At 42.8% G+C, this 121,896-nt stretch overlaps 1 protein-coding gene across 1 annotated transcript; it reads left to right on the forward strand.

The window, feature by feature from the left end:
* Positions 1-25,243: 25,243 nt before the first annotated feature.
* Positions 25,244-121,289, forward strand: LOC126481065 (rho GTPase-activating protein 1-like). Its single transcript, XM_050104549.1, has 9 exons — positions 25,244-25,403; positions 25,637-25,747; positions 67,170-67,467; positions 92,836-93,054; positions 100,873-100,971; positions 117,626-117,843; positions 118,241-118,441; positions 119,491-119,597; positions 119,702-121,289. The coding sequence occupies exons 1-9, from the start codon at positions 25,355-25,357 to the stop codon at positions 119,870-119,872; spliced, it is 1,473 nt and encodes a 490-aa protein (XP_049960506.1). The 5' UTR covers positions 25,244-25,354; the 3' UTR covers positions 119,873-121,289.
* Positions 121,290-121,896: the final 607 nt, after the last annotated feature.

The following is a 121,896-nucleotide window of genomic DNA, read 5'->3' on the forward strand; positions in this document are numbered from 1 at the left end:
TTGAAAAAAAATAAAAAAATAAAAATAAAAAATAAAGAAAAACAAAAAAACACAAAAAATAAAGTTGTTATATTAACTTAAGTATGTTGTTAAATTAACCTAATTATGTCATGTATTGGAAAATTCGACTCGTTCCACATCATTACGAAATATCGTATTCATGATCCATGGAACTAGTATTAATCTAATCTAATCTAATCTAATCTAATCTGAAACATCATCATAGCACCGGGCTCAAAACCATTCATAAAGCCAGCATGAACTATAACTATTTGCCCAATCTGACCAGTTGGCACACTCAGAGTTCCGTGGCGCGTGTCGCCTGTCCATGTGACGGAACGTGCATGACCCACGTTGACCCACGTTTCGTCAATCCATATTACATTTTCAGGATTGACTGCAAGCAACTCGCGCGGGAAACGACATGTACATGCTACCATGTCTCCACGTTCCATTAATACCTTTCGTCCTGAGAACTTTTACCAACGGAAGCCAATTTTTTTCAAAACAATGGAGAGACTTGTCGTTCTGCCTGTGAACAAATCTCTGTCCGACAGTGATGCCATCAACTTTTTAAACGTCGGATACTCCTTCCTGCAGTGGTGACTGATAACACTATTGTCAAAGTTGTCTGTTTCAGTCACCCAACGATCTCTTCCTTGACTTTCCTGGCGTCACAATAACAGGGCTCTCAGCTGAATTAGCAGCCTCTTAGTCATTTGTAACTCTCTTCATTGTCGCTGTAGAGATGTTCAATTCTTCTGCCACTCTGTCAACCACTTTACTCACTGATATCAAAGGACCACCATTGTCCCTTTCCCTTTCAAAGTAAACACGTAACCTGTATATAAATTCTCGTGCTTGGGATTTCAGCATAGCTCCTTTCCCAAAAGCCCTCTTCTCTGCACTACAGGCAGTCATTTTCCACTTATACGCACTTTTTCACTTATACACGCGGCAAGAAACTCACAGAAGTAGCGGAATGCGCACGTATACAAACAAACCTGAACGTAGCACGTAGCGCAACTGAGTGAAAGCAGCTGCCACCCAGAACTTCGGCAACACTGGGGCGTTGCCACTGTAACGTAAACAAAAGCTTACAATCTGACTGGCCATCGTGGATGAGCGAAGCATGTGCGCCAAGGCCGCGTCAACTGTCAGAGCGCTTCTCTCGCCGTATGGAGTATAGGTGGCACTTGGCCCTATAGTAGTTCTTTCTGGTCATCAAGTAATACTTGTACTATACTTGGTTGAAATCATTCCAATGGTTCCTAAGGAGATGTGGAACATACATACACACAAATATATTCCTGCAGTCAACCTTTTGACAAGAGATTTATTTTTCAAGATGGTAATGCACAAACAGCAACTTCTCGATCACTTTGTGGACAGTACGGTAAGGAGGCTCCAGACATGCTAGAATGCACAAGATTTTGGAGTCACTGATGAGCAAAATGCACACTTATGAACAGACTGCCTCTGTTTTGTTTCTATTTCACAATTTTTTTTAGTTGCACAGGGTTTATTCTTTAATTCCCTGCTCGATGTTTTTTGAGCATTTTATGTGTGTATCACAGTTCCGCTTGAAAACGCATAATAGAAGACTGGGTGCCCATTTATGATAGAACTTTCCACAGGCACACTGCCATATCTCAAGAAGCGTTTTGACTGATGTATGATGGATGATTGGGATTTTCGTCAAATCAAAATGTGCCTGCTCTAACTTTGCAAGCTGAATGGGGTCTCCTAAGTCCTTAGAAATGCAGCCTAATGTGCGCTCAACTCTCGCCACAGGCAAGCACAACAACAAAGCAAACTGCAGAGAGACTTGGATCCATGCTCTTCATTTATTCTGACTTCTGTTGATTTTTCTATACTGAATGCAACATCTTACCTTGGATTTAGTATTTAAACTGGATTATTTTAGATTCCTTAATGTGCTACCTTTTTTATCATAATGTGATAAAATAACGTCAAACTCCCAAAAAGTGAAAAGGGTTTCAGTCATCAGCACTTAGCGCTATAGAGCGTTTCTAATTGTGAAGTGGCTATGCGAATCGAGAAAGTGGTGAAGAGTACAGTTTGGTGTCGGTTTAGAGTGCATGTGGATATTCAGCTTAAGAAGACGTGATTGCTTTGGATAATAAAAGTACGAGGGGTCTTCAGTCAATAATGCAACTCATTTCTTTTTTTAACCACATGTACGAGGAGCGTTCAATAAGTAATGCAACACATGTTTTTTTCGGCCAATTTCGGTTTAAAATGTTCAGAATTTGTTGTGGGACACAGTGGACTATTCCCGCGTCAGCCCCTATAATTCCATGAAGTTCCGATACGTGGCGGCGCTATACTTAGGTTTCAAAATTGCGTCTGTAATGGAGCTACGTTCCAAGCAGAAAGCTGTCACTGAGCTTCTTTTTGCGGAAAAGCAGAGCGTTGCAGATATTCATAGGCGCTTGCAAAATGTCTACGGAGACCTGACAGCGAACAAAAGCACAGTGAGTCATGGGCGAGGCGTCTGACGTTATCGTAACCAGGTCGCACAAATCAGTCCTAATTCTTGCATGCCTGACGTCTGCACACAGCTGTGACTGCTGCAATCTTGGAAAGTGAGGACAATATAATTCAAGGTGATCGACGGGATCACAAACACTTCACTGCACAACCGGACGTCTCTGTTGGTGGTGCTGACATACTTGTCCACCAGTTGGAGCACTCGAAGGTGTGTGCACGCCGGGTTCCTCGCTGCCTAACAGAAGGCCGCAAAGAACTTCCATCTGTTTGACCCAATGAAAGATGCATTCCGCGGAAAACTGCATGTGGATGATGGGGAGGTTATTGATGTAGCAAGACATTGAAAGACGTGCATTTCATTCACCATTCAGAGCTCGTATTTCATATTTCTAATCCCAGCATTCTGGTACTCGGTAAAGTAATAATTCAGGTAATATTAATAATTTCTATGGGTTGCCTATGGGTCTGTGAGAGGAGCTTGGCGCCAGGAATTTTCTTTATTTATGGGCGAGGGCAGCAGTCTTCCTAGCAGCCATGATGGCTTCCCGTTTCCCATCCCTTTTCCGATCGCCAGGATAGCACGTGGTGTCGTTTGAACATTCCGTAGAGTCCAAAGTTCCTCCCGTTCTCGGTTCCCCAACTTGCCTTACCAACCTTGTAAATGCTTTTTCTGCTCAATTTCAACGTCGCGAGGTCGCCTCCCTGTGAAATTCCGGCCCTATGATTGGCCAGTTCAGGTGCGCGCCCGTTTTTCGCGGGCGAGCGCCAACCACCCTCCGCGGATGGTTGGTGGACAAAGGGGCAGTAGCTGGCAGTTCTAGTGTGGCCGTGCCGGAGACCGGAGGTGCCGCTTCCAGGAGATGAAGTTCGGTAAGCATGAGCGCCGACGTGCACTGTAGATTCGCGCCCTGCGGCCCAGAGGGAACCTGATAAGTCATTGTGAATAGTTTCGCGTCTTACGGGTTTTATTCCTTCAGTACGGGAGGCTACCTAGCGATTCACGCACAGTAGCATCTGTCTTGGTCTTTGGCTGTTTCATGGTGGTGGTCGTTGCACGCCTGCAACCCCTTCCTTTACTAAATGGGATTCTGTTTGGTAATACGGCGATCGTTACTAAAATTCCTTTGCTCCTGCTATCGTGGCTGGTTATGAACGTACGTTGGGGCAGGCTGCTGAACTCGAATCTTTCTTCCTACAACCCCCAATTGGTTGTATTATTGTTCGGGTCTCAACTGTTTAATAAATGAGTCCGTTAATCTTACATTCTCTCTCTTTTCTTACGTGAACTCACCCACAGTGTAACAGAATATTGCAGAACTATAACGGTTGCTATAAGATCGTGCAGGTCTCGCGCCACTAACGATAGTATAAAGATTCAATATCGCGCGCCTGGCACGACCATTCCACGCATGGCACCGATAACAGTAGTAATCATGTTCAACTATTCCCCATTGATAAACCGGGAAGTGTTCACGGCTCAGTGTGAGTACGTGAGCACTAAATCCACTTGATGTGGTGGAAGTAGTGGCCTCTGTTTTACCTTGCTGTTTTAGACAACAAAAAAAATATCAAAAATCACAGCCCCTACAGCAAGGAATAATAACCTGTAAAATTAAAACGACTCACCGCCTTTACAACGTTGGTTACGATGTCGGCCACTAGAGTGGAACCATGAGGGCACACACGGCCCCTCAGTAAGGTTGCGTTAAGGACGTCGCATTGAATTGAGATAATGTTGAACAACAGTCTTTTCTAGCCAAACGAGTCGGGAATAATATGGTGTTTTGGAATCTGAATAAAACCAAGCAGCTTTCAGAAAAAAAGTGATGCATTGCTTATTGGTCGCACCTCATAGTATCAGTTTCCAAATAAGGAAGAGGAAAAATTATTTGTTAATCAATTCTAAAGAATATCTGCTAATAACAGGGCAAACTGTATACACCACGTAGTAATAACCAGAGCCACGTAATAATAAGCAGACTGGACATCATGCCATGTAACACCACCTCTAGCTTCCATAATGGTCTCAGCTCAGCGAGAAAGGGAGCCCACAGTTATCTTCAGATATGATGGCTAGATTCTGTAGAGGTCCAAAACTGTAGAGATGTTGATTGCTACGATTCACTCACTGTTCCATATAGTTCGACACTTTTCTCCAGAATTAAGATTGCGTGATTTAACAGTCCAGTTGAGATGCGGCAGAATGGCTGAGTGTTCACCAAACTAGGAAAATGCAGGTATATGTGCAGTCCTATGAGTACGGTTCTCTCTGTCGTGGTACATGGGGTGACCACAGCGCACTCATCATGAAAATGTGGAAGAATAGGCAACAAGTGGTCACCAAAATATTGAAAAAGAAATGCTGGTAAATGTTCACAGCAACCAGAATCAGTGGGCCCGAACCATGGTACAAAAAACACCCAAAACGTAACAGAACCATCTCTGGCCTGAACTACACCCTCCACACAGTGTGGATTAAACACCTCATTTGTCTGGACTGTTGGTACACTCGATGCCTTGCACAATTTGAATGGATGCACACTCGCAACGTATCGGACGTCAGTAAACACTTCAAGTCAGCCACTGTCCACGTCCCGTATTGTTTGGCCCATTAATGATAAGGAGGTTGATGTGCCACTGTGAGCAAAGGCCTTTTCATCATCATCATGTCTACATCTACATCTACATTTATACTCCGCAAGCCACCCAACGGTGTGTGGCGGAGGGCACTTTACGAGCCACTGTCATTACCTCCCTTTCCTGTTCCAGTCGCGTATGGTTCGCGGGAAGAACGACTGCCGGAAAGCCTCCGTGCGCGCTCGAACCTCTCTAATTTTACATTCGTGATCTCCTCGGGAGGTATAAGTAGGGGGAAGCAATATATTCGATACCTCATCCAGAAACGCACCCTCTCGAAACCTGGACAGCAAGCTACACCGCGATGCAGAGCGCCTCTCTTGCAGAATCTGCCACTTGAGTTTGCTAAATATCTCCGTAACTCTATCACGCTTACCAAATAACCCTGTGACGAAACGCGCCGCTCTTTTTTGGATCTTCTCTATCTCCTCTATCAACCCGACCTGGTACGGATCCCACACTGATGAGCAATACTCAAGTATAGGTCGAACGAATGTTTTGTAAGCCACCTCCTTTGTTGATGGACTACATTTTCTAAGGACTCTCCCAATGAATCTCAACCTGGCATCCGCCTTCCAACAATTAATTTTATATGATCATTCCACTTCAAATCGTTCTGCATGCATACTCCCAGATATTTTACAGAAGTAACTGCTACCAGTGTTTGTTCCGCTATGTGTTTGTCCTCCTCGCCGTGCCCGGCGACAGCGACTCCGTCAGTCGTTTAGTCCGTATTGTGGCGGGCTCGGATGTGGCTTGCAAAACCGAGCTTTGCTTTGAAGATCCGGTCACACGAAGTGCAATACAGTTGCCCAGTGGAGCTATACGTATTGATGTAATTAGGCTTGGGCTTAGATTTGCGGAGTTTCTGTTATCGTCTAGGTTCTTTAGGCGGATATGCTCGAATTGTTCCACACTCTTGAGTACAGCTGAGCGCCACTCTGATCGGTGCAATGCAAGCTCCTCCCAAAGTTTGCTCGGAATGCCACAGGCTGCGGGTTGGTGTTTGATGGTGTCAGTATATCGCAGGTGTTGGCCACCTTGCCGCCGCTTTCCACACGAGAGCTCTGAGTAGGACACCGCTTTGGGAAGTCTACTGTCGTCCATGCGTATGATATGGCCACTCCATCTGAGTTGGTGTTTCATTAAGAGAGCTTCAATGCCAGGCACTTTCACGTGACGCTAAATCTCCGTATTTGGAACACGGTCTTCCCTTTCATGCGTAGAATCGATCTCAGACAGCGAAGATGAAAGGTGTCTAGCTCCTAATGTCAGCTTTATAACAGCACCAGGTTTCCGAGGCGTAGAGTAAAGTTGGTAATATTATTGCTTTGTAGACCGCAATTTTAGTTTGTAGTCTGAGATCATCAGAGTTCCATACTCGGTGATTCAGTTTGGCGAAAACTGAGGCTGCATTGGCTATATGAGCTGCAATTTCTGTTGTCAGGCTGTTTTCGCTTCTGATTTGGCTACCTAGATATTTAAAGTGTGACACGATTTCCAAATGTTTGTTGTCCAACTTAATACTGCAGTCGTCTGTATTGGAACCCCTAAGTGGTTGTTGAAGGACTTGCTTCTTGGTGATGCTTATGACTAAACCAAATCTTCTGCGGGAGTCATTTAGCAGGTTCATGTATGTTTGGAGAGATTCAGGAGAATGAGCCATCATGCACACGTCATCTGCGTAAATAATTTCTAAGACAGATATTTTATTTACGCGACATTTTGTTCTGAGGCGAGAGATGTTGAAGACACTTTTGTCTGTTCTCAGTTCAAGACCCAATTGACCACTGCAGGCTTTGGTCGCGTCTCTCATAACAGCTGCGAAATAAAGTGAAAAGAGTGTGGGAGCCAGTACACAGCCTTGTTTTACACCGCATGTCATGGGAAACTGATATGAAAGCTCGTTTTCACGGCGGATATTTGCCATCATGTTGTCATGAAACTGTCTAATCAAGTCAATAATTTTGTCAGGGCAGCCGGTTTGTTTAGTACAATCCAGAGAGCTTCCCCTGGGACTCGGTCGAATGCTTTTCCCAGGTTTACAAAACACATGAACAGAGGCTGATGTTGCTCTACGCTTTTCTCTTGCATTTGTTTGACAACAAATATGGCATCCATTGTGCCTCTGTTCGGGCGAAAGCCACACTGGGTCCCTGGTAGCATTTTTTCTGCAAGGTGCGTCAGCCGGTTGTTGAGTATGTGAGCCAGGACTTTCTCTGCTGCTGAGAGAAGAGAGATTCTCCTGTGAGAACTGCAGTCAGAAATGTCACCCTTGCCTTTGTAAATCTTGCAAATGCAGGCATCTTTCCAATCTTGTGGAATTATTTCGCACTCCCAAATCTCTGAAATTAGAACAAACAGTGGGTTCATAATGTTTTGTCCACCACGTTTATAAAGTTCTGATGGTAAAAGTTGTCTAATCCTGCTCATTTGTTATTTTTCAGCTTAGCCAATGCTGAAAAGAATTCACTGAACGAAAGGGCATCAGCAAGTTGTTCGTCAACTGGCAGGCCTTCAAGTGATTCTATGTATGGAATATCAGTCGTCTGATGGTTGGGATTAAGAACGTCAAAAAGTGTTCTGCCCACCGTGAAAGGATATCACTTTGTTGCGTCAGCCGACAGGTTTTATCTTTGTCACGAACAGGTGCAATCTTCCTTGATTTTGAACCAAAGAGAGTTTTCAGGCACTCGAAGAATCGGCCTGTTTCGTTTGTGTCAGCCTATGATTGCATTTCATTGGCTTTATTCAGCCAACATTTGTCTTTGAGGGTACGCGCCTTCACTTTCTGGCTATACTGTGCTACTTTACGCTTGTCAAGATCAGAACTGTGAAGAGATGCTCTGAAATCATTAACAACCTTTTTGATCTCTGCATCTGAATCGTCAAACCAGTCTTGGTTCTTTTTCTGAGGTTTTTCCAAGACTTCTGTGGCACATCTGCGCAGTTTGGCAGCATACACATTCGAGTGCTCATCTACAGAGGCAGACTCGGATATCAAAAGCCCATCAGAACCGAATGCATCGTCCAGTTTTGCTTTCATAGTCTGATCGTGGACCAATATTTTGCAGGATAATTTTGATGGTATTTTGTGTGACGCTCGGCGACGTTCTTTCAAAGTTATGTTTAATTTGGACGTCACAAGTTGATGGTCTGTCCAATCCTGAACACCTCTCATAGCACGTGTGATCTGTACTTCACCAACATCTTTTTTCCGTACTATCACGTAATCTAGAAGGTGCCAGTGCTTAGAACTTGGGGGCATCCAAGTTGTTTTATATTTATTTTATATTTATCATCAGAAAATAATTGTCAAACAGAGTTCAAATTCAGCACATAAAGTTAAAAGATCAAGAACATTTGAGCTGCATTTTCCAATTCCGTGGCGACCAGTGACTCCATTCCAGGCATTGAAATCACTGCCAACCCGAGCATTGAAATCTCCGAGCAACAGGACTTTATCCGCGGAAGGAATGCCCTGAAGTACGTATCGGAGATCTTGGTAGAACTTTTACTTCTCTTCATCGGGAGATGGCAGTGTAGGTGCGTAGACACTGACTAGGTGAATGTGTTTCTTAGATGTTCGTTGAAGTCCGAGCGTTATGATGCTGTCACTGATGCCTTTTGGAAGTTCCATCAATGAACATGCCAGTTTATTGCGTATGGCAAAGCCTACGCCACTCTGCGCCCTTTCGGTAGATGGTTTCCCACTTGAGTAGTAGGTATAACCTCCGAGCTGTTCACGCAGCTCAGCGGTCTAAGGCGCTGCAGTCATGGACTGTGCGGCTGGTCCCGGTGGAGGTTCGAATCCTCCCTCGGGCGTGGGAGTGTGTGTTTGTCCTCACGATAATTTAGGTTAAGTAGTGTGTAAGCTTAGGGACTGATGACCTTAGCAGTTAAGTCCCATAAGATTTCACACACATTTTGAACAACCCTCTAGCAATAATTGCTGTCTTTCTCTCTGGACATTTTTTATGGTCCTTATCCAGTAAAGTACAGACGTTCCATGTACCAGTCATAAAGTGTTTAATGCAAGTACATTCTTTATTATTTTTTCGACCGCAGATTTTGGTGAACAAGTGACCGCGGTTTGCCACTTGCACTGAGTTGAGATGGGCTATGTTTAGGCCACCTTTTCTACGCCCCTCCCTAGATTAGGAAAAGCAGAGCGATCCTAAATAGGGCTGCTTTGTCGTCTAACGAGCTGCCGAACCAGTCCTCCCGTCCCTGTCGAGTTCCAGAACGACCATCACCGTCCGACCGCCTAACGTGCAGAGCAACAGCTAAGGTTCAGGCACACCAAACTCTTGCCATACCGTCAGTACTCCATCGCCGCAGGACTTTTTAAAAAACTCGTAGCCCATGAAACTTTTCCGGAGTCATCTGCGCGTGAATATATTTAAGTTGACAAGCAGTTGCGTAGGTGCAGACCCACTCTCTCGTCCTCGTCCTCAACCTCGGTTGGCAGTGGATCGCAAGGCCGATACGACTGCCGAGAGGCAGAGGATGCAGTGAATGACCGGACGCCAGTAGGAGTATCCTGATATACGCCCTTACGGCATAACACAGATGCCTTGCCTCATCGATACAGCAGCCTTTCGACATATGACAATGGATGGTAGGAAAAAAAAGACAAGGCTAAGATGAAGATTGGAAAATGGGGATGGATAGGACGTTGTGGGACACACTTTGTCTGGCTCCTCCCCCTCGGCCTGTCCGGCTTGGGTGACCCTTCTGGTAGCTAAGCTACCTCAGCATAGCCTTCGGATCCAGAGCACGCAAACCTCCTCGCCCGCACGGACGGTGCTTCGTTAAGGCGGTGTCCCCTGAGGAGGAAAAAGGCCTTTTACTGTTTATCTGACTCCAAACGTTAGTTGCATGCTATTTCCTTCACCATATATGTTCGGAAACTTGTTGAGATGGCCTGCAATCAGTAACAATAGCAATTCTTGTCAGGTCTGACACCGACTTTCATTGACAGAGGGTGACTCGTCTCCAGCACCTGTCAATTAGATTCTTTTCGTGACCACTGTCCTCACGACGTATTACATGGACGTGAGTGGTACACCAGTCCTTGTCGGCGCTTGGGGAAATTAACGTTGATACTAAAAAGTTGGTCAACTTCATTCATGGTGCTGATAGCCGCATGTCCAAACTCGATAGCTTCTTTATTCCATTGTCATGTCTCCCCGTTGAGCTGTATTACTGCCATGACTTACATCTCTGGTGGAGGGTCACATGACTGCCTTGTGTCAGTGCTATCCCAAGCAATGAATTCGTTGTTTGGGGGGAGGGTAACCAGCAAAATAGATAGTTGCTCATTGAGGGAGAATAATGCCTTACCTGGTAAGCTCTCAGACTGATGGGCAATATTCTTCAATTGCGAGAAAGAATATTTTGTTAAACAATCTCTTTCACGAGTGAACCATAGTTCCTTAGAACCCTTTCAGATGTGTGATATTCAAAAATGATGAAGATCGCGTGGATAGATCGTGTAAGTAATGGAGACTCGTTGAAAAGAATTGGTGGTAAAAGATCCTTCAGGCAAAAATTTGACTAAAAAAAGGGATGTATTGACAGGACACATCCTGAGGCATCAAGGAATACTTAATTTCGTAATCGAGGGAAGTGTGTAAGGTAAAAATTCTAGAGGGCGGTCAAAGTGTGAATACAGTAAATAGGTTCAAATGGATGTACGGTCAATAGTTATGCTCACGTGAAAAGTCTTGCACAATACATATTAGCATGGAGAGCTGCATCAACCCAGTCTTCAGCCTGACAGATATAATGGATTTATGTAGTTGTTCACTTTAGGTCCCCTTAGGCACATACTCCTTGATCAGTGGTTCTCGAACTTTTTCAGATTACCTCCCATTAGCCAAATCCACTCGTCTTCAGCGCCTCCTAAAATATCCTATATCTTTAAAATCTAAATACATAAAAATGACTCATGTCATTTTAAAGCAAAAATTGGTATTTGTTTTAAATTTAGTAATGGATCTAACTTTATAACTGAACAGTAACTTTACACTGAAATGAGACAAGGCAGAATTAATTTTCTGAGCTGACATTCAGAGAAACCTTAATATGTTGAAGAGATGTCAGGTTTCCAACATCTGATGTAATTTCAGTTAATAAGAGCCTCAGATTTCACACCGAGTTATGTGAAGTCTATTTTATTTCTTTCCTTCGACAGAAGTCGCACCACCACATTAAAACCATGTTCTACCAGATACGATGTTGGGAATGAAATAAGAAACTTCTTAATCTCTCTCTGTACTGCAAGATACCGACAAGAGCTCTCTTTCTGCAACCAAAATTCCTGATAACACTTCTTAAATGTTTGTTTCAACTCAGAATCGTTTTGTGCAGCCATTAGTTCTTTCTCCATAACTCCCACTTTTCCAGTATCTGAAAACAGATGTGTCACCCAGTCTGGTAATTCCATCGAAAACGTATCCTTAAAACTTTCTGTCATTATTCATGCAACACATTCAAGCGATCGCAGTCAACTTAGAGATCATCAGCACGAATCTGATGCTAACTGAGATGTTTGTAAATCGGTATAACTCTCGAGAGCTTTGGTTTCTCTTGAACAAAACCAGCTCTGTAACAAATGTGTGGATAACAAATTTGGCTTTGATAAGAATGATTTCGTTACCTTGCAACTGGACATTAATTTCATTAAAGTTTGCAAACTGATATGACAGGTACACAACATCGTGTTTCATTGTTTTTAGTTCTTCACTGAGCCAAGAATTCTTTCTTTCAAGAAACTCTACAACAGTATCAAAGAGAGTAATTATGAAAGAGGTCATAAAACCTTCTAATACGGTTGCGTTTCAACACCCATTGAACTTCTTTATGAAGAAGCAGACGTTCAAATTGTCAACATTCTCAGCACAGAGCATCTGAAAAAGCCTATCACTGAGAACGTCGGATTTAATGTTTTCCATTGCATTGATGACAATCTGAAGTGAGTTACAGAAGCAGTCACTTAACGTTTTTCGTCACTAAATGTTGATGATGAACGACACAGCGTATTTTATTCCCATCCAGGACAAGTTTCTTCAAATAGCCAATAAATCTATTGTAACAGCCTACTACTGGCCATTCTACACCAGTTGCAAAAGTGGGATTTCCTTCTCTGTGAATAATCGTTCAACATTACCCTATACTGATTCTTCTCTAGTGCATGCGTTTAGCAGCCTTTCAAATAATAACTCCTGAACAATACTCTCATCCTTTGTACAACACACATAAGCTAAAAATAAATATTCATTCTCTGATAAAGTTGACTCCTCAAGTTGTGATGCAAAATGTGTCGTTCTTAGTACAGAGCATAATGTGTCATCCACGTTATCAGCCATTTCATCTATTTGCCTTTGCTTGGAACTGTTACTCAGTGAAATTATGTAAAACAGTTCACAAACGTCACCAACAGCTAGTGGAACAAGACCCTCACCTATAGTATGTGGTTATCGAGACTGACATAGACATCAGCGATAAAATGTTATATGCCGCAAGCAAGCCATCAGTATGTTGTTGTGAACGAGTGCAAAACGTGTATAAGAGAACAGGCCACTTATCAAATACACTTGACAGAGAATTAAAGAAGCTTAATTCCACATTCACCTTCTCAAGACGTGCGTTTCTCAAATGTTCAGTTATACTGGAAGACTTCATGGAGTCGTTAGAAAAGACTCCTTCACACATTAGAGACAATGGTAGCTGCTGGTTTGAAGTCACTGGTCCAGATTCATATTTCAGATACTCGAAGTTATATGGTAGCCATACGAATTGGGAATAATTCAGCGAATATGAACTTCTTAGTCCCAAGAAAGTTTAATATATTCGAACTGAGAATATGTTCAAGGTTCAAATGGTTCAAATGGCTCTGAGCACTATGCGACTTAACTTCTGAGGTCATCAGTCGCCTAGAACTTAAAACTAATTAAACCTAACTAACCTAAGGACATCACACACATCCATGCCCGAGGCAGGATTCGAACCTGCGACCGTAGCGGTCGCTCGGTTCCAGACTGTAGCGCCTAGAAGTGCACGGCCACTCCGGCCAGCATATGGTCAAGAATTCTGCAACAAACCGAAGTTAGGGATATTGGTCTGTGCTTTTCTTCAGTCACTTGGGACTTAGTGCTGGGTCAGAGATTCACAATAAATGCAGTCTAGATAATGGGCCAGTGCTATAGAGTACTCTTTGTAAAGCTGAACTGAGATTCCATCCGGACCTGATGATTTATTTGCTTTCAAATCTTTCAGTTGTTTCTCTACGCTAGGGATGCTTATTACTATGTCGTCCATACGGGAATCTGTCCAATGGTCAAATGACGGTATGCTTGCACGATTCTCTGTCTGAACGAGTTCTTGAACATTAACTTTAAAACTTCGGCCCTCGTTTTGATATGTTCTTCTATCACACCAGACTGGTCAACAAGGAAATGAATGGAAGCCTTAGACCCCCTTAGCGAATTTACAAAGGACCATAATTTTCTTGAGTTCCCTGCCAGATCTTTTGGTAAGGTGTGACGGTGGTAGTTGTATGCCTCGCTCATAGATCTCTTCACAGATGCACGAATCTCAACAAAACTTCGCTTGTCGTTATTTGTGCATTCTCTTTTGAATCGAGAATGCAACAGTCTCTGCTTCGTCAGCATCTTCCGAATTTCGCTATTAAACCATGGTGGATTTTTCCATCCTTTATCCACTTACTAGGCCCATAATTCTCGAGACCACGATTTGCAGTCTATTTAAACTTTGCCTGTAATTCCTCTACTACCATCTTACTGTAACTGATGTTGTCAATTCACTGTCTTAATGAGATACTAACAATTGCGTATCTGCTACATCTAGCAGAAACACTCTCCTAGCCTTCTTAACTGATTTATTAACTTTCCTAATCATTATTGCTATAATGACATCATGACCGCTGATGCCCGTTTCTATACTGTCATTGTCGATAAGGTCCGGCCTATCTGTAGCTACAAGATCTAAGATATTTCCATTGCGTGTGGGCTGCCGAGCTAGTTGCTCATGACAGTTTTCAGGAAAAGTGTTCAAAACATTTCGCATGACTGTCTGTCTGTACCGCCCACAATGAATCCGTAGACCCCACAGTCTATAATCGGAAGGTTAAATTCGCCTCCAACCAGCATTGCATAACCTAGGTATTTACGCACTACTGACCGTAGACTTTCTTGGAATGACTCTAGAACTGTCACAGGGAAACGGGGTGGCCGGTGAAAACATCAAACAATTAATTTGGTTTCACCTATACCTGTTATACGTGAACAGCTAAGTTCACTGTCACACTCAACTTAGGCCTCAATAGAGGCAATATTTTTGACAACTGCAATGAACACTCCCTCTCCTACAGCCTCTAATCTGTCTTTCCGATATACTTTCCGTGATTCTCTAAATACCTCAGAGATTTCCAACTCGGATTGCAACCAGCTCTCGGTCCCAAGAATAATCTGAGCATGAGAACTTTCCTAGAGGGCAGTAAAATCGGGAACTTTATTACGAATACTTCGACAGTTTACTGATAAAATTTTGACAGTCGAAATGTCTTTATTCCAAACGCCGTCTGACTACCCTTACTTCATATCGACTGTCGAGTGTTCATCAGAGCACCTCAAACAACCATATACCCTAAAAAAAAACTCATGTGCACTCCACAAGTATTCTGCTACTAGAGTAGTTGCTTCTTTTTTATACCGCAACCCCGACCTTTCAAGGGGAGTCCTACAGATCCCCACATGATAACACAGGTCTAGAAATCTGCTAACGAGACCGTCACAGAGTCTACGAAGCCTTTGGTTGAAACCCTCCATTCTGCTCCAAACCAAAGGACCCCAATCAACTCTAGAATTAATGCTACAAATTGCAAGCTCTGCTTGACCCCCACGAACGAGGCTAACAGTCTTCATCACCTTCGCCAGCCACCTGTATAAACTGAAGACTGCCTCAGAACCATGCGACAGGTGTTGTTGGTCCCGATGTGTGCCACAACTTGCAGATGACTGCACCATGCAAGTTCCATAGCTGTAGGCAAGGCCACCCCACATCTCAGGTGAGGCCCCCCTGCAGATATACCGAGTGCACATAGGCTTTCTTTCCAGCCCTAACGGTATCTGCCTAAGGGGCTCCATAACACACCTAATGTTGGAGCCCCCGATAACTACTAAATCACTCCCCCTGAGTGCCTGCTTGGATCCTGCTGAAGGAATGGCCACATGTCCACTCATGTGGTGAATGGGCGAGGCCAGGTGGCCAGTGTCCACACTGGCCCTCCGCCTCAAGTGACATGAACACATTACTGCCTGCCACACACCTTGCTGTGAGGGCGGATCCATTACGTCCCATGTACTAGGAGGTGCCTCAGTAATTATACTAAAAGCAAATTCACAATTATCTCCAAGTAATGCTGGCACACACATAATTTCAACTCCACTGTGCATCTAACCACTGCCTTGATTGATATGCTAAGCACTTTCACCCAACAGTAACAGCCACTACTACAGAAAGAATTAGCAGCCAGCAGCAATTACTCTGGAATGCTGGTCTCGGCTTAACCAGCAGTAGTTGCTTTAATGTGATGTACACTCTGTGATGAAAGAGACTGATAAGATTATGACCAAATTTCATCAATTTTTTTAGACAACATAGTTGTGTGGAGATAACAGCGATTAATTTACTTGTAATCAATTATTCAAAATGACAGTCACAATGGCATTATTTATTTTGGCGCCAACTGGTTTCAACCCATGATGGGGCCATCTTCAGGGCAGTTTACACCATTTGGTCGCTCGCTGGAGTCATCACTCTGCCTGTGCATGGTTGGTAACTACCAACCATGCACAGGCAGGGTGACAACTCCAGCATGCTGGTAACTACCAACCACGCACAGGCAGGGTGACAACTCCAGCATGTGACCAAATGGTGTAAATTGCCCTGAAGATGACCCCATCGCGGGTTGAAACCGGTTGGCGGCAAAATAAATAATGCGATTGTGACTGTCATTTTGAATAATTAAATTTCATCAAGAATTATAAATACTTTGAGGTGGGAGGATATAGGATCCTCACAAGGCCTCATCAAGGAACAGTATTCCTAATAGTGAATAATGTGCAATGTGTGGCTACTGGTCTAATAAAAAGGGTGTAATAAAAAGTGATTTGTATGAAGAGTTCATGTCACTCTTAATTGGAGGTGAGAATAGTGATTTCCTTGACAGACTAGGAAGATGACTCATTTCAGTGTGATTTGGTAAAAAGAAATAAAACTTTAAAATAAAATACAATATAAAATAGTACATTTTTAATATTTAATGTTTATTACAAATTGACAAAACAAGTTTTCATTTCACCAATTCTTTGAAAATCTTGGACAAGTAATAATTGAAGGCTTGCTACTTTGCAATGATGTTTTAAGCTCCAGTTCAGCATCTGTTAAATTTTGGGTTGCAGATATCGCTACCCACATAACTCAATTACTGATTTGCATTCTGGTTTCACATGCAGAGATGCAAATGTCAAAGTTAAGGAATACGACATCCTTCATAGACATCACGTGACAAAAACTGAAAGTCATTCTTTATGGAAAGGACTGGCTTGTTTGCTTTGTGAATACACAGTTAACAGTAATAATTGTAATTTTTTGTCATTAGGCCATCATGGCTGTAGACAGATACAGCTTGGAACTTCTCTATATTTTATAACTCTATATGAAATGTGGTCAACAAGGAAGAAAGAGCAAGAGTGAAAAATGAGAAGGTACTGAGGTGAGTGGAAGATCAAAGCTAATTAATGAATGTAATAAAAAAGAAAAGAAACTTGATTCAACAGGTATTAATAAAGAAGGAAGAGCTTACAAAAACAGCCTTAGAGAGGTTTATGGTAGGAAATAGGTGGTGAGGGAGGAAGAGATTTCAAATCCTATATAATTTGATAGATGGCAGTATGTACAGCAAGTCAGCAACATTAAGAAGGAAACAGTGGATCACAGAAAATGGAAAGGACGTGCTAACATAACAGGAAACCAATGATAATGTTGATGATGATGAAACATGAACTTCTTATCATTTCATAAGTCAGTCATTAAAAATGGATTCACACTTGTCAGAGTGGAATGGCTTGAACAGAACATCAAGACATTGCACAGTGTGTTTCAAGTAGCAGCATTTTCACTGGCCATCGATGGAATTTTTTAACATTGACATAAATTTTTTTTGGAGGGTGGGGGAAGAGTGGCACTTTCTGGTAACATCAAAGCTCAGTTTGATCAAACCTCAGTGTCATTTGTTTGCATCAAAGCCTTGCTTTTTCCAATTGCTTCTCTAATCCATGCATAACATAAGTGCTGTTAGTGTCTTCAAGAACAATTGTTATTTTTCAATGTACACAGTGAATGATCCTATTTATTTTGCAGAATTTGGTGTTAAACCTGTTTTCCTTTGCTGTTGGCAACTGGTGTAACAAAAGCTGTCCTCAGATTGTATAATTTACTTCAATGTTTACATTTGAAATAATCGAGTGAGGGAATTTTGTGTCCAGGCAACAAATTATTCAATTAAAACTTTCAACATAGTAATTTCTTTTGTGTGTTTATGGTTATTCTGCTCTGTGCTAATAGTTACATTGGAAAATTTTTCTTTTCTGTGGGAAAGTAAGCACCAATAATTTGTGTGCATAAAAAATTTGACATGTGATACTAATTTTATTGTTTTATGCATCTGTTTGTTTTCTAATTTTTCCAAAAGACGTTCTCCTCAACCAGGTGCATCACTACATTAAAATGGTCATTTGAATCACATGATAAGGCCATTGCAGAAGCAGAACTACTTAGATGAAGAGAGCATTTTGTTGCTTAACAGTTTAAACAGTGTAAACAAAGAGTTGTCATGTCATTTACCAAGGCAGCAGGTTCTTTTGTTTTTAGAAAATGTGGTTCATCTTCAAGGTGTTTTTCATCAATTCTTAAGTTTTATTTTACAAGAGCATATGATTATGTCAGTCATTTTTATACTGGTATTTGCTTGGCACATCCTAGAACAATAAGTAGTAGCAAAGTGTCTGGAACACCTGGTTCCACAAGTGATGCAGTATGAGCATCTATGTCCACAGAATTCCATAGATTTAATGGCTAGTGAATGTATGAGTGTTTAAAGGAAAATTTATTTATGTAATTGAGTGCTCACATGAGATATCAATGGCCACTTTATTATCACTTCAAACTACAGTTTAGTTTGGCTCATGCAGTGAGAGTGCTGGAAGCTTTTTCTCATCGAAACAAAAATATATGTAAATGCCCTAATTACACTAGTCAACAAATTTCTGTGTTTCGTTTGTAAATCAGTGAAATGTCTTAATTCTAGACTGCTGAATTCACTGTTAAATCAGTTTGTAGCTATCATGTCACATTACCTAGATGTACAGAACAAAAATACTACTGGTGAAAGAGTATTAAAACAAACAGGTAATACACATTCAGAATTTAAAACACAATACTATTTAGTATATACACATGGGCATTATGCCAAAGAAAGATCTATATTAGACCACAATATATTTTAAACTTTAATCTTCTTTTATCTTCGAAAAAACGTGACGATGATGCTTTTCTTTTCTTTGCTGTTTTATCACTCTGCTTAACAAGACACCAGCAGCCAGCTTTGCTGGAGTGTACCAGTGAGCCTGACAATGGCGTTCCATTCCACAAACGTCTCAGTGAAAGCTCTTACACTGAGCATTGCTTATGGTACCCAAATTTTCTGGAAAGAAATTTAGATGGGAATATAAAAAATGGATTTTAAGTGACACTCTATGCCCCATGTTCTTGTAGCTGTCCAACAGATCATCGGTTGTCCATAAAGCCCTTCACAATTGCTTTAAAAGAGACTGAAGTAGCTATTTCGACACATTTGGGACTGGTATCAAAGATTCGATCTTTCAGCTGTTTTCTCATTTGTGGTCCAACAAATATGCCTTCATTGAGCTTTGCATCATTCGATTTAGGAAACTTTTCTTTCAGGTTATTTAACGTTGAACCTCCTTTATCAATAGCTTCCATGAAGTTCTTCATGAGGCCCATCTTTAGATAAAAAGGAGCTAAAATGATTTTATTGGCTCAACCAATGGAGAGTTGCTCATGTTATTCTTTCCAGTAATATATCATTCATTTCCTTGCATACATTCATTGACTATAGTGATTCTTGGTGTCACACTGCCCTGCATACACAAAAAACAGCAGTATTTTGTGAACTCATACTGCAAATTGGAAATTGGGAATTGGATTGGTCACATATTACAGACAGACTGATAAAAACACGTTTGGAAGGTTATGTAGAAGGGAAAAGGAAGTGAGGAAGGGGGAGATATCAGATACTGGATGACCTGATGGACGGTACAACATACAGCAGCCTTAAGAAGGAAGCAATGGATCGCAGAAAATAGAGAGGCAAAGGACCTGCTAATACAGCAGGACTCCATATCTCTGAGGAATGTAACATCTTTTAAATCACAGGAATCATGGAATTTGTATGTGATCGACTAACAGCAAGGCCATTGTTCAAGGAGTTCCTTTCATATCTATTGCATAAACCCAAAGCACCAACTGGTATGTACTGCCAGTATGCAGTAGTACGGCTCTGAAACTGGTTTTACTGGAGTCAATAAATAGTGGCTACTCCTGTGGGTTACAATATACACTTAACTGCACCATCAAATCATTGATATCTCTGCACACATACACTGAATTCTGCATATGGACATACTGAGCAAAGGAAGTACCTCTTGATCCAAAACAGGAAATAGCTGTCGCTGGCGCTAGAAGGTTCCATTGTTGCTGTCTCGACCTCAAGCATTCAGCTCACTGTTTGAAAATCCTTAGATCACGAATCAAATTGTTTAGTTCCTTGTCATCAAAGAGCTGAGGGGGAGTATCTTGAGGAAGAGGACAGTACTCTTCTACATATTCAGCACCTTCTGATTCATTTGAAGCTGGATCTGATACTGTGGCTTCCAGGTTACAGACAGAAATGGGCAAGCCACCAACTTGAAGCACAGGTAAATACATTTATGATATAGTTGGATATTTTATTTCATGTCTAGTTTTTCTGAAAGCCTTAAAGTATTTATGAGGCATAAGTAACAGCCTGAAAAACAGTCTTTAGGCTCACACCACATCATTGGAACAGTGGATGGCATGGCTCGGCATTTTCTTTTCATTCATTCAGATAAAGTCATAGTACAGATTATGCAGGTGATATGAGATGCAAAATTTGTATCTTGATCACCAACAGGATAATCAAAAAACAGCTCATATGCCTCTTTAACTAAATCAGCGATTTGTTTTCTTTGAGATTTCAGGTGAATTTCTCACACATACATCAAACATAGTTGGGGTGGTTTAGACAAATATGTTTGCCAGTTCTCATTGTTATTAACTGTAAGTTTTAAACTCCACAACTTTCCGCTATCTCTCATAAGAAACGTCACCGAGGTAACAAAAACTGACAATATACTGTTGGACCTAGGTAAGTATGAAGAGAATTGCACCACACATCTTTTGACATGCTCTAGATCATAAAGCCTCTTTAATAGTAGGTATTACTTCGTCATCACATCAGTAAAGTTTACAATCTTTATCACACCTGCCATCTAATGACGGTTTGTAGATCTCCTAACATTCCAGTGTCAAAAATAAATAAATAAATAAAAATAAGACCTGTAGACAAAACAAATATAAACAACAAAATGCAGAAAATAAACAATAAAGTACCTTAAAACACAAAAAATTTATATGCTAGAAACGTTTTATAGCTAAATCTGGATACTACATGCCAAAATACATACTAGTTGGTTCAAAATGGTTCAAATGGCTCTGAGCACTATGGGACTTAACTGCTATGGTCATCAGTCCCCTAGAACTTAGAACTAATTAAACCTAACTAACCTAAGGACATCACACACATCCATGCCCAAGGCAGGATTCGAACCTTCGACTGTAGCGGTCACGTGGTTCCAGACTGTAGCGCCTAGAACTGCTCGGCCACTTTGGCTGGCACATACTAATTGATATAGCATATGCCAGATGGAAAATGGCTGTTGAGCAGTGTTGTCTTTGAAAGAAAGTGAACTAGATTTGTGAAAAAGTACACTAGTTAATAGGTTGCAAGTCTGTTTTGTTCGTGAGACTGAAAGAAAGATTAAATTACACAAAGCACTGGCGTATTGCTTTGCTGAATATAAAAATCATAATTTAAGTGCATAATACATTTGTTGCTGAATTTCCTTTTTATTGATAATAGAACTAGACATATGCACACTAGTGACTGTAGTCGTACATTAAAACCACAATGGAAATATATATTCCTGCTTGTGCAAAAGTATCAAATGAAACTGACACTAGTGTGTATAACGATCTTACTGTTCTTAGAAGGAGAAGAAATGAAAGAGAGAGACAAAGATAGCCTTTATCTGACATTAAGTGTAAAGACCCACTCCCAGGCAACAACTAGTCTGTGCAAATTTCTGCCCACATACAGACAGATTGTTGTATGTGAATAGCATATTTGCACAGATTTGTGATAACCTGGAAGTTAGACATGTGAGCAAAATTGCTCATATTTGTGGAAACCAGCCACATCTGTGAATACAAATTGTAGTGTTTGAATGGAAGAATTCTGCAAATCTGATGCACGAAATGTATTTGAGACACCTGTCTGATCAATCTACTGTTTCTTGTCTGTGTGTGCACAGTGAATTTTAAGTTGGTAGATATGCTAGAGACTTCATCGCTGAAAATTTTAATGGAACTGCTCACTGTTCCTGTCTTCCTCTTATATTGTGGAATATGATACATTAAATTCATTATACAATCCAACGAAATCAAAATTGTACATATAAAAACCAAAATCATTCTCGTGCCTTTTTATAAACAGAACTGATATACAAAAACAACACTAGATCAATATGTAATCCAATGTCAAATTGTAATCATAATTTAAAATTGTTCTAATTATTTGTATTTACACAGTTTATTAGGTAACCATTTATAAAAGAATTATTTAACTGTGAAAGAAACACTTTAGATATAAAGATCGATATATCTCAGATCTGCAACTTTTTGTATTATCTTCACAGTTGTTGATTTGTGCATATCAAATATTAATTATCAGTACGTTATGGAGTAGTATGATGGAAGTTGGTGTGTTATGGCATGGCATATTGTGAAGTATGTGTCATGAAAGTGTGGTGTTAAAGAATGGACACTGAGTTTGTGCCATTTTACTGAAATTTGAAATGAAAAAATTAAGAAGATGGATAAAATATCACCAAACAGTAGAGTCCTTGTTTGATAATAACCGACCTCATCAAGCCTACTAGATGACAATGATTAACGCAGACTTTAGTTTTCATAAGTACATGCAAATGAACAAAGACACTTGTCATCAATAAAAATAGCATGTTCCACTTACAGGAGCACCTTTATAATAAGCTTACTATTCAAAGAAAAACGAAGTTAATCAGAACTAGTAACATACTAGCAAGTAAAGTAGCACCACTAAAGCAGCACAACTCATTACTGTAGGTATCAGAACATAATGAATACTAAAGAATAACGCATGCTTTTTGTTCTTACACTTTTTTTACTTTCGTAGCCATTAATACACAAATGAAGACTGACTGCTACCACTTACAGAAAATAAATGACATTTCGTTCATTATTATTAGTTTTCATACGAAGATGCAAATGAACAAAGACACTTGCCATTAATAACAAGTAGCATGTTCTACTTATAGGAGCACCTTTATAATGAGCTTGCTAGTCAAATAAAAGCAAAGTTGATCAGAACTGGTAACATATTAACAAGTAAAGTAACACCACTAAAGCAACATGACTCATTACTGTAGGTATCAGAACATAATAAATACTAAAGAATAACATAAGCTTTTTGTAGTTACACTTTTTTAACTTTCATAGCCATTAATACACAAATGAAGACTGAATGCTACCTCTTACAGAAAATAAATAGCATTTCGTTCATTATTAACCTTGCTGTATACTAACTCACTCTGAATAATCATTCTATCTTTGCTGTGGAAAAAGTTTTATCACCTGCACCTTCATGAACAGGAGGCTTCCTTGAGGTGACTATTTCCTGAAAATACAATGAATACGATGCGAATACAAAAGAAACAGCTCTTTTCAAAGCCTCCTCAACTCTCCAGTTAAACTGATGTCAACTTCACAAACACAAATAATTTTTACAACTATAACAGATTTTATCATTAATGATGGATATCAACAGTTGTGGATGTCCCATCAAGAAAAACGAGTGTAGTATAACTATTTAGGCTTGTGCACAGTACAAATGCAAATATATATATAAGATGTTTCTACTTATGCATGCTCTGTGACATGTTCCCTTTCTTGTGTCTTACGTCTGATGTAGGAAAAATTACAGCCAAACATGATGCATTTATTGACTATCACTAAAGCTAACGTAATTATATCAGTTTATCCATATTTTTACGACTGTTTTATCAGTAGGGCTACATATACTGTGGTTTACACGATCTTTAGAACAGTAATTCTGCAGTGAGATCCAAGTACTGGCTTCAGTAACACCAATGATACTTTATAAGGTATTGCCAGTCTAGAAATATATCTCTGTATGTCATGTGAACACACCATATTTGCAGTGATTTTCGTGCACAGACATTTGTGCAGACGGATCATTGTGTGTGGACGGGCCTTCTTAAACTTTTCACTTTAGCGGTAATGCTTAACTGCAACAAGCCCACCCAACAATTTTTAAACAATACTATCGTGTTACTCTGACTAACATGCGTCATTCTGGTGCTCACATTTTGAAAATAGTACATTTTGGTGGTGATATGATTGGAAGAATCTTATACTGTTTGTACTGTAAAATATTACAGCTAATAGTTCGACTTAAATTAAAACGAGGGGCAGTCTGGACGCGATGCAGACCAAACATAAACAATGAAATTTCGCATCAACAAGAGAGTATTTAAATACATTCCCAGTTAATGCAGTAATTTTAAGTACAGAGTGCAAATTTCATACAATATTTTGATGAAGAAAGTCTCGTCTTGGTTTCTACGAGATGACAGACTGCCATCCTCATCAAGCAAGGTGGCGTAGTGGTTAGCACACTGGACTCGCACTTCGAGAGGAGATGGGTGTCCAGCCACACTGATTCTGGTTTTCTGTGCTTTCCCTAAATCGCTTCAAGCAAATGCCAGGATGATTCCCTTGAAAGAGCATGGCCAATTTCCTTCCCTCCTCCAATGGGCCGATGAATTCACTGTTTGGTCCCCTCCCCCAAATCAGCCAACCAACCAACTGCCACACCCCTGGACTTCAGTCAGGGGCTCTTCTCAGCATAGTTAATACCATCTTCCTTCTTGGACATTACTTAGTACTTATAAAGGAAAAACAAAACAGGCAAGGCAAAAAGTTCTATTCATTGGCTTCTAAATAGTGTTTGACAGTGTTTGTATGTATATATTTTCACTATTAGAGAATGTTTTTAAAATTTGGGCCACAATTCTTTTATTGTTTCACTTTTCACCAATTAGTTCTTTTTAAATTACGTCTACTACGAAATTTGCTTTGGCCATTAGTCAATTTTTGAGGTCATGTGTCTTGAATTGACTTGACGTGCTGTGATGTGATGAACAGTGTGAATACACACTGTCGTGACGTGACGGTCCCTTGACGGCCAGTGTGAATTGACCTTAAGTCTGACTCTATAATCCAATGTTTTGTGTTACGGATAGTATCTTATAAATCCATATTTACCATTCAGCATGGGGCTAAGCAAAGAGACGTATTGTTGACATTACATGTAGTGTAACCATACGTCGTCTGCCGTTCCGTTCCGCTGACGTCCATTGCGTAGCGGATTCGATAGCCTGACTCGACGAGAAACTGACACATAGAAAGTCAAGGATGTTCTTAGCGGAGCTCTACCAATATCTTTGTTTGTACGTTGGCAGTACTGACGACATCAAAACAAGTAGTTTGGAGTACAGCTTTGTTTGAGACATGGGAGTAACGCTTTGTGAGGTGTGATGAGAGTCAGTGATGTCCGTTGTCAGGGTATACCATTTGCTGTTCAAGTGAAAATAGTATAAAAATTAACGTGGAAATGGAAGCGGAATACCAAGCAAAGTTGAGCCCAACGAAGACAGTGTCAGGTACACACGAATTACTAATGATTTGGAAGTTCGTAATGGGAGTTGATGACATTCGTCTTAAAAGTATTTGTCAGTTGTTTGTGATGATAATTGTGTACTTTAGAAAAAGCAATGTGAGATGTTATCAAGGCCGTCGGTAGTCGAATAAATAAAATGTTCGATTGCCTGGAATCAACTCTGGATATTATGTATTCACGGAATGTTCAATATGTTATGTTTGTTCGTTTCTCTAGCTGCACATAATGATAACGAGGATCCGTATCCCAGTTTATCAGATTACCATGATTATGAACCAAATTTGGAATTTGATGACACTGAATTGCAGCATGCAACAGTCACAAGTGGTAAGAGTGGCATTCAATGTTAAAAGTGCGCAGTACCTCCCGCCTCATCTTAACCCCCTAACCGCATGCTTCTTTCGTAATGTTGACCTAACACTCTAAAGTATAGGTATATAATTGCCAAGTTGTCAAAGAGTATTAAAAATGTATCTTGTTGCATCTGTCCTGTCAATGGAATCTTTCAACATTGAGCATGCATACTGATATTACCTCTGTCTCGCTTGCCTTTTTTACTCGTTCCCGTAACTAAACTGTAAACTATCGAAACTAAAACAGTGTGTACATTTACGTTGTTTGTAAGAGGAATTCTCAAAGCTATTTGATATCCTGTAGTTTCTTCCATGGCATGTTTATCATTAGCGGAAAAATCAAATGATTTCTTGTCCTTAGGATGCAGTTTCCTGTTTGTAAGAAACTTATCTAGCCTTACCACATTTTTTTAAAAAGTGCATTGTCTGTACATAGTAACATATCATACTCTAGGTATGAAAGTATCGATGTGTGAGCATCGTGCGTACTTGCAGGTGACATGTAAAATTGATTTTGTAACTTCTATTAACCATAAGACTGCATGTCCGATGATTGCATGTGTAGGCTAAATTTTTGTGTTATTATGGTGGTGGTGGTGGTGATGTTGATCTTAGTATACAGTGTTTGTTTACATTAAAGTAAACCTACATTTGTTTGTTTATTTAAGAGAGAGGTGCCATGCATGTCAGATGTGTGATACTATTTTATACAACTGTAAACCAGATGCAAACAATTTATCACAATATTTTTTTATTTGATTTGTTTTGTTGTATGGAACAACCATACACAGCTTAATAGATATAAACTTTGCTGGACATCTAGTTTCGGGCGACCACTATTAAGTTGACAAGATTCAGTACGTATAAACATTCAGTACGGTTATACATCATATCAGATCATTTGCAGGCATGATGAACTATCTCTACATCTACATTTATACTCCGCAAGCCACCCAACGGTGTGTGGCGGAGGGCACTTTACATGCCACTGTCATTACCTCCCTTTCCTGTTCCATTCGCGTATGATTCGCGGGAAGAATGACTGTCTGAAAGCCTCCGTGCTCTAATTTTACATTCGTGATCTCCTCGGGACGTATAAGTAGGGTGAAGCAATATATTTGATACCTCATCCAGAAACGCACCCTCTCGAAACCTGGTGAGCAAGCTACACTGCGATGCAGAGCGCCTCTCTTGCAGAGTCTGCCACTTGAGTTTGTTAAACATCTCCGTAACGCTATCACGGTTACCAAATAACCCTATGACGAAACGCGCCGCTCTTCTTTGGATCTTCTCTATCTCCTCCGTCAACCCGATCTCACTGGTGTCTTAACACTTTATACCATAATCATCATTTGCAAATGGCTTATCAATCTTAATTGTCCACATAGACCTGTAGATTAAGACAACATGTGTAACCAATTGAACTGTTTGTTCTTGATAATGGTCATGTGACTGAAACCAGTTGTCTAGTAAAAATTGTATGAAGCACCTTGTGGTGACTCCAAAATAAACTTATTTGTTTCTTGAACTTCTTCAGCGCTGTTTATACAATTTACTACATTATAACAACACCTAATATGGCTTCACGACGACTGTGGTATTTGGTACTGAGAGTTAGAATCTCACAGCCAATAATTTCGTAATAAATGGTTTTCAGTGGTGTCTATTGGATAAATGATTCATGTCAGTAACCTGAGAAAAGGCCAACTTAGGAGAAGTATATGAGTAACCATAACATTTAGCAATTCAGGTGACATGAAAATGCCATTGTCTGCTGCTGAGACAAAAGTGCCATCATAACAAAATGGAAAAATTATCAAAGTTATGGGGAGGAACTAGTGAACAATATGCTGAACCAAGCCCATACTTATAAACAGAAACACTTGTAAAGTAAATGTGAAATGTGTGTTGAAATTATAGAAAATCAGGTAACTTGAAGGTGAAAGTATGATTAAATTAGGTGAATAAATGTAAGTGTTGTTGTTTATTTACCACACAAGTTATTAGATAGCAAAATCATGCTACAGTGAAGAAAAAGTTGCTACTTTCATTATGGCAGTACTGCCTGTGTGCGTACAGTGAGACTTGTTTTGAAGGTTTTTGCATCCAGGCATTAAGAAATTGACAAAACATTTTAGGATTTGTGTTGTAACTAGGATGCCCTGAGGTTGACTGGTCATTTTCCATTTGGCAGCAGAGGCTCCAGTCTCTCAAAGACTGATAACCTTGAAAGAGATCTGACGCTAGCTAATAACTGGAACAAAGTATAGGCCCATAATTATACTTTAGAGTAATTAAGAAAATTGTACACTAGTGTTCTTAAACTAACAAAAATAGTTAATATTTGATTGATTTCAAACAAATAATATTCACATCTATTATGCCCAAGAAATTATGGAACAGTAACACGTTTGGCAGTATGTATCCATTAGAATATTTTTATAATCAGTTTGGCCTCAGTAAAGTCATGTGCCAAGTTAGTTACATCCCCACTTTTGTTTACATTGGTGCTGTAGTTGAAATGCCACTTTTAGTCCTATAAGTGATTTCTGATGGAATTGATATTCTTGAGTCTTCAGCTGATAAAATTGGTTATTCACCACCAATTTCCCAAGTACTGTGGCATGAGTTTCACTATCAGAAAATTCTTTCGTTTATTGTAAATTGTCGTAAAACCTAGAGATTTGTCTGTTTTCAAATCAGTAAAATAGTTGCTGACAGAATGTATTGCCATAAACTTATTTCATTTGTAAATGAGCATTATTTATTGCTTGTGTCAATCATCATTGTCATTATGGGACTTCCAAAATGTCCTCAACTTCAACACTATGTTGGAAATGTTGACAGCCTTGTTTTGGCATGTGAAAATACTCACCACGTATTCGTCCAAGTTCAAGTGAAGGGGATTTATGCCTCCAAAGAAATCCACAGTGCATGTCGGTTCAGAAAAACGTATATGTTATTTTGACTCGGTTTGCATGTAAATGACTGACATGTTATTTTGACTTGGTTAGCATGTAACTTAAATGCCTGACTAATGAAACTGTAGGTGACAAGCTTAGTGCAGCCACTGTACATTCAACACCAGGAAAGTGCACCATTGCTCTAAGTTGGGTTCACAGTTGATAGTATTTGAATTTTAAATACCATTGGGCAGCATTAATTTTACATGCTGTGGCTTCTGCTGCATACATAATTTACTGATGACATATTGGAAAATTTTTGGTACTACTGCTTCATCCAGAAATAGAGAATAACTTGCTGATGTTGGATAAAGCTCCCCACTATACAAATGGATAATGTATGGCACCAGCACACATATAGAACCAAAAATCTCAGCTTTATCTGCTTTGCACGTGGAAGTCTCTCTCATTGTGTTGGCTTGTAGAAGGGCCTGTTAAAGATCTTTCCATACTTTCACTCAGTGCTGTGTTATTACATAATATTCAGGGGCAAAGCAGCATTGCTGAAAAGAAAAAAATGAATAAATAAGTAAAAAGAAAGACAACCAGAAGAAATGGTTGAATGTTATTGTAACTCTGTACACATTCATGCCATTGATAGGTATGTAAATGATTGGATTGTAGGTATCTGCAGAGGGTGTTAGTTTTGGTTGTTTTTAATGTTGTTACCAGCCCTGGTTGGGCTTGGAAGGAGCTTGAACTATGTGAAGGACACAGATATGCTGCACCCTTGTCAGATGGCATTATCAGTGCCTGACAAAGTTTGAAAGGGATCTGATTTTGGGTGTTCATTTGGCTGCCAGGTCAAATCATGCAATGCTCAGATTTGCAGGGCATTCAGATGTGACTTTAGTGCAATATTGGACTGTGTGGGAATAGAATGACAGGATTATACGTATCAACAAGGTTCCAGTCGATCAGGTCTGACCACCACAAGGAAGCACTGGCACATTGTGCACCAAGCACATTGTAACCCCTTCACATCTGCACCTACCATCAGAGAACTGGTAATGGATTCCCTGCACCATTTTGCGTCATCCTGCACCATTGGTTGGAGACTAGCTGCAGCCAGACTAGGAAATGATTGTCCCATATTTAGGTTGTCATTAACTTTACAACACAAACAGCTGTGTTTGGAATGGAGCCATCACCAGAAGTAGGGACTGCTGTTAAATTGTGCCACATTATGATCAGTGATGATTCAAGGTTCTCCACTACCCTGGATGACCACCTTGTTGGCAAGTACAGTGCCAATATGGGGAGAGACCCATTCTTCACCAGCTTGCCTTGGGAGTTATTGCAACAACTTTATAATACCCTTCTCAGCCTAATCAGAGCATCCATCGAGGCCAGAAGGGCTGCAGAATCGTACTGATAAGTGGGCTTCATGTTGCAGTTGTTCAGACAGCACCACATATCTTCTCAATTTGTAAAGTTTCATTTTGCTTTCACCACCCCTTCTGGGTGCTTCACTTACTTTGTCAAGCAGTATATTTATGTTATTGTGCATTAAGAACGTTATATGACTTTGGCAACTGGGCATGCTGCATAAGTGTTTTCAAAGACCTAGGTATAAACGTGTGCCAACACATTTATTCCAGTATGGTTTTTGCAGTTAATAACAAGAGTTATTAGGAAAAACAAAGCTTGCATTCTACAGGTCAGAGTGTGGAATGTTAGATACCTTAATCGGGTGGGTAGGGTAGAGAATGTAAAAAGAGTAATAGGGTTGAAGTTAGATGCTGTGTATATTAATGAAGTGCAGTGACAGGAAGAACAGGGTTTCTAGTCAGCTAAGTTCAGGGTATCAACACAAAATCAAATAACCGTAATGCAAGGGCAAATATAATAATAAGATAGTAGGAATACAGATAATCTACTATGAACAGCATAATGAACACATTATCATAGCCGAGATAGACACTAAGCCAACACCCACTGTGGTTGTACCAGTTTATATAGCAACTAGGTCAGTATATGACAGAGGGGTTGAAAGAATGTATGATGAAATAAAATAAATTACTCAGATAGTTACGGGATAGAAAAATTTTAATTGTGATGGGGGACTGGGTTTTGGTAATAAAATAAATAAATAAATAAAAAAACAAAGAGACGGAATGATAGTAGAAGAATGTGGACAGAGAGAAAGTAATGGCAGAGGAAGCTATGAGGTAGAATTTTGCACTGAGCATGATTTAATCATCGCTAACACTGGTTTAAGAATCGTGAAATGAAGGGTGTATATGTGGAAGAGATCTGGAGACACTGGAAGCTTTCATATTGATTGTATAATGGTATGGTAGAGATTTCAAAACCAGATTTAAATTGTAAGACTTTTCAGGACTGATGTTGACTCTGGTCATAATTTATTGGTTCAGTGGATTGACACTGAAGAAATTGAAAAAAAGGTAGGAAATTAAGGAGATGAAAACTGGATTAATTGAAGGAACCAGAGGTTGTTGAAAGTTTGAGAGGGAGCATCAGGCAACATTTGACTGAAATAATAGAAAGGAATGGAGCAGACGGTGATTGGCTACCGTTGAGAGCTAAAATAGTTAAGGCAGCAAAGGATCACATGGGTGAAAGGGCAAACACCACTAGAAATCCCTGGGTAACACATAAGTTATTGAACTTAATTGATGAAAGAAGAAAATATAAAAATGCAGCAAGTGAAGTGGGTGAAAGAGAATACAGACATTCAGAAAACTGAGTGTCAGAAAGTGCAAAATAGCTAAGCAGGAATGATTAGAGAATAAATGAAGGGCTGTAGAAGTATGCATAACTAGGAGAAACATAGATGCTGCATATAGGAAAATTAGAGAGACCTTTGCAAAAAAGCAAAACAACTACATGAATATTAAGAGTTCATATTGAAAGCCAGTACTAAGCTAAGAAGTGAAAGGAGGAAGGAATATATAGAAGGTCTCCACAAGGGAAATGAACTACAGGATAAAAGGAGAAGAGAATAAAGATGAGATTGGAGATAAAATACTGTGATCAGAATTTTAATGATTCACAGTTGCAAAATATATACAAATTTTTTTTATTTTTTTTTTAAAGATGGGAGGCAATGCTGCCCTTAAGAGTTGATCTAGAAGATAGTTTGAAGAAAGGCAAACCTACATTTATAGCATTTGTGGATTTAGAGTAAGTTTTTGACAGTTCCCATTACTTGATGTAGAAATACTTCCACAATAGAGGCAGGCAACCATTCAGATTTGGCACAGCTTTGAAATATAGAAAATTCCTCATCAGGCTGAAGCTATGGAATGAAGTGTACAAGAAATTAATGGCAGAAAATATACACAATTGTACATCTAAGTATTCCAATATACAGAAATTCCAAAAAGTATCGTACTTGCATAAAAATCAAAATTTAGTGTAAAGTAAGCACATAAACTTAGTATAATACAATTCTCATCTCATGTAGTCATATTTGTCAGTACCATCTATCCATTAGAACCAGTGCCGAATTGAGTGTGCTCCCCTGCGGGTCTGGGGGTTAGAATAGGCCCAAGGTATTCCAGCTTGTCATAAGAGGTGACTAAAAGGAATCTCACACTTTTTGGCTCTAAGAATTCAGGTAGGCCTACCATTCTATGGTTTGACATGCCACTTTCAAAATTCTACATAAGTGCTGGCCATATAGGGAAGGATGCTTTACGTGGTGCACGAGTGCCCTTAGATTTGATCTCCTGAGTCTCTTGTCATGGCTTTGCGTCTCAACCTGCGATTCAACTATTTGGACGAGGACACTTTCTGGGGTATGTCATCTTCTTCCATTGTCTCCTGTCCTTGATTGCCCCCATGACAATATTGGATTTCTCTGCACCCAATATCCAGCACGGTAGCCAGCCTATTGTGGTGAGGCCATCATGTACCCATTTGGTGGTAGTCCCCTGACAACACACGGATTGCACTGCTGATATCTGAGCTGTAAACTCCCCATGTATGCCAAGGAGTAGATGCCTGTCTTCCTGGGGCATCAGGACTCCTGGAAACGGTCATCATGCCAGTTGGCCTTTGCTGTGGCTGGGTGGCACCCGTGTCGAGAGCCCCTGATCGGAGTGGGTGGCATCAGGGTGGATAACTCACAATGAAGCAGACTAAGTCATCTCTTGCTGGTGACCATACGGCACCAGCAGTCTCTAAGAAGGGAAAGTTAGAATATAATCCCGACAGGTATGACCCTAATTCATCTCCCCCCCCTCCCCTTGCCACACTATGGGAGGAACGTAGAGCTACAGCCATATTCACCTCAGTTTTTAGTTTGTAGCAGAACCGATGGGGACTCTTTTCTACCTAAGAAGCCTCAATTTTTCGTTGAACACTTTGATGATAATTTTGGAGAAGTGACGGCACTGTCAAAGATGCAAAACAGTGCAGTCTTAGTTCAGACGGCATCCCCAGCCCAATTCCGAGCATTACTCACCTGTGACAAGCTGAGTGATATTCCTGTTTCCGTCACTCCTCATAAAAGCCTCAACATGATCCGTCAAGGGGATTATTTCCCATTGTGACCTCCTCTTGCAGTCTGACGAAGAGCTCTGCACCAATTTAGAATTTGGGGGGGGGGGGGGGGGGGCGTTTCATTTCATTCACTGCTTGAAAAGGTCAAGGTGATGGTTTACTGCTGTGACGTTAAACCATATATCCCTCCCCCTATGCGGGGCTTTAAGTGCTGGAAATTCGGGCATGTCTTCCCACGGCAATTCCAGTGCCACATGTCGAGACTCCGGACGTCCACTGCACCCAGGTACTCCATGTATGCCACCTCCCACTTGCATCAACTGTGGAGAGCACCACTCCCCTGCTCACCAGACTGCCCAGTACTCCAAATGGAGCAGAAAATCATGGAGTCAAAGACCCTGGACTGGTTGACTTACACAGAGGCTAAACGTAAATTCGAAAGATAGCACCCCATTCAGTTGACGTGACATATGCTGCAGCTACATCACCATCGTCGTCCCAAGTGCCTGTGATTCCTCACTCTGTGCCACAAAGTCGGTCCTCTGGGTCACCAGAATACATCTGCACCCTAGGTGGTTGGAGGCAAACCTCCCTCTGTTGCTCCCAAAGCACCTAATTTGGGAACAAACCCCCCCCCCCAAACGCAGGGGACAGCGGTCCCCTCCCACCTGCCAGAGAAGCAACAGCCTCCTCCAGCTCCTCTCGTGTGGAACGGGTCCCTTGGGGCCCTGTCTCCCACGGTCTCCACTAGTGCCACGGCGGACACTCGCTAGTGTCTCAAGGAGCCAAAAGCTGCTTCACGGTCTTCCTCCGTGCTTGAAGCTGCTTTAGAGAAATCTTCCCAGCAAGCCCCTAAAGAGAAGCGAGAGAGCAAGCAAACTAAGTAGTAGTCTGCTAAGAAACAAGACCCTCTGGTGGCCCCCAACACAACCACTCCCTATCAATTCTGCATCTGAGGATGCAGTGGAGATCTTAGCATCTCCTGCAGACCTGGATCTCACTGATGACTCACCCACCATAGAAGTAGGCTACAAATACTCAGTTAGAGGCAGCAGCTCACCCTGAGGCATAGCCTGCCTCTTTGTGCGCATCATGCCTTCCCAGACTCACCGTAACATCATCCTCCAGTGGAATTGTGGCTCTGCATTGGCCTCCAGGAAACCTGGTTCCTGGCAATGCAGACCCCTGCCCTCTGTGGCTATAAGGGATATTACAGGATCTGTAGCAACAATAATAGCCAGTTGGAGTTTGCGTCTATGTCCTGAACTCAGTATGTAGTGAACCTGTGTCCCTTCAAACCCCTCTTGAAGCTGTGGGTGTCAGGATAAGGATGACACAGGAAATAACTGTCTGCAATGTATATCTTCCTCCAAATGGTGCAGTACCCCTGAATGTATTGGCTGCACTGATTGATCAACTCCCTAAATCTTTCCTACTTTTGGGAGATTTTAACGCTCATAACCCCTTGTGGGGTGGCACAGTTCTTACTAGCCGAGGCAAAGATGTCGAAAATTTATTGTCACAATTCGACCTCTACCTCGTATATACTGGGCCCGCCACACATATCAGTGTGCCACATGGCACATATTCGGCCATTGATCTCTCAGTTTGCAGTCCTGGCCTTCTCCCATCTATCCACTGGAGAGCACATGACGACCTTTGTGGTAGTCACCACTTCCCCATCTTCCTGTCACTGCCATAGTGTCAGGCCCACGCATGCCTGCCCATATGGGCTTTAAACAAGGCAGACTGGGAAGCCTTCACCTCTGTTGTCACCGTTGAATCTCCCCCACATAGTAACATCGATGTGGTGGTTAGCAGATAACTACAACGATCATTTCTGTGGCGGAAAATGCGATCCCTTGTTCTTTAGGGTGCCCCTGGTGAAAGACAGTCCCTTGGTGGTCACCGGAAATCACTGAGGCAATTAAGGAGCATCAGTTAGCTCTACAGTGGCACCTTTCCCTGGAGCACTTCACAGCCTTTAAACGGTTCCGTGCCCGCATTTGCCAGCTTATCAAAAGGCAGAAACAGGAGCGTTGGGAGAGGTGTGTGTCAACCAATGGGTGCCTACGTCACCTTCTCAAGTCTCGGCAAAGATCAAACAAGCTTTTGGATACAAGACCCCAACAGGTGTTCCCAGTGTTAACATAAATGGCGTGGTATCTACCGAAGCAATTGCTGAGCACTTTGATGTGCAATATGCTCGCACCTCTGCATCGGAGAATTACCCCCAGCTTTTTGCACTCTCAAATGATGGATGGAAGGGAAAGTCCTCTTGTTCACTACACGCCACTGTGAACCATATGACGCCCAATTACAGAGTGGGAGCTCCTGAGTGCCCTTGCACAGTGTCCCGACACAGCTCCTGGGCCTGATCGGATCCACAGTCAGATGATTAAACATATCTTGGCTGTCTACATGCCACATTTCCTCGTGGTCTTCAACTGAATGTAGTGCGATGGTGTCTTTCCATCGCACTGGCGGCAGAGCATCATCATACCAGTGCTCAAACCTGGCAAAAACCCGCTTGGTGTGGATAGCTATCGGCCCATCAGCCTCACCAACGTTCTTTGTAAGCTGCTGGAATGTATGGTGTGTAGGCGGTTGGGTTGGGTTGGGTCGGGTCGGGTCCTTGAGCCATGTGGCCTACTGGCTCCGTGCCAGGGCGGCTTCCACCTGGGTCACTCTACCACTGATAATTTTGTGTCCCTTGAGTCTGCCATCTGAACAGCCTTTCCCAGACCAACACCTTGTTGCCGCCTTTTTTGATTTACGAAAAGCATATGACACCACCTGGGGACATCATATCCTTGGCACATTATAAGAGTGCGGTCTCTGTGGCCCACTCCCGATTTTTATCCAGAATTTCCTGTCAGTTCGTACTTTCCGTGTCCAAGTTGGTGCTTCGCATAGTTTTCCCCATATCCAGGAGAATGGGGTCCCGCAGGTCTCTGTATTGAGGGTATCACTATTTTTAGTGGCCATTAATGGTCTAGCAGCAGCTGTAGAGCCGTCCTTCTCACTGTCTCTGTATGCAGACGACTTCTGCATTTTGTACAGCTCCTCTGAATTTCGTACTGCTCGACCAGTACTGGTGTCCCTGAGAGGTGCCTACAGGCAGCCATCCACAAGACGCAGTCATGGGCTCGAGCCCATGGCTTTCAGTTTTTGGCGGCAAAGTTGTGTGTTATGCACTTCTGTCAGTGTCGTACCATTCATCCAGAACCAGAACTTTACTTCACTGATGATCCCCTCACTGTAGTGGAGACATATCGATATTTAGGACAAGTTTTCAACACCTGATTGACTTGGCTTTCTCCCCTTCGTGAGCTTAAGTGGAAGTGCTGGCAGCACCTCAATGCCCTCCACTACCTGAGCAACACCAACTGGGGTGCAGATCACTCTGCGTTGTTCAATCTCACCTTGACTATGGGAGTCTGGCTTATGGCCCGGCGACACCCTCAGCGTTGTTTTTACTCGACCCAGTGCACCACTGTGGCGTTCAACTAGCAGCAGGAGCTTTTACGATGAGTCCAGTGACCAGCGTCCTTGCGGAGGCTGGAGTCTCCATTACAGGTCAGGTGTGCACAGTTGCTCACCAGTTACATTGCACACATTCGTAGTTCTGCGCATCCAAATTACCATCACCTTTGCCCACCCAAGGCGGTTCGTCTCCTGCATCGGTGGCCCAGATCAGGGCTTACAATTGCAGTTTGTGTTCGATCCCTTCTGTCTGAACTGGAGTCCTTGCCCTTACCACCTATACTAGAGGTCCAATTGTGTACACCTCCATGGTGTACAACTAGGCCGCAGCTTCGCCTGGACCTCTCGTATAGCCTCAAGGTCTCATTTCATCCCACTGCTATCCGCTGTCACTTCATCTCCATTCTAGGCATGTACCGAGGCCATGAAGTGGTTTACACTGATGGCTGATGGTCACGTCGGCTTCACTTATGTCCATGGATGACATATTGAACAGCATTCCTTGCCCGATGGCTGCAGTGTTTTCACTGCGGAGCTGGTGGCTATATCTCATGCTCTTGAGCTCATCCATTCATGCCTTGGGGAGTCGTTTCTTCTGTGTACTGACTCCATGAGCAGCCTACAAGCTATCGAGCAGTGCTACCCTTGTTATCCTTTGGTGGTGACCATCCAGGAGTCCATCTATGCCCTGGAACTGGAACTGTCCTGTCATTCAGTGGTTTGTGTGGACCCCAGGACATGTCAAAATCCCAGGCAATGAACTTGCTGACAGGCTGGCCCAACAGGCTACATGGAAAGTGCTTATGGAGATTGGAATTCCAATAACTGACCTGCATTCGTTTTTACGTCGCCAGGTTTTTCGGCTTTGGGAGAAGGAATGGCATAGTCTCAGTAAGCACAACGAACTGCGTGCCATTAAGGAGACTACAAACGTGTCAGTCCTCCATGCGGGCCTCTCGCAGGGAGTCTGTGGTTCTCTGCTGGCTCTGCATTGGTCACACTTGGGCGACCCACGTCTACCTCTTGCACCTCAGTGTGGTGCGGCGCCTGGTTGACAGTGGCCCATATTCTGGTGCACTGTTTCACTCTGACCACCGTCCGATGAAATCTTCGGTTACCGGACTCGTTGCCACTAATTTTAACTGACAATGCCTCATCGGCTGATGTAGTTTCATGTTTGATTCGTGAGGGTGTGTTTTATCATTTGATCTAAATTTTAGTGCATGTCCTTTGTCCCTCTGTGTGCTCCACCCTAGTGCTTTTAGGGTGGAGGTTTTAATGTGTTGCAGAGTGGCTGGCTTCTCCTTTTTATTCGCATGGTCAGCCAGCCATGGTAATCTGTTTTGGCGTTTTAATCTCTTATACATGTTCCTTGCATTTCTGTGGTTTTCTTCTCTCCTTTTTACCATGTAAGTGTTTGTTTCCCTTCCGTCGTTCTTGTGGTTTTTCCTTTATCTCCATTTTGTGTTGTCAGTCTTGTTTGTTTTATTCTCACCCTTGTGGCATTGTTTTATTTGGAAAAGGGACCGATGACCTAGCAGTTTGGTCCCCCCCCCCCCCCCCCCCCCCCTCTTTTAAACCAAGCAACCAACCAAACTGAGTGTGGCGACTGCACTGTCAATGAGGTAAGAGATGACCAGTACATGGCGCGCTAACAATCACAATAGAAAACAAGTCTAAGATTAACTTCACAAATATCTGTACACTATGATTAACTAAATGTCAGCATCTCATGAACAAATTTGACAACTACATTTTTGCTACTTTTTTTGAAGAAAAACTCAAAACAAACAGCATGAAAAGTGTGTTGTTAGGTAACACCATAAAACACTTTACAGATGTAGTCTTTAGTCAATAATGAAAATAGCTGGTGTGGTACAATATAAACATAAAACCAATATAAGTAATAAGTAAATTGTAAGTGTGAAGGAATAAGTTCACATCCATCAAATAGTAAATGTACATAAGTATCACAAGATGTAGTCACTTTACAATAGACAAACATCTGATAAATGACATAACAGAATCATTTAGATGAGCTGGATTGGTGGTAAGAACTTGAAATGAAAGGAGTATTATATGATAAAAGACTCTCTCTCAATACTCCTTAACAAGGTGTTAGATCGTGTAAATGACCAGCTGTTATTCATCTACAACCATCATGCAAAGAAATGTTACACGAGTATGACCAACTGTAATTATTACATAGGTCGAACAAACAATGGATGACATACAGTACAATCATTCAGGTAAACCTTGATGAGTGTCAACAGTTTGAAATGAAATATTACATTTTTTCTTTATTTTATATTAAAAAGTAAAGTTATAATATCGGTCATGTATAACAACTCTAAGTAGATGCAATTTTATTCCTTCACACTTACATTTTACTTATTACTCATATTAGTTTTATGGTAATATTATACCAATTGGTTACAATTGTCTTCTGTTTTGATTATTGACTAAAGACGGTTTGTTTGAGTTTCTCTTCTATAAAAGTAGCAAAAATGTTTTTGTTAATTTTGTTCACGATTTGCTGACATGTAATTAATCACAGTGTATAGAAGTCTGTGAAGTTGCTATTTAACTTGCTTTCTATGGTCAATGCTAGCGCCATGTACTCGCCATTGTTTACTATTGGATAGATGGTGGCACTGTAAAAGACCCATATATGAGGTGAGTTTTTTATTGTATTAAGCTTATGCTCTCACTTAAATGAGCTCTGTATTGAAATTTGATATTTATGTAAATTTGATACTCTTTGGAATTGCTCTATATTGGAATACTTAGATGCACACTTATGTATATTTTCTGTCATTAATTTCTTTACATTCCACAGCATCAGTCTGATGATGAAAGTTCAAAACACGTAATGCTTAATAAAGAATTGTGCAATCAAGACTTTTCTGTATTTCAGAGTTGTTCGTGACAGTGTTGGCTGCCGTACACTCTTTGAAATTCTGAAGTAGCAGGGATATAATACAGGGAGCAAAAAGTTATTTAAATCTTGTACAGAAACCAGACTGGAATTAAAGTAGTTGGAGGACATGAAAGGGTAGTCTTAGTTGAGAAGGGAGTGAGGCAGAGTTGTAGCTGTCTGTACACTGAGCAAGCAGTGAACAATACCAAGGAGAAATTTGGAGAGTCTTCATTTATGTTGAGCAACAAACGTGTTTTGCATTGTAAATTACAGTATACACAGTGGGCAGTTTTAAACCCAGTACATAATTAAAATACACAATATTTCAGTATTACAAGTTATATTGTGAGGTAAGTAAGGTGAGGAATGTAAAATTCTATTGTGTTTTAATTTTGTGTGGCAATATGTGTCACTGTGATGGTCCGTGGGTGTGGATGGTTGATTGCATCATATGAAGCTTAAAAGTGGGATGTGCTCACCTGTAATTGATTGTTTAGAATCAGCTGGGGATTTTGAGCTAAATGTTTTATTACTTTCTAACAGACTTAGTTTTCTTCCATGTTGGCTATATATAGCACTTCTGTATGGACCTGGTAAATGTGTCCTTCCTCCAGCATGTTTGGCTAAGGTGGAGACTGACTTACGTAATCTCCAGCAGTGTTTGTTAACAGAGGAATCCTGAGGTCTGTTGAGGGCCACTAAGGATCCTGTAGATGCTCTCCATGCTGCAGGCATCTACAAACTTACCCCACAGGAGGTACGACACTTTGTCAGGTTTGTGCTTGGTTACCAAGGGGCCCCAGCCTTTGCAGCATTTCTTCCCTTCTGTGCTGCATGTCTATCCTCTTCTCTATCCTCTTCCTGTTCTTTCCCCCCTCCCTTGAGGAACATGTCTGGAGTGTTATTGAGAATGTTCCGCATTGTCTGTCGCTGACATCAAAACAGTCTCACCACTAGTTTTTCGCTCCCTTTTCCTTTCTTTGTTTCCCTTTACCTCTCATTCCTCCACTTCGGTGTGTGAGGTTCCTCTTTTTCTTCTTCCTCCCTTTGCGCTGCGGAAGGCCTGCCCATGCATCTAACACATAACAGGTGACTGGGTAACGTGTAATTCCCTGCCCTGGGTCAACGAATAGGGTTTGCATGTTCCCCCTGGTACAGGCCAGGTCCAGGGAGGGGTGATTGCCTGAGCTGCAACCTTCCTAAATTGCCGATTGTTCCGTCTCTCAGGTGTTCGAGAGGTGTGACCTCAGGTGTGAACAATCACCTAAGGCAGGTGCACCACTCATGAAAGAGGGGGGGGGGCAGTTAGACGAAGTGCACCATTGGAGACACTGGCAAACATGGTTGATTTTCTCACAATGAGCCAATCATCTTCACAGACATCATCTATGAAACGTAAATGTAATGAGGCTAACAATTCAAAAACCCTTTCCACTGCACCACGATTCCTCGAGGTCTCACATACTGAAGACGGTCAGTCCTTCACCACAGTAAGTCCACTTGTTATTCAGAAAGGTGTTGATGATTGCCAGTCCTGTGAAATCCTGCTCTCATTTACAGAATGGCACTTTGCTTTTGGAGACTACTTCTTAGTCTCCAGCACAACAACTGCTTGCCACCTTGCTTCTCCACAGCTACCCTGTTTGTGTCAAGGCCCATAGAATTTTGAATTCTTCCCGTGGTGTTACTTACACTAGGCTGCTCGTTGGTCTAACCGAGGCTGAAATCCAATCTTACCTCTCTGATCAGGGTATCATTGCCGTCCATCGGGTGATGACAAAGGTAGATTCCTCCCTAGTGCCCATCCGCACTCTTTTTCCCACCTTTGATAGAGTGGTGCTTCTGTCCAAGATCAAAGCAGGCTATGAAATTATAACAGACCGGCCGTGCATTCCGAACCCGATGTGCTGCTACCAGTGGCATTGTATTGTCAACACCCAGCCAAATGTGTAACCTATGGTAGGGATGCACACGACGACGATTGTCCACCTCCTTCTCCCCACTGTATCAACTGCAATGCTGGCCATGCCACCTTCTCTAGGGATTGTCCCGTGTATGTTGATGAGTGGGTTGTCAAAGAGATTTGGGTAAAGGAAAAAGTGTTTGACCAAGTCATTCGCAATTTATTGGCAGTCACAGACCCTGCGTTCTCCCGTCTGGCACATATAGTTCTGTTCTTCTTACCCCCTCACTCCATGAAGGACATGGCCACGCAGACATGTGAACTCAAATTCAGCTCTGAGGTTGTGAAATTGCCCAGTGTCAAGGTAGTATCACCATCCCCCCCCCCCCCCTCCTCCTCTAGCTGTGCAATAAGCTATCAAACTCTTCCCTCATGGGGTGAAGCCACTAGCTACACAACTGGTAGGCCGGAAAGGACAGAAGGAGTACTCCCATGAAGACTTCCTACGTCCCTCCAGCCAAACAACACCGGAGTCTTCCTCTAACCAGAAAGGTTCGAAGAAGTCCACCAAAGGCAAATAGTCTTCTCCTTCGCCGACTCGATCCACTTTGATGGTGTTGCCAAGTGATACCTTAGCCTGGCCGGCATCCGTGTCGCCGGTGCACACTACCAACTGTTTTTCAGCGTTGGACTGCACAGACCAACAGCACAAGCAATCTGATGCTTCTGTTGACCCCATGGAGCAACAAATGCACAATGTGGATTTAGAGTGCGGCGTTCTGCAGTTGAACAACTCTTTACTTTGTCCACCCATGTCATGAATGGTTTTCTGCAGAAATCCCAGACTGTGCCCTGTAGCAGCTACTCTTCACAGACTGTCACTCGGCAGCTGCCAAGGTGACACTCCCACATCTCTTCATCATCATGACTCTTCTTCAATGGAACATTCGTGGCCTTCGGTCCCACAAAGAGGATTTACAGCTGTGTTTTGCATTGCAGTGTCCTCTTGTACTATGCCTCCAGGAAACGAAATTGCGTCCTCATGAGTGCTTTGAGCTTTTACATTTCCTCCTGGACCTTCCCCCTGAGGTTGGCATTCTATTTCATGGGGACGTCTTGCTGCTCATACGGGATGACATGCATAGTCAACCCACCTCCCTGGCTACCCATCTTCAGGTTGTTGCAGTTCGCCTTTTTCTTCCCCACCTGACCTTTTCCCTCTGTATCATTTATGTCCCTCCATCATTCAATATCACCAGGGAAGACTTCCCTCAGCTTATTGGGCGGCTGTATCCCCCATTTCTGCTACTTGGTGACTTTAATGAGCATCATCCCTTTTGGTGTTCTCCCAGAATCTGTCAGAGAGGTGCCCTCTTGGCTGATCTTAATCAAATCAACCTCTTTTGCCTTAACACTGGAGCACCCACTTTCCTTTCCGAGTCGTCGCACACCTATTCCCATTTTGACCTATCCTTCTGCAATACACAGCTTGCCCATCATCGTGAGTGGTCTGTTCTTTCTGACACCTACTTGAGTGACCATGTCCCATGTGCTATCTGTTTGCTGACTCCTACCCCACCTGCGTGCACACCCAAATGGCAGCTTATAAGGCTGACTGGTGGCTTTACTCCTCCCTGGCAACTAAGTTGTAATGACCAGGTGGAATATCTCAAAAACATTATCCTTACTGCTGCAGAACGTTCCATTCCTTACACTTCCTCTTTACCACGCCATGTCCCAGTCCATTGGCGGACTGAGGCATGCTGCGGTGCAATTTGTGCACAGAGACGTGCTCTCTGCATTTTAACCGTGATCCTGATGAACTGCATTCATTATAAACAGATGCATGCAAAGTGTTGTCGCGTTCTTCAGGATAGCAAAAAAGCTAGCTGATTTCATTCACTAGTTCTTGTAATAGTTCCACCCTCTTTCCCCTGTTGTGTGGGCCAACTTCCGACGGCTCTCTGGGACCAACATCCATTTGCCAATTTTCAGCCTGACAGTTGCAAACGATGTCATTGTGGACCCTGTTGTCGTCTCCAACACGTTGGGCAGCCATTTTGTGGAAGTTTCGAGTTCTTCCCACTATCACCCTGCCTTCCTCCATCGGAAACAAGGGGAGGAGGCTCGGGCGATACCCTTCTCTTCTCAGAACCGGGAGTGCTACAATGGCACCTTTACTATGGGGAAACTAGATCATGCTCTCACTTCATCTCGATCCTCCGCCCCAGGGCCACACACTGTCAATGTTCAGATGTTGCAGCACCTTTCTCTAGTAAGCAAGCACTTTCTGCTTAACATGTACAACCACATATGGGTAGAGGGCACATTTCCTGCACTTTGGCATGAAGCCGCTGTCATACCCATACCTAAGCTCGGTAAGGACAAACACCTTCCTCCTAGCTACTGTCCCATCTCTCTTAACAGCTGCGTTTGCAAGGTGATGGGACTTATGATTCATGCCCAGCTGGTATGGTGGCTCAAGACTCACAATTTACCAACAAATGCACAATGTGGATTTAGAGTGCGGCGTTCTGCAGTTGAACAACTCTTTACTTTGTCCACCCATGTCATGAATGGTTTTCTGCAGAAATCCCAGACTGTGACTGTGTTTTTCGGTATAGAAAAGGCCTACAACATCTGCTCGGAAACTGGTATCCTCCCTACTCTTTACACATGGGGCTTCTGTTGCCGACTGCCTTATTTCCTTCAGGAATTTTTAAATGATTGAGTTTTCAAGGTGCGTGTGGGTTTTGCCTTGTTGGACACCTTTATCCAGGAAAATAGGGTGCCTCAAGGTTCTGTCCTGAGTGTCATCCTGTTTGCTACCGCCATTGTCCCTGTAATGGCCTGTCTCCCACCGGGCATCTCTGACCCCCTTTTTGTTGACGATTTTGCCATCTATTGCAGTTCTCCGTGGACCTATCTCACTGAGCGGCGTCTTCAGTGATGTCATGATTGTCTTCACTCCTGGAGCATTGACAATGGCTTTCGCTTCTCCTCTGACAAAACCGTCTGTATGAATTTCTGGTGACGCAGTTGGTTTCTCCCACCAACTTTACGTTTTGGGCCTTTTGCCCGTCCATTCATTGAAACTATGAAATTCCTGGGGCTCATGCACGATAGAAAACACTCTTGGTTCTCCCATTTGTCTTACGTGGCAGCCCACTGCATGGGGTTACTCAGTGTCCTGTATGTCCTCAATGGTACTTCGTGGGGTGCCGATTGAACCACCCTCCTACATTTGTACCAGTCCCTTGTCCATTCAAAACTTAACTATGAGTTCTTTGTTTATGCATCTGCACGTCCATCCCTTTTACACCGTCTCAACACTATCCACAATCCGTTTGGCCACTGGTGCCTTTTACACTAGCCCGGTTGAGAGTCTGTATGCTGAAGCTCCTGAAATACCACTGTCCACCCCGTGCAGGTCTTGGGGTAAGAATAGGCCTGAGATGTTTCTGCCTGTCGTAAGTGGTGACTAAATGGAGTCTCACATGTTTCGGCCTTTATGTGATGGCCCCCTGTAAGGTTTGACCTCAGTTTTTCAAAATTGTCCCGAAGAGCGAACCAATTGGGGAAGGGCGCCTTACATGGTGCATCATGCCCACGAGCATTGAGATCTTTAGCGCACTTTCTCGTTGTCGCATTGCAGTCCCACCCATTCTCCATCTCTTGGGCAAAGACACCTTCCTGAATGCGTTTTCCACCATGCACTATGCAGTGTCACTTTCTGTGCCGATGATGATCATTGACTTCTTTGTACCTCATGTCCAGCACAGTAGCCAGTCAGTTGTGGTGGGACCGCCATGTACCCCGTTGGTTGTAGCCCCCTGACAACACAGGGATTGCTCTACTGATGCCTGTGCCGTTAACTCCCCTCATAAGCCAAGAAGTAGATGCCCCTCACCCTGGGGCATTGGGACTCGCGGCAATGACCATCCTGCCAGGTGGCCTTTGCTGCGGGTGTGTAGCGCCCGTGGGGAGGGCCCCTGGTTGGAGTGGGTGGCATCAGGGCGGATGACACGCAATGAAACATAGTCCATCATCTCTTGCTGGTGGTTCATCGCCAGCGGCCTCTAAGTGAGCAAAGTCTAACCTTCATGCTAAGAAGTATGACCCCATGTTGTTCCCCTACCTGGCCACACCATGGGAGGAACACCAGGCTAAGGATGGCAGTGAAGCTTATTCGCCACAGTACCTCATATGTACGAGAGTTGATGGGGAATCTTTCATGACCATGAAGCCTCAGTTTTTTGTGGAGCATGTGGAGGACAAGTTTGGGGAGATGGAGGGCTTGTCCAAAATGCACTCTGGGTAAGTTTTGATAAAAACAGCATTCTCTGCCCATCACGGGCATCACTTGCTTGTGGCAAGTTGGGGGATGTTTCTGTTACCATAACCCCTCATAAGAGCTTAAATATGGTCCAGGGTACTATATTCCACAGGGACCTTCTTTTGCAGTCTGACAAGGAGCTGCGCGCCAATTTAGAGCAGCGAGGTGTTCATTTTGTCCGACGCGTCCATCAGGGTCTGAGGGATAACCAGGTTGCCACCGGTGCCTTCATCTTGGCCTTCAAGGGTGACACATTGCCCGACAATGTCAAGGTGATTTTCTACTGCTGTGACGTCAAGTCCCTCCCCCGATGCGGTGCTTTAAGTGCTGGAAGTTCAGCCATATTTCTTCTCGCTGCACTTCCAGCCCCACCTGTCGAGATTGTGGACATCCGTCGCATCCCAGTACTCCATGCACTCCGCCTTACATCTGTGTCAACTGCAGAGAGCATCATTCACCTTGCTCGCCAGACTGCAGGATTTTACAGAAAGAGAGGAAAATCGTGGAAAATAAGACCCTGGACCGACTGACCTACACTGAGGCTAAGAGGAAGTTTGAGCGCCTACATCCTATGGCTATGACTTCTTACGCTGCCCATCAGTTCCTTGAATTCCTGTCGCCACTCAGAACCGTGAGACTACACCTGCCCCCTTGATGATGGGGGGGGGGGGGGGCGGCACTTCCCTCCCTGTTGCTCCCATACCACCTACTTCAGGAGAGCAACCCCCCCTCCCAACCATGGGCATTTCAGTCCCCACTTCTGAGCCAGAGAAGCGTAAAGTATCTTCATCTCCTCTCTCTGGGAAGGAGTCCCTTGGATCACTCCCTTCCCTGGTTTCTGCTAGTGAGAAAGATGACACCTGCCAGTGACTAAAGAGCCCAAAAGCAGCTGGTCATAGGGCTTCATGCGCTCATCCTCAGTCCTGGAGTCTGATTCAGTGAAGACCTCCCAGCCAGGGAAACCCAAGGAACAGCACGAGAAATCGAAAAAGAAGACCCCGAAGAACATGGAACTTGCAGTTGCACCCACACCACCGTTACCTACAGGCTCTGCGTCTGAGGATGGGGGTGGAGATTATGGCATCCGCTGAGGACCTGGATCTCGCTGGACCCAGACACAGTGGATATAGACTGCTTGGGCAAAAAGTCAGTGGCAGCAGGTGACTCTGAGGTGTAAACTGCCTCATTGAATGTTCCATGCCTTCGGAGTCTCACAATGATGTCATTCTCCAGTGAATTTGCAGCGGTTTTTTCCACCACCTGACTGAGCTACAGCAACTGTTAAGCTTTGCACCTGCTTTCTCCATTGCTCTCCAGGAAACCTGGTTCCTGGCAATGCGGACCTCTGACCATTGCGGCTATCTATAATCAAGTGTGAGGTGGAGTTTGCATTTATGTCCTAAACTCGGTCTTTAGTGAACCTGTGCCCCTTCAAACACCTCTTGAAGCTGTGGCTGTCAGAATAACGATGACACAGGAAATAAATGTTTGCAATGTATATCTTTCTCCAGATAGTGCAATCTATTAGCTGCACTGATTGATCGACTCCCTAAACCTTTCCTGCTTTTGGGAAATTTTAACATCCATAACCCCTTGCGGGGTGACACTGTGTTTACCAGCTGAGGCAAAGATGTTGAAACTTTACTGTCTCAGTTCGACCTCTTCCTCTTAAATACTGGGGCGATCACACATTTCAGTGTGGCTCAAGGTAGTTACTCGGCCATTGATTTATCAATTTGCAACCCAGGACTTCTCCCATCTATCCACTGGAGAGCACATGACGACCTGAGTGGTAGTGACTTCCCCATCTTCCTGTCACTGCCCCGGCATCAGGCCCACGGACGCCTGCCGAGATGGGCTTTGAACAAGGCGGATTGAGAAACTTTCAACTTTGATGTCACCTTTAACTCTGCCCCACATGGTGACATCGATGTGATGATTGAGTAGGTGACTACTGCAATCATTTCTGCAGCAAAATGCAATCCCAAGCACTTTAGGGTGCCCCCAGTCAAAGGCAGTCCTGTGGTGGTCACTGGAAGTCCCTGAGGCAATTATAGATCTTTGGTGAGCTCTACAGTGACATAAGTGAAACCCTTCCCTAGAGCATCTGATAGTCTTTAAACTGCTCCATGCCCATGTATGCCATCTTATAAAACGACGGAAACAAGAGTGTTGGGAGAGGTACGTGTCGACCAGTGGGTGCCATACGTCACCTTCCCCAATCCGGATGAAGATCAGACGTTTTTTTGAGTACCAGACCCCAACAGGTGTCCCTGGCGTTACCATCAGTGCCGTGCTATGTACCAACGCAAACGCGATTGCCGAGTACTTTGCTGATACTATGCTCGAGTCTCTGTGTCGGAGAACTACCTCCCAGCCTCTCGCACCCACAAATGGCGGATGGAAAGGAAAGTCCTCTCGTTCACTACATGCCACAGTGAACCCTATAATGCCCCATTTATGAAGTGGGAGCTCCTCAGCCACTTGCACATTGCTCCGACACAGCTCCTGCGCCGGATCGGATCCACTGTCAGATGATTAAACATATCTTGGCTGTCTACAAGCCACATCTCCTCATGGTCTTCAATCAAATCTGGTATGATGGTGTCTTTCCATTGCACTGGCGGGGGAGCACCATCATTCCAGTGCTCAAACCTGGCAAAAACCCACTTGATGTGGATAGCTATTGCCCCATCAGCCTCATCAATATTCTTTGTAAGCTGCTGGAATGGCGGTTAGGTTGGGTCCTGGAGTCACATGGCCTACTGGGGCACGTGACTCCACGCACTCTACCCCTGATAATCTTGTATCCCTAGAGTCTGCCATCCGTGCCGCCTTTTTTTATCTACGCGAAGTGTATGAAACTACCTGGTGACATCATATACTTGCCACATTATACGAGTGGGGCCTACGAGGCCCGCTTTCAATTTTTATCCAGAATTTTCTGTCGTTCCGTGCTTTCCATGTCCAAGTTATGCCTCCCACAGGTCCCCCCTCCTCCCATGCCCAGGAGAATGAAGTACTGCAGGGCTCTGTATTGAGTGTACCACTATTTTTAGTGGCCATTAACAGTCTAGCAGCAGTTATAGTGCCATCCATCTCACCCTCTCTGTATGCAGATGACTTCTGCATTTCGTACTGCTCCACCAGCACAGGTGTTGCTGAACGGCCCCTACAAGGAGTCATCCACAAGGCGCAGTAATGGGTTCTCTCCCATGGCTTGCAGTTTTCGGCCACTAAGTCGTGTGTCATGCACATCTGTCGGGATTGTACCGTTCATCCGCGAACCAGAACTATACCTTCAGGATGATCTACTCACTGTAGTGGAGACGTATCAATTATTAAGACTGGTTTTTGACTCCCGATTGTCTTGGCTACCTCACCTTCGTCAGCCTAAGTGGAAGTGCTGGCAACACCTCAATGCCCTCTGCTGCCTGAGCAACACCAACTGGGGTGCAGATTGCTCTACTCTGCTGCAGCTCTACAGAGCCCTTGTTCAATCCCGCCTTGACTGTAGGTGCCCTCAGTGTTTCGTGTACTCTACCCAACGCTCCACTGTGGCATTTGTCTAGTGACGTGAGCTTTTAGAGCGAGTCTGTCGATCAGTGTCCTGGTGGAGGCCAGAGAGTCCCCCCATTGCAGATCCGACATGCACAGCTGCTCGCCAGTTACATTGCACACATTCATAGTTCTGAGCATCTGAATTATCGTCTCCTTTTTCCACCCGCAGCAGTTCATCTGTGACATCGGCGACCCAGGTCAGGACTAATGATTGCGGTTCACGTGTGATCCCTTCTGTGTGAACTGGAGTCCTTCCCTTTACCACCTCCCATCCAGGTCCGTCCCCGTACAACTCCATGATGTACACCTAGGCCGCAGATTCGTCTGGTCCTTTCACATGACCCTAAGGACTCAGTTACTCCTGCCGCTCTCCGCTGTCACTTCCTCTTGATTCTTGATGTGTTCCGGGGCTCTGAAGTGGTTTACACTGACGGCTCGATGGGAGATGGTCATGTTGACTTTGCCTACGTCCACAGAGGCCATTTCGAACAACATTCCTTGCCCAATGGCCACAGCGTATTCATTGCAGAGCTGGTGGCCATCTCTAGTGCACTTCAGTATATCCGTTCATGCCCTGGGTAATTGTTTCTTCTGTGTACTGACTCGTTGAGCAACCTACAAGCTATTGGCCAGTGCTACCCTTGCCATCCTTTGGTAGCGTCCATCCCAGAGTTCATCTGTGTCCTAGACTGGTCCCTTCGTTCAGTGGTGTTCGTGTGGACCCCAGGACGTGTCGGCATCCCAGCCAACAAACTAGCCGACAGGCTGCCAAACAGACTACGTGGAAACTGCTTCTGGAGATGGGCACCTCTGAACCTGACCTGTGTTCTAACGTAAGCCGTAGGGTTTTTCAGCTTTGGGAGATGGAATGGCATAACAGTAAACGCAAAAAACTGCTTGTTATTAAGGAGACTACGAATGTGTGGAAGTCTTCCATGGGGGCCTCTTCAGGGAATCGGTTGTTCTCTGCTGTTCCGCGTTGGCCATGCTTGGGTGACCAACGGTTACCTCCTGTGCCGTGAAGACCCACCTGAGTGTTGGTGCGGTGCCCGGTTGACAGTGGCCCATATTCTGGTGCACTGTCCCACTTTGACTATCCAGTGACAAAATCTTGGGTCATCGGACTCGTTGCCGCTAATTTTATTTGACAACGCCTCATCGTCTGATTTAGTTTTACATTTTATTCATGAGGATGGTTTTTATCATTTGATTTAAGTTTTAGTGCATGTCCTTTGTCCCTCTGTGCCCTCCACCCTAGTGCTTCTACGGTGGAGGTTTTAATGTGTTCCAGAGTGGTCAGCCAGCCATGATAATTTGCTTTGTTCTTTTAATCTCTTCTTCCCCTTTCTTGCATTTCTGTGGTTTTCTTGTCCCCTTTCGTCCATTTACGTGTTTCTTGCCCTTCATCTTTCTTGTGATTTTTCCCTTCATTCTGTTTTGAGTTGTCAGTCTCATTTGTTTTATTCTCACATTTGTGGCATTCTTTTATTTGGAGCAAGGGACTGATGACCTCTTAGTTTGGTCCCTTTCCCCCTCTTTTAATCCAACCAACCAAATACCATTGTCCTACCGCCGTGACTTTCTCCTCAGCAAGTATGCATGCTGTTTGTCTGCCATGTGTGGCCACCCATCCTATGCCTCTTTCTTTGATGATTCCTTTGGTCAGCAGTATGGGGCGCGTCCCCCTTCTCTGTCACCTCCTGGACTCCACTTTTAGCACTTGCTACGGCAGCTTAACTTCGCACTACATACACCTTTCCCACTGGGTTCGAACCCTTTCACCACCTTGGCTTCGTGAAGCGGTCCATGCTAACCTTGGCCTTCATTTGCTTTCTAAGGACACTACTCCAGCCTCGCTCTATCGCCTTCAGTTTCACGACATTCGCATGGAACTTCGCAATAGTACCTTTGTATATGCTGATGGCTCTAAGACTGACCATGGGGTTGGATGTGCCTTTGTCACTGGCGTGGGTGTCTTTTGATATTGGCTTCCAGCACACTGCTCAGTACTTAAAGCCAAGCTCTTTGCCATGTAACAGGCCATGGGGTACATCTGGCAACATAGACTTTTCAATTGTGTCCTCTGCTCAGAGTCACTCAGCGCCCTTCAAAGTCTATGTGCGCTGTACACTGCCGATCCCTTAGTGCAGCGGGTCGAGGAAAACTGTCACTTGCTCACTCTTGGTGGAGCCACTGTGATGTTCATTTGGGTTCCTGGTCATGTCGGTCTGCCAGGAAACAAGGCTGCTGACGCTGCTGCCAAAGCTGCAGCCCTCATACCTCAGCCTGCTAGTTTCTATATTCCCTCCGATGATATCTGTGTTGCTGTCCATCAGGAGGCGGTGTCCCTTTGGCATCGCCAAGGGTCCTTCCTTCACGGGAATAAATTTCAGCATATTAAGCCTCTTCCGGTGGCGTGGACGACCACCTCTAGGCTGCCTATTGGGCACAGCCTTTTTAGTCATCGTCATTTGATAAGTGGCGCTACCCCCCACCACTTTATACACATTGTGCCCAAGTTTTAACTGTCCACCACTTCCAGATGGAATGCCCATTTTTTAACCATTTACATTCTCGCTTGGGTTTGCCATCTGAGTTATAGGCTGTTTTAGCAAATGACACATGGGCTGTCGCATTATTTTACTTTCTATTTGCCAAAGTGGTATAGTGAAGGCCATTTAATTTTTAGTATTGTACCTCAGTTTCTGTGTCGTGTCGTTTTTAGCCCTTTCTCCACATCCCTGTTTTTAGCTGTCTTCCCTTGTGTCAATTGGAATTGACATATAGTCGTTTTTTAACTCCTCTCTGTCTTTGTGTTCTATAGTTTTAATTTGGGCGCATGTTATGCCAATTGATTTTTGTGCCCTAAAGCAAAACAAAACCAATCTACAAACTTCAGTGTGAATGCAGCAAAGTAGATATTGGTGAAACTGGGAGAGCCGTTAGTACTCGAGTGTCGGATCATGAGTGTTATGTACAACAGGAACAGAACAGAAGTTATCTGTAGCTCAACATAACCAGCAACATGGCCATTTTCTAAATTTTCTAGAATCTCATGTGCTTCCTTGACAGCCATGGATGTGAAAAATAAGAGAGGCTATGGAATAATCAAACACACCAAAAATGTGAACAGGGAGAATAACTGTAAGTTATCCATGGCCTGGCTGCCAGCGATTTCAATCTTACAGACTGCATCTGTTCGCTAGCCAACAGCACCAGTTGACATGGGTGTGGCAGCATAAACAGTGGCCTCAATAAAACTGCCATGTGACGTTAATGCTTTGCTGCAGGAAAACCCTACTCTGTGGATACTAGCTGCTGATTTCTTGTTACCTGCCAATCACTTAAGAATGGCACAGGCAGTAGCCTGCCAATATACTGTTTCCTGCTATGACTCATCTATTGAAGTTGCCTTTCAATCAGCCCCCCCCCCCCCCTCCCCCAAGTGAGGCTGGGGGTTAGAATAGGCCCAAGGTATCCCTGCCTGTCATAAGAGGTAACTAAAAGGTGTCTCACACTTTTTGGCCCTATAAGTTCAGTTCCCATTTTATGGTTTGACCTGTACACTTTCCAAATTGTACATAAGTGCCGGCCATATGGGGAAGAATGCCTTATGTGGTGCATGAGTTATCCATAGTGCCCTTAGATTCGCTCTCCTGAACCTTGTCATGGCTTTGCATCTCCACCTGCGATTCAGCTATTTGGGTAAGGACTCTTTCCAGGGTATGTCATCTTCTTCCATAGCCTCCTGTCCTCTTTCGCCCCCCCCCCCCCCCCATGACAATATTGGATTTCTCTGTGCCCAATATCCAGCACAGTAGACAGTCTGTTGTGGTGGAACCGTCATGTACCCAATTGGTGGTAGGCCCCTGACAACACAGGGATCGCACTGCGATGCCTGAGCTGTAAACTCCTCATGTATGCGAAGGAGTAGATGCCTGTCTTCCTGGGGCATCAGGACTCCAGCAATGCCCATCATGCCAGATGGCTTTTGCTGAGCAGAGTGGTGCCCATGGGGAGAGCCCCTGATTGGAGTGGGTGGCATCAGGGCGGATGACCTGCAATGAAGCAGACTAAGTCATGTCTTGCTGGTGGCCATATGGCACCAGCAGTCTTTAAGAAGGGCAAGATCGAGTACCATGCTGACAGATATGACCCTAAATCGTTTCCCTCCCTCGCTACACAGTTTGAGGAATGTAGAGATACAGAAAGAAGAGAGCCATATTTGTCACGGTATGTACTCTGCAGTATAATGGACGTGGACTCCTTTCTGCCTATGAAGCCTCAATTTTTTGTTGAACATCTTGAGGATAAGTTTGGGGAAGTGACAGTGCTGGCCAAGATGAGAAGCGGTGCAGTCTTGATTCAGACAGCATCCCCAGCCCAATTCCGGGCGTTACTCACTTGTGACCAGTTAGGTGATATTTCTGTTTCCATCACTCCCTAAGAAAGCCTCAACATGGTCCAGGGGATTATTTCCCATCATGACCTCATCTTCCAGTTTGATGACGAGCTCTGTGCCAATCTAGAAAGGTGGGGTGTTCACTTTATCTGGTGCGTTTACAGGGGACCCAAAGACAATAGGGTTGCTACCAGTGCCTTCATCTTGGCCTTTGAGGGTGATTCATTGCTTAAAAAGGTCAAGATGATGGTTTACCACTGTGACATTAACCCAACCTTCCTCCCCCTATGCGCTGACTTAAGTGCTGGAAATTTAGGCACAAGTCTTCCTGCTGCACTTCCAGTGTCACATGTTGAGACTATGGACGTCCACTCCATCTGGATACTCCATGTGCGTCTCCTCCCACTTGTGTTAACTGTGGAGAGCAGCACTCCCCCTGCTCGCCAGACAGCACAATACTCCAAAAGCAGCGGAAAATTGTGGAGTACTAGACCCTGACCGGTTGACTTACCAAGAGGCTAAACGTAAATTTGGGCGATTACACCCCATTCGGTTGACATCCACATATGTTGCAGCTACATTACCACTGCCGCCACAGGTACCAGTCGTACCACACACTGTGTCATGAACACTCCAGGATACATGCGCCCCCTTGGTGGTAGGGGGAAAATCTCCTTCCATTGCTCCCAAAGTACCTACTTCGGGAGCAAGCCCCCCCCCCCCCCCCCCCTCAAACCCACAGGACATCGGTCCCCTCCCCCCACCTGGAGAAGCAACAGCCTCCTCTGGCTCCTCTTGTGTGAAAGGGGTCTCTTGGGACCCTCTCTCCCATGGTCTCCACTAATACCACAGCGGACACTCGCCAGTGGCAGAGACAAAAGCTGCTGGATGAAGAGCTTCAAGGTCTTCCTCTGTGCGTGAAGCTACTTCAGAGAAGTCCTCCCAGCAAGCCCCTAAAGAGAAGCGAGAGGGCAAGCAAAACAAAAAGTCTGCTAAGAATAAGGACACTCCGGTGGCCCCAACACCACCACCACTCCCTCCCAATTCTGCACCCGAGGATGAGGTGGAGATTTTAGTGTCCCCTGAGGACCTGGATCTCACTGATGCCTCATTCACGATAGGAATGGATACAAATACTCAATCAGTGGCATCAGGTGACCCTGAGGTGTAACATTCCTCCTTGCATGCTTCATGCCTTCCCAGCCTTATGCTAACTTCATCCTCTAGTGAAATTGCTGCGGTTTTTTCCACCACCTGGCTGAGTTTCAGCAGCTGTTAAGCTTTACACCTGCTTTCTGCATTGCCCTCCAGGAAACCTGGTTCCCGGCAATGCGGACCCCTGCCTTCTGTGGCTATAGGGGATATTAAAAGAACCATGGTGACTATAATAGTTTATCAGGTGGAGTTTGTGTCTATGTCCTGAACTCAGTATGCAGTGAACCTGCGCCCCTTCAAACCAGTCTTGAAGCTGTGGCTGTCGGGATAAGGACGGCACAGGAAATAACTGTCTGCAACGTTTATTTTCCTCCAGATGGCGCAATACCCCTGAAGGCATGGGCTGCACTGATTCATCAACTCCCTAAACCTCTCCTGCTTTTGGGAGGTTTTAACGGCCATGCTTACTGGCCGAGGTAGAGATGTTGAAACTTTCCTGTCTCAAATCAACCTCTGCCTCTTAAGTACTGGGGTCCCCACACATTTCAGTGTGGCTCATGGCACTTACTCGGCCATTGACTTTTTGTCATCAGTCTACTGACTGGTTTGATGCGGCCCGCCTCGAATTCCTTTCCTGTGCTAACCTCTTCATCTCAGAGTAGCACTTGCAACCTACATCCTCAATTATTTGCTTGACGTATTCCAATCTCTGTCTTCCTCTACAGTTTTTGCCCTCTACAGCTCCCTCTAGTACCATGGAAGTCATTCCCTCATGTCTTAGCAGATGTCCTATCATCCTGTCCCTTCTCCGTATCAGTGTTTTCCACATATTCCTTTCCTCTCCGATTCTGCATAGAACCTCCTCATTCCTTACCTTATCAGTCCACCTAATTTTCAACGTTCGCCTATAGCACCACATCTCAAATGCTTCGATTCTCTTCTGTTCCGGTTTTCCCACAGTCCATGTTTCACTACCATACAATGCTGTACTCCAGACGTACATCCTCAGAAATTTCTTCCTCAAATTAAGGCTGGTATTTGATATTAGTAGACTTCTCTTGGCCAGAAATTACTTTTTTGCCATAGCGAGTCTGCTTTTGATGTCCTCCTTGCTCCGTCCGTCATTGGTTATTTTACTGCCTAGGTAGCAGAATTCCTTAACTTCATTGACTTCGTGACCATCAATCCTGATGTTAAGTTTCTCGCTGTTCTCATTTCTACTACTTCTCATTACCTTCGTCTTTCTCCGATTTACTCTCAAACCATACTGTGTACTCATTAGACTGTTCATTCCGTTCAGCAGATCATTTAATTCTTCTTCACTTTCACTCAGGATAGCAATGTCATCAGCGAATCGTATCATTGATATCCTTTCACCTTGTATTTTAATTCCAGACCTGACCCTATCTTTTCTTTCCATCATTGCTTCCTCGATGTACAGATGGAAGAGTAGGGGCGAAAGGCTACAGCCTTGTCTTACACCCTTCTTAGTACGAGCACTTCGTTCTTGATCGTCCACTCTTATTATTCCCTCTTGGTTGTTGTACATATTGTATATGACCCGTCTCTCCCTATAGCTTACCCCTACTTTTTTCAGAATCTCGAACAGCTTGCACCATTTTATATTGTCGAACGCTTTTTCCAGGTTGACAAATCCTATGAAAGTGTCTTGATTTTTCTTTAGCCTTGCTTCCATTATTAGCTGTAATGTCAGAATTGCCTCTCTCGTCCCTTTACTTTTCCTAAAGCCAAACTGATCTTCACCTGGTGCATTCTCAATTTTCTTTTCCATTCTTCTGTGTATTATTCTTGTAAGCAGCTTCGATGCATGAGCTGTTAAGCTGATTGTGTGATAATTCTTGCACTTGTCAGCTCTTACCGTCTTCAGAATTGTGTGGATGATGCTTTTCCGAAAGTCAGATGGTATATTGCTAGACTCATATACTCTACACACCAACGTGAATAGTCGTTTTGTTGCCACTTCCCCCAATGATTTTATAAATTCTGATGGAATGTTATCTATCCCTTCTGCCTTCTTTGACTGTAAGTCCTCCAAAGCTCTTTTAAATTCCGATTCTAATACTGGATCCCCTATCTCTTCTAAATCGACTCCTGTTTCTTCTTCTATCACATCAGACAAATCTTCACCCTCATAGAGGCTTTCAATGTATTCTTTCCACCTATCTGCTCTCTCCTCTGCATTTAACAGTGGAATTCCCGTTGCACTCTTAATGTTACCACCGTTGCTTTTAATGTCACCAAAGGTTGTTTTGACTTTCCTGTATGCTGAGTTTGTCCTTCCGACAATCATATCTTTTTCGATGTCTTCACATTTTTCCTGCAGCCATTTCGTCTTAGCTTCCCTGCACTTCCTATTTATTTCATTCCTCAGTGACTTGTATTTCTGTATTCCTGATTTTCCCGGAACGTGTTTGTACTTCCTCCTTTCATCAATCAACTGAAGTATTTCTTCTGTTACCCATGGTTTCTTCGCAGCTACCTTCTTTGTACCTATGATTTCCTTCCCAACTTCTGTGATGGCCCTTTTTAGAGATGTCCATTCCTCTTCAACTGTACTGCCTACTGCGCTATTTCTTATTGCTGTATCTATAGCGTTAGATAACTTCAAACGTGTCTCGTCATTCCTTAGTACTTCCGTATCCCACTCCTTTGCGTTTTGATTCTTCCTGACTAATGTCTTGAACTTCAGCCTACTCTTCATCACTAGTATATTGTGATCTGAGTCTATATCTGCTCCTGGGTACGCCTTACAATCCAGTATCTGATTTCGGAATCTCTGTCTGACCATGATGTAATCTAATTGAAATCTTCCCGTGCCTCCCAGCCTTTTCCAAGTATACCTCCTCCTCTTGTGATTCTTGAATAGGTTATTCGCTGTTACTAGCTGAAACTTGTTACAGAACTCAATTAGTCTTTCTCCTCTTTCATTCCTTGTCCCAAGCCCATATTCTCCTGTAACCTTTTCTTCTACTCCTTCCCCTACAACTGCATTCCAGTCGCCCATGACTATTAGATTTTCGTCCCCCTTTACATACTGCATTACCCTTTCAATATCCTCATACACTTTCTCTATCTGTTCATCTTCAGCTTGCAACGTCGGCATGTATACCTGAACTATCGTTGTCGGTGTTGGTCTGCTGTCGATTCTCATTAGAACAACCCAGTCACTGAACTGTTCACAGTAACACACCCTCTGCCCTACCTTCCTATTCATAACGAATCCTACACCTGTTACACCATTTTCTGCTGCTGTTGATATTACCCGATACTCATCTGACCAGCAATCCTTGTCTTCCTTCTTCTTCACTTCACTGACCCCTACTATATCTAGATTGAGCCTTTGCATTTCCCTTTTCAGATTTTCTAGTTTCCCTACCACGTTCAAGCTTCTGACATTCCACGCCCCGACTCGTAGAACGTTATCCTTTCGTTCATTATTCAATCTTTTTCTCACGGTAACCTCCCCCTTGGCAGTCCCCTTGCAGAGATCCAAATGGGGGACTATTCCGGAATCTTTTGCCAATGGAGAGATCATCATGACACTTCTTCAATTACAGGCCACATGTCCTGTGGATACATGTTACGTGTCTTTAATGCAGTGGTTTCTGTTGCCTTCTGCATCCTCATGTCGTTGATCATTGCTGATTCTTCCGCCTTTAGGGGCAATTTCCCAACCCTAGGACAAGAGAGTGCCCTGAACCTCTGTCCACCCCTCTGCCCTCTTTGACAAGGCCGTTGGCAGAATGAGGCTGACTTCTTATGCCGGAAGTCTTTGGCCGCCAATGCTGATTATTTATCAAAATTTAGGCAGTGGTGGGGATCAAACCCGGGACCGAAGACGTTTTGATTATGAATCAAAGACGCTACCCCTAGACCTTGACTTATCCGTCAGCAACCTAGGGCTTCACCCATCTGTCCACTGGAGAGCCCACGATGACTTGTGTGGTAGTGACCACTTTCCCATCGTCCTGTCGCTCCCCCAGCGCCATTCCCCCCAATGTCTACCGTCACTGTTGAATCTCCCCCACATGGTACCATCGATGTGGTAGTTGAGCGGGTCACTAGAACAATCGTTTCTGCGCCGGAAAGCATGATCCCTTGTTCTTTAGGGTGCCCCCGGCGAAAGTCAGTACCTTGGTGGTCGCCAGAAATCACTGAGGCCATTGAAGATCGTAGGCGAGCTCTACAGCGACATAAGCGGCACCCTTCCTTAGAGCACCTAATAGCTTTTAAAGGGCTCCGTGCCCGTGATCACCAGCTTATAAAAAGACGGAAACAGGAATGTTGGGAGAGGTATGCCTCGACTTTTGGATACCATATGTCACTTTCCCAAGTCTGGACGAATGTCAGATGTGGTTGTGGGTACCAGACCCCAACAGTGTCATTGACATTAACATCAATGGGGTGTTATCTACCGACACAAACACAATTAGCTGAGCACTGTGCTCGAGCCTCTGCATCGGTGAATTATACCCTAACAGTTCGCACCCTCAAACAGCGGATGGAAAGGAAAGCCCTCTCGTTCACTGAACATCACCGTGAACCCTATAATGCTCCATTTACAGAGTGGGAGCTCCTCAGCGTCCTTGCACATTGCCCCTGGGCCAGATTGGATTCACAGTCAGATGATCCAATAGAGCTTGGTCTTTGGTGTGACGTCATAAGCGCGTGACGGCGTGTGAGATCGCTCTCTAAGTTTTCATCTATTTTTAGGTTGCAGTTATATATTTTAACGGTTTTTGTGATAATATTTACTATATAAGTGACTTATTAGTGGTTTCTTCTTTCACGTCTGCCTTTCTTGTGTTGTGACCTGATATTTGTGAGTGTTTCGTATTGAGCAACTTAACCTCTTACCCATGTTTACATTCCGCGCTGACCAGTTGCAGCTGTAGCGGCGCATCAAAAGCTAAGTACTAATTAATTGTTTGTGTATAGTAGTTTATTTAGGAACTTTAGTAGTCTTCAACCGGTGTTCTTGGTGTTTTCCGGTGAAATAACTTCAGAAGAAATTTTTGCGAACTGCTTTCAGTTTCGTTACTGTCATTAGACGTTTGATTTTCTTTCTGTGTTAGTATTTTGTTATATTCTCATTTGTTGTTGATTAATACTGTCAATAATAGTAGTTACTTCCCTTGTAGAGCAAGTTTGTGATTATTGTAGTCAGTTTTTAACATCTTCTTATTGTAGTAGCGGAACTTAGATAAAGTAGTTTTCTTGTTTCAATAACTGTAAAATTGTACCATGAGTGAGAAGTGTGGGCTTTGCCGTAGGTTCGTGAGTAGTGGATTGCGGTGTGAGACGTGAGTAGTGGATTGCGGTGTGAGACTTGTTTGAAGTATTTTCACTGGGGGGGAATGCAGTGGGGAAGCCAGTGGGCATTCTGGTGAGATCCTCTCCTGGAACTGCAGGTTATGTAGCAAGAGTAAGTTGATAGAGGAGCAGGAGCGTAAGATCTGTGCCCTTCAGGTGCAGTTGAAAAACGCACAGGAGGAGCTAGATAGGATGAGGAGGGAGAAGGGGGTTGGGGAATGGGAGCTGGGTGTTGGCAAGAGATCTGCTAGGAGAAGGAGATTTTCAGATAGTTTTACTATTGGTGTTTGTAATAGATATGACCAACTGTCAGAGTCTAGTGGAGAGGAATCTCTAGTAGCTGTAGATGTAGATGTAGGAAGTATGCAGCAGACCTCAGCAGTTACGGTGGCTAGGACAGTTGCAAAGTCTAAGAGAAAGAAGAAGGTTCTGCTGTTAGGTAGTTCTCATGGTAGAGGTGTAGGCCAGCAGTTGCAGGAAGTTTTGGGGAGTGAGTACCAGGTCACCAGCATTGTGAAGCCTGATGCAGGATTGGCTCAGGTGACTTTTAACATAGGGGGGTTACGTAGGGATTTTACGAAAGAGGATCAGGTAGTGATTGTGGGTGGGGCTGGTAATAGTATTGATAGGGATGGGGAGCATGACATAGATGGTGACCTGGAAAAGATAGCCAATCAGACTGGCAACACGAATGAGCATTTCGTGGAACTGTTTCAGCGTCACCATCAGCCTCATCTTAAAACAGCCATCAGGCGTAATAACATGAGACTTGGGGGTGCGCTGATGACAGAAGGCATGAGTCACATTTCAGTGGTGTCGGTGGAGTCTATCAGCAGGACGGGTTTCACTAGACATGGCCTGCACCTCAACAGGTATGGAAAGGGGAGGTTGGCAAAGCTTATAGGTGACAGCATAGGTGGGGGTGGTGGGATCACTCATGGGAAAATTCCGGTAGTTGTGGGTGTTAGAGCTGTACCTTTTTTAGATTGAAGTCAGCTGACAGGTATTCCTGCTTAAGGGAAGTCTAACAAAGAAACCACTTTCGACAAAGCTTAGGTATCCGATTAATGAGGGAATTAGTATATTTCATCAAAATATACAAGGTATTAGAGATAGTTAGTGAACTGCTTATAGATGTTGACTCTGAAATTATTGGTATATCTGAACACTTCTTAAATAAGGAGATAATTCAGAGGCTTCCTTTACCAGGATACAGGTTGGCTGGCAGCTTTTCTAGGAGCTCTTTGCGGTGTGGGGGAGTAGCCATGTATGTGAAAAACGGTATCCCATTTGAGTCAATTGATGTTTCAAAGTACTGCACTGAAAAGGTGTTTAAATGTTGTGCAGGTGTGGTTAAATTTAGTGGAGCTAAACTTCTTACTGTTGTTATTTATAGATCCCCAGACACCGATTTCACAACATTTTTGCTAAAGCTCTAGAGGAGGTTCTTGGTTCACTTTATAGGAAATACAAAGAGTTAGTTATATGTGGTGACTTCAATATAAATTGTATAAGTGATTGTACAAGGAAAAGGATGCTGGTAGACCTCCTTAATTCATATAATCTTATGCAAACCGTATTCTTTCCAACGAGAGTGCAAGGGAACAGTAGAACAACCATAGACAATATTTTTGTTCATTTGTCATTACTAGAAGGGCATTCTGTTAGCAAAATGGTGAATGGCCTTTCAGATCATGATGCACAAATTTTAAGTCTAAAAGATTTTTGTGCTGCAACACATGTTAAATATAGTTACCAACTTTTTAGGAAAGCTGATCCAGTTGCTGTAGAGACTTTTGTAAACCTTATCAAGGAACAAGAGTGGCAAGATGTTTATAGTGCTGATACAGTAGACAATAAATTTAATGCTTTCCTCAAGACTTTTCTCGTGCTCTTTGAAAGTTGCTTTCCGTTAGAACGTTCAAAACAGGGTACTAGCACAAACAGGCAGCCTGGGTGGCTGACTAAAGGTATAAGAATATCTTGTAGAACAAAGTGGCAATTATATCAAAACGTTAGAAGCATTGACAATCTAAATGCAGTAGTCCATTACAAACAGTATTGTAAGGTGCTTAAAAAAGTTATTAGGAAGGCAAAAAGTATGTGGTATGCAGATACAAAAGCTAAGTCTTAGGATAAAATTAAAACCATATGGTCAGTCGTAAAGGAAGTGGCTGGTCTGCAGAGACAGGTTGAGGATATAGAATCAGTGCGTAGTGGGAATGTCCGTGTTACTGATAAGTTGCATATATGTACAGTATTTAATAATCACTTTCTGAATATAGCAGGTGAACTAAATAGAAACCTAGTCCCAACAGGGAATCATATAGCGCTCTTAGAAAAAAGTGTTCTGAGACTGTTACCTGAAATGCTCCTCCGTGATACTGACAAGAGGGAGATTGAGTTAATAATTAAATCACTAAAGACCAAGAACTCTCATGGATATGACGGGGTATCTAGCAGAATACTGAAGTATTGTTCCATGTATGTTAGCCCAGTACTTAGCCATATCTGTAACTTTTCCTTTAGGAGTGGTCGGTTTCCTGACTGATTAAAGTACTCTGTAGTGATGCCACTTTATAAAAAGGGAGACAGGGATAATGTTGATAATTATAGACCTATTTCTATGCCATCGGTGTTTGCTAAAGTTATCGAGAGGGTTGTATATACAAGGTTACTGCAGCATTTAAATTCACATAATTTGCTGTCAAATGTACAGTTTGGTTTTAGAAATGGCTTAACAACTGAAAATGCTATAGTCTCTTTTCTCTGTGAGGTTTTGGACGGATTAAATAAAAGGTTGTGAACGTTAGGTGTTTTCTTTGATTTAACGAAGGCTTTTGACTGTGTTGACCACAAAATATTACTGCAGAAGTTGGAACATTATGGAGTAAGGGGAGTAGCTTACAATTGGTTCGCCTCTTACTTTAAGAACAGAAAGCAGAAGGTAATTCTCCGCAATATTGAGAGTGGTAATGATGTTCAGTCCCAATGGGGCACTGTTAAATGGGGCGTTCCCCAAGGATCGGTGTTGGGCCACTGCTGTTTCTTATTTATATAAATGATATGCCTTCTAGTATTACAGGTGATGCAAAAATATTTCTGTTTGCTGATGACACCAGCTTGGTAGTGAAGGATCTTGTGTGTAATATTGAAACAGTAACAAATAATGTAGTTCATGAAATAAGTTCGTGGCTTGTGGAAAATAATTTGATGCTAAATCACAGTAAGACTCAGTTTTTATAGTTTCTAACTCACAATTCAACAAGAACTGATATTTTAGTCAGACAGAATGGGCATGTTATAAGCGAGACGGAACAGTTCAAGTTCCTAGGCGTACAGATAGATAGTAAGCTGTTGTGGAAAGCCCATGTTCAGGATCTTGTTCAGAAACTAAATGCCGCTTTATTTACCATTAGAACAGTATCTGAAATAAGTGACATTTCAACACGAAAAGTAGCCTACTTCGCATATTTTAATATGCTTATGTCATCTGGTATTATTTTTTGGGGTAATTCTTCTGATTCAAAAAGGGTATTTTTGGCTCAAAAACGGGCTGTTCGAGCTATGTGTGGTGTAAGTTCGAAAACCTCTTGTCGACCCCTATTCCATAGTCTGGGAATTTTGACATTGCCCTCACAGTATGTATTTTCTTTAATGCCGTTTGTTGTTAGCAATATTAGCTTATTCCCAAGAGTTAGCAGCTTTCACTCAGTTAATACTAGGCAGAAATCAAATCTGCATGTGGAATGCACTTCCTTGACTCTTGTGCAGAAAGGAGTGCAGTATGCTGCAGCATCCATTTTCAGTAAGCTACCACAAGAACTCAAAAATCTTAGCAGTAGCCCAAACACTTTTAAGTCTAAACTGAAGAATTTCCTCATGGCTCACTCCTTCTATTCTGTCGAGGAGCTCCTGGAAGAGCTAAAAAATTAAGCAAATTCCAGTGTTACATTCTTGATTTTCTTTATTTAAACTAACGACGTGTCAGCTTAATATGTTTCTTATATTTCATTTTATCTGTTTCTACGATCTACAACTGAATATGTTTCTTATATTTCATTTTATCTGTTTCTACAATCGTGTTATAATTTCATGTATTGACTCATTCCATGACCATGGAGACTTCTCCTTAATGTGGTCCCACGGAACAATAAATAAATAAATAAATAAATCAAACATCTCTTGTCTGACAAGAGACATCTCCTCTTCATCATCTAGTTGTGGTAGTTGCAAATAATGACAGTGTCTGTTGCTTCTCTAGGTGAATGTTACTCTCAACTGCATTAACTCTTATCCTGCCTCCTGTTACCATATATTTTAGCATTAAAAATTACTTTGTACTTGAAAGTATCAGTGTGTGATATTGTTCTGCTAGTCTTCCCTTTTGTGAATACCTAATGCCAACACAGTATCCAGTAATAGGTCAACAGTAATGTAATGAAGGTGAGAATTACGGCAATGCATTATAGTGTAAGAAACAATACGTAAATTTCAGTGATGTTGCCGATGAACGATAGATTGAAGATAGTACTAAAATGTAATGCTCCATCGAATGCTAGGCACACCCCGTTTTTGAATAATGCGTGTGGTAAAACCAAAATGCACATTATATTCATATAAATACTGAATTTTGAGTTGAAGAAAAAATATGAACGTCTACATCCACTTCAAATGATCACAAACTTCACAAACAGAGTAATTAAATCCGGGTGTGTAACAGTGATGAACTCGTATGCTATTCCCCCCCCCCCCCCCCCCAAATGGCACATTGCGGTAACAACTATATGCATCTATATATGGGGGGGGGGGGGGGGCAAGACACTCTTTACCTCTTTCCCTCACCAGGGACCTCTGTTTCACACCGCTTGCCTAAAAAAGTTGTTCTCATCTATCATCCCTGAGCGGAGGGTCCTTCTCGGCACACTGAAACTGCCTAGTAGTGCATCAGCCGGAGCCCATCAGAGACATGGGCTGTGGGCCACCTGTTTGCTGCTTCACCTTCCCTTCCTATTATACAGTATAATTCTCACCCAGAGGTAAAAATCTGCCAGGCAAACAAAGATAATAATAGGAAACAGGACAAGAAAAACAAAGATGGAGGTAGCCCTTGCCACCCTCTACCGCCCCCGACCCGTACCGCGCCCCCCCCCCCCCCCCCGACCCGTACCGCCCCCTCCCCCTCGACCCGTACCGCCCCCCCTCCCCCGACCCATACGCCCCCCCCCCCCGACCCGTACCGCCCCCCCCCCCGACCCGTACCGCCCCCCCCCGACCCGTACCGCCCCCCCCCCCGATCCGTACCGCCCCCCCCCCCGACCCGTACCGCTCATTTAAAGCTTATCACCATGCTCTCATCACCTTTCCCCCATTCGATCAGTATTCCACAGTGAATGGTGGTTGCCAGACGGGTGTGGAAGCTGACCTCTGGCCACAGACTAGACCCAAGAGGATCTGTGGCTGTTTTAGACTGGCACACCTCTGCTACCTCATTAAGTTTCCTTACCTTCTTACATCCTCTTCTCTTCCCTTTGCTGTCTGCTTGGCTCTCTGCCTCAGATGGCACCACAAGGTTGAATTGGCAGTATATCCTTTATTATTCTCCTGAAAGCTTTGATTATTAAAGACCTCAATGATTAGCTCCCTTTTAACTTTCCCAGAGAAATTCATTTATTGGTTTCAGATTGTATCAGAATAGCTTGAGTCGTGTTGCAAGGACTTGAATATGATATAACCTGCTGCGTGGTGTCCCAGAAGTAGCATATTTCCATAGAGTAGAATTAAACAAGAAACATACGATCTGTCTTGTGAAACAGTGTTAACTCTCTTATAGAGTCACTTTACACAGCTTTAGTTTCGTTTCTTCATCAGTGTCCAGAAGAGCATGAAAGCACAGGATTGCATTCTGCACTGCAAAATGAAGCAAGTCTGAGGTATGCTGGCTACCCCTCTTTATATGCTGCACTTCAGATCAGCACGTGTGAATTTTCCTGTGGTAAACCCTGTGCTTCAGGTAGACCCACAACCAGAAATAACAGGGAGTGAGAGCAAATGATCATGCCGGCCAAGCATTTGGAAACAATCGGCTGATAATTCGATTGTTTCCAAATGTGTTTTGGAGAAGCAAGTGAACTTCACAAGTGGTATATGGTAGGACCCCACCTTGCATGAAACTTGAGTTATGCATCTCTCTCCTGTAGGCAGGTATGACATGCTGGTGAAGCATATCACAGTGATGCCGACCAATGTCTTTGGTCCTTGAGCACCAACCTGTGCTGTGTAATATATGAAGAAGTCTGGAGGAGGCCCTCAGTCACCAGTAGATTACAGCTAGCTGTGATTAAAATTGTAATTTGATAATGCACCCTGAAATATTGTTATTGTTAAAATAAATTATGGCAGCCATGTTAAGTGTGTTCATTTGATGTTTGTCGGGTCACAAAGACCCTAATATTGTCAAATGCATAACCAAATAAATATATAAAACTATCTCTGAAAGTGTATGCAGCCACTTAATAATATTAGCCCAGCGGTCTTCTTGTATATGTATCTGAACAGAAGAAATTTCTCAAGACTATTGGACAGAAGCTTAAACTTTAAGTGTGAATCTCTAGATGGGTCCTTTAGTTTGTCATTACCAGTTCACTCGTCCCGTTGATCTTCCCAAGTCTAATGTTTTTATTTGTTTTGAAGTGATTTACTGCTCTGTGTGTAATATGTCTATATATTACTTTGCAGTGGATGTATGTGACTGACTTGTGATACTTGAATATGTGTACTTCAGGCTAATGCTGTGAATATTAGCTTACCCACAGTCACAGTCTGCTAGTTCTCTGTTTGCCTGCATTTTTGTGCTTTCTGTACAGATTTGGAGGAGAAGGTTGAAGCAACAGGACTGGATTACTTGGAATCTCCTGTCTCTGATGGAACAATAGAAGAAAATTTTGAAGAGGAACTTGTAAATGCCCCTGTCATTTCAACAGGTGTTGATAGCCTGTCTTACCATTTTCCTGAAGATGATGGAGAAGAGGATGATTTCAGTGATGTTGCAAATTATGGAATTGTTGAAGTTGCTGGGGATGACACCTATGGAAGAAAAGTGATTGTTGTGTCTGCTTGCAAACTACCATCAAATAAGGAGATTAATCATGATCGTCTGTTAAGGTTTGTGTGGTATTCACGTCTGCTTAATCAGAAAAAAAGGTGCTTATTATTCAGATTGTGACAATCTGACACTCTACTGCTATTATATCAAATGGTGGAATGCAAATCTTATGTCCATGAAACAAGCAATAGTTTTTGCCATGTAGCAATGGAGGGGTTTATATATTCCCGGGATTGGAATGACTCCTTACCCTCTCCCTTAAAACCCACATCCTTTCGTCTTTCCCTCTCCTTCCCTCTTTCCTGATGAGGCAAAAGTTTGTTGCGAAAGCTTGAATTTTGTGTGTATGTTTGTGTTTGTTTGTGTGTCTGTCGACCTGCCAGCACTTTCATTTGGTAAGTCACATCATCTTTGTTTTTATATATATATATATATATATATATATAATCTTTCTCTGTAATGTTACATCTTTGGAAATGACAGTCCTGAAATTTTCCTGTTATTGAAACTGAGGCTGATATAGTGTAGAAAATTGACTGTGATGGAACACTTATCTTAAAAACAGAAGATGAGGTTACAAAGAGGAACAAGGTTTGGCTGAGACCTCACCATACTGGGACACTGTAATAAGTGTCAAAACACCAGACGGCACATGAGACACTAATTCATCTAGGTGTGGGAGCCTGATCTCTGCCTAATAGTGAATCAGAGGCAACAGGCCGTTGGCTCAACAAAAGAATGAATACAGAAGATACCAATTGTTTGTCTCCTACCTATGCTGTTGTTGTTGTTGTAGTCTTCAGTCCAAAGATAGGTTTGTTGCAGCTCTTGCAACTTACATCCTTCTGAATCTGCTCTGTGTATTCATCTCTTGGTCTCATGTGTCCTATCAGCCAGTCCCTTTTATCAGTCAGTTTGTGCTACAAATTTCTTGTCTTCCCAATTCTGTTCAGTACTTTCTCATTAGTTATATGATCTACCCACCTAACCTTCAACATTGTTCTGGATCACAACATTTCAGGACCTTCTTGTCTAAACTGTCTATCATCCATATATCACTTCCATCAGGGCTACATTCCATACAAATGATTTTGGAAAAAGCTTCCCAAGACTTAAGTCTGTGTTTGACGTTAACAAATTTCTCTTCTTCAGAAACGCTTTTCTTGCTATTGCCAATCCACAGTTTGTATCCCCTTTACTTTGGCCAGCATCAGGTGTTTTGCTGTCCAAATAACAAGTCATCTACTACTTCAGGTATCTCATGTACTAATCTAATTCCCTCAGCTTCACCAGATTTAATTCATTTGCATTCCATTATTCTTGTTTTTTTATGTTTATCTTATATCCTTCTTCTGAGAGACTGTCCACTCCGTTCAACTGCTCTTCCAAGTCCTTTGCTGTCTTTTACAGAATTACAATGTCATTGGCAAACCTTAAAGTTTTTATTTCTGGCCCCTGAACTTTAATTTCTACTCCAAATTTTTCTTTTGTTTCCCTTACTGCTTGCTCAGTTTACAGATTGCATAACATCTGGGATAGGCTACAACCCTGTCTCTTGCCCTTCTCAATCATTGCTTCATTTTCATGCCCCTCGACTCCCATAAGTGCCGTCTGCTGACTGTACAAGTTGCAAATAGCTTTTCACTCCCTGTATTTTTTCCACTACCTTCAAAATTTGAAGGAGCGTATTCTAGCCAACATTGTCAAAATCTTTCCCTAAGTCTGCAAGTGATACATAAATGTAAGTTTCCCTTTCCTTAACCTATCTTCAAAGGTAAAGTATAGTATCAGTATTGCCGTGTGTGTTCCTGCATTTGACTGGAATCCAAACTGATCTTCCCTGAGGCCGGCTCCTACCAGTTTCTCCATTATTCTGGTATTTTGCAGCCAAGGCTTATTATACTGATAGTCTGGTAATGTTCATGTCTGTCAGCACCTGCTTTCTTTGTCCTTGGAATAATTACTTTCCTTTTAAAGTCTGAGGGCATTTCACCTGCCTCATACATCTTGCATACCAGATGGAAGAGTTTTGTCATGGTTGGCTCTTCCAAGGCAGTCAGTAGTTCTGTCAGAATGTCATGTACTCCCGGTGCATTGTTTCGACTTAAATGTTTCATTGCTGTGTCAAATTTTTCTTGCAGTGTCAGATCTCCCACCTCAGCTTCACCTATGTTCTCTCCATTTCTATAATATTGACTTCAAGTTTATCTTCCTGATGTAGACCTTCTATATACTCCTTCCTCCTGTTTAGCTGTACCTTCTTTCTTTAGTGCCGGTTTTCCATTTGAGCTCTTGATGCTCATGCAGCTGCTTCTCTTTTCTCCACAGGCCTCTTTAATTTTTCTGTAGGTGGTATCTACCTTTCCCCTAGCAGTACATTCTTCTAAATTCTTACATTTGCCCTCTATCCATTCCTGCTCAGACATTTTGCGCTTTTTGTCAGTCTCATTTTTCAGGTCATTGTATTGCATTTCATCTGCTTCATTTGCTAAATGTTTGAATTTTTTGCTTTCATCAATTACATTCAGTATCTCCTGTATTACTCTAGGCCTTGTCTTTTGTCCTATTTGATCCTCTGCTGCCTTCACTATTTCATCTCTCAGTCCTAGCCATTCATCTTCTACTGTATTCCTTTCCCCTTTGCGAGTCAGTCATTGCCTAATGCTCCCTCTGAGACTCTCCATGCTCTCTGGTTCTTGCAAACTATCCAGGTCTCATCTCTTTAATTTCCTACCTTTTTACAATTTATTTAGTTTTAATGTACATTTCATAACGAATAAACTGTGGTCAGAGCCCAAAATTACCCCAGGAAATGTCTTGCAATTTAAAACCTGTTCCAAAATGTCTGCCTTATCATTATATAATCAATCTGAAACCTTCTGATGTCTCCAGGTCTCTTCCATTTCTATCTATAGAGAAAGAAATTAATACCAACATTGACGGGCACGAGAGCTTTGAACTCTGTAGAGGGAACCGAAACATAACAGATGGGACCCCTGGCACTTAACAGCAGAACTGGTCTGTAGACTGAATGCTTGACAGTATTGGACATTTGTGTGACTTCTGATTATTGTCATGGGAACAAACTTCATACGCATCCCATGGAATATTGGGAGTGGAAATTGAACACCAAACTTTATGTTGTGTTGCAAAAGTTGTCATTTAGCAACAACATCAGAAATCCATCCTGTGTGAACAGATCATGTGTCAAAATAATGTGGCGTGGTTGCAGAGGGGTGAATGTGCCGTACGTTTTACTGTGGAACCCCACAAACGTAAACAGAGGTTTATTTTTTATTTATTGTTTTTGTGTTCTGTAGATCCAGGTAGCGAGTGAACCACAAAGATACAGAACATGTCAAATTACACGGAGTTGAATTATAACTTACATGATAATAACAATATAACAGAAATGAAATATCAATTTGGGAACATATACTGAATTAATCGAAAATAGTGTTTCACTCTGGGAGGATGAGAAAAATATACAGGCAGCAAAGATGCAATTTGTGGTACAAACATTGTAGGTTACACTGTTCTTGAGTGCAGCAACACAATCACTTTTAAAATAATATTCCTGACATAAGATTAATCAAAACTAGTTCCAAAACAATTGTAAAATTAGTAGTGACATAAAAGATGAAAAATATGACACAGGCATTGTATTTTACACTGGTTGTTAAGTAGTGCAGCACAGCCATGTTTAGATTAGATATCCTGACATAAAATTAGTCTTATTTAGTTCTAAAATAATTGTAAGTTTAGTAGTGATATTGATGATATTGATTTTGTTCAAAAATTCATTAACTGTATAAAAAGTTTGTTTTAGGTACTCTTTGAGTGTTTGTTTGAATTTGGGCATTTGATTATGAAGACATTTAATGTGATGGGGTTGCATCAAACAGTTTAATGCTGGAGTAATAAACACCTTTTTGAACTAGATTAAGACTTTTCAGTTCAATGTGCTGACTGTTCTTGGTTCTTGTGTTGTAGTCATGATAAGTGCTGTTGTCTTTGTAGAGAGAAAAGCTATTGCAGATAAGCCAACAAGGAAAAAATATGCTATATGGTGGTGAGGGCCATCATCCTTCGAAACAGGCACCTGGAAGAATGCCTATAGTGGACACCATTCACTTTTTCCCCCCATGCAGTTAAGATTCTTTTTGCAAGAGGTTGATTTGCCCAGAATGTAATCGCATATGACGTTAATGAATGAAAGTAGCCAAAATAGGGAGCCTTAAAAAAAATCTGCTTCAGCTGTTTATGTAATAATCTGTAGTGCAAATGCTGCAAAGTGATGCAAAAAGAGAGAGCCAGAGTTGTAACTAAAATGTATGTTTATTTAGTCAGTGACCAGTTTTGGGCTTCACCCACACTGAAACAAACCAATGTTTGCCAAGTAAAATGTCCACAAAAAATAGCAGTAAATAAAGTGGGTACATATGTGAATGGTCCTAGCTTGGTTTGAGAATGGGTGTAGACTGAAACAGGTCAATGACTAAATAAACATCCATTTTAGTTGCATCTCTGGCGGTCTCTTTTTGCGTCACACTCTGAAAAGAGTTGCACGCTGGAGCTATGCTAAGTCTTTTTGCGGTCTGTATAAGCACCAAGAAATTTTGCATCCTCAACTTTCTGTATTGATCAATCTCTGCACATGGCTGTCAATTTCTTCAAGATTTCTTTGTGGTGTACAGAACCTCATATAAGGGGTGTTACGGTGTATTGAGTGAGAGATCGCTTGAAGAAAACTAGTTGAATATTTCAGGGAAAACTTTTTTCACAGTTTGTTCAAGACTGTTTTCTAACAATTTCATCAATCATCCGCACAAATGGTAAATTCACTCTTCGTATTGGAGCAAATTGGGAGATCATTATGAAAATAAGAAATACCAATGGTCATAAAATAGAACCTTGTGGAGTACAACAACTTAAGGTGCCTCATTCAGATAACACATGTACCTTGTATAAGAATTTGGTGATTTACTTAATCGAAGGCTTTCAAGAGATCACTAAAAATACCTTGTGTGTTTTTTGTACATAGCTTCCAACTTCCAAAACTTGATTGTTGAAAGAGAATATTGCTTTTGAAAGAGAATAGTGCTTGTTTGGTAGAAAGACCAGCACAAAACACAGACTGGCTTTTCTTGAGGATATTGTGGAAAGTTAGATAAGCGACAGTCATTCTGTCTGTGCACGAGTTCTTTAAAAAAAAAATTGAAAAATAGTTAAAAGGGAGATTTTACAATAGTTTGTCACATTACTTTTATCACATTTTTTAAAGAGAGGTATCACTACAGCTAGTATCACTACAGTCTGTTCAGTTCTGTTGCACTAGCACCAAGCGTCTAAGAGCTATTGGTTTGCCCACCAATTTGAATGCAAAGTTCTTGACAACTTTATTACAACCGTGTGTGGGCCAATGGGATTCGTGTATCAAGAATTCGGCACATTTCATTAGTAAATTTAACAGCATAGTGATCCAGCTGGAGGAAATATTAGTTAGTTTTGATGTGGTATTGCTATTCTCTATGGCTCTGCTCAATGAAGTGTTGCAGCAGCTGAAGCGAATTTTTCATCTCAATATTGCAGAACTGTTTAAATATTGTCTCACAACCATGTATTTCAAATGAAACGACGAGTTCTCTGACCAGATGGATGATTTTGCTATGGGGAGCCTCTTAAAGTCAGCTTTAGTGAGTTTCTTTATGTAACAATTCGAGGAGCAGCTATTGGAAACTGCGAGAAAGAAATAGAATATTTGGTTCTGGTTTGTGGATGATATATTTGTTTTGTGGTGGCATGACAGGAAAGTAACTAGGTTGTTTCTAGAAACTTCTCAATGGGATAAGCCCAATGATTCAGTTTACTATGGAGGAGGAGGCAAGTGAAAGATAAAATTTTCTTGATGTGCTAGTTTTCAAGAGAGAAGATGGTAGCTTAGGCCACATGGTTTACTGAAACTCATAAGCCCACACCATTACCTACACTGGCATTCGAACCATCACCCACAACAAAAGCGAGGCATATTAAGAATGTTGGCAGAAAAGCAAAGAATATCTGTGAACCAGAGCTGCTTCACACAGAATTAAAACATCTAGCCATTGCATTGGTCAAGAACAGTTATTCGTTCACTGAGGTAAAAAGAATGTTGGGAACACCACATAGATATCATAGCAATGCTCAAGCACTGGTGAAATTGAAAGTTTTCCTGCCTTTCATTAAGCATTTTACTGACTGCACAGGAAAAATGTAAAAAAAGCAAAATGTCGTAGTAATCTACATACCCACCCGCAAGTTACAAGATTGCCTAAAATTGGCCAAGAATGCTCAACCACCTCTGGAAAAAAGTAGGAATTTATAGGATTCTATGTAGTTGTGGCAAGGTGTATGTCAATATTACACAAGAATTGTTAAAAAAAACATTAGAAAAGCACAAGGGCAATTGACAGACTAGATGTTGTGTAACATGGTTTGCAGCCAGGTGGCCACCACATTCATTTTGACAGGGATCAAGTCTTGTCAGCCACAAACAGATACCATGAAAGACTATACAGAGAGGCCACAGAAGTTGTAAAACACCACAAGAGTTTCGATAGGAAGGAGGAGGGCATGAAATTGAATGGCGTCTGGACTCCAGTGCCGAAGAAGATGTGTACTAGTTTTCCACCATGGGGTGATAGCACCAATAGATGACAGCATTTGACGATGGCCAGTTATGCTTGGATATTCAAAACTTGACATCACGCCACTTCGCAAAGTGGAATTTTGTTGCAGTCAGTAGCGAGCCAAGGTGTGAATCGGACATGTAAAGAAGCTGTCATCCCACTTGAAAATGTCCTCCGTAGATGGGAACAAAATGTTGAATTTTAATATGAAATCCATTCGACCATGGCATAATAGCTCAAAACATTTTATTAATTGTGACAGTTATATTAACAGAGAAACTAGCATGGCCATTGCTTTTCTATTTAAGTTTAGCCTGTGGCTTGTGTGATGGGCACGGTTCATTGTATATAAGTCTAGAAATTCACATATTGAAATTTGTTATGCAGTTTATTTAGCTCAGAGTTGTAGTATTGAATTTCTTTAATCGCACATGATCAATATGGCAAATTGTGTCACGCTGGAAATTTTGTGGTGATGACGCTCATGTGAAATGGTTTGGCAATATGTTTCGAAAACCTCACAGGGCTGCATGCTACCATTTTTATACATGTTATAGCCACTGTTTAAATCACAATGTGATTGTCTTTTTTTAATTGGCTTTTCTCTGTTGCAATATTCTCTACCACTGCATTTAAAGCAGCACCAGGTTTAATCTTTGTGAAAAGCTAATACTTTAATGTGTATTTTCACAAAAGAGAGTGGATAGGCCTTTTCTATGACTGTTGGCATACAGAAGGAGCCCTCTGGTGCATCTTTACATTGGAAAGTTCTTTTTTTACTCTTGTTACAGCAGTTTTGTTATTGTTTTGATTTGCCTATTTTTGTTCTGTCACCACAATCAGCGTCTAGAGCTGAAAATATATTTGCTAGCTGTGTCACCGGGACTGTAAATGTACTTACATGCAGTGCTTGTTTGATCATTAAAAAAATAATTCGGCTCTCACCACGTTTTCTGCACAGAACAACTGTTAACAATAATATTGTTTCGGAGTAGGCGATGAATCTGATACAGTGCATTATATTTCCCTTCATGCTCTTTGGCTATTTTGTATTGACTGTCACTAAATTCTCTGTTAGCACAGTTATTTTTTCTTTTATTTTTTAATGTGTTTGTTATTTTGTTTTTCACAGGAGTGAGCAAGAACTCATGGCATGTCCAGTCATTTTTGTCTTTTATATACTTCAAATTCACTTCTGCACATTTGTCATGATAACAGTACATGCAGTCAACACACAGGATATCTCCTTTCACCTTTTTGTGCAGATTTTACAAATATTACTATCTCTTTTTTTAAAGCTGAGGCAGCTTTACATGGAAAAATTCCACTCTGCATTGTCTTGTCATGTGTCATTTAGTAAAGTTAAACCAAGGAAACTGAATTTTATGTAATTGCTGGCTTCAACTCTCCATCTACATCTATAGTCTGGAAACAACTGTGAAGTGCTTGACAGAAGGTACACCCCATTCTGTTTGCGCACGGAGTGCAGGAAGAATGGTTGTTAAATGCCTCTGTGCATGCTGTAATTAATCTAATCTTGTCCTCACAATCCCTATGTGAGCATTATGTGGGGGGTGGTTGTATATTCCTAGTATTATCATTTAAAGCTGCTTCTTGAAACTTTGTGAGTAGGTTTTCTCAGAATTGTTTATAACGTCTACCTTTAAGAGTCTTCTATTTCAGTTTCTTCAGCATTTCTGTGACGCTCTCCCACTGGTGAAACAAACCTGTGATCATTCGTGCTACCCTAGTCTATATATGTTTGTTCAGTGTCCCCTGGGTGTCCTATTTGGTATGGGTCCCATAAAATTGGACAGTATTCTAGAATGTGCCACGCGAGTTATTTGTAAGCAATTTCCTTTGTAGACTGATTGCATTTCCCCAGTGTTCTACCATTCGAAGTCTACCACCTGCTTTATCCATGAGTGAGCCTATGTAATCATTGCATTTCAAAGGTTGATTCCAGCTGATACTCATTCATATTATGGCCACAGGCTACTACATTTTTTGTTTTGTGAAGTGCACAATTTTATATTTCTGAACATTTAAAGCAGGTTGCCAATCTTTGCAGCACTGAAATCTTATCAAGGTCTGATTGAATATTTATGCAGCTTCTTTCAACTGTACTTCATTACAGATCAGTAAAAAGTCTGAGGTTACTATTAATATTGTCAGCAAGGTCATTCATATATAACACACTTCCCTGGGGCATACTCGAAGTTACTTCTATTTACAAATTTCACTTGATACCACATATGATCGTACTTTTGAAAATAAACATAGATGTGGGACTCAGTCAAAGGCTTTTCGGAAATCAAGAAATACTGCATCTACGTGACTGCTTTGATCCAAAGCTTTCAGTACATCTTATGAGAGAAGTGTTTTCCCTCTCACCCCTAGGGCACCAGCATGGTAGCCAGTTACATACCCATCTAGTGGAGTCCCTTGACAATAGAGGGTCACACTCCTGGTACCTGGGCTGTTACCACTACATGTGAGCCTAGGAGTGGTTGTTCATCTTTTTAGGGCATGGGAACTCCCTGCAGTGACTACCATGCCATGCAGTCCTTGCTGTGGCTGGGTGGTGCCCCTGGGGCAAGCCTCTGATTGGAGTGGGTAGAACCAGGGTGGTCGCTCTGCATGTGAAACGTGCTCCACACTACCTGCTGCTCGTCTGTGGCCGTCTCATCAGAAAGGCACCATTCTCTTTCTATTCCTACTCATGCTTCCTCAGTATTCCACTTCCTGGCCACCCTCTGGGAGAAGGACCAGGCCCGTTCGCTTGGTGCGAAACCCGTTCCCCATTACTTCGTTTGTTCCAAGACAGATGGGGAGATTTTTGCCTACCAATCCACTCTTTTTCATCAAACACACAGAAGATAAGGTTGGTGAAGCAAACTCGCTCAGTAAGATGCGGTCTGGTTGCCCATTGATTAACACATCTTCTGACAGTCAGTTGGCCTCTTTTTATGCTTGTGAGCGCTTAGGAGGTATTCCATTAAGCATCAGTCCTCATCAGTCTGTTAATATGAGCCAGGGCATTTCCTTCCATAGGGAGCTCTCAATTCAATGTGATGAGGAACTAATGACTAATCTGGCATGGCGCAGTGTTCATTTCATTTGGTGGGTCCAGAGAGCTCCTAAGGAAAATCATGTCGACACCATTGCTTTCATTCTGGATTTTTAGGGGATATACTCGTCGAGAAAGTCAAGAGTATAGTTTACTGTCATGATGTGAAGCCCAGTATCCCACCTCCCATGTGCTGCTTTTGGTGTCTCTGTTTTGGTCACATGTCTTCACGATGTGATGCACATTCACGATGTGATGCACATTCATGATGTGATGCACATTCTGTTTGTGGCAACTGTGGCTGCTTTCTCCATGCAGGGAAGTCCTTGCACCTCACCTCCCAAGTACATGAACTGTTCCAGCTCGCATCCTCATTGCTCACTAGATTGCCCAATGTATAAAAAGGAAAGGGAGATTCAGTAGTTCACAACTCTTGACCAACTATCTTACTCTGAGGGCCAACAGAAATTAGAATATCTTCACTCGGTATCTCTAACATCAACCTTCGCGTCTATTGTGTCCTTTCCTCCTCCTCCTCCTCCTCCTCCTCCTCCTCCTCCTCTTCCTCTTCTTCCTCCCTCCTTACCTCTGCCCTGTCACCCTTCCCTTTCCTTCTCCCGGGCAGTTCCCGTTCCCTCTGCTCACGGACCACTCATTCTCGTCAGCAAGAGGATAGGGCTCCCTGGAGGGGACCCCCTTCTCAGAGTCTCCAGAACAGGAAGCCTGTTACTTCAAGTTGGACATGGGACCCACGCTCTGAGGGCTTCAAGGCCACTTGTTCTCATTCAGATCATCGAGCGAGGTGGCACATTGGTTAGCCCACTGGACTCGCATTCGGGAAGACAATGGTTCAATCCTACGTCCAGCCATCCTGATTTAGGTTTTCCGCCATTTCCCTAAATCAGTTCAGGCAAATGCCGGGATGGTTCCTTTGAAAGTGCATGGCCAACTTCCTTCCCCATCCTTCCCTAATCCAATGGGGCTGATGAGCTCGCTGTTTGGTCTCCACCCCTAAATCAACCCAACTCTCTCACTCAGATCCAGATACTGCTGCACACTTCCTTTCACTTTGCATAGGAGGAGGAGGAGGAGGAGGAGGAGGAGAATTGTAAGTTGCGGGACAAGGTCCTGCACCCCCTCCCGCCCTGTGACATCCCAGGGGGTGTCACCCAATCACCTCTCAATCAGGGTCCAATCTTACATTCCTTACTGATGATGGACACTGACTTGGCACAATGAATGATTGTAGCGATTCGATGTCCATCCAGGCTCTTGTATTACTCTTGTTCAGTGGAACTATAATGGTTATTGTTGTTGCCTCCTGGATTGCATTCTCTTCTTACTCTCTACACTGTAGCTTGTGTTGTATTGCAAGAATCTCATTTTGTGGTTACTCATTCGCCGACTCTTTGTGGTCTTCAGGTAGAACACGGTCAGTCATTTTGTGAGTTTCCACTGGTGTCTGTACATTGGTCAACTTGCACATGGTTCATTTCATTCCTCTTGAAACTACATTAGAAGTGGTGGCTGTTCGGTTCCATTTAGATTCTGCGGTAAAAATATTCAATTTTTATTTCACACCCCACACAAGACCGGCCTCCTACACTTCCTGCTCTTTTTGCCCTCCTTCGACAGCTCCCTCTTCCCTTCCTTCTTCGTTGAGGTTTTAATGCCCATAACCCTCTGTGGGGCTGTACTGCAACCACTGACCCAGCCGGATTGTTTACACACTTGTGTGTGGCACATGGTACTTTCTTGGTCATTATCTCGCCATTTGTAGCTCTGGATTCCTCCCTTCTGTTCAATGGGAGTTCATGATGATTTATGCTTCAGTGATCATTTTCCAAATGTCTTATCTTTTATTCATCATCATTCATCTTGGCGCCCTTCCAGATGGGCCTTTACTAATGCGGATTGGAATACCTTTTCCTTGACTGCCATCCCAACCATTCCACCACAGAATGGCATTGATTTATCTGTAAAGAGTTTGACTGACACCATCATTTCAGCAGCTGCTTCAGTGGTTCTCTCTTCCTCAGGATCTCCACAGCATGAGACTGTTCCTTGGTGAACCTCCGAAATTGCTGCGGCTATTAAAGACCACCGTCATGCACTCCAATTCTACAAATCGCTGTCATCTCTTGACCACCTCTTTGCCTTCAAACAGCTTTGTGCCCAGCCCCGTTTTCTAATTGATTTGTTCGGAATGATGTGTCTCTGACATAGGGCTGCATGCTCCCTCTTCATAGGCATGGACAAAGATCAGGTGCATTTTTGGCTGCCGTTCTCGTATAGATGTCTCAGGAATTCCCCTGAATGATGTTATCCTTAACAGCATGGACTACATCACTGAGCTTTTTGCTCAGGCTTTAGCGTCTGTCCCCAATTCTCTGTCGTTCCGTCTTCTAGAACACCGTCTGGAATGACTCCCTTTATCTTTTGTTCCTCAGCCCCTGTAGACTTATAACACTCCTGTTTAGCAAGTGGGCATTCGCCAGCACCCATGCTCTCTGCTCCAACATGACTACTAGACCAGACCGCCCTGTACAACCAAATGCTTCAATTCCTGCCTGTTGTACGAGGTGACTAAAAGGAGTTTCATACATTTCGGCCTGTATGTAATGGTCCCCTGTAGGGTTTGACCTCCGTTCTTCAAAATTTTCCCAAAGAGTTAGCCAATTGGGGAAGGGTACCTTACAAGGTGCATCGTGTTCATTGTGCATTGAGATCTTTAGCCCACTTTCTCGTCGTCGCATTGCAGTCCTGCCCATTCTCCATCTCTAGGACGAGGACACCTTCCTGGGTGCGTCTTCCACCATGCACTATGCAGTGGCCATTTCTGCATCGACGATGACCATGGACTTCTTTGCACCTGACATCCAGCACGGTAGCCGTTCGTTGTGGTGGGGCCGCCATGTACCCTGTTGGTTATAGCCGTCTGACCACACAGGGATCGCTCTGTTGATGTCTGCGCTGTTAACTCCCCACGTATGCCAAGGGGTAGATGCCCATCCCCTTGGGGCATTGGGACTCCCAGCAATGGCCATCCTGCCAGGTGGCCTTTGCTGCAGCTGGGTGGCGCCCGTGGGGAGGGCCCCTGGTCGGAGTAGGTGGCATCAGGGCGGATGACGTGATGAAACATAGTCCATCATCTCTTGCTGGTGGTAAAACACTAGCAGTCTCCAAGCTATCATGAGCTCAATTCAACACACAGAAGTATGACCCCAAATCGTTACCTTCCGGGCACACCATGAGAGGAACGTCAGGCTAAGGATGGCAACAGATCTTATTCGCCCCAGTACCTTGTATGTTCGAGAGCTGATGGGGAATCTTTCATTATGACGAAGCCTTAGTTTATTGTTGTGCATTTAGATGACAAGTTCGGGGAGGTGGAGGGCTTATCCAAAATGAGATCTGAGTCAGTCTTGATCAAAACAGCATCCTCTGCCCAGTCACGGGAGTTACTCACTTGTGACAAGCTGGGGGATATTTCTGTAACGACACACCCCATAAGAGCTGAAATACAGCCAGGGTATCATATTTCACAGAGACCTTCTTTTGCGGTCCGACGATGAGCTGTGCGCCTATTTAGAGGGGCGAGATGTACATTTCGTCCAGCGTGACCACTGGGGTCCAAAAGACAATCAGGTTGCCATCGGTGCCTTCATCTTGGCCTTTGAGGGCGGTACATTGCCTGAGAAGTCAAGGTTATGTTCTGCCAGTGTAAAGCCCTATATCCCTCCCCTGATGCAGTGTTTTAAGTGCTGGAAGTTCGGCCATATGTCTTCCCGCTGTCCTTCCAGCGTCACATGCCGAGATTGCGGACGCCCATCACATCCCAATACTCCATGTGCCCTGCCTCCCATCTGTGTCAACTGGTGAGAGCACCATTCGCCTTGCTCACCTGACTGCAGGATTCTCCAAAAAGAAAGGAAAATCATGGAGTATAAGACCCTGAACAGACTGACCTACACTGAGGCTAAGAGAAAATTTGAACGCCTGCTTCCTGTGCGTATGACATTGTCTTACGCTGCTGCTACAACAGTTCTGGCACCATCAGCTCTGCCAACCCAGGTCACCTCTCTGAGCCGGAACACTGCACCTGCCCCCTTGATGATAGTGCGCATTTCCACCCCTGTTGCTCCTGCACCGCCTACTTCAGGAGCAACACCCCCTCAACTTTCCTCGGACGTGTGTCCTCACTTCTAAGTCGGAGAAACGTAAGTCTTCTTTGGCTTCTCTTGCTAGGAAGGGGTCCCTTGGGTCACTCCATTCCCAGGTTTCTTCTAGTGGGAAAGACGACACCCACCAGTGGCTGAAGAGCCCAAAAGCAGCTGGTCGTAAGGCTTCACGCACATCCTCAGTCCTGGAGACTGAGCCAGTGAAGTCCGCCCAGCCAGGGAAACCCAAGAAGCAGCGAGAGAAATCCAAAAAGAAAACCCCTAAGACCAAGGAAATTGCAGTGGCACCCACACCACTGCTACCTACAAGCTTTGCAGCTGAGGATAGGGTGGAGATTTTGGTGTCCACTGAGGACCTAGATCTCACCAGACCCTCAGACACAATGTATATAGACTGCTCAGGCAATAAATCGGTGGCAGCAGATGACTCTGAGGTGTAAACTGCCTCATTGAATGTTCCATGCCTTCCCAGTCTCACAATGTCATTCTCCAGTGGAATTGTGGCGCTTTTTCTACCGCCTGGCTGAGCTACGGCAACAGTTAAGCTTTACACCTACTATCTGCAGTGCCCTCCATGGCTATAAGGGATATTACAGGAACCTTAGCGACTATAATTGAGTGTCAAGTGGAATTTGCATTTATGTCCTAAACTTGGTCTGTAGTGAACATGTGCCCCTTCAAATCCCTCTTGAAGCTGTGGCTGTCAGAACGACGACGACGCAGGAAATAACTGTCTGCAACGTATATCTTCCTCCAGATGGTGCAGTACCCCTGAATGTATTAGCTGCACTGATCAATCAACTCCCTAAACCTTTCCTACTTCTGGGAGATTTTGATGTCCATAATCCCTTGTGGTGTGGTACCATGCTTACTGGCCTAGGCATAGATGTCGAAACTTTACTGTCGCAATTCAACCTCTGCCTCTTAAATACTGGGGCTGCCACACATTTCAATGTGGCTCATGGTAGTTACTCGGCCATTGATTTATCAATTTGCAACCCAGGACTTCTCCCATCTATCCACTGGAGAGCACATCACGACCTGTGTGGTAGTAACCACTTCCCCATCTTCCTGTCACTGCCCCAGCGTCAGGCACATACACCTGCCCAGATGGGCTTTGAACAGGGCGGACTGGGAAACTTTCACCTCTGCTGTCACCGCTGAATCTCCCCCACATGATGTGATGGTAGAGCAGGTGACTAGCACAAAATTTTCTGTGGCAGAAAACGCGAGCCCTTGCTCTTTAGGGTGCCCAAGGCATAAGGCAGTCCCTTGGTAGTCACTGGAAGTCGCTGAAGCAATTAAGGAGCGTCGGCAAGCTCTACAGCAGTGTAAGCGGCACCCCTCCCTGGAGCACCTCATAGCCTTTAAACTGCTCCGTGCCCATGTTCGCTACCTTATCAATCAACGGAAGAAAGAGTGTTGGGACAGATACGTCTCCACCATTAGGTGCCACACATCACCTTCCCAAGTCTGAGCAAAGATCAAACGTCTTTTCGGGTACCAGGCCCCAATAGCTGTCCCTGGTGTTAGCATAAATGGTGAGTTATGTACCGATGCAAACGCGATCACTGAGCACTTTGCTCGAGCCTCTGCATCGGAGAATTACCCCCCAGCGTTTCGCACACTCAAACAGTGGCTGGAAGGGAACGTTCTGTCATTCACTACACGCTGCAGTGAATCCTGTAACGCCCCATTTACAGAGTGGGAGCTCCTCAGTGCTCTTGCACATTGCCCTGACACAGCTCCTGGATCTGATCACATCCACAGCCAGATGATTAAACATCTCTCATCTGACTACAAGCAACATCTTCTCGTCATGTTCAACTGGATCCGATGCAATGGCATCTTTCCATCCCAATGGCAGGAGAGCACCATCATTCCGGTGCTCAAACGGTAAAAACCAGCTTGACTTGGATAGCTGTTGGCCCATTAGCCTCACCAACGTTCTTTGTGAGCTGTTGGAGCGCATGGTATGTCGGCGGTTGGGTTGAGTCCCAGAGTCACGTGGCTTGCTGGCTCCATGTCAGGGCGGCTTCCGCCAGGGTCACTTTACCACTGATAATTTTGTGTCCCTAAAGTCTGCCAACCAAACAGCCTTTTCCAGATGGCAACACCTGATTGCTGTCTTTTTTGACTTACATAAAGCATACAACACGACTTGGCGACATCATATCCTTGCCACATTGTTTGAGTGGGGTCTCTGGGGGCCGCTCCCGATTTTTAACCAGGACTTCCTGTCACTCCATACTTTCCATGTCCAAGTTGGTGACTCCCATGGTCCCATCCGTATCCAGGAGAATGGAGTCCCGCAGGGCTCTGTATTGAGTGAATCTCTATGTTTAGTGGCAATTAACTATCTAGCAGCAGCTGCCAGGCCCTCTCTCACCTTCTCTGTATGCAGGCAACTTCTGCATTTCATAATGCTGCTCCAGTGCTGTTGTTGCTGAGTGGTGCCTCCAGGGAGCCATCCACAAGGTGCAGTCATGGGCTCTAGCCTACGGCTTCCAGTTTTCATCCGCAAAGTCGTTTGTCATGCATTTCTGTCGGCGTCATACCGTTCATCCGGAACCCGCACTTTACCTTAATGATGACCCACTCACTATAGTGGAGACATATCAGTTCCTAGGACCGGTTTTCGATGCTCGATTCAGCTTAAGCAGAATTGCTGACAGCACATCAGTGCCCTCCGTTGCCTCAGCAACACCAATTGGGATGCACATCGCTGTATGCTGCTGCACGAGCTCTATGGAGCCCTTGTCCAATCCCAACTATGGGAGTGTGGTTTATGGTTCGGCAGCGCCATCAGCGTTGCATTTACTCAACCCTTTGCACCACTGTGGAGTTTGATTAGTGATAGGAGCTTTTAGGACGAGTCTGGTGACCAACATACTGGTGGAGGCTGGTGTCCGTCCACTGCAGATCAGACGTGTGCAACTGCTCGCCAGTTACACAGCACACATTCAAAGTTCCCCTGAGCATCCGAATTACCGTCTCATTTTCCCGCCTGCGGCACCCCTCAGGGGGCTCAGCATTTAGTTGCTGGGTACGGGCTTGGTGACCCCGGGGTCCCTGAGCTGGGACTGGAAAGCGCCACCAGTCTTCAATACCGTAAGCTAGAGTGTGCTTCAATGACCACCGTAAGATGCGACAGTGTGGTGTGCTGCGTGCAGAGGAGACGCATGGCTGTTTAGGTAGAACAGTTGCTAGTGGGTGACCTCTGGGGAACCTGCCGTCCCCCAGTTGTATTAGGCTTACCCAGGCAAGCGGGGCTCTGTCTGGGTGGACATTCCTTCCCCTAGCTGCTCGTGGGACCACCATGAAACGAAATACGAATAGTGCGCAAGCACGAGTCTCTAAGAAAGGAAAGTTCAATGCTTTACAGTATGACCCCCATCGTTCCCTTCCCTGCCCACACCAGGGGAGGAACGGCGGTCTAAATTAACAGGTGAGAAATATTCTCCTCAATTTCTGGTTTGCTGCCGAACAGATGGGGACTCATTTCTGACCACAAAGCCTCAGTTTTTTGTGGAAAATTTAGAGGACAAGTTTGGAGAAGTTGAGGGCCTGTCTAAAATGAGGTCTGGAGCAGTCCTCATACAGACAGCATCCCCAGCACAATCACGGGCATTGCTTGCTTGTGACACGCTCGGTGATGTTGCAGTCTCCATTACGCCTCATAAGAGCCTCAGTATGGTTCAGGGACTTATTTCATCGTGACCTGTTGTTGCGGTCTGACGACAAGCTTCGTGCAAATCTGGAATGCCGCGGTGTACACTTCGTACAATGTGTCTTCAGGGGACCTAAAGATAGTAGGGTCGTCATCGGCACCTTCATCTTGGCTTTCAAGGGAGACACCCTGCCCGAGAAGGTCAAGGTGATGATATATCGATGTGATGTTAAGCCTTACGTCCCTCCTGCCATGCACTGCTTTAAGTGCTGGGGGTTTGGGCTTATGTAATCGAGATGTGACGCCAACCCTACCTGTCGGGATTGTGGACGTGCCTCCCACCCCAACTTCCCGTGTTCGCCGCCCCCTGTTTGTGTCAACTGCGGACAGAAACCTTCACCTCGCTCGTCAGACTGTGCGGTTTATCAAAAAGAACGAAAGATTATGGAGTATAAGACCTTGTACAGGCTCACTTACACAGAGGCTAAACGCAAGTATGACTAACTTCACCCTGTGCACATTTCATCCACGTTTGCTGCAGCAGCTTCGATGTCGTCGTCCCTGGCGACGAGCTCCCAAGCCCAGCCGCTTTTTGTGGGCCCCTTCATTCCTGCCCCCCAAGTAGTTGGGGGAACATCCTCTTCCATTGCTCCCCCGTTATCAACATTGGGAGTAACAACCCCTCTTTCCTTGGGGACTTCAGTCCCTACCTCTGCGCCGGAGAAGTGCCCGCCTCCTCCGGCTCCCCTCGCGCAGAAGGGATTGCTTGCTGACCTCCCTTCCACGGTTACTGCCCCTCCACATGTCAGCTGGTGGCTAAAAAGCCACCACCTGAGGGCCATAGGGCTTTCAGGTCTTCCTCGGTCCATGAGACTGGGTCGGAAAAGCCCACCAGCCTGATAAACCGAAGGACAAAAGAGACCCTACCAAAAAGAAGAAAAAGCAAAAGGAGAAGGACATAGAGACAGAAAAGGAATTCACCACTGCACCTGAAGATGATGTGGAGCATCTAGTGACCCCTCAGGAGCTAGATGTTGTTCAACCCGCAGCTCCTATGGAACTTGATCTGGCTACTTCGCAATCGGTGGTGGCGAGCACATCTAACGCGTGACCTATCCTCCCTGGGTTCTTTCATGTCTTCACTGTCAGATACCATTATCCTTCAATGGAATTGCCATGGTTTTTTCCACCACCTTGCTGAGTTGAAACAGCTTTTGTGCCGCTTCCCTGCAGGAAAACTGGTTTCCTGTTCGGCGGACCCCCTCCCTCTGTGGCTACCGGGGTTACAATAAGAACCGCTTAGAATACGACAGGGCGTCTGGCGGTGTCTGTGTTTATGTTCTTGCCACTGTTCCTAGTGCCCCAGTGCCACTTCACATGGCTCTCGAGGCTGAGGCTGTTAGAATATGGGCAGGAATGGAGCTTACCATATGTTCCCTCTACCTTCCCCCAGATGAGGTTGTCCCTCTTGCCGACCTAGCTGCCACGTTTGCCCAGCTCCCTCCGCCATTCCTCCTTTTGGGGGACTTTAATGCCCACCACCCTTTATGGGGTGGGGCCCAGATCTCGGGCCAGGGTAGGAACGTTGAGGCTCTCTTGGCACAGCAGGACATTTGCCTCCTTAGCACAGGTGCTCTCACATATTTTAACTTGACTCATGGCACATACTCGGCCATTGACCTCTCTCTTAGTAGCCCAGGTCTTCTTCCATTCCTCAGTTTGAGGGTCCACGATGACCTCTGTGGTATGGACCACTTTCCTATCCTGGTTTCTCTTCTTCAATCCCAACCCCCTGACCAGCTGCCATGATGGTCTCTTCGTGGAGCTGTTTGGGCAGCCTACACCTCAGCTATTATGGCCATTCCTCCACTTCCTGGTGACATTGATTTGGCAGTGGATGAAGTCGCTATGGCCATTGTTTTTGCTGCCAAGGGAACTGTCCCCTGATCTTTAAGTACCCTAAGGAGTAAGTCAGTCCTTTGGTGGACACCAGAGATTGCAAAAGCTATCCGGGACCATCAGCGAGCCCTGCAATGACACCAGCGTCATCCTTCCCTAGAGAATCTGTTTGCCTTTAAATGGCTGCGGGCCCGGGCTCGGCGGTTAATCCGGTGGAACAAACAGGACTGCTGGGAACAATATGTTGCCACTATAGGTTCTCGCACCTCCCCATCTCAGGTGTGGTCGCGGGTTCAATGCATTTTTGGCTTTCTCCCTCCTGCATTTGTCCCTTGCCTTTCTCTTCAGGGTACACTTTGTACTGACTCAGTCGCCATCGCCAAACATCTGGCAGAGTACTTCGCTCGTATTTCCGCGACAGCAGGCTACAGCGCAGAATTCTGCACCATTAAAGAGCAGGCCGAGCGTACGCAGTTGTCGTTTCGCACACACCATTGGGAACGATACAACGCCCCATTTAGTGAATGGGAGTTCCAAAGTGCCCTTACAGCTTGCCCCAATACGTCTCCAGGTCCACACCGAATTTACAACCAGTTCCTTCACCGTCTCTCGGCACGCTGTCGGGGTGAATTACTCACCCTGTTTAACCGCATCTGGACGAATCTCTGTTTCCCCAACTCGTTGGCAGGATAGAGTTACCATCCCGGTGCTGAAACCTAGTGCAGATCCACTGGTGGTTGACAGCTATCGCCCTATCAGCCTTACCAACGGTATGTGCAAACTCCTGGAACGGATGGTGAGTCGGCAGCTCATGTGGATCCTCGAAGCTCAGGGCCTCCTAGTCCAGCAACAGGGGGGGGCTTACATCGGGGCCGCTCAGCGATCGACAATTTATTCTCGCTAGAGTCGGTATTTGTACAGCTTTTACTCGGCGGAGAACATCTAGTTGCTGTTTTCTTTGATCTTCGGAAGGCGTACGATACCCCCTGGCCCCATCATATCATTGCTACGCTGCACCAATAGGGCTTATGGGGTCCACTTCCAATTTTTCTACGGAATTTCCTCTCCAGTCGCTGCTTTCGGGTTCGAGTTTGCACATATTTTAGCTCTGCTCATATTCAGGAGAACGGTATCCCGCAGGGCTCGGTTCTCAGTGCTCCCCTCTTTTTGGTGGCGATTAATGGTCTTGCGGGTGCGGTGGGCTCATCGGTCTGTTCCTCTCTTTATGCCGATGACTTTTGTCTTTATTACAGATGCACAAGGATCAGTGTTGCTGAACAGTGGCTGCAGGGAGCTATCCGTAAGGCACATTTTTGGGCATCCAACCATGGTTTTCAGATCTCAGCCTTCAACACCCGAGTGATGCATTTCTGTCATCGTCGCACGGTCCACCTCCATCCAGAGCTCTACCTTGCCAATGAACTCCTTCGCATTGAGGAGACGCATCACTTCCTTGGCATGCTGTTTGATGTTCAGCTCACTTGGACACCTCATCTTCGCGAGCTTAAACAACGGTGCTGGCGGCACCTCAACATCCTTTGCTGCCTCAGCCACATCGTTTGGGGGGCTGCATAAACAACCCTCCTACAGCTCTCTAAGGCCTTAGTCCAATCCCGTCTTGACTACGGGAGCGTGGTGTATGACTCAGCAGTACCCTCAACGTTGCAGATCCTTGACCTGATTCTCCATTGTGGTGTCAGACTGGCAACAGGTGCCTTCCGCACTAGTCCGGTAACTAGCCTTCTTGTAGAAGCTGGAATCCCTCCCCTACGATTCCGCCGACAACAGCTGCTTGTGTCATACATCGCCCGCGTCCATGCCTCGCCCAACCACCCAAACTGCAGGCTCCTTTTTCCATCTTCTGCACTCCCCTCCCCACAACCGCGGCCCAGGTCGGGTCCTCCCATCGCGGTCCGCTTTCACTCCCTTCTCTCGTCACTTGAGTCCTTTCCCCTTCCTCCATCCTTCTGGCCCTCTTCTTCTACCCCTCCTTGGTCCCTCCCTCGCTTGTGGCTTTGCCTGGATTTGTCCTGTGACTCCAAGTCCTCCATTCCACCTCCCAGTCTTCGTCAACAATTCCTGGCTCTTCTTGCCTCGTTTTGCGATGCAGATGTAGTCTACACCGATGGTTCTGTGGCCGATGGATGCACTGGGTTTGCTTTCATCCACAGCGACTACATTGAGCAGCATTCCCTGCCTTGTGGAAGCAGTGTTTTCACTGCAGAGCTGGTTGCTCTTTATTGTGCACTCGCTCACCTTTCCTCCTGCCCTGGGGAGTCATTTGTCATATGCAGTGACTCCCTGAGTGGATTGCAACCACTCGACCAGTGTTTTTCTCGGGACCCTTTGGTGCCTGGTATTCAAGATGCTGTTTTTGCTCTTGCCAAGTGTGGTTGTTCAATGATGTTTGTGTGGACCCCGGGCCATATCGGCATTCCAAGAAACGAACGTGTCGATCGGTTGGCCAAGCAGGCCACTACTTTGCACCCCTGGAGCTTGGTCTCATGGAAAGAGACCTCCAGTCAGCCCTATATCGCAAAGTCCGCGATGTCTGGAGCTCTGAATGGTCTGTCATGAACACGCCAAATAAGCTCCGCATGGTCAAGTCGTCCACAGCCGTATGGAACTCATCCTTGAGGGGCATGTGTAGGGACTCAGTTGTTTGCTGCCGTCTCCGAATTGGACATACGCGGTTGACCCACAGCTATCTCCTTCGTCGTGAGAACCCGCCCAAGTGTCGCTGTGATGCAGGGCTGACAGTGGTTCATCTTCTGATGGACTGCCCCTTTTAGTCCCCTTGCAGCAGTCCTTTAATTTACCAGCTGCACTTCCTTTAATTCTAGGTGACGATGCCTCAATAGCTGACTCAGTTTTATGTTTTATCTGTGCAGCTGGGTTTTATCACTCGCTCTAGTGTGGGTGCTGTCGCATGATTTCTCAGGCTACACCCACTCCAGTGACTTTTAATTGTGATGTGGATACCAAAATAGTGTCTTTTATGCTAACAAGTTGTGTTGGTACCTCTATCAACGCTCTCCAGCTGGAGGTTCTTCATTTGTAGTTGAGAGGTTGACCTTTTACCTGATCCATCAACCACTGTAGTCTGTTTTACTCTAGTCAACTATTTGCTCTGCTCCTTTTAAGTGTCCTCTATTTTGTGTTGCTGTGGTGTTCATTTTAGCTCTGTACCCCGTGGTGTTCCCTCCCTCTGGGTGCAGAGGTTACGCTTTTACTGTATAGGCCTTTTACAAGTATGTCTGTTTGGATCTGGGGACTGATGACCTCGATGTTTAGCCCACATCAAACCCCAAAACCAACCAACCCGCCCACAGCAGTCCATCTCCCACATCGGTGGCCCAGATCAGGGCTAACAATTGCGGTTCACGTACAGTCCCTTCCTTCTGAACTGGAGTCCTCCCTTTTACCACCTCTACTTGCGCTTTGTTCACGTACGCCTACATGGTGTACGCCTCGGCCGCAGCTTTGTCTGTGCCTTGTGCATGGCCCTAAGGACTCGGTTAACCCCACCGCTCTCCGCTGTCACTTCCTGTCGATTCTTGACAAGTTCCGGGGCTCTGAAGTGGTTTACGCCGTTGGCTCACTGACTGATGGTCACGTAGGCTTCGCTTATGTTCATGGAGAACATATTGAGCAGCACTCCTTGCCAGTTGGCTGCAGTGTTTCCACTGCAGAGCTGGCAGCTGTATCTCGTGCTTTTGAGTACATCCGCTCATGCCCTGGCGAGTCATTTCTCCTAAAGCAGCCTACAAACTATCGACCAGTGCTACCCTTTCCACCCTCTGGTAGCGTCCATTCAGGAGTCCATCTATGCCCTGGAACAGTCCCGCTGTTCCATGGTGTTTGTGTGGACCCCAGGACACGTCGGAATCCCCGGCACCAAACTTGCTGACAGGCTGGCCAAACAGGCGTCACGGAAACCGCTTCTGGAGATAGGCATCTCCGAAGCTGACCTGCGTTCTGTCTTACACTACAGGGTTTTCCAGCTTCGGGAGATGGAATGGCAAAAGAGCACGCACAACAAACTGTGTGTCATTAAGGAGACTATGAATGTGTGGAAGTCTTCCATGCAAGCCTCTCGCAGGGAACCAGTTGTCTTCTGCCGGCTCCGCATTGGCCATACGTGGCTAACACATGGTTACCTACTCCGTCGAGAGGACCCACCTCAGTGTCGCTGTGGATCCCAAATGACGGTCGTCCACCTCTTGCTGGACTGCCCACTTTTCGCCGCCCTGCGGCAGACTTTTAACTTTCCCAGCACCCTGCCTTCGGTGTTGGGTGACAATGCCTCCACAGCAGCTTTAGTTTTACGTTTTATCTGTGAGAGTGGCTTTTATACATCTATGTAGATTTTAGCGCATGTCCTTTGTCCCTCTGTGACCTCCACCCTAGTGCTTTTAGGGTAGAGGTTTTAATGTGTTGCAGAGTGGCTGGCTTTCCCTTTTTTATTCTCTTGGTTGGCCAGCTACTGTAATCTGCTTTCATGTTTTACTTTCTTCTGTTTCTAGCATCTCTCTTTGATTTCTTGTCCTCTTTTGTTCCTTTTAGTGTTCGTTGCCTTTCCTTCGTTCTTGTGGCTTTTCCTTTCTTTCTGTTTTGTGTTAAATGTTTCATCCGTTTTATTCTCACACTTGTGGCATTGTTTTATTAGGAACAAGGGACCGATGACCTTGAAGTTTGGTCTGTTCTCCCGCCTTCAAACCAACCAACCAACCAACCAACCACTTCGGAATCAAGGGGGAATTCCCTTCCTAGTGGTGAGAATGTTTCATTATTCAATATTTTGAAATCGGGTAAACTGGCTCTTCTGATGGACAGCTGTTGTCCGGTCAGTTTAACTGGTGCCCTCCGCAAATTACTTGAACGTACGGTGAGTCGAAGGCTGTATTGGATCCTGGAATCCCAGGACCTTTTGGCTTCAATCCAGGGTGCCCCTCCCCCTTTAGTGGCTATCAATGGTCTTGTGGTGTCTGTCCTAATGATTTTTGCATTTATGTGTGTTCACCCCCAACGGGCGATGTGGAATGGAGGCCGTAGTGAGCAATACACAGAACTCAATCTTAGGCTTTCACTCATGGCTTCCGATTAGTGGGGTTGTGAACTATGTATTCTAGGTAGTTTTCAGAGAAGGCATTTAATAATGTTTCACAGATGTCTTGCCACACTCACCACTAACAAAACTGTAATTTTCCCAGTTAATTGTAGGATGATTAAACTTTATACCATTGATTACAGTACAACTGCGTAACCTACGTGCAACTCAACTTGGGTTTTCTGTGAAGTTTTCAGTTGCATCAGGAGGTGAGTCTGGTGGGCTATCTTGATGCCATCTATCGCCACACCAGTCTGAGCTCATGCTTGTTCAGTCTGAAATGACGTCACTTCCTTCCATGATCCACTCCTGAATAGAGGTTTCTTAATGGTTTGGACCAATCATATGTTGAGTCTCAATGTAAATAAAGGCAGCTGCTAAGGCTTGTTAAAACCATTGTGTCTCCTTGTTCTTTCATTGACACGTGTATTATTTCCTTTATTGTCAAAGAGGTTGGTGCCCTACCTTACAACTGAGATATTTTAAAAATTAACATTGGGATAAAATGTGACTTTCAGAATATCTATGGTTGCATGATTGGAATATTAAGAGCTGGAAGCTCAATAAAGACATGTTACTTTAGATGTTTCTTGAGGAATTCAAAAGAGTTTCTTTTCAAGGAAATTTCATTGTTCATAATTCAGGACTACTTCATGAGAATTCACATTGTCTTGGTAGCGTTATGCAACAGTATATGAGTGGTCATATTATTTTATCTCCTCCCCCCCCCCCTTTCTTGTATATTATAGTAGTAGCATTTGTGAAATAAACTGTATCTGTAACACAATGAAAGATGGATATTTAACCCTACATTTTCATTCTGTTTTAGGTACCTGATGTATACGTTGGATAAATATGTTGAGCAAGATTACAGTCTTGTTTATTTCCACTATGGACTGACAAGTAAAAATAAACCATCACTGTCATGGTTATGGCAAGCGTATAAGGCCTTTGATCGGAAATACAAGAAGAATGTTAAGGCTCTGTATCTAGTCCATCCAACAAATTTCATCAGAGTAATATGGCAGATATTTCGTGCTGCTATAAGGTAAACACATAGGTTTATTAGTAAATTTGAAAGAAATGTTGATCATTTACTTCCTGTAGCTTTTCTTTATAGCATTAATATAAAAGTAAATGATTATAAGACAATGCATTTAAGATTACTGAAATTGATCACTGAACAGATTAGCAACTGCCTCCAGCAATATCCACAGATCTAGATACAGCAGCTGTTGCATACTGTGAATATTCAGTATGCTTAAACTGATTTCGTGATGACAGGCAATAAGCATTGAAATTATGTTACTGGAAAACAGGCACCAAGGTGTATCTCACATATCCATTAAGAATTTTGTCACCTCCTTGATTCTGAACGGGTTCACTTTTTATGTATTGCTTTAGTCTCCATAATGTGTCTAGTTTGGAAGAGAAAAGTTCTATTCAGCAATCCAGAGACAAAAATTTTGATTTAATATTTCAATTCATTATCTGAATGATGTGGACTATATTATTACAAGTAATCCATGGACAAATGGACAATAAAGTTTTGTTCCTTTAAATAGGACATCAATTTCCTTGCATATATCCTCTACTCTCCCTCTTTATATCATTTTGTCACTGCCATCCATTGACATCAGTATAAATTGCGTGTAGTTGTTATGCTTTAATTTATCAGTATTAGGGTGACAGTATGCAAAGTCATTATTTTCTCTGATATGTCAGGTTTTCTTGACATGATTGATTGCATCAATTTCAATCTAGAAAATTAAACTGGCTAGAATTTAATGGCCTGATATACTCATTCACTGACACCTGCAGCTGTCATTTTTGTTTATTGGTTTTTCAATTGTACAGTTTTGGTCTTAGACATTATCTATTATCTTCAGATCCTCAGACGAGTTGTTTCCATTTTCTGCAAAATATTTCAACAGCAGACTTGACTGTCTCCTTCAGGTGAATAATTGATGTCTAGACTCCAACCAGACAGGCAGCAAGCAGCCATTACAACCTGAAGATGATGAGTGGATTGGTTGTGGAAATATCAATGAGCTGTGATATAAAGCATACTTACCATATCTTTGTTGAAGTCCAGACACAGAGTATGCATTATAACATGGCTCAGAGTACAAGAAGAGGATGCTTGGATCGACTGTTAAAATACCGTGCGTCAAATGGAGAAAACAGTTTGGCTGAACACTTAAAAGCACACTATTTATCATTTCCCGTATTCTTGTTTTTATCTTTACTGTACTCTTGACTTTTAAGTTTATCCTAAATGTGATATTTGCTTGAAAAATCCATCCACTTTCATAAGTGATTTTACACTAATATTTATCACATTTCAAAAATTTTGAGTTTCTGCAATAAAATTTGTATTCTCCATGTTGTTGATGTGTACACTTTTTATTAATGGTAACATTGTAACATTCAAAATGCATAAAAGCAGCATATTAACCCTTTCACGGCTTCGAGGACTGAGTATCCTGCCTGCTCAGCTGGCTGGTGGGGGGGAACACACTGTGCACCTGACTGGTGGGCGGCTGACTCACTCAACGATTGCTGCAGGCTATGGGAGAGTACACATCACTGTTGGCTAATATACTTCCCAGCACAAGTGGAACCACTCTTTGGTTGTTGTTGTTGTTGTTGTTGTTGTTGTTGCAGTCTTTAGTGCAGAGACTGGTTTCATGCAGCTCTCCATGCTACTCTGTCCTGTTAAAGCTTCTTCATCTCCCAGTACCTACTGCAACCTACATCCTTATGAATCTGTGGAGTGTATTAATCTCTTGATCTCCCTCTACGACTTTTACCATCCACGCTTCCCTCTAGTACTAAACTGGCGATCCTTTGATGCCTCAGAACATGTCCTACCAACCGATCCCTTCTTCTAGTCAAGTTATGCTACAAATTTCTCTTCTCCCCAATTCTATTCAATACCTCCTCATTAGTTACGTGATCTCCCCATCTAATCTTCAACATTCTTCTGTAGCACCACATTTTGAAAGCTTCTATTCTCTCCTTGTCCAAACTATTTATTGTCCATGTTTCACTTCCATACATGGCTACGCTCCATACAAGTACTTTCAGAAATGACTTCCTGACACTTAAATCTATACTCGATGTTAACAAATTTCTCTTCTTCAGAAACACTTTCCTTGCCATTGCCAGTCTACATTTTATATCCTCTCTACTTCGACCATCATCATTTATTTTGCTCCCCAAATAGCAAAACTCTTCTACTACTGTAAGTGACTCATTTCCTAATCTAGTTCCCTCAGCATCACCCAAATTAATTCAACTACATTCCATTATCCTTGTTTTGCTTTTGTTGATGTTCATCTTATATCCTCCTTTCAAGACACTGTCCATTCCGTTCAACGGCTCTTCCAAGTCCTTTGCTGTCTCTGAAAGAATTACAATGTCATCGGTGAACCTCAAACTTTTTATTTCTTCTCCATGGATTTTAATTCCTGCTCCGAATTTTTCTTTTGTTTCCTTTACTGCTTGCTCAATGTACAGATTGAATAAAATCGGGGATAGGCTACAGTCCTGTCTCACTCCCTTCCCAACCACTGCTTCCATTTCATGCCCCTCAACTCTTATAACTGTCATCTGGTTTCTGTACAGATTGCAAATAGCCTTTCACTCCCTGTACTTTACCCCTGCTACCTTCAGAATTTGAAAGAGAGTATTCCAACCAACATTGTCAAAAGCTTTCTCTAAGTCTACAAATGCTAGAAACGTAGGTTTGCCTTTCCTTAATCTAGCTTCTAAGATAAGTCGCAAGGTCAGTATTGCCTCACGTGTTCCAACATGTAGTCCAAACAGATCTTCCCCGAGTTCAGCTTCTACCAGTTTTTCCATTTGTCTGTAAAGAATTCGTGTTAGTATTTTGCAGCCGTGACTTACTAAACTGATAGTGCGGTAATTTTCACATCTGTCTGCACCTGCTTCTTTTTTTTTTTGGAATTGGAATTATTATATCCTTCTTGGAGTCTGTTCGCCTGTCTCATACATCTTGCTCACCATATGGTAGAGTTTTGAGAGGGCTGGCTCTCCCTAGGCTATCAGTAGTTCTACTGCGGTATTGGCTACTCTTGGGGCTTGTTTCGATTTAGGTCTTTCAATGCTCTGTCAGATTCTTCACGCAGTATCGTATCTCCCATTTCATCTTCATCTACATCCTCTTCCTTTTCCATAATATTGTCCTCAAGAATATCACCCTTGTATAGACCCTCTATATACTCTTTCCATCTTTCTGCTTTCCCTTCTTTGCCTAGGACTGGTTTTCCGTCTGAGCTCTTGATATTCATACAGGTGGTTCTCTTTTCTCCAAAAGTCTCTCTTAATTTCCTGTAGGCAGTATCTATCTTACCCCTAGTGAGATAAGCCTCTACATCCTTACATTTGCCCTCTAGCCATGCCTGCTTAGCCATTTTGCACTTCCTGTCGATCTCATTTTTGAGACGTTTGTATTCCTTGTCTCCTGCTTCATTTACTGCATTTTTCTATATTCTCCTCTTATCAATTAAATTCAATATATCTTCTGTTACCTGTGGATTTTTACTAGCCCTTGCCTATTTACCTACTTGATCCTCTGCTGCCTTCACTATTTCATCTCTCAAAGCTACCCATTTTTCTTCTACTGTATTTCTTTCCCCTGCTCTTGTCAAACGTTCCCTAATGCTCTCTTTGAAACACTCTACAACCTCCGGTTCTTTCAGTTTATCCAGGTCCCATCTCCTTAAATTACTACCTTTAAGCAGTTTCTTCAGCTTTAATCTGCAGTTCATAACCAATAAATTGTGGTCAGAGACAACACCTGCCCCTGGAAATGTCATACATTTTAAAACCTGCTTACCATTATGTAATCTATCTGAAACCTTTCAGCGTCTCCCGGCCTCTTCCATGTATACAACCTTCTTTCATGGTTCTTAAACCAAGTGTTAGCTATGATTAAGCTATGCTCTGTGCAAAATTCTACTAGGTGGCTTCCTCTTTCATTCCTTACCCCCTAGTTCATATTAACCTACTACTTTATGTTCTCTTCCTGTTCCTATTATCGAATTCCAGTCCAACAGAACTATTAAATTTTCGTCTCCCTTAACTATCTGAATAATTTCTTTTGTCGTATCATACATTTCTTCAATCTCTTCGTCATCTGCGGAGCTAATTGGTGTATAAATTTGTACTACTGTGGTAGGTGTGGGCTTCGTGTCTATATTCACTACAGTAATGCATTCACTATGCTGTTAATAGTAGCTTATCTGCAGTCCTCTTTTTTAACTCACTATTAAGCCAACATCAGGATGTAGAGGCTTATCTCACTAGGGGTAAGATAGATACAGCCTACAGGAAAATTAAAGAGACCTTTGGAGAAAAGAGAGCCACTTGTATGAATATCAAGAGCTCAGATGGAAACCCAGTTCTAAGCAAGGAAGGGAAAGCAGAAAGGTCGAAGGAGTATATAGAGGGTCTATACATAGGGCGATGTTCTTGAGGACAATATTATAGAAATGGAAGAGGATGTAGATGAAGATGAAATGGGAGATATGATACTGTGTGAAGAGTTTGACAGAGCACTTAAAGATCTGGGTCGCAACAAAGCTCTGGGAGTAGACAACATTCCATTATAACTACTGAAAGCTTGGGAGAGCCAGTCCTGACAAAACTCTACCATCTGGTGAGCAAGATGTATGAGACAGGCGAAATACCCTCAGACTTCAAGAAGAATATAATAATTCCAATCCCAAAGAAAGCAGGTATTGACAGATGTGAAAATTACCGAACTATCAGTTTAATAAGCCACAGCTGCAAAATACTAACACGAATTATTTACAGACGAATGGAAAAACTAGTAGAAGCCGACCTCGGGGAAGATCAGTTTGGATTCCGTAGAAATGGTGGACCACGTGAGGCAATACTGACCTTACGACTTATCTTAGAAGAAAGATTAAGAAAAGGCAAACCTTTGTTTCTAGCATTTGTAGACTTAGAGAAAGCTTTTGACAATGTTGACTGGAATACTCTCTTTCAAATTCTAAAGGTGGCAGGGGTAAAATACAGGGAGCAAAAGGCTATTTACAATTTGTACAGAAACCAGATGACAGTTATAAGTGTCGAGGGGCATGAAAGGGAAGCAGTGGTTCGGAAGGGAGTGAGACAGGGTTGTAGCCTCTCCACGATGTTATTCAATCTGTATATAGAGCAAGCAGTAAAGGAAACAAAAGAAAAATTTGGCGTAGGTATTAAAATCCAGGGAGATGAAATAAAAACTTTGAGGTTCGCCGATGACATTGTAATTCTGTCAGAGACAGCAAAGGACTTGGAAGAGCAGTTAAACGGAATGGACAGTGTCTTGAAAGGAGGATATAAGATGAACATCAACAAAAGTAAAACGAGGATAATGGAATGTAGTCGAAATAAGTCGTGTGACGCTGAGGGAATTAGATTAGGAAATGAGACACTTAAAGTAGTAAAGAAATTTTGCTATTTGGTGAGCAAAATAACTGATGATGGTCGAAGTAGAGAGGATATAAAATGTAGACTGGCAATGGCAAGGAAAGCATTTCTGAAGAAGAGAAATTTGTTAACATCGAGTATAGATTTAAGTGACAGGAAGTCATTTCTGAAAGTACTTGTATGGAACGTAACCATGTATGGAAGTGAAACATGGACAATAAATAGTTTGGACAAGAAGAGAATAGAAGCTTTCGAAGTGTGGTGCTACAGAAGAATGTTGAAGATTAGATGGGTAGATCACGTAACTAATGAGGAGGTACGGAATAGGATTGGGGAGAAGAGAAGTTTGTGGCCCAACTTGACTAGAAGAAGGGATCGGTTGGTAGGACATGTTCTGAGGCATCAAGGGATCACCAATTTAGCATTGGAGGGCAGTGTGGAGGGTAAAAATCATAGAGGGAGACCAAGAGATGAATACACTAAGCAGATTCAGAAGAATGTAGGCTGCAGTAGGTACTGCGAGATGAAGGAGCTTGCACAGGATAGATTAGCATGGAGAGCTGCATCAAACCAGTCTCAGGACTGAAGACAACAACAACATTTAACCAACCCCTAAATTACCCCTATACGATTTTGTAGGATTTATATCCCTGTATTCACCTGACCAGAAGTCTTGTTCCTCCTGCCACCAACTCCACTAATTCCCACTATTACTAATGTTAACCTACAGTGGACTGTATTTTTACAAGAATATCTTGAGAAGCGGCTGAATTTCCACAAATGTGCAGTAAACACAGAATCAGTTTGTACTGGTCCCTGGACAGTATATGTGAAAATATTGGTGTTCGCAGCAAAGAATCTGTTGAATAATATTGATTCACTTCAAACTTTTTAGTTCATCGCATAACCAGGGATGCAAAGATGCATGCACTATGTACATCCATTATACTAACCTGCTGGGTAATGTCATTTTTTTCGGTAAGAAATGTGAAGTAATTATTTATCCCGTTACAAATGGCAGAAATAAATTCAAATTAAATAAAAGTACAAAGAAGTATAATTGATTTGCTGAATCATTGAAGTCTATTCTTACGAACTCTATTCTTACACAACTAAAGGTGTTCACAAAATGGTGACTGTTGACACAGTATGGTCATCCAACCAATCACACATTCTTTATTGTGACAAAGTTATACTTACTAATTCATTGCCTTTTCCCTCTTCAGAAGAATAACCTTCTGAAAAAGTTCCTTGTGGTGTCAAAGAATCAGCAATACATCCAGACAATCAGAAGAAAGGTCTGAAGTATCAGTACCATCTTCACCACTACTATTCATGAGGAGTTCCATGATATCCTTGTCCAATAAATTGTGTTCCGATGTTGCTGAAGTGGTACAGGAAAACATTGTCATCTGACCAAACACGTAAACATGACTGACACAGTTCATGAGTCGTAAGCGGAAAGGGCCCAGGAGCAGGTAAAAGCTGTAGTGATTTTCAACATTACCAAGAAGAGCAGGTAATGACAGTACTGACAGGAATGTTGAAATGCGGATAACAGCAAGATGCCATTCTATTTTGCTTGTTTACCTGATCCCTCACTCAGGTGTACATGAAACCCTAATTCATCAGGTCTCCCTACCTACATGGCATAAATGAACACACTTGTATGCCAATAGCAATGAAAGGGTTAATTTTACTGCACATAAGATAATTGTGTGTAAGTACCATGCAATACTTACAGAATAAGAGAAGATACAGTAATAATTTGTTCACTAACTGAATGTAAGTGGAATGTGTACTTGGGTGCTAGAACAGGTGCAGTATTTTCCTGTATTTGGGAAACCACACACACACACACACACACACACACACACACACACACACACAAGCTGTACAGGTTGATGTAAAGTAAGCAGGAGAAATTCTGGGAAGTTTGGAATGTAGGAGATACAAGTGATGGAAGTAAATGTCTGAGGGCAGGTTGTAAGTCATGCCTGTATAGATCTGTCAGTAAGAGCATTAACCACGAAAGACAAGGGTCCAGATTCGAATCTCATTCTGGACACTTGTAAACTGACGGGTAGTTTCAGAACAGTGCACTTTTCACTACAGAATGAAAATTCATTTGAATAAAATTCTTTGGTTGTATTTTCATTTGAGAGATTTCTATAAAATGTTAGTGGTTATGTGGCAATTTGAAAATGTGCAAGGTTCTAGGAAAACTTACACTTCTATTATCAAATGTTGGAGATCAAACATTTTTACACTGCTGCTACAGTCACCACAACCACCACCAACACCATTGATGATGATAGCAATAATGGTAATTATAATTTTGTTTCATATGTCTAAATTATATTATGTTGATTTCTAATTTTAATTGTCAATTTTGTTGCAGTGTAAAGTTTGGCAGGAAAGTGATGTATGTCAATTACTTACATGAACTTAGTCAGCATCTCCATCTGGATCAGATATGCATCCCACAGGCTGTTTTAGAGTAAGTATTCAGTACATTATTTGGTCTCTCTCTTTGACCTAAGTGTTGCAGAATTTTTCATTTTGATATTGACATAGTTTTAGTTGTATGTTTGTTATGCTGCTATCAGCATCCATGACTTTATTCCCTTCTGCCTTGAAGGAGGTAGTTTCTCGAATCTCTAACAATATCAAAAATGTCTTGTGCAGATGTTAGTGTGAATGTTGGTAGTAGGTTGTATAGGAACACATCTGCTATTATTATAGTGAATGCTGTCGATCTGTTGACAGATACAGACCATACATTCTAAAGTACAGTCAAAGACATTGAAAGACCAAAAAGAAATATGTCCTTACTTTTAAGTTCATTGTCTTCACCATAAGAAACAAAAGTGTTTATCGAAACAACATACTCTTAATAAATTGTAGTTAATACATGCAACTGTAAAGTTTCAGCCTCATCTGGAGAAAGTGATTCTGTTATGAAGCAATAAATAAATAAATGAGAAATGAACTTGAAATTATTCAGTCCCTCCATCAAAATATTTGACTTTAGTATTGTGTTAAAAAGATAAGTAGCAGAGGAAAAACTCATAAGTAATCACTCCTCTTCTTCAGGCTATTGTGTTTCTTCAGGAGACATGTACTGACATTAATTGCTAATTACAGTAACCCACTGATCATAATTTCAGGTGATTTGCAACAAGTTGTATTTTGCTGATTCATAGTGTCCACTGTGGTGCTATGAATAGTTGTTGTTGTTGTTGTTGTTGTTGTTGTTGTCGATGATGGTGACGATGATGATAAGATATGCATAGAAAGAATCATCAGTGTCCTTTTCTTCTGCTTGCTGACCTTAGTGCATATCGTGTGCCCATTAACTGACCAAATACCACAGCAACTGAGGCTCTTGTTCCATCATAAAACAATGATGAATGATACATTTTTAATGCAACAATGCCATTTACTGCTATTTATCACTTGTATTGATATGCTTCCATCTATCAGACATACCATAACCAAAAGATTCCTGTTGTGGATACTTAGTGGGCCTGCTAGAGAGCTGTAAAAACACTCTCTCTCTCTCTCTCTCTCTCTCTCTCTCTCTCTCTCTCTCTCCCTCTCTCCAGCTTCAGTGACTGAGAGCACCTCTCCTACAATGTTGACCATTACCAGCTGGTGTCTCGATCCAAAATTTTTCAACCATCTCAAGGGGGGAAAATCTCTTAGCTGAAGCAAGAAATATTATCATAGGGTTAAAAACGAGGAAACCCCTTATCCTTTAAAGAATCAAACTGCCATGTGTAAAACAGATTCAAAAATCTGATTGCTTTACAAATGAAATAATGCACTATGTGATCAAAAGAATCTGGACACCTGGCTGAAAATGACTTAAAAGTTCGTGACACCCTCCATCGATAATGCTAGAATTCAGTATGGTGTTGTCCCACCCTTAGTCTTGATGACAGCTTCCACTCTCGCAGGCAAATGTTCAGTCAAATACTGGATGAATGTAGTCCAGGTATTTGTGCGTTGTCAGTTACACTGCCTTAGGGGACAGAAAATTTCTAACTGCAATTCTTGTTTTATTGTGTTAAGCTTTTTACATTAGGCTATACCTCTTAATGAATAGATTTTAAATTGTTATATTTGGTCAGCAGCTATGCGAAATATTGAGAATCAAATTTTTGTCTTCCCTGGAAGCGATTAGATAAACAGTCTGCAACTGGTACTGGATAATGTGGTACCAGTTTAGTAATATAGATGAGCATTATACTGTAAAATGAAATTTGGTGGCTACACTTAATAGTCTTCATGGATTTCAGTGAACTTAGAAATCTGGAGAGAGATTGGGTTGGACTATTTGATTGGATTTCTCTTCCATTGACACGGGTATGTAAAACTGCACTATTATGTACAAGTAGAACTTGTACCACAATCTCTCACAATCTATAAGGTGAGGAAACATTCAAAAATTGATTATAACCTATTGCATATTTTGTGCTTGTGAAATTCAAGTGGTTCCAGTTCCTATGTAATATCTTCACCAATGATATTCTAAACCTGTTCAAAACCTGTGCCCCATCAGATTCATTAGATTTCTGTTTCATTGTGGAGGAAACATATGATGCATTAAAAGGCATAACACAGGATAACAGTATTGTTGATTCGGGATGCAAGACTTTGTAGAATGCCCTGTATTTTAGCTATCTTCAGTATGGGGTAGTTAACAGTGGCGTAAACACATGTGACCCTGATTGTCATCTTTTTTGTGGCATACTGCACATGGGAATTTTTCCCCCCTCCAGACAGTTCTCAGTTTTCCCACTACTCCAGCCACAAAAGTATTGGCTTTCAGCTTGAAACACTACAAAGTGAGCTGATAAGTCTAAGTCTCCTTTCTGTTTAGAACTTGCCTAAAGAAACTGACCATAATTTGAATAAAATTAACTTCAAATAATCATTTCTTTTACCTCGTGATTTCAATATCTTCATGTTGAGTGAATTGCTTTTATGTACACAATCGAAAGCCCGTAATGAAGTGGACCAGATGAAATTTCACTGTAGACAAAGTAATTTGTGCTTCAGTCCTTTAGTAGCTTACAGGCAGTTGGAAACATGTTTTTAGATCTCCCCCCTCCCCCAGATCTATTTTTTATCTACACTAATCATTGGTTTTATTTTGAGCCTTGGATTATAAGGTTAGTTGCAGTAAAAACGAAACTCCATCCCACAGGCTCTGATTGATCCAATAATACTGACCTATTACCATGTCATCCTCTGAATTTGATGCCAAAATGGAGAGGTGTGGTGTCAACACCCTGTTCTCCATGCCATTTTCAGTTTTCGGAGCTACTACTACTTGTTCAAGTAGCTCCTTAATTGGCATCTTGAGGCTGATTGCAACCCATTCCAGTCCTCCCACAATGAAAAATCACTGGCAGTACTTGGAATAGAACCCAGGACCTGTGCACGACAGTCCATTGCACTGACCACTTAGCTATGGAGGTGGGTGTATATGTAGGAGAGAAAACTAATTTCTATCACCAATCATTTTTACAGCATTGTTTTAGTTTGATAAACATGACATGTTACGAGATTTTTTCTGCATATTCGAGTGCTTGTTGTTAGTTACAGTACTGTACTATGCTGTGACATGCAACATAAATAAAAGAATGGCACAACAGTCAACAGATACACATCACAAGTATGGTACAAACTTTCACAGGTGTAACAAACAGCTCCAAAGTGCAAAACTGACAGAGTAATCCAGAATAAGCAGCTTTGTATGCAGACACAGTAGATAAACAATACACTGTAAGCAAAGAAGTGCTTGAGCAGCTCGCGACATCAGCCACTGTTAAGGAGGTGAGGGGTGCCCTATGGTTGTGGGGGGGAAGATATCAGACTGGTTGTAACTGCGACTGACATAGGAGACTGTGGCATAGCCAGTTCATGATGCCCACCAGAAGGTATGGTGACCCAGCAGGTTACCACATACTTTCTAAAGGAATATCTTTTATCTTTTGTTGTATCTTTCCACCCTCGGTCCCCACAACTGGTATCATTACCAGTTTCAGCTTCTTAAAAAATTATCATCAGATGACATGTTTGAACAAACACACACACACACACACACACACACACACACACACACACACAGGGAGAGGGAAAGAGAGAGAGAGAGATAATAAAGTTCTGAAAAACTAAACTAAAAGCTTTACCAGGTTACCTTCCATCAGGAAAGTTGGCACACTCAGCAACTGTGATATTTTATAAATTATAGAGCGCAGCAATCAGTCGTCCTTTTTTTGTAGGTTTTATTTGGCAAATCCAGATTTCAGCTAGTACCTAGCCATTATCAACGCTAAAAATACTAGATGTACATGGTCAGGCAATACTATAAAAAGTTACAGCTCATGGTATAACCTATATGACTTGTACATTAGATTACATACCCCTATTTTCTAGTCCCGATACATGTCAGTTCCCTGTTGTTCGGGCGTCAGTCACAGTTCTTGGAATATTACTGTATAAAGAAGGTAGGCTGTGTAGAGAACACATCAATTGGTTGTATGGTGCGTTCTGTATAAACTACGTAATATATAACATTCAAAGGAAAGTAAAAAACTTCCAATTTGCATGGGAATTACATAAAATGAAACATAAGTAAAATTCTTTACATTGCTGTCCAACTTGTTTCCACATTTGCCAGTAAACATAGAAACTGTAAGAAAATTTCCAGGTTCACTCCTTGTGAGTCAGTTGTTTTTTTATTCTTTAAACACAAGTGTAATGTCAGATGGGTAAACACCCCCCCCCCCTCCCCCCCCCCCTCCCAAGACACAAGGAGGCAAATGGTAAAAGTCACTATTAGAATTGATGTGATTTAAATTTTTTATCTTTGCCTTATTTTTCTCTTTATTTAAAAATCATGATGGGTATGATGGTCCTCTTATCAACTGAGTAGTTCACAGATGGTGCCAAATGTCAGCTAGATGGATGGTTGGTGTGACTTGGCATTCTGTAACAGATGTAGAGAGTATTAGTCTCTGTGTCATTTCAACCAGATTTTAATTATAAATACAATAAAATCAATACACTGAATTGCTGTTATTAAAAATGTACATGCATCTAAACTAACGTACCATGGAGAAAGTGCTGTAGGTTCAATGTTATAACCATCACACTTGTGCAGTAGTATCCAAATGGCAGCTACATATTGGCAAGACGGCAGGAGCTACTTCATTCCCCCTGGGTCAAACCTTATACTGTTTCTTAACAACAAGTTTTCAAACAATTCCCAGAACAGTGCATTTTTCATAATGATCTGATCATTAATTAGGCCGCTGTCGGCATTCTTGTGATGGCAAAAGATCTCCAGCTCTTCTAGGAGGTCAAGGAACCTGCCTTTCTTACGTTTATGCAGCAACCTCACATTCAGTGTCAGAGTCAGCACCTCATGTTTTGTTGTAGGTAAATGAGCAGCCATACTCAATTTCTCTGTGGTATCTTTTTTGCCCGCGCTTTGACTTTAATCTATTTCCACATCTAAAGAAATTTATGATTGTGATATTTGGTAGATAGTTAGTTTGCAACCTTCCCAAACGTGGTTCAGTAACAGAATCTACAAACTTGAAAAATAGTAAAAGTACATTGACTTACAAAGATGCAATGTTGATAAATAGTCCCACTTTTATCCAAAATAAAGTGGTCTTTCATTGCTAGTTCTAGAACTCACCACATTTCTCTCGGAAAACTAAACGTATTGCTTCACTGTGAATTTAGCAGAAAATCTCATTCTTCCAGAATGAGAATTTCACTCTGCGGCGGAGTGTGCCAGGAAGTTTCACTCATATTCTTGATTTCATCTTGTATAGATATGATGCAGCAGGAAATTTTCTTTAACTCATACGGTCCTTGTAGTACAAAATGTACTTCCCTTAAACAGTGGTCATGTACTTTAAGGAGTTACTCAGATTTCTGTATGTGGCCCACTTCTTTTTATTATATACATGGAAAGTCCAGGATGCAAAAACAACAGTATTATGAAAAGGATGAATTCCTACTCACTGTATAGAAGAGACATTGAGTTGCAGACAAGCACAGTGAAAAAACTGCTATACATTTTAACTTTTGGCCAAAAAGCCTTCTTCTAAAATAGAAAACAAACACAAACACATTCACAGAAGCACAATTCAGACAAACATGACCTATGTCTCTAGCTGTTGTGGCTGGACTGAATCATAAGTGCACATTATGGAGCAACAGTCAGTATGGTGGTGGGGGTAAGGAGGCGGCATGGGGCAGGGAGGGAGAGGAGGATAGCAGAGAGGGCTGGGAGAAAGTGTAGTGCTGCTCGCAGGTGTATGCAGGGACATGGTGGGACGGGTTAGGGCTGCTCAGCATAGTTGGGAAGTTTGGGAGAAGGTAGGGAGCAGAAAAGGAGAGAATTAGAGAAGAGGAAAAGGACTGTGGGTGTGTTGGTGGAATAAAGGCTATGTTGTGCTGGAGTGGGAGCAGGGAGGAGCATAGGTTGAGGACAGGGACTAGCGGATCTTGAGACCCGGCTGGGGATTACGTCAACTGGGATATGTTGCAGGGCGAGTTGACACATGCACATTTCAGGAAATCAGGTGTTGATAGGAAGGATCCATATGACACAGGCTGTGAAGCACTGATTGAAGTGAATCACATTGTGTTGGGCAGCATGTTCAACAACTGGGTGTTGATGGCCATTCATGTGGACCGACTATTTGCTGGTTGTCATGTCCACATAGATAGCAACACAGTGGTTACAGCTTAGTTTGTAGATACATGACTACTTTCACAGGTAGCCATGCGTTTGATAGGATAGGGGATTCCTGTAACTGGACTGGAGTAGGTGGTGATGGGAGGATGTATACGACAGGTCCTCATCTAGGTCTGTTGAGGGATATGAGCCATGATGCAAAGGGATGGAATAAGTATGGACAATGATGTTACATAGGATTGGTAGGTGATGGAATACCACAGTGGGAGGGGTGGGAAGAATAGTGGGTGGTATATTCTTCATTTCAGAACACGATATGAGGTAGTCAAAACCCTGTCAGAGAATGTGATTCAGATTTTCCAATCGTGGGTGGTACTGAGTCATGAGTGGAGTACTCCTATGGGGCCAGATGGTGAGTATGTGTAAGGTGGTAGGTGACAGAAAAGACAAGGCATGGTAGATCAGTTTCTATACAAGATTTGGTGGGTAATTTCAGTCCGTGAGGGATTCAGTGAAACCATTGGAATATTTGGAGAGGTACTGCTTGTCACAGCAGGGGCGATGACAATGGATGTTGTGTGGAATGGACTTTTTGGTATGAAATGGGTGGCAGCTGTCAAAGTAGAGTTGTTTCCGTGATTGGGAGGTTTGATATGATTAGTGGTACTGATGTAGCCATGCTTGAGATGGAGATCAACACCAAGGAAAGTGGCTTGTCAGGTTGAAGAGGACTGGGTGAAACAAATTAGGGAGAAGGTATTGAGGTTCTGGATGAATGTGGCTTGAGTATTATAACCCTCAGTCCATATCATGAATACATCATCAGAGAGTATGAACCAGGTGAGGGTTTTGGAATTCTGGATGGTTAGGAAGGATTCCTTTAGATGGCACATGAAGAAGTTAGCATAGGATGATATTATGTTTTTGCCCATTGCTGTACCATGGATTCACTTGTAGGTGATGCCTTCAAAGAAGAAGTAATTGTGGGAGAAGATAAAGCTGTCATGGTGTCCCAGAAGGAGGTTGTAAGTTTGGATTCAGTTGGGCATTGGGAAAGATAGTGTTAGAGTGGCATGGTCATGGCCATGGATATTGGGGTGGCATCAACAGTGAAAATCAGGGTGCCATGTGATAAAAGAACAAGAACTGTAGAGTCAGTGGGGGAAATTGTTGGTGTCTTTTCTATACACTGAAGAGCCAAAGAAACTGTTACACCTGTCTAATATCGTATAGGGCCCCCGCAAGCACGCAGAAGTGCCGCAACACAATGTAGCATGGATTCAAATAATAGCTGAAGTAGTGCTGGAGGGAACTGACACCATTAATCCTGCAGGGCTGTCCATAAATCCGTAAGAAAATGAGGGGGCGGAGATTTCTTCTGAACAGCACATTGCAAGGCATCCCAGATATGCTCGATAATGTTCATGTTTGGGTAGTTTCGTGCCCAGCAGATGTGTTCAAACTCAGAAGAGTGTTCCTGGAGCCACTGGGTAGCAGTTATGGACATGTGGGGTGTTGCATTGTCCTGCTGGAATTGCCCAATTCTGGGCATTGTCATGCTGGAATTGCCCAAGTCCATCGGAATGCACAATGGATGTGAATGGATGCAAGTGGCCAGAGACGATGCTTACATATATTTCACCTGTCAGAGTCATATGACATACCAGGAGTTCCATATCATTCCAACTGCACACACCTCACACCATCTTGAACACAGTCCCTTGCTGACATATTGGGTCCATAGATTCATAAGGTTGTCTCCATATGTGTAGATTTCCATCTGCTTGACACTATTTGAAACAAGACTCATCCAACCATGCAACATGTTTCCAGCTATCAACGGTCCAATGTCTATGTTAACAGGCCAAGGTGAGGTGTAAAACATTGTCTTGTGCAGTCATCAAGGGTACTTGAGTGGGCCTTCGGCTCCAAAATCCCACATCTATGATGTTTCGTTGAATGGTTCACACACTGACACTTGTTGATGGCCCAGCATCGAAATCTGCAACAGTTTGCAGAAAAGTTGCATTTTTGTCGCATTGAGCGATTCTCTTCAGTAGTTGGTCCTGTTCTTGCAGGATCTTTCTGCAGCCACAGCAATGTCAGAGATTTGATATCAGAGATGCTGTGTCCCATCACTCGTGTGCCGACTATAACACCACGTTCAAACTCACTTAAATCTTGATAACCAGCCATTGTAGCAGCAGTAACCGATCTAACATTTGTGGCAGACACTTGTCGTCTTATATAGGCTTTGCCAACCAGAGTGATGTCTTCTGCTTGTTTAAATGTCTCTGTATTTGAATATACATGCCTGGGCCAGTTTCTTTGGCACTTCAGTGTAAAATGGTGGGTTATGGGTAATAAGTCGAAGATGTTGATCCACTAGAACAGAGATTCTCTCCGTGTGGTAGAGCAACCGTTCACAATGGAGCATCCTGGGCAGTTGAGTTTGTGGACTGTAGATGGTAGGAGTGGTAGGCATGAGGAGAGAGGTTGACTTGGGGGAGGGGGTCTGGGATGGGCTTAAGGATTTGAGGAGGAACTGAAGATCATGTAGGATTTCTGGAATGAAGTTACTGTCAGAGTTTTGAAGCGATGAATTTGACAACTGGCAGAGTCCCTCAGCCAGGTAATCCCTGTGGTTCAAAACCACAGTGCTGGAGTCTTTGTTGTTCACCGTTAGGATTATAGGGTTGCACGGAGGAGTGAACTAAGTTAGGCAGTATTGGTTTTGGGTTGAATCTGATTACTATGGGCTGTTACTAAAAAGTGTTTCCACTGTAGGGACAGGGAGAAGGAGAGAAGGTCTTTAAGAAGTCCAGCATGATTTAATTTGGGAGTGGAGCAAGAAGTGCGACATTTGGAAATGACTGATAGTTCTGTGGGACTGAGGCTTTTGGAGGAAGGGTTCATGACTGTGTTTCAGATTTGTTTGTGTGTTCTGGGTTCAGTATGGTGGTGGAATGGAATATCGGAGGGTGCGGTAAATATAGTAGGTCTGTGAGGCAGAATTTACCAGCTCTGAGGATATGTAGCAGCGACGTCCACAGTGACCTCTACCTGTCCAGATTCTGTTAGTCCATAGTCCTCACCAACCTTCACTTTGAAACTCTTGTAAATCATGCCCAATCCTCCTTGCAGTATCTCCTCTCCATCCATAAATTTCTCTTTGTTCTGGGATCCCAAATTCGTGCACACTCATTTCTCACACTGAAACTCTTGCCACCCAGGCACTAGAGCAGCATGCACAATGCCACCTCAGAAATCTCTCCAACCACTAACCACCAACTCCTCTCTGTCTCCTGGTCCCTACAGTGGAGAAACCAACCATATCATTCAGATTCAACGCAAAATCCATATTGGATAGTGCGTGACTTGGTTCACTCATTCATCTAGCTGTGATCCACCACCACTGCCTCCAATCGTCCTCTGTGAACATTCCATAATTTTGAAACTTGAAACTTCTACCAGTAGAGCACTTGCCTGCGAAAGGCAAAGATCTTGAGTTCAAGTCTTGGTCCAGCACAGTTTTAATATGCTAGGAAGTTTCATACCAATGCACACTCTGCTGCAGAGTCAAAATTTCATTCTGGAAACATCCCCCAGGCTGTGGCTAAGCCATGTCTCCGCAATATCCTCACTTCCAGGAGTGCTAGTTCTGCAGGGTCTGCAGGAGAACTTCTTTGATGTTTGGAAGGTAGGAGATGAGATACCAGCACAATTAAAGCTGTGAGGACAGGTTGTGAGCCATGCTTGGATATTTCAGATGGTGGAGCACTTGCCCATGAAAGGCAAAGGTCCCGAGTTCGAGTCTGGGTCTGACACACAGTTTTGATCTGCCAGCAAGTTTCATATCAGCGCACACTCTGTTGCAGAGTGAAAATTTCATTCTGGATTCTAGAATTTCTTAACCTCAAGCCTTGCCTCACCATCATTCCCCAAATCCCTCAACAAGGAAACCAACCTTACATCCATAGAAATAACACAATCCACCAACCTTGTAATCTGGCCTGCTGACAAAGACTCAACCACTGTGGTTTTGAACCACAGGAATTACCTGGTCGAGGACTCTACCAGCTGTCAGATTCGTCACTTCCAAAACTCTGTACCAGTGATCCAGTCCAGAAATCCAACAGGATCTGCAGCCCCTCTTCAAATCCTTAGGCCCATCCCAGAACCTCTCCCCAGAGTCTTCTCTCTCCTCATTCCTACCACACAGCACACTTCTCTCTTTTAACTGCTTCCAAGAGTCCATAAACACAATCACCCAGGATACTCCATTGTAGCTGGTTACTGTGCCTCACTGAGAGAATCTCTGCTCTTGTGGATCAACATCCTCAGCCTGAAATAAGGATATCCTGCACAATGTGCACACACACGACATCATCCTGTGCTAACCTATTCATAGGGCATATACAGGGTGTTACAAAAGGTACGGCCAAACTTTCAGGAAACATTCCTCACACACAAATAAAGAAAAGATGTTATGTGGACATGTGTCCGGAAACGCTTAATTTCCATGTTAGAGCTCATTTTAGTTTCATCAGTACGTATTGTACTTCCTCGATTCACCGCCAGTTGGCCCAATTGAAGGAAGGTAATGTTGACTTCGGTGCTTGTGTTGACATGCGACTCATTGCTCTACAGTACTAGCATCAAGAACATCAGTACGTAGAGTCAACAAGTTAGTGTTCATCACGAACGTGGTTTTGCAGTCAGTGCAATGTTTACAAATGTGGAGTTGGCAGATGCCCGTTTGATGTATGGATTAGCACGGGGCAATAGCCATGGCACGGTACGTTTGTATCGAGACAGATTTCGAGAACGAAGGTGTCCCGACAGGAAAATATTCGAAGCAATTGATCAGCATCGTAGGGAGCACGGAACATTCCTGCTTATGACTCGCGACTGGGGAAGACATAGAACGACGAGGACACCTGCAATGGACGAGGCAATTCTTCATGCAGTTGACGATAACCCTAATGTCAGCATCAGAGAAGTTGCTGCTGTACAAGGTAACATTGACCATGACAATGTATGGAGAGTGCTACGGGAGAACCAGTTATTTCCGTACCATGTACAGCGTGTGCAGGCACTATCAGCAGCTGATTGGCCTCCATGGGTACACTTCTGCGAATGGTTCATCCAACAATGTGTCAATCCTCATTTCAGTGCAAATGTTCTCTTTACGGATGAGGCTTCATTCCAACATGATCAAATTGTAAATTTTCACAATCAACATGTGTGGGCTGACGAGAATCTGCACACAATTGTGCAGTCACGTCATCAACACATATTTTCTGTGAACATTTGGGCAGGCATTGTTGGTGATTTATTGATTGGGCCCCATGTTCTTCCACCTACGCTCAATGGAGCACGTTATCATGATTTCATACGGGATACTCTACCTGTGCTGCTAGAACATGTGCCTTTACAAGTATGACACAACATGTGATTCATGCACGATGGAGCTCCTGCACATTTCAGTCGAAGTGTTCGTACGCTTCTCAACAACAGATTCGGTGACCGATGGATTGGTAGAGGCGGACCAATTCCATGGCCTCCACGCTCTCCTGACCTCAACCCTCTTGACTTTCATTTATGGGGGCATTTGAAAGCTCTTGTCTACGCAACCCCGGTACCAAATGTAGAGACTCTTTGTGCTCGTATTGTGGACGGCTGTGATACAATACACCATTCTCCAGGGCTGCATCAGTGCATGAGGGATTCCATGCGACGGAGGGTGGATGCATGTATCCTCGCTATCGGAGGACATTTTGAACATTTCCTGTAACAAAATGTTTGAAGTCACGCTGGTACTTTCTGTTGCTGTGTGTTTCCATTCCATGATTAATGTGATTTGAAGAGAAGTAATAAAATGAGCTCTAACATGAAAAGTAAGTGTTTTCAGACACATGTCCACATAACATATTTTCTTTCTTTGTGTGTGAGGAATGTTTCCTGAAAGTTTGGCCGTACTTTTTTGTAACACCCTGTAGAGAATCCTCTGTAACCACTCAGAATCCCAAACCCTTCAACTAGTTCAGGTGCACCTTCCACAGTATTCTGCCACCTACCAAATCTACGCATTATCCTTGTCCATCCCTGCCCTCCGTCCCCATTCCTCATGGCTCATATATCCCTGCGGTAGACCCAGGTATACATCATCCCATAAACACGTACTACAGTCTAGTCACGGGTATCTCTTGCACTGTCAAAGACAGGACTACCTGTGAAAGAAGTAATCCACAGACTAAGGTGCAACCATTGTCTGCTTTCTGTGTGGGCATGACAACCAATGAGCTTTCTGTCCACATGTATGGGCACTGACAAACTGTGTTGAAGAGACAGCTTAACTTTTCTTAATTGTGCAGCTGGAAATTCTCCTTGTAATATTTCATTTGTTGCCGTAAGCCCACCCGGCCCTGCCCCCCCCCCCCCCCCCCCCCGCCCCCCAGTCTAACACAACACAGCCTTCTATTGCTCCAACACACCCACAATCCTTTCCCCTTTCTTCTATTTCTCCACTTCCAACTACACCGAACTGAGCAACCCTACTCTGTCCCAGCAACATCCCTGCACACTCCCACAAGCAGCACTACATCTTCACCCAACCCACCCTGCTATCCTGCTTCATGCCTCTTCTTTACCCCACCACTGGATTGCTGATCCCATCAGCCCAGTTAGGACTCAAGTCTGGCTCTGGCCTCAGCGGCCAGAACTATGGTCGTGTGTGCAAGGTGTACGCGTGCTCCTCCTCCCACCCTCCCCCCCCCCCCCCCCCCCACCACCACCACCACCACCACCACCACTTCAGAAGAAGGCCTTTTGACTAAAAGCTAAATACTAAGTTTACCAAAGGGATCAAAAATGTTTTATTTATTGATGATACAGGCATAATTGCTACAGATTCATGTCAGCAATAATAAAGCAAATAACTTATTGTTCAGAATTCATTTGTGGTTTACAACTAGTAGCCTGACTCTGAATTCCAATAACTTTGTATGATGATTCTTAATTGCAACACAACTCAATCATTGTATTGTGATGAAAGAAGATGGACGTGAAGCTTTCTTGAAAGGATAACATGAATGTCTGCCAGCAGAACATAAGCACAGTTATGTTTACTGTTACAATATTGCTTTGTAAAATTGTTCACAAAATTTCAACTGGATGACATTACTCATATTCTGCAGAATATTGTAGTGTGGCATGTTACCATCATCAAGCAATCATGATAACTATATGCTTCCGAGCATGCTTGTATCCTCTGCAGTACATGCTTTTTCCAAAAAGAACAAATTTTTAACATTAATGAGAGAACCAATTTTTTGCTGTGCTCTGTTCAATGGTATTGTTCCCATACATGGCGCAAATGTTTCTGGCTCTCTCTACTGCTGTCAACCCTCTATTGAAATAAAACAGAAGAGTATGTCAGAAATATTCCTGTTTCTCCACTTCTCACTCCATTTTCTAGTGCCCACAGCCCCCCCCCCCCCCCCCCCTCACTATTTCCAAGTGACAAAATTATGGTATGTAAACTGAAATAGTAACAGTGAACTACAAATAAAAATGCCAGTATGTAAATAAATCCATAGCAACTGGAATATTAACATGCAAAATAAAAATGCTGTGGATTTATGAAACAACCTAATACTATTAGTTGGGAACTTGCCTAAATTAGCATGTTATAAGGCTCAATTGACTAGCTATAGTAAGGGCATGATAAGTTAGCCGCTAGCCGCCAAGACCTGGTCATTAAAAGTTGACACCATTTGGAACATTTCATGTTGACTGTTCTCTGTTGCAGATTGCTGCCACCCACAGCTACCTTAAAGTTGTGACACATTAACTGATTAATAACAGTTAGTTTTACTCAACAATGGAAAATCCAGGGAGGAATGTAACAGTATTATAGAAAGGATAGTTGCTTCTCACCATATAGTCGAGATGCTGGATTGGAGATAAGCACGACAAAAAGTGTCAGAAAGTGAGCTTTCGGCCAAATAGGCCTTCGTTGAAGGTACACACACACACACACACACACACACACACTCTCTCTCTCTCTCTCTCTCTCTCTCTCTCTCTCTCTCTCTACGTCATATTAGGCACAATCACAAATGTCATTTTCTTCTACCGATTGTGTTGTGTTACAACAGCCATAATTTAATTTCAAATTTCTTGTTATGAATATGTATCTCATTTGTAGATGATTGTCTCAGGAATGAACTTTCGCAGATCGATGTTACTTCTGTGTCAAAACTTATTGATAGCAGAAGGTCAGCGTAAGTTGCACATCTTGTAAGTTGTACATCCTGTAAGTTGTCAGTACCAGAAGACAAACCACAAAACGTTCCCCCTCTCAGACCCTGTAACCCTGCAGTGGTCACACTGCTTACCCCTCCGTCCCTGTGATATAAGCAGCCAACTTTATGTATCTTACAGCCAATTGCACCAACGTCAATTAATGGAAGTGTGTCTTAAGGTATTACTGTCTATGTAAGCATTTTTTGTTGGTTACTGAGTAGGAAAAGTACACTCTTAAGAAGCTTTTAATGTTAGTTGACACTTTTGTATTTGGATGTTTGTTACTAGATGCATCTGAATACTTGATTCAGGCTGTATGTGGACCACAAGCCACAGTTGGATGACCACTGTTCTAGAGCTTCATACAGGGTGTTTCAAAAATGACCGGTATATTTGAAACGGCAATAAAAACTAAACGAGCAGCGATAGAAATACACCATTTGTTGCAATATGCTTGGGACAACAGTACATTTTCAGGCAGACAAACTTTCGAAATTACAGTAGTTACAATTTTCAACAACAGATGGCGCTGCGGTCTGGGAAACTCTATAGTACGATATTTTCCACATATCCACCATGCGTAGCAATAATATGGCGTAGTCTCTGAATGAAATTACCCGAAACCTTTGACAACGTGTCTGGCGGAATGGCTTCACATGCAGATGAGATGTACTGCTTCAGCTGTTCAATTGTTTCTGGATTCTGGCGGTACACCTGGTCTTTCAAGTGTCCCCACAGAAAGAAGTCACAGGGATTCGTGTCTGGCGAATAGGGAGGCCAATCCACGCCGCCTCCTGTATGTTTCGGATAGCCCAAAGCAATCACACGATCATCGAAATATTCATTCAGGAAATTAAAGACGTCAGCCGTGCGATGTGGCCGGGCACCATCTTGCATAAACCACGAGGTGTTCGCAGTGTCGTCTAAGGCAGTTTGTACCGCCACAAATTCACGAAGAATGTCCAGATAGCGTGATGCAGTAATCGTTTCGGATCTGAAAAATGGGCCAATGATTCCTTTGGAAGAAATGGCGGCCCAGACCAGTACTTTTTGAGGATGCAGGGACGATGGGACTGCAACATGCCAGTTCTGTTTATTGACGAAGCCGTCCAGGTAAAAATAAGCTTCGTCAGTAAACCAAATGCTGCCCACATGCCTATCGCCGTCATCAATCCTGTGCACTATATTGTTAGCGAATGTCTCTCATGCAGCAATGGTAGCGGCGCTGAGGGGTTGCCGTGTTTGAATTTTGTATGGATAGAGGTGTAAACTCTGGCGCATGAGACAATACGTGGACGTTGGCGTCATTTGGACCGCAGCTGCAACACGGCAAACGGAAACCCGAGGCTGCTGTTGGATCACCTGCTGCACTAGCTGCGCGTTGCCCTCTGTGGTTGCCGTACGCGGTCGCCCTACCTTTCCAGCACGTTCATCCGTCACGTTCCCAGTCCGTTGAAATTTTTCAAACAGATCCTTTATTGTATCGCTTTTCAGTCCTTTGGTTACATTAAACCTCCGTTGAAAACTTCGTCTTGTAGCAACAACACTGTGTTCTAGGCGGTGGAATTCCAACACCAGAAAAATCCTCTGTTCTAAGGAATAAACCATGTTGTCTACAGCACACTTGCACGTTGTGAACAGCACACGCCTACAGCAGGAAGACGACGTACAGAATGGCGCACCCACAGACTGCATTGTCTTGTATATCTTTCACATCACTTGCAGCGCCATCTGTTGTTGAAAATTGTAACTACTGTAATTTCGAAAGTTTGTCCGCCTGAAAATGTACTGTTGTCCCAAGCATATTGCAACAAACTGTGTATTTCTATCGCTGCTCGTTTAGTTTTTATTGCCGTTTCAAATATACCGGTCATTTTTGAAACACCCTGTATGAAACTCTTTTCCCTCAATTACTCTCAAACAAGGGTCTACTTTGAATAATGGCTGCAAGGTGTGATATTTGGGATCCTAACCTACACCTAACAGATCATTTCAAAAAGGCAGTCTAACACCTGGGGACCTATCCTTGCTAGCTCACAAGTGACCTTTCATTGTTTAAATTTAGCATTTATCAAGCAGTTGTCATTGATTTGCTTGATCTTTGTTGACACAGCCATGATCAGCGATTGCTTCAGAAAAACAGCCGATCAAATGCACCACAGCAACCACAAGAGCAGCAACAGGCACAACAAGAAAACAGTGGAAATACCAGTGTGCCCCTTGAAACCCAACAGTTTGGTGTTTCTCTGCAGTTCATAAAAGATCACAATAATGCTGATCCTATACCACCTGTAATGCGCCAGTGTGTAGAATTCCTTAGTCAGCCAGATGGTAAGTATCTCACACCTTAACAGTCATAGTTGCTTTACATTCATCTTAAGATTGCGAAATTTTTGATGCAAGGTAAATAAAATATCTGAACATTCTTAATCTGTTTTTCTAATAATTGCACTGTATATAGAATTGATTATCAGGTGAGTATTTAATCTGTACTTTGTCAGTTCTATCTTTCAGTTGTCGCATGTCACTTTTATTTCCTGTGTTTGAATGACAATTGGGCATTTCTGGGAGTGCTCAGTCACAAGCAGTAGCGTAATTTTTGAAAAAGAAAAAATGCTTAACCTATTATTTTCTCTGTGGTGGTGTAGAGTAATTCATGAGTGATTGAAATTATAATGAGTAAAAAGAAGTAATAATGTTACAGACTGAAAGATTATTTTCATTATAGCATTGGAGACTGAAGGATTATTCCGTAGATCATCAAGAATCACTCAAGTTAAAGAAGTCCAGAAACGGTTCAACCAAGGCCTTCCAGTAGATTTTCAGGGTGATGTTCATCTTGCGGCTGTTATACTTAAAACATTTCTCAGAGAGCTGGAGGAACCATTGATGACATTTGATCTGTATGATGAAATCACACAGTTTCAGTGTAAGTAATACTAATTAATTTTTGTTATACTGTTAAAGATACTGTATTGGTATTGCAGATAATTTATTTTATTAATAATACTTAATGTAAGCTGACACTGTACTATAGACAAATTCAAAAATAGTTCCAGTTGTGGTAAATTTGGGGAGAGAAGAAAAAGAAAATGTATTACCTGTAGTTTCCTCTCTTTTTTTCCAGCCCATCCCCTCCCAACCTTTTTTATTTATTTTCTTTTAGAACAATCATTTGTTAAAGAATTAATTCTTAACCCCCCTCCTCTCCCCCATATGAGCGTGCTAAACTGCTAATCCCCCCCCCCCCCCCCCCCCACACACACACACACATATTTCATTCTGTATTTTATTCCAAGTTAGCTGGTCCAGGTCACTGGATTCACATTTGGGAGGAGCGTTGTTCAAATCATGGCTGTCCTGATTTGGTCTTGCTGTTGACTGATTGTTAAACTCTCGATCTTGCTCCTTGATTCTATTTTATTGTTAATAAGAAACCTATTCTTTCGGTTGTTTGTACTTTTTTGAAGATGTTAATAACATATGAGAACAGAAAAAAATACCGACTGTAATAAAGTAGGTAGTTATAGTTTTGGACAGTAATTTGTATACCGATAACAGAGAGATGGCAATGTATTTACTGTTGTTGTAAATTATTCAGAAGGACTACATCAAATCTGAGCAAATTCCTTGTGTAAATGAGCCCATTTTTCCCACCTTCATTTCTCTTTTCATCTTGTTATTTCATGACTTTTCTTCAAACTAACTCCATTTTGCTGACGAGTACTACTGTTTCTCATTTCATGTTGGCACTATTCCCTAGTCCCAACCCAAAACTGCTTTCACTTCTTGACACCAGAAACCTTCATATTTGGGAACATTTATTATAAGTTTCTTTTTACATTACCATGGTCAAAATGGAACCATGAAGTGACAAGTTTTGTAATGCTAGAAATTATTGTTCACCTCTTTGAAAGTAGAATTTTCTGTTTCTTAATTATGGTGGTCAATTTATTTGTCTGCTGTTAATTGTTTCAGGTATAGCTAAGGAAGAAAGGCCACGCTATGTAAAAATTCTTATATTAGAGAAACTTCCGGAGGATAATTACCAAATACTCAAATATCTTGTACAGTTCCTTTCAAAGGTATAGGTTCACTAGCTAAAATTTTCAAAATTTAGGTCAATATTTTTCATTTCAGGAAAGAGTTGTGTACAATGACTAATTTTGTCCTGCAATATTTGTTACAGGTTATGGACAGATGTGATCTGAATAAAATGACGTCTTCAAATTTAGCTGTTGTATTCGGCCCAAACCTAGTATGGGCTCAGACAGGACAGTTCTCACTCTCTGCCATTGGGCCTATCAATATGTTCACTGACTTTGTTCTCACAAACCATGAACAAATATTCATTATTTAATTACAAACTGAAGTAGAGTATGTGCTCTTCCATCAGTCTGAATCATATAATATTTTTGAAAAAGAGATTGTCATCATCTTATCAAAGCTCAGGCTGGGTGTGAACTGATAATAGCTGGATCATATTTTGTCTTACATTAAATGCCCCCAGCAATATTTTCTCACAGCTCAGTGAACACTTTTTTCTGTGAGACTATATAAAAGGTCAACTGAATATTTTGAGCAAGCACAAATCATGCTATGGTATTGTAATGTAAAGAGGCATTTTAGCAAAAATGTTTTCTATGTTTCATGAAAAAGTGAAAAATGTACATGAACATTTTAGCAAAAAAAAGTTTTGTATATTTTGGGGTAGTTGAAGGCAACATGAAATACCAAAGAAATGAGGCAGTTTAGCAGCATAACTTTGTGCTTTGCTAAATTGAGATAGGAAGATTTTATATTAAAAAGAACTGAAAGTAGTACAGGCAAAAAGAATTGTAACTTAATATTTGTAAATATTGTGAAAGATATTATATGTTCATTTATTTAACAGTAGACCTCTTGTGGTAGCCAGCACTGCAAAGCTAATTACATTATGTACAAACTCGAACAAAAAGTGAGGAGGACATATATGAAGTGGTTGTCATTTGGCCGACTATTGTTTGTAACAGTGTGATTCAAGGCGGAGAATACTTAACTCTAGTCATTAGCTGTGTTCAATGTATATGTTGAATCAGATAAATAATGGTCTCATGCTTGTTATTCCAACCTATGTTCAACGAATTATTTCCTTTTTGGGAATATATGTTAATCTGAAGGAAGCTCCTTTTAACATTTTGATTCAAAAGTGTTGTTCTTGATAATTTCTTGTCGTAAGTTTTTGTTAGATTTTCAAATGCGTAATTGAAGGTATACATTTACTCATACATGAATGCTATTTCTCATGGTTTGGCATGTAAATTTGGTACATGCCCCCCATCTTATTATCCATATAGTGTTTTGTCATATGTAAGTTTTCTAATTACCTACTTACAATAATTCTGCTACTTAAGAGGATTAAGATGAAACGTTTATGAATTTTGTTTCATATGAAGAATAATATCGGTGCCACCACATAGTGTGGTCTATGAATTAATCATTTGGGATATAACTAAATTTGAACATTATTCACACTCCAGTTATGTGTGAATTGTAATTCCCCTTCGATACTGGTACAGGCTCAAACTAGCAACCAAAATTTAACTCTTGTAGCAGGCATAATTATTAACATAATTTTTAAATATTTGTCTGTTTTATATATGCTATTGAATAATGCAGCACTGAAATTGTATTTTTGTATTGCATGGTGAGATAAAAACAATAAGAATTTATCATCACTGAAAAGTAGGCCTATCTCTTAAAAATCAGTGTCTGTTCACGAAATTGTCAGTGACAGATGTACTGTATGATTTTTTCAGTATAAGTAGTAAATGCAGTGCATGAATGTTATTTGCCTTGCATATAAATTATTTGTATTACATTTATAAATTAGTTTAATGCGCACATTTAATATGTAAACAGCAGCAGTTCATTTCTTCTTGTTCCTTTCTTTTTCTTTTTGCTTTTGCAGGAGGAAGAAATAAGCCTTTCAGACACTGCAATTGTGTTAATTACTGTAGAGTAATTAATATTGTCAATATTCACTGCTAAAGTGGTCATAACTTAGTCAATATTATTATTTCTTGAACATTCATTAAGTGATCTGATATATAATGATATATTTTTATACTTAAGTTTCTTTGACCATTTTGTTTTAATTTTTTACAGAGAAAAAAATGTGTTTTATATACTATATTGAATTGTATTTATCTTAACTTACCTGTAACACAGAGACCTTGCATTGAAGGTTATGGAATGGACAGAGCATTCATTTTGTGTATTGTTTAATAGAGAGCTTGTCAGAAACCACATTTCACTCAGGGAGGAGAGATTTTAAGAAGGCTTTCATAGGTACGGACTGTTTGGAATAATGAGAGATTCGAATTCCTTATCTATGTATGACAT

Source organism: Schistocerca serialis, chromosome 5 (assembly GCF_023864345.2).
Source record: "Schistocerca serialis cubense isolate TAMUIC-IGC-003099 chromosome 5, iqSchSeri2.2, whole genome shotgun sequence".
In the NCBI taxonomy this organism is placed as follows: domain Eukaryota; kingdom Metazoa; phylum Arthropoda; class Insecta; order Orthoptera; family Acrididae; genus Schistocerca; species Schistocerca serialis.

Bases quoted from the DNA above. Each gene is read 5' to 3' on its own strand.
- LOC126481065 (XM_050104549.1), top strand. From the start codon at position 25,355: ATGGAAGCGGAATACCAAGCAAAGTTGAGCCCAACGAAGACAGTGTCA. The intron at 25,748-67,169 runs GTAAGAGTGGCA...CTTTCTGTACAG, and splicing joins GCATGCAACAGTCACAAGTG to ATTTGGAGGAGAAGGTTGAA. The intron at 118,442-119,490 runs GTAAGTAATACT...TAATTGTTTCAG, and splicing joins TGAAATCACACAGTTTCAGT to GTATAGCTAAGGAAGAAAGG.